The 144,179-nt window shown below is 43.1% G+C and overlaps 1 protein-coding gene and 2 pseudogenes across 1 annotated transcript; all 3 read left to right on the forward strand.

The window, feature by feature from the left end:
• The first annotated feature begins 6,076 nt into the window (after nt 1–6,076).
• On the forward strand, nt 6,077–33,329 carry LOC148165105 (uncharacterized; annotated as a pseudogene).
• Nucleotides 33,330–33,742: 413 nt separating this feature from the next.
• On the forward strand, nt 33,743–109,441 carry RYBP (RING1 and YY1 binding protein). Its single transcript, XM_028101667.2, has 5 exons — nt 33,743–33,857; nt 34,634–34,759; nt 104,644–104,820; nt 104,909–105,007; nt 105,394–109,441. The coding sequence occupies exons 1-5, from the start codon at nt 33,826–33,828 to the stop codon at nt 105,644–105,646; spliced, it is 687 nt and encodes a 228-aa protein (XP_027957468.1). The 5' UTR covers nt 33,743–33,825; the 3' UTR covers nt 105,647–109,441.
• LOC148165106 (small nucleolar RNA SNORA62/SNORA6 family) lies at nt 45,367–45,511 on the forward strand (annotated as a pseudogene).
• Nucleotides 109,442–144,179: the final 34,738 nt, after the last annotated feature.

The following is a 144,179-nucleotide window of genomic DNA, read 5'->3' on the forward strand; positions in this document are numbered from 1 at the left end:
TTTAGCCATGTCGCTACCACCCTGGTGGGAAAGGGTGACACAGAGAGGTAGCTTGTCTACAAGAAAGGTGACAGTATTTTGGAGGTGGTGGTGGCAATCCTGGGAGAAGGAAGCGAGTGGTGGCTGGGAATGGGAGGAAGGGAGAATGGGGGGGATTTCAGAGAAAAATGGAGGCAGCTCAGGAAAGTAGTGCACTGTCAGCAAGGGTGCACACAGAGCAACAGAAACCCCTGTTACAGCAACCGCTGAGGAGCTCAAGGACCAAGCTGCTAGAGATTCCATTTTAATTAGTCTGCTGTGCAGGACTGTAATACCCCTCTCATTAACCACAAACTTTTAGGGGCCCAGCCTGTGTTCATAATGCTTTGAGGCCCAGAGGAAGTGAGCTGGTCCAGCAGTAACGGAGGGGGAGACTGGGTACTGCAGCCTCAAGAGCAGAGGATGAGGGTTAAGAACTAGGGAAGAGTATGGACCAAGGCTGCAGTCCCCACTGACCAGACAGGGTAGAACTTTCCGGAAATCTGTGGCGTTTTTTCAGGAGACTTGCAGGGTAGAACTTTCCGGAAATCTGTGGCGTTTTTTCAGGAGACTTGCAGGGTAGAACTTTCCGGAAATCTGTGGCGTTTTTTCAGGAGACTTGTCAAAGCACTGCAGTGGAGGCTGAAACCATTTTCCCTGGGTATGAAAGCAAAGAGCGATTACTGGATTTCGAAGAACCTGGGCTCCTCCAGGGGGAGGTGTCTGGATGATGGGTATTAGCAGTGTTAATATGAGTCGTAGTGAAGAGTGTCGCTATTAGTACTGACATTCGTATTGGTATTGGTATATTCCTTCCCCTCCCTCAAGTCCTGGATTAGCTCTTGCGTCCATTCTCCTGGGACCGAATCAATGAACCACCGCGAAGACCCTGCCTCGCTGCGTGTTGATGAGAGTGGCATGTGGTATCAAATTAAAGGCCCTTCTGAGACCAGAGAGATACACTTATTGCCCACACCCCCTCCATCCACATCCCAGGTCACTTCATGAAAGGAAGTTAAATGGGATTGGAATGAATTGCTCTTCCAGAAGCCATGTGTGTAGGTCCCAACCTTCCAAACGGCTGCCAGCCGAAGGCTTGATCATCTGCTGCTGCCTAACAGATCTCCAGACAATGTAATAGCTTGAGTAACCGTGCACTTTTATTCTCTCACACAGTTTCTGTGGGTCAGGAAATAGGGAGTGGCTTGGCTGGGTGGTTGTGGCCCGGGGTTGCTCAAGAAGTTACTGTCAAGATGTCACCCAGGGCTGCAGCCCTCTGAAGGGATGAAGGCACGGTTTCCAAGATGGCCCACTCACGTGGCTGGCAAGCTGGGGCTGACAGTTAGCAGGAGGCTTCCGTTCCTTGCCTCCAAGGACCTCGCTTGATTGTCCTCATGACATGGCAGCTAGTTTCCCCTTTCCCCCAGAATGAGTGAGCCAAGAGAGAGTAAGGCAGAATCATAATACCTTTTATGACCCAGCCTCAGAATCACATGCTGTCATTTTTGCAGTGTCCTGCTGGTCACAGAGGTCAGCTGTACTCACTGGGGGAGGGCATTAATACTGGGAGGTGAGAATCACAGGGGACCATCCAAGGCTGGCTTCCACCCCCTGCCCCAACTCTGGTACCAACTGAGATCAACCATGTTACAACTCCCAGAATCATTGGTTTTTTTCTTCTTTTTACATGAGTGCGAAATTGGCCACTTTTCAGTTGCAAGAATAATTATAATGATGATCCCACTTGACATTACTGCATCATTTTCATCTTCTAGGAGCTGTTACTGCTCCATGCTGCAAATGAGGAAATGAAGGCTCAGAGAAGTTCAATGACTTGCCCAGTGTCCCAAACTTAGAAAGTTCTGGAAGGCTGGGAACAGAACTTGTGTGTTGTAGTTCCCAGTCCAATGTCCTTGTCATCATACCACACCGTGCCAACAGTCCTCAAAGACACCACATGCCTCCCTATTTTCCAGGGCAAGTATGGATTGGAAAGCAATGGTAGTGTAGGAGACCTCATCTTTCTTTATTTGAAAAAAACTATTACACAGGTGATCCATGTTCATTACGAAAAAATTACAAAATAAAAATAATCTTTTAAAAAAGAAGAAAAGGGGGGCACCTGGGTGGCTCAGTTGGTTAAGCATCTGCCTTCGGCTCAGGTCATGATTCCGAGGTTCTGGGATCCAGCCCCTTGTTGGGCTCCCTGCTCAGCAGTGAGACTGCTTCTCCCTCTCCCTCTGCCCTCCCCCCCACCCAACTCGTGCGTGCGCGCGTGCTCTCTCTCTCTCTCTCAAATAAATACAATCTTTAAAAAAAAGAAGAAAAGACATTCACCTATAATTCTACCCACCCAAATCTACCACTGTTAACATCTTAGTGTATTCCCCTAAGAACAAAGGAAATGGTTTTAGAGTACATTACATTAACAGCATCTCCAGGGCAAGTTGTAAAGGAAATCCCATCCTCAAGCTCCACCCGAGGGGAGGAAGGATGTGAAATGTGAAAGTCATGAGCGTGGCAGGCTGTGTGTGTGTGCACGTGTGTGCACGTGTGTGCGCGTGTGTACGTGCCTGGTACTTCTCTGCCCAGACCAAGAGAGGGCTTGGCACGGCAGCAGTTAGCCAAGTTGGCAGGGAATTTACTACAACGTCGCAGAAAGTGTTTCTTCAAATGAGAGGCAGAGCGGCTGTGACTCCAGGTGACAAAAGTGGCCTGCCCTCTAGTTTGGTTCAAGTTCCTGTAGGCAGGGGAAGGTTGATTATGTTTAATTCAATCCACTTGGCCTTCTGCTGAGGGATGGGGTCCTTGTGTGGTCCCAGGACACTGCAAGATTCCCCTTCATCCTTTTTCTTGCACATGAAATGTCCTGTTTGTGACTGTCTTCCCAGCCCCTCCCCCAAACAGAAGGGCAGCCCCAGAGAGGGGGTCTCATCTGCCTTGCTCACCTGTCTCTATCTTCTAGCACCTGTCTCACTGTCTGGCAGGTTGTACCACTCACAACATGTTTGAATTGACTGCAGAATTTGGGGGTATGCACAAAAGAGTTGCTAAGGGCATCCATACTTGGAATGTTGAAAGAACTAGACCCCACTCAAGGGGATAGTCAAAGTCCCAGCACCTTCTCTATGTCATCTGTTTGTAACTCAGGACCCCTAAGGGAGGTTGCCAGCACCTGGAAACAGAAAGGCCAGGTCCACATCTTTTCTTCCGTGAACTGCAAGAAGCGTTCCAATGTATTTGCGCACTCATTTTGTCCAAACTAGAAAGATCGGAGGAAACTGACTCTCCTTCATTGACTCATACTTCATCATCTCAGCTCCTCAAGATTTCCCCCTTCAAGTACAGTGTCAGGGGGCAGTGAGGGGCGGGGTTATGAGCACCAGGCTTGAAGTCTCATGAACCAGGAATCAAATGCCAGGTCATCTGCATTTCAGCTGCGTGAGCTGTGGGAGTTTTGGTGACCTCTCTGAACCTCAGCATCTTCATCTGTGAAATGGGGAACATGAAATGTGCAGTGTTGCACCGCTTAGATGAGATAAAAGTGAACGTTGTGAGTGCAGTGCTTTGGCACATCATCTGTGTCTTAAGAATATATATGTTTCCCTCTGGGAAAATCTCCTTTCACCTTGAAAGTCTAAAAGCAGCGACAGCTCTGCAGCCCCCAAGGTCTTTGCATGAGGCGTGCACTGATAAATTCTGCCCAGGGACAGCTGCCCACTGAATAGCACACTCCCAGCACCCGGCAGGACCTGTCAAGGCTGGACAGGATACCTTCGTCCTAATGGAGAGTGTGAGCAGGCTCTCCCTAGAGGGGTCTTTCTTCTTCCGCTTGGGATGGGCCAGAGAGGTCCCTTCTCGGCTAAGAGTCCAGGTTTGGGGGCTGAAGTAGAAATCCTAGGAACACCAAGTTTCCAGATGCTAATCGAAGGACCAGGATATTAGGGAGTGGATTAAGCGTGTCCCCTGTGGCCCCTCTGCCAATCTTCTGCTGCACTCCTTTCCTCCCTTTTGGCGTCTTTCTTGTCAGAGAGACCTTTAGTGCTTTAGGCTCTCTCACTATGGCAACTTCTTTCCCCATCAAAACTTATTCACACCTGGACCAACTCTCGGAACCTAATTGTTTTGAAAGGCTCATGTGAAAGAGTTACGGGGGATCACCGTTTGCAATATATGACAACTTAGATTAGCCAGGTGCTTCTTGAAGATACCACTTGCATTTTCTGGGCTGTAGGACTAGAAATCGTGCCCAGTCTTCCTCCAGGATCTTCTGACTTCCCATGGCGTCTGGGAGAGCGGTTATAAGGGTTAAGTATTTATTATCTCTGATCTACAGCGATTGCCTGGCTCCATTTTATGTACGAGAAATCTAAGATTTTGGAGGCGAAGTGACTTCTCTGAAGACTCATGGTAACTTCGTCACAGAACCTGGGGGAGTGGGGGTGGGGGACAAATCTCCTGACCTCTTACCATCGGCCTGTCCCTAATTCTAGTATCTTTCTACTCAAAATGTGATGTGTAGACCAGCAGCATTGCTTGTCACCTGGGAGCTTGTTAAAAATGCAGAATCTCAAATACAACCCGAGACCTATTGAAATGGAATCTGCATTTTAACAAGATCCCCAGTTGATTCATATGCCATTTAGAATCTGAAAAGCACTGGTTTAGAACTCACATTTTTCCCCCCTGTTTCCTTTCTCATCATTACTTCAAAACCCAAGGGTCCGTGAACCTCTGAGGCTGAATTTAGCCCAATTTCAACATATCATGTTCCAGGAGTTCTGGTGTCATTACATACGGCACAATTTTCCGGTGGAAAAGATTTCTGCCTGGTTTTCTGACATTTTTTTCCCTTTACCTTATTTAAAATTCTAAAAAGAAAAGCCTCATTAATGGAGTTCTTTTTAGAATGGGCAGGAGAATCCACCACCTTGAACTTCTAGCAGGAAAGGTATGATAGACACTTAAATAATCATTACTGGGTGGTAACATGTGTATGAAAGCACTTAGCAAATTACAAAGCAGTGTACAAATGTTCCTGATTATAATTCCCAGGCTGTAGGATCACAGAACGAGATCCTTCATGAGCCCATTCAGGGTGAAAATGTTCCTCAGGAATATAATGTGAAACTTAAAGTTTTTTTTTATTTTTTTAAAGATTTTATTTATTTATTCATGAGAGACATACACACAGAGAGAGAGAGAAGCAGAGGGAGAAGCAGGCTCCCAAGGAGCAGGGAGCCCAATGTAGGACTCAATCCCAGGACCCTGGGATCATGACCTGCGCCAAAGGCAGACGCTTAACCATCTGAGCCACCCAGGCGCCCTAAGGTTTAAATTATTCTCATTTTCTAGACATCTAAGGGGCAAAATTAATGGTTGTGAACCCTGGCTATATACATCAGAATAACTTGGGGGAGCTTCATTTAGGAGCTTTATTTTTAAAAATACGTAAGCCTGGGTTTGGCCCTTGACTCTATTTCTTGAGGTCCTGAGGGTCCAGCCTGGGCCATGGTTTATTTTTGAGCACTCCCAGATGATTCTAATACACAGTGAGATCGGAGAGCCGCTGAATTGGAAAAGTTGTTATTTCCAGGTTTACAGTAAATGAATGTAAGTGAGCATTTTCTCCATATTTATGATATGGCTCAAGTCTAAATTTTCTAATTTCTAAATCTTAATGATGATCAACCACCGGGAGATAACCCCCCCCCACCCCCGCGAAATACTAATGGCTGCTGATTCCAAACAGTATTAACTCGGTAATGACAATTTTGTTCCTTCATTCTCTTACCACTTAACATGGGTCGACTTACCTTCATGGAGCCGAGGACTGACCTAGATCCCAACAGCCTATCTATCTGTGTACAGGCTTGTACCCTGGTGTCAGTACCGAATTCTCAAATTCCATAGGGTTTTTAGTCCAGTGACAAGACATTTTGACAACACGGGCTTGAAAGAGTATTGTTGAGGATCTAAGAGACCTAAGTTCTAGGCAATGTTCTTTGCTGGAGTTGTCTGATGTTGGGTCAGTTTCCTGATGTGAAAAATGAGGGCGATGGACCAGTGGTTACTGAATCTGGCTGACCGTAAGATTCATCTGGAGGGTTTTGCAAGACCACTGATTTCAGGGCCCCAGAACTACCCATTGAAACTTTTGGAGCGAATGTGTATGTGTGTGGGGGGAAGAGTGGGAGGCAGTGTTAGAAAGCAGGATTTTTTTTTTTTTTTTTTGGAAAGCAGGATTTTTTTTTTTTTAAGATTTATTTTTTTTGAGAGAGTGAGACGGAGAGAGTGGGGGGAGAGACAGAGGGACAGAATCTTCAAGCCGACTTCGTGCTGAGCGAGGAGCCTAATGCAGGCACAGAGCCTGAAGCGGGGCTCGATCTCAGGATCCTGAGATCATGACCTGAGCCAAAATCACAAGTTGGATGCTTAACCCACTGAGCCACCCGGGTGCCGCTGGAAAGCAGAATTTTTTTAAAAGAATCCTAAAATTGACTGGAAGATTAGCTGTGTTTGTGAGCCATTGGACAGGATGAGCTCCTAAGTCCGTCTCCACTCTAAGAATCTATGACATTAGACCTAGTTGGTTAAATTCCTATATCAGAAGAAGCTGGTGTGGGCTCAGGGCCTGGCTGAGGGCTGGGTCTGCAGAAGGATAAAACAGGAAACAGAACGGGCACAAGAAGAAGTGTCATCTTTGACCACTACCTGCATGTGTCTCAGGATTTCACTGTTCATATGGCTTCTGCTCAGGTCTTTTTGTCAGAGTCATATTGTTAAATGTCTCATGGCCATCTTCTTACATTACCTTTGAAAACGGTTGAAAAGGTGCTTCTCGGGAATAATGTTCTTAGAGAGAATAATTTTCCTCACTTTTCCTGCCACCCACCTCACCTTGCTACTGCTCCAAGTCTGAGTTTCACTGTGCAGAAGAATCTTTCTGGGATGCTTGTTTAAAATGCAGGTTCCTGGGCACCTGGCTGGCTCAGTGGGTAGAGCCTGTGACTCCTGATCTTGGGGTCATGAGTTCAAGCCCCACGCTGGGCCTAGAGCTTACTTAAAAAAATACAGGTTCCTGGGCCTTTCCCCTGATTCTAATTCAGGACATTTGGTTTGGCCCCAGAAACCTGCATTTTTCATCTGAACTGCTTTCAATCTTCCTGTAAAACTTAGTTTGCAGCCTTTCTCAAGCTTCTTTTATGATAAGAATCTCCTGAGTCCATCAACAAATGAATGGATAAAATGTGATGTAGCTATAAAATGCAATAATCCTCAGCCATAAAAAGAAGTGAAGTATGGAGAACATGCTACAACATGGATGAGCCGTGAAAACATTATACTAAGTGAAAGAAGTCAGATACAAAAGGCCACATCATGTACAATTCCATTAATGCAAAACGTGCAGAATAGGCAAACCCATAGAGATAGGAAGTTGATCAGTGTTTGCCAGGGGTTTGGAGGGAGAGAGGAATGCAGAGTAAGTGCTAATGGATAGGGGTTTCTTTAAGGGCGATGAAATGTTCTCAGAAAGTTGTGATAGTTGCACAACTTTGTGAATATGTTAAAATCATTGAATTGTATACTTTAAAAGGGTGAGTTTTATGGCATGTGAATTATATCTTTAGGAAGAGAAACAGGGGCTCAGTTGATAGAGCACGTGACTCTTGGTCTCCAGGTTGTGAGTTCGAGGCCCATGTTGAGTGTAGAGATTACTTAAAAAAACAAAATCTTTAAAAAATACAAAAACCAACCAACCAAACAAAAAACAACCTGGGCAGATGTTTAAAAAAGCAGATTCCCAAGCCCTAGTCAAGATCCACTGAGTTAGCACCTCTAGGGAAGAACCTAAGAATCTGATTTTAATAAATGCCCCAAGTGATCCTTATCCTAGAGGAAGTTCAGGAGAAGCTCCTTGGAACACTGAAGGCTAGAGTTGTCCTTCTCCACGGACTCTTGATTCTCCATCTGTGGTTGGCAGCCTCTAAGATTGTCCCTATTATCCCTACCTTCTAGTATTCTGCTCCCCTTGAGTGTGGACTGGGCTTGTTGACTCACTTCTAATGAATAGAGTACAACAGAAGTGATGGATATTACTTTTAATATTAGGTTTTTAAAAGATTGTGGCTTCCATCCAAAGAATATATACAAATGGCCAATAACATATGAAAAGACACTGGATGTCACTCATCAGTAGAGAAATGCAAATCAAAACCACTGTGAGATATCACCTCACACCCATCAGGATGGCCACTATAAGACAAAAGAAAACAAAGCAATGGAAAATAATGTGGTGACGATGTGGAAAAATCAGAACACACCTGCACTGTCAGTGGGAATGTAAAACGGTGCAGCTGCTATGAAAAACAGTATGGAGGGTCCTCATGTATTAAAAATAGAAATACCATCTGATCCAACAATCCTACTTTTGAGTATATACCCAAAAGAATTGGAAGCAGGATCTCGAAGAGATATTTGCATACCCATGTTCACTGTAGCACTATTCACAATAGCTAAGGGGTAGAAGCTACTCAAATGCCCATTGACAGATGAATTAATAAAGAAAATGTGGTAGAATGCATATGATGGGATATTATTTGGCCCTAAAAAGGGAGGAAATCCTATTACATACAATAACATGGATGAACTGGAAGACATTATACTTAGTGAAATAACCCAGTCACCAAAAGACAAATACTGTATGGTTCCACTTATGCGAGGCACATAGACTAGTCAAATTCATAGAGACAGAAAGTAGAATGGTGGTTCCCAGGGGTGGAGGAGAATGGGAAGTCGTTCAATGAGTGTAGAGTGCCGGTTTTGTAGGATGGAATAGTTCTGGAGATCTCATGCACAATGTGAGTATATTTAACACAATAGAACTGCACACTTAAAAATGGTTAAGATGGGTAAAAAACAATTGTGGGGGTGCCTGGGTGACTCAGTCGGTTAAGCATCTGACTCTTGATTTTGGCTCAGGTCATGATCTCAGGGTCATGAGATTGAGCCCCATGTCAGGCTCTGCACTGGGCATGGAACCTGCTTGAGATTCTCTATCTCCCTCTCCGTCTGGCCCTCTCTTCCCCAACCCCCACCGCAGGTGTGCTCTTTTTCTCTTTCTCTCTCTCAAAAAAAAAAAAAAAATTGTGGCTTCTTTTGCAGGCTCTTGTTCTCTCTGATACACCTCCAGCCCATGTTGTGTTTCAGATCCCCAGCTGTCATGTTGGGAGGACACTCAGGCAGTCTATGCAGAGACCCATGAGGTGAGGAGAAGAGATTTGCCAGCAGCACCGCAGTGAGCTTGGACGTGAATCTTCTGAGGCCTGCCAGCATGTGAATAAACTTGGAAGTGTAACTTTAACCCCCCAGTTGAATCTTCAGATAAATTGTAGCCCTCACAAACAGCTTGACTGAAGCCTCACGAGAGACTTTGGGGTAGGGGCACTCAGCTGAGCTCCATCTGAATTCTGACACACTGAAGTTGTGACACAATGACAATTCATTGTTTTAAACTGCTAATTTTTGGGGGTAATTCGCTATGCAACAATAGATAACTAATACACCATCAAATGTGTTTTGCTCAGTCAAATTGCCATGTAGACCCTACCAGGGCATGGGCTGCAATCCTATTTTTCAGGATATAAAATTGTATGTATATTTTGGTAAGCCAAATAATGGGTCCCCCAAAATGTCCACATCCTAATCCCTGGAATTTGTGAATATAGTATGTCCCATGGCAAAAGGGACTGCAGATATAATTAACGTTACAAACTTTAGGGGCACTTGGGTGACTCAGTCAGTTAAGCATCTGACTTTGGCTCAGGTCATGATCTCAGGATCCTGGAATCGAGCCCCACATCGGGTTCCCCACTTGGCAAGAAGTCTACTTCTTCCTGTCCTTCTTCCTCTGCCTCTACCCCTCCCTCTGCTTACACTCTCTCTCTCTTAAAAAAAAAATTACAAACTTTAAAATAGTTTATCCTGGATGATCCAAATGGGCCCAATCTAATCGCACAAACCCTTGAAAGTAGAGAACTTTCTCTGGCCAGAGGTAGGAGAGATTTGGCAGAAGTAGAAGTTGGAGAGATTCCAAGTGTGGGAGGGACCCCAGCACTGATGGAGGGCAGTGAGCAATGTGTAAAGCATGAGAATGAATGTGAGCAGCCTGTAGGAGCAAAGACCAGCACCCAGCTGATGGCCAGCAAGGAAATGGGGACCTGAACCCTACAGCTGTAAGGAACTGAATTCAACCAAAACTTGAATGAGCTTGGAAGTGATTCATCCCGAAGTCTCCAAAAAGCAATGCAGTCCTGCTGACACCTTTATTTTGGCCTTGTGAAACCCAGAGCATAGAAACCAATCCAGCCAACTGGGATTTCGGATCTACAGAGGTGGGATAATAAATCTGTATCACTTTCAGTTACCAAGTTTGGGGTAATTTGTTATAGCAGCAATAGAAAATGCACATTATTTATGTGTATATGATATTTATTGGTTTCCAGTCCCTTCCTACCAGGTATCATAGCTAAGCAGATGATGCACAGTGTTATTTGTCACTTTCCACTTATCCTGCTGAAGCATTCACTATCTTAGTGCCTCTCTGTATTGCAGGCTTGAGTGTTCCATGCATTGTTTTTCAAGGCTCTCTGGGAAAGACACTCCTTTTTCGGGAGCCTGGTGTCTGGCTGGGGCAAGACTGCGCGCGTGCTGATTGTCTCTGAGGCTACTGATCAATACTTACCATTAGGACGACAACTCCATGCATCACTAAACTTTGACCTCAGTGCCCCAGAGCAGTCCCAAGATGCCAATTGATGTACAGGCAATATACATATTCCTCAAATGCAATACCCCTTTCATAGACTTCCCTGAATTAAATTTTAGAGGCTTCAGTGATGACAAAGTAATGTTGCTAATGTACCGGCAAGCCCAGAGTATTCAGAAAGGATGCTTGGATAAAAGTAATTGGGTTTATGCTTCTTAAAAAGATCTTTTGGAAAGACACTGTGTTTGGACCATTGAACGGCTGTCCCTGCCTTCTATACAATGGGTGGTATGGGCACAAAGTGTCCCTTAAGCCCACTAAGCACAAACCTAAGAAACCCAAGACCTCAAAACAAGTGGTTGGCTCCCTTTAGAAATCACAAGGGCTAAAAAGGGCCTAAAATAATGTTAATTGCACTTTTTTATCTACAACGTTTGGAATTTTATTTCCCCAGAAGTATGTATTTTTCAGGGAACTCTTCATAATGGTCTCCCATCACATACCATCCTGGTATGCTGAGTCAAAGGAGATGATACTACTGTTTTCCTGGATCTGTTCAAATGAGATCAATTGCCAAACAGTTGTTTGGATTAAAACCAAACGGTTAATTTAATCAGGCTTTCAAGAGGCAGTTATTTTGATTAAAGGAATCATATCTGAGTGGCCTTTGGCAGCTTCTTATCTCCAGTCTGTGGGTCCCACACGTTTAGCTCTTCTGTGGAACCAGGGGGGCATCCATTGCTTGAGTAAAAAGGGGTTTACTGGAAGAGAAGACTCTTGAAATCCCATTGAAAAAAAAAGTATAGCTGAGCCTCATATGGACTGAAAAGCCATTAGGAACCAAAAAGGCTACTCCCTCCATCTCTTTCTCTCATGTCTTTCTAGAGCTACCTGGCTTCCCAACACTGCTTTCCTCTGAAATTCTCTGCTTACTCACTGGTGTGCCCAAGGCTGAGAATTCTAGCAGCCTTGAGGTTACATCACCTTTGGTATTGGACCCACCACCATGATTAATTTCATCCTGAGTCTGAATTCTAAGCTGCTCAACTTTAAATTCCCAGGAAAGAATTTGATGGCTTGGTCTGGTCTGGTGTCTAGCTCTGGTCCAGTCAGCTGTCCCCAGGATGAGTCAGGTGTCACAAGACACACAAGAAGGACTGGCCCCTCCAGGTGATGGATGGAGCAGGGAAGAGGTAAATGATAGATGCCTCCAGAATTTTTTCTGAACTGATAATAGCAGATGCCCCTTTGCCATGTCTTTTCTTACCAACCTGCAAACTCTTTAAAGGTAGAGGATTTTTTTTTCATCTTTATCTTCACCACCATACTTGGGCCAATGCCTCATTGATAGATACTCAATAAGTAAAAAAAAAAAAAAAAAAAAAAGATAAAGTTGGTCATGCCCACTTGCAGCGGTACATACATGGTTCTTAGCATGCTGGCAAAATCCATGTGAGTGCTGAGGCAAGAAGAAATGAGGTATCACATGGGCTGACCACTCCTGAGTTCTTTCTTTCAGCAATGCTTGGGTTAATAGTAACTATTATGCATTCTCCATTTTCCAAGGGGCAAGCATAATATAAAGTGTTTTATACATCATTATCCCGCTTATCCACTATGATAACCCTGTGAGAAAATTGGGAGTTCAGAGAAGTTAAGTAACTTGCCCAGGGTCACACAGCTCAAAAGTACTGTGGCCAATTCTAAACTGAAATCTAGAGCCCACCCTCCAAAGCCTTGCATTTTCCTTCCACCTCTGTTATGAGAAGTTGGGAATGAGGCTGAGAGATGAAGCTAAAAGGAGAGGTGTTGGCTGGGTCAATGCCAGTTTTGTGAACTAAACAAAATTGTTCCATGCTAACAGTTTTTGAAAGCTTTTTGAACATGGCCTTGGGCCTTTCATGGTTCTGAGGTTTTCCAACAACTTCTCTTAATTGAGTCTTTCCAAGCTGAGCTGCAGGATTTAAGTAATTCAACAAGAAAAGAGTTCTCAGATTCCTTTTCTCCCTTTAAGCTGGGTGAGAATGTGTCCCCCAGCTTCCTGCTTTTAAACACTGGAAAACATTCTGGGAATCTGAGACCAGACCTGGGTCAGTGCTGCCATTTTTTTATTGTGCTTTGCAGAGCGAGGGCTGAAATCCAGGCTGCCTTCTACTCACTACGTCTTGTACCCTGGCGCCAGGTTGTATTGTTCAGAGGAAGAGGTGCCATGTTCTAATTCACATCTTAGGGCACCCTATATAGGTGCACTGTGGGCTAGGGGAGGGTCAGATGGGCATAACATTGTTTCAGATTCCCTCTGCTTTAAGTTTTGATTGTGACTTGTGATAATGCCATTTCTGGATCATAGCTCTAGTGTCTGGCAAGAGGAATCCAAATTCTGTTAGTCATTTTCAAGGGAGAGAGGGGTTGACATTAGTGCCTGGAACTGGGTTTCCAACTGTTGGTAGATGGGTGGGGTCTTCTCCCTGCCATTTCATGCCACTGCTTAGCTGGTCTCCCAATTCTGTACACACAGTCCCTCACCCAAGCCACAGGGGACAATCTTAGCAGTCTTGGGAATAATGGGGAAAAAAGCGGAACTTGGTTAGCAAAATGACTTGGTCGAGACCCAATCTAGAGCAGGCCTGTATTAACCCTAAGAAAGGCTGGTTTGCCTTAGGGTTCTGGCTTTCTGAAAAAACACAAAGCCCCTTTACCCAACCCCCAGGGCACGATAGACCTAGCTAAGGGGTTATATAGTATTTATGGCCTCTTTGCTTTTATTTGTGGTACTGTTAAAATGCCTTTCCAACATGCTGCCATGATTTAAATTATGTATGTGTGCTCATCCTGAAATATACGCACTTTGGAATGTATTTGGAACAGAAATAGGATTTTAAAGAAACAGAAAGATTGTGGGTTCCAAGAACCTCCTCCTCCTGCCCCTACCCTGGCTTCACTCAGTCCCTGGAGCTGTGTATTCATGGCAGTACCGAGGGAGTCCCCAGGTGGTAAAGTGTCATGGTTATAGATGATCAGTGTGGAGGGACAGATCTGGGTAGGTCCAATCTCATCTTGGCCACTCATTAGCTGTATTACCCTAAGCAAATTGCTTAAACGCTCAAGCCTCCTTTTCTTCATCTATAAAACAGAGATGATAAAAGTTCCTTCTCCATGACTTCTCTGTGAGGCTCAGTGAAATAATGCCCCTGGAATGCTGAGGCCAGAGCCGAAAAGAGTTAGCCCCATAAGCTCAACTTCTCTCATCTCAAGACATGAACCTGAATTCCAGTTGAGAAGCTGTTGAGTGCCCAAGAGTTTCTGTCTTCTTTTGTTGGAGGTCCCCCTTTCCTCATATGAATGCCCTCAGAGTATGATCCTAGTTCCCCAAACTTCCTCTGCGACACTGTTCCCACCAGGAAGAAGTTCTGGTTCCCATGACGTGCACCTAGCCTGTGAGCACGCCGTCCCACCTCTGTCTCCCTGTCCCGCAGGTGCCGGGTGAGACCAGGGAGCTTGTTAACGAGGGTGCAAAGCTGGAAGGAATGGGCTGTCTGCTGGATGTGCTTTAGTTGCAACGTTGTGTGGAGAAATGAAATGCTGAAATCTCAGGACACTGGTAAAGAGGAAAAGCTCATGGCCTCACATTTTCCATTCTCACATACAATTGCTTCCATCTCCAGGGTGTAACAAAACCTCCCAGTGGCTTCTTTTTATCAGAGGCAGTGGTAGGGGGTCCTCAGCATGTGTGCTGACTTTGGGATGAGGCAGTCCTGGGTCGGCTGCTACCAGCTGAGGGACTTCAGACAAGTCATTGAACCTCCACACACCTCAGTTTTCTCCTCTATACAATGGACATATTAGTAGCATCTATCCATCTCACTTGTGTTTTGAAGATTGAGAAAATGAATATAAAATGCCTGGCACAGAGTAAGCCCTCAATAAGTGTACTTCATTGCTAGCACCATCCTCACGATTATTACCTACATCCTGATATTGCTGAGTATAGAAGATCTGCAGGGCCATCAGCCTCCTGCCCAAAGTTGGTAGTCAATAAGTGGTGGATATTATTATAATGTCTCAGCCGTGGATATTAACTAGAAAAGCTAATCATTCTTTTCAAAGCACCCCAAGGGCTTGTCCCATTCTGTAAGGTCTCTGGTGCGTTCCCCTCACCCTATGAAAAGATGGTTTCCTACGGCAGACACTACGGGTTGTCACCCCAACTGCCAGATCCCCTTCTTCCTTGTGAGCAGAACACCATTTCTATGCAAGCAGGCTTCAACCATGAGGAATCCTGATTGGTGCAAGCCACTTATGGCAGTCCCATTTACCTTCATCTTAACTGGTCTAAGAGAAGGCATGTGATAAGACATAAGGGAAAGTCTCCCAGTGAAAGGAGAGAGTGTGAGGTGAGCCTCATTTTGGTCCCTGGCATCTTCCTTCCTGCTTAGGTACTGTCATGTGAGGATGTGAGGCATGGAGCAGCAGCTGCCATTTTGTGACCATGTGGTTACAAGCATGAGCCTGACAGAGCAAAAAAAAAAAAAAAAAAAAAATAGAAAGAGTCGAGATTCTTAGACACTGTTAAGCTGCCAAGTCGACTCTGAAGCTGCTTGCCTCCACACTTCCTTTTTGGTACACAATAACTGTTCTTATGATTTGGCCTATTGTTGATCTGGTTTTCTGCTTAATCAATTTACTCCTTTTCTGTTTGCCAAGTCTGCAGAATGTCTGCTATTCAAATTCTGCCCGGATATAAAGACATTCAGTTCCCATTTTCTTCCTCTACATTTGGGTAATCGAGTGTTTTTAAATAAATTCCACGCTCACCATTGTAGTGAAACTGCTCTTGAAAAGGTCACCAGTGACCTCTTGATTGACATGTCCAATGGCTTCATCTAATTTTCCATCCTGCTTAACCTCCGCTGCATTGGACCGCTTGACCTCTTTCTTATTCTCCAAGTGAGGCCCTCCCTTGGTGGGTGTCGTTGCTCTTTCTATGTCTCTGGTCTGTCCTCTGTGGTTCCTTCTTTTTTTGCCCCTCAACTCTGCATGAACCCCAACATTCTGCCCTTTGTCTTCTCATCTTTCACCAGGTACTGTCCCTGAGTGCCTTCTCCACGTTTAAGACTCCAGTTACCACTCGTGGGCCCTCGTGATTCCCACATCCATGTCTCCAGTGCCTGTCTTTCCTCAGCACCAGATCTGCTTTTCTCACTGTGAACAGGATGTGTCCACTTGGATGTCCCCACAGGACCATCAACACCATATTTGTAAACTGAACTGTGTCCCCTACAAATTACTTCTCCTCTGTCACACACCTCACCACTCACACTAGTCCTCAGTTAGAAACCTCAGAGTCATCCTAAGCAATTCCTTCTTTCCCAACACCCAATTAATCATCAAGAATAAAAATGTCTCTATTCTCAGGCGTCTATGGCAGCTTCCCCATGCTCCCTGCCATGGCCTCCAGTCATTGTTTCTGTCTTGCAGAAGTTTCTCACGTGCCTCCAATCTGCCCCCCACACCCCGCCACCTTCTGTAATCATCTGCATTGCTGTTAGAGTGCATTTTCTGAAATCAAATGGAATCATGTCGCTGAATTTAAAATTCTCCAAAGGGGTAGATGTGTGTGAAAGGGGGCAGGGTGGGGAGATTGTATTAGCCATCACGCCCTCCAGATCAAGTCCATACTTCCTCACATGGCACAGAAGACCTTCTAGTTGCTCTGGGAACAGACAGGATTTTGTGTTTTATCTCCTACCAACTCCCCTCCACCTTCCCTGTCTTCTCAGCTGGAGCTCCTGGGGTTGAGTCTTTCTCGTCATTATTTCAAACTCTGCTTGGATGCTGGACTGCTCTTCCCCAAATCAAACTGCACTTCTCCAAAGCATTCCCTGAGCCTAGGACCAGGCCAGAGTTTTTCAGTCTTGGCACTACTGACATTTCGGGTTGCATAATACTCTCTCTGTTGGCTAATTCTCAACAACAGGCTGTTGGAGTCTATTGTAGGATGGGCATTGGAGGATGTTTGGCAGCATGCTGGCCTCTACCTGCTGGATGCGAGCAGCACCCACCTCCCCCAGTTTCCACAACCAAAATGTGTCCAGATACTGTGAAATTTTCCATGGAGGACAAATTGCCCCCTCTCCCGGTTGCAAGCCATTGAACTAAACCAAGTCCCCTTCTTATCATCCTGTAGTCTCCTGTCCTTCTCTGATCATAACACCCATGGCACAGTTTTGAAGTGACTTGTCTGATTGTCTCATCTGTTCCAACAGAATGTTATCCCCAAGAGGGCATCACCCAGGGCATCATCACCAGCACCCAACTAGGCATGTAGTCTAGCTTCATGGAAGAGTGAGCTCCCTGATGGGAGCGACCTTGTCTGTCCTATGCATGGTGCCCAGTATGGTGCTGGCACATATAGGGCTCAATAAACATTTGTTGAATGAAGGAATGATTCAATCATTCCATTCAAATGCTTCTTTCTCTGTGAAACTTCTACTAGTATCCCAGTCAAGTTTAGAGTCTTTTTCTCTCTTAACCCCATAGTATTTTATGCATGCCCCTGTCCCCCAGCACTTACTGCGTTGGACATTATAATCAGTTTGGTAATACATGTTTGTGGAAATGAAATCATGTTCTCTAGGGGCACCTGGGTGGCTCTGTTGGTTAAACATCTGCCTTCGGCTCAGGTCATGATCTCAGGGTCGTGAGATGGAGCCCTGCATCAGGCTCTATACTCAGCACAGAGTCTGCTTAAGATTCTCTCCCTCTTTGGGGTGCCTGGGTGGCTCAGTTGGTTAAGTGTCTGCCTTCGGCTCAGGTCCTGGGAGCGAGCCCCACGTCGGGCTCCCTGCTCGGCGGGAAGCCTGCTTCTTCCTCTCCCTCTGCCGTCTCCCATGCTCTTGCTCCTACTCTCTCTCTCTTTCAAATAAATAAATAAAATCTTAAAAAAAAGATTCTTTTCTTCTCCCTCTGCCCTTCCCTGCCCTGCTTGCACACAGTCTCTCTCTCTCTAAAATAATCATCATCATCATCATCATAATCATGTTCTCTGTATCTTCAGGTCTCTCTCTTGAAACAGAAAAACTAGGTCCATTCCTGTGCCCAGGAAGGTCATGATCTACCTTTTCCTTAAACTACTACACCTGTTCTGCTCCTGGCTGTTCTCAGCTGCACCCACCACACACGCACTCATCCATCTTCCTTAGCCGACTTCAAAGAGGAGGAACAGCTCAGAGCTGCTGGGCATTGAGGACCCATGTCTGCTTCACAGCCCCATTTTGCCTCTCTCTTCTCTGACTGTGCTCCCAGCAATGGCAATGGGTTCTGAGAGGTCTTAATAACACATGGTGCTTGCTCGCAAGCCTCTCCCAGAGACAGGAAGCACCACATCTACAGCATGCCCCCCACCTGATGACTTGAAATGCAAAAGCCTACAGCGAACCCCATGGCAGAAAGGTGCCGTGATAGTATTAAAGTAAACGTACATTCACAATGGTCAGAAAGGAGATCAGCCTTCCTTTGAGAGGAGTTCAGTACTCAGAGAAGAGTAGGGTAGGATTTTGCACATGGTAGATGGTTAATATGCATCCTTTAGTCACAAAGCCTGGGGGAGAAGATGCCGAAGTTAATATTTATATTTGGCATCCAAGCCTCTGCATAACTAACAGCATTGAGGCCGGGTGTTTGGTTTGAGGGTCAACTCCGTTTAAACAGCGAGGCCAGGTGCAGACACACATGCTGGACCTTTGAACTCTGTGTTGCAATCCAGATGTTCTGCAGAGGTGATGAACTTGGGTCACTGATGGTGGGAGAGTGTGTAGCGCTCTTCTAGCATCTTCCACGGGGAGCCCTGGACCATAGACTTGGCCCTAAGCCCATGTGCCTTGCCAGAGTCAAGAAACAGTAGCAGATGCAGTTGTTGCTAGGGATAAGCGATCATCCACTGGGGAGTTGAGATAGCCGGGACAGGGGGTGGGTAGCACGAGGGAGGTCACAGAATTGACCTCGCTTAGCCTCTGCCCATGTCTGAATTACTTGGAGATGTTCTGCAACGGGAAAAATCTTAGGCTTTTAATGACAGCCCTGACAAACATGATCCGTATGACCAAACTGGTCGCAAAAGCAACTGCTATCATGTCTTCAAGGAGGATCTGTCAAATTGCACGTTTCGCACGGGGTTTTCCTAGTCCCACACTTTGCCTTGAAAAACGTGCACAGAGTGAGGGGTTTGAACTTTCTGAATTTAATGCAAAGCCCATATGTTGTTTGGGTTTTGTTTGTGTTGTTTGTTTGTTTGTTTTTATGGCTGCAAAATATGTTATATAAAAAAGAACCATATAGCAATAAAACGGTAATGTAAACACAAATCCTCCAAAGCACGCAACATATTTCTAATGAAAGGAAACAACCACCTTCACTGTATCTACAAAAAAAAAGAAAAGAAAAGAAAGAAAGAAAGAAAGAAAGAAAGAAAAACGATGAAGAGGGGCCGTTTCGTTCACAGATTGTGGAATCCTACTGTTTACTGCTCTCCAAATGAGTATTTTTGAGGCATGACTTAAAACGGGGAATCTTCCAAACAAAGCGGCTCCTGGCATCGCGCAAAGAATGCTGCTGTTGGTTGGCAGACAGGCAACTTGAATTCTGGTCTTGACTGCTGACCCCTGCTTCCTGGCTCCCAACCCCAGCACTCCAGTCAGGGTGCTCTTGTCAAGGGTACCAGCGACCTTCTCGTTGCTGAATCCAAAGGGCATTTTGCAGTCCACTTCTGCCCTGACCTCTCTTCAGCAGATGACACGATTGCCCGCTCTTTCCTCATTGAAATCCTCTTGCTCTGTGCCTACCGTGACACCACCCCGTCCTGGTTATTCTCTGGCTTTTCCCTATGCTCCTCAGACACTCTCTTGGCTGTTCTTCTTCACCAGTGGCGACAAGCAGCTGCTGGGGGCTGAGGTCACACGAGGTTTTGTGGGCATTTTCTTATCAACTCTTCACAGCAGCCCCGGGAGCCAGGACTTCCTGGCTCCCTTTCACGGCCAGAATTTGTCCTCTGTTCCTCATCTCCAACTGCTTCCAACATATCTCCATTTGCCTGTGCCACAGTCACCTAGTAGGGGTAGTGGTGGTGGATGACTTCTCAGCTGCGAATCCTTTCCTGATGATCGGCTGAAGCCCATGATTGCTTAAGGAGTGGACACATGACCCAGACAAGGGAGATTTCTGGGAATGTCTAGGAAAAGTTTTCTCTCTCTTAAATAGACACATGAAGAATGGTTTCTTTTCTCCTTCTAGATACTGCTGTGCCTTGTAATATTAGAGTCATGACAACCGTCTGTAACCATGAGAAATAGGTCAAATCCAACAAAAGAAGAATGGCACCTGGGTCCTTCATGACCAGCCGATTGAATCTTATCTGGGACAGGGGCTTCCAACTATGTTATAAATAATACATTTCTTTATTGCTTGTATAGGTTTTTGTTTTGTTTTGTTATTGTTACTTGCAGCCAAAAGCTTCCTAAGTGATACACCAAATTCATCGTATCTGTAGCTCAACTCAGTATCTCCTCCTCCAAATAGCCTCCCCTCCTATAACTCTAGCTCTATTAATATCACCATGGTTGACTCATTAAACCATGTCAGCACCCTGGGCATCATCCTTGACTCCTCCCTGTACCTCACCCCCAGAGTCCAATCATGAATTAAGTCCAGGAGATTTGCAGGCAGCTGAGGGCCATGGTGGGGTTGAGCTCTGTCACCTGTCCTCCACCTGCAGAGCCCAGCTCAGGCAGTGCTGGGAGCCCAGCTGTTGCGGCTCCCCAGGAGCTGCGCCATGCCGGCCAACAGCCTGGATCACGCACGTGGAACCAAGGTGCTTTGGGCTGCCATGGCCAGGCTGTGCCCCAGCGCCATGGTGGCCGTCCCCACCGAGACACTGTATAGCCTGACCTGCTTGGCCAGCTGGGTGCCGTGTACTGCCTCCAGGGCTGCAGCCAGGCCAAGCTGCCAGCCCTCTGCATGAGCCACATGGTTGATATCTTCAGGGACTGCCATGTGAGAGTACCCAAGGGGCTCCTGAAAGACTTACTACCAGGACGAGTGACCCTGGTGTTAGAACGCTCCCAGGAGCTCAGTAAAGACCTGAACCACTTTATTCCTCTTATAGGCATCTGGATTCCTGACCATTCCTTCATGCAGGATTTGGCTCAGGTGTTTGGGACACTATTTTCTCTCACCAGTGCCAACCTCAGCTCTCAGGCCAGTTCTCAGAATGTCTTTGAATTCTGGTACCTCTGGCCTCAATTGTCCCAGGTCGTTGATGGGGGACCAATTGAGGATGGCCAAAGCCCTGAGTATTGCCTGGGCTCAACTATGGTTGACTTGTCTGTATCTGGCATCATTCATCCTACAACAGAAGTAGGGACTGCTGTCCTCACAGGGATCCTGCTTGTGAATCCGGTAGAAGGGAGGACCCAAGGACTGATGCTGGCCACTATGTGTCTGTCCACTGGTGACCAGCAAGGGTTCATTTACAGAGGCCATTGGGGCTACAACATCACTAGTCTGACTCTTTAAGGCAAGGTGTCTTTCTGAACACTGTAGACCAGGCCCCAAGCTGGGGTTTAGTCTCACCCCTGGTGGGGGAGGTCTTATGTATTATCTATAATTTCATGTATCAGCCAAAAGCTGACTAGAGACTTTGAGAACACTTCTAGGATGGCCCTATTCTTTTTTTTTTTTTTAAGATTTATTTATTAGAGAGAGAGAGTGTGTGTGTGTGCATGGGTCGGGGGGAGGGGCAGAGGGAGAGGGAGAAGCAGATTCCTCATTGAGCAGGGAGCCTGATGTGGGGCTCTATCCCAGGACCCTGGGATCATGACCTGAGCTGAAGGTAGACGCTTAACTGACCAGATGCCCTGGTCTTGTTCTAATTAGTTTCTTTTTAAAAAATAGTTTTGGGAAATAATTTAAAGAACAGATTTGGAGTCTAGTCAGAGCCTCTTCTCTGATGGGTAGTGGCATTTAAGGTCCAAATCAGTTAGAGCACCAGCTGGTGCTGTTTAAAAGTCTCCAGTGACCGACAGCACGTGTTTGTGCACCTGAAGCTGGAACCAGGTTTGGATAAAGATTGTTGAGCTCAGGCCCAATACTATTTCCTCTGACTGGGTAGGCTGGTGGTGTAGTATGCTTTAATGCCTAGAGGAGAGAGTTATCAGTTTGGACTAATGGTGGGAAGTGAGCTCAGTTGGAAGGGGTGGGAGTAGGGAGGTCCAAATTTTAAAATATTGGGAGGCATCTGGGTGGCTCAGTCCATTAAGCATCCAACTCTTGGTTTTGGCTCAGGTCATGATCTTGGGGTCGTGAGATCAAGCTCTCCACACTTAGCTCGGAGTCTGCTTAAGATTGTTTGTCTCCCTCCTTCTCCCTCTGCCCCTCCCTTGCTTGTGTGCTCTCTCTCAAAAAAAAAAAAAAATTGGAGGGGTGCCTGGGTGGCTCAGTTGTTAAGCGTCTGCTTTCAGCTCAGGTCAGGATCCCAGGGTCCTGGGACTGAGCTCCGCATCGGGCTCCCTGCTCATCAGGAAGCCTGCTTCTCCCTCTCCCACTCCCCTTGCTTGTGTTCCCTCTCTCACTGTTTCTCTCTCTCTCTCTGTCAAATAAATAAATAAAATCTTTAAAAAAAAATTGGAAAACAAATCTCTATTATTTTTCTCAAAAAAAAAAAAAGGCCAGGAGACCCTGCTGCTGAAGATCTCTTATTCTTTCTTTCCATTAACCCCCTCCTTGTTCTTTTCAGTTCTTTGCCATTTTTACTGTCCTTCTGCACCCTTTCTCATTTTGAGAGGTCACCACTGTCTATATTGCTCCCAAAGAGATTTTAAAAACTCAGTACTAATCCTCCAACTTCCTTGATTACACTGTGTCGATAGCCTACACTTATCTTCCACATACACACTCTGGCCAATGCGCACGGTGTGTAAGCTGCATCAAGAACAGGGCTTACCTCTTTGGATTGTCACCTCCACTGCTCCACATCATCCTAGTTTCAACACACTGATTTCCTTGTGGTCCATGAGCCACTGCCCCTTAGTGTCACTGCATGTGCGGTTCCCTGGACCTGGGATGCCCTCCCTGATGCTGCCCTGAACAATCCTGGCTGGCTAGCATGTTCTCATGCACCTTGGTTTCCCTCTCCTACAACATAGCTGGTGTACATTTCAGGCATGCCAGGCATATCTTTCCTTATTTTCATCTCTCCCCTCTTGATTTGTATTTTGAACCCCATCCCAAGTCAATCTCCATCAGTGTGGTGCTTCCCCACTCTCCAGTGGTGAATCTAAGTCCTAGATTCTCTAGTGTTGCGGTGCTAAGGGAGGTGTCTGCTTGGTCTTGGGGCATCTGTTCATCACAGTTTGCCATTAAGACATCCCTGGTTTTCTCTTCATGGCCCCTTCAAGTTCAGGCGTCATGTAGGCAATGCTCACTGCATGCTGGGTCTCTAGAATCTCTGCAAGGCGGCCTTGGCTTGGATACTATGTACTTGGATACTCTGCATGGATACTACCACCACTGCGCCTGCTCTGAGGTCTTGCCGCCTTCCCGGGGCCCCCTTTGTGGACAGACCCTCCTGCTCCCTGGTCCTCAGCTCTCTCCCCCTAATTAACTCCTTGTCTTCCCTCCCTCCCCCAGCACCTGTGAAGAGTTTTCTTGTCTGGAAAAAGCACTCCCCTCCACTTCCTTCTTTGGGACATTTGTTTATCCCCCTACCTGCCCTGGGTTGCCCCAGGGGAACTTTGATAGTTTAGAATTATGGAATTTGAGAGGCAGAGACTGACAGTCCTCCTTTTTTCCTTCTATTCTGTCAAATTTCTTCCTTAAGACAGAGAGCACAAGCCCAATAAACTGCTTGGGAAAGAAGGAAGATACCGGGAGACGAGAGAACACTGATGATTACGATCACCTGGCCACCACGGTCCTCACCACCCTGGAAATGATCTACATGTGTACCCGTTTCATCCAGACAGTGTGCTCCAGAGGCCAAGGCCTGCCGTGTCCTTTATCCTGGTGTCGTCAGCCTCTGGTATTGGGCCCATAGTGGGTGCCTTGTAAAATAGCCATCGAAGCTAAAAATGGAAGAGGGGAGTGGACTTGAGAGTCAAGGACACCTGAAAGAATCCTGTCAGCTGCCTGCCTCGTTATGTGGCCCCAGGGCAAGTTACTTCACTTCTCTGTCCATGGGCAGTAGCAAGAGGGAGGAGAGGGCATAAAGAGGGGGTGGGGGACCCCGCTTCTCAAAGGTCTTTGATTTCTACATTCCCCTTCTCCTAGCCTTCCCAGATTCTGGCTCCATGTTACTTTTTCCCCTCACCCACAAATTCATTTTGTGCATACATAGATTTTTGCTCTTGCTCTTTCAGGTTGGGTCCCTTCCCTTCCTCCAGTAAATGACTTTCAGGATTCTTGAGTTCCAGGGATTCCGTTTGTGATGAAATACAAAGAACCTGGAATTCTGGGTCCACCATGCCCTGGCTCTGGGGATGTTGGACAAATGTCTGAGTGTCAGGTTCCTCACCTGGACCACGGGAATGATGATAACTAACTCAACTAGATCCTTCGGGACAAAGGCTTGGGAGCCCAGGCTGCCTGGACTTGAATCCTAGCCCTGCCACTTTACAAATGTGCAGTTCAGTGCAAATGACTCTACTTTGTCTTACTTTCCTTAGTCATAAAAGGCACACCATCACAGAACCCACCTCACGGGGTTATCGTTAGCATTCATTTCATGAAAACACCTAATGCTTTCAGACCACACCTGAGTAAACACTCCATATTGGTTGGCTATCCAATCCCATGAGTGGCCTCCCTTTAGCAACTCACAAACTCATGACATGTGTACTATTTGTGTGCTTGGGCTACTGTGACAAAATACCACAGACTGGGTGACTTACACAACAGAAATGTATTGTCTCTCATCGTGGAGCCTGGGCATCCGAGATGACGGTGTCAGCAGGGTTGGTTTCTCCTGGGGCCTCTCCCTGACTTGCAGCAGCCTCCTTGTCACTGAGTCCTCACATGGTCTTTTCTCTGTGCACACACATCCCTCATGCCTCCTCCTGTTTTATAAGGAAACCAGTCACATTGGACTTGGTCCCACTGTAAGGGCCTCACTTTAACTTAATCACTGCTCTCAAGGCCCTATCTCCAAATACAGTCACTTTCTGAGATGCTGGGGGTTAGGGCTTACTATACGAATTTGAGGAAGAACACAATTCAGTCCATGACAATGTATAAACAGACCCCAACATTAGATGTTCCTGTGGGTGAGCCTCTTCCTTAATCTAATTCTTAAGGAATCCCAGGATGTTTGTGTCCCATGGATTCTGTTTGTTGTCTATAAGCGAGAACCTGCCATCAGAAAAGCAGGTTTTGAAGCTCAGGTTTCAAACCTGCTCGTGGGTCTATGACCTTAGGCAAGTCATATGCCCTGCCTGAGCCTCAGCACTCACATCTTCATCCTAAGGAGAAGGACGACAGTAACTCTCACCAAGGGGGCAGTGAGGATCAAGGGCAACCATGTGTATGAAAACCCTCTGTAATCTCCATGTCCCCAGGGGTTTTGCCCCCGAACTAAAAGGACATAAGTAGATGAATCTTGATTGTCTTGACTCTCCTTCCTACCCTCAAAATTCTGTGACTCTGATTCTGAAGGTGGAAAGTATCGAGGTATCAAGGACAAGCTACGAGGGAAACAATTTCGGGATCCAAAACATCAACAGATATTGTTGAATCAATGAAGGAAATCACATCATCATGGGGAACCCCCGCTCTGCATATTCCTGAGGCCCCAAATGGAGCTGCGACAAAGTGCATCATTCATTCCCTGGGCTCTGGCACACGTGTCTTGTCTGTTTCCGCAAGAACTCATTGTAACGTGGGCCCACGAACTAGGTGTAACGGGGCCAGCAAACCTCTCTGTCTTTAACAGGAACCTGGGATCTTTTGTCAGAAAGGACCACTTGAACTTCCATGTCTGTTCACCTTCCCCAGGCACCCTCCAAAACTGGCTGTTTCTTTGTCAATGAAAGCTGTGCTTCACAAGCAGCATAGTGAAGAGAGAAATTAAGAAGTGGAGCTGGGGGGCACCTGGGTGGCTGAGTCAGTTAAGTGTCTGACTCTTGGTTTCGGCTCAGGTCACGATCTCACCATCTTGGGATCCAGCTCCGAGTCGGGCTCTGTGCTCAGCGCAGGGTCTGCTTCAGATTCTTTCTCCCTCTCACTCCCACTTTCTCTCTCAAACGAATAAATAAAATCCTAAAAAAAAAAAAAAAAAAAAAGAGGTAGAGCTGGGAAATCAGATGCTGAGTTTGAACTCAAACCCTGTCCCTGACTCCAGGCAAATCACTTCTCTGACTCAGATTCTTCCTCTGTTAAGGAGGGCAATAATAATAGTTCTTACCTCACTGGGTCATTTGGAGTTTCAACGGGGTAATAGATGTACAAGTGCTTCATTCATTTCACAAATAATTTCTGAGTTCCTACTATGTGGAGGAACATTTTCTACACTGTTCTAGGCACCAGGGATGCAGAAACAAAGCAAAGCTATTGTCCTGATAGATAGAAATTAAATTCTAGTGTGAGAGTCAGGCAAAAACAAATAATACATTGTGTAATACCAGAGCATAATGATGATGGAAAGAAAAATAAAGCAGAATTAAGGGGAAAACTGACCAGGGGTTATGTTGTGGATGATATCTCAAGTCAGGGAGGTCCTCTCTGAAGAGGGGACATTTAGGAGACATCTGGACAATGAGAAAGATGGAGCCATGGCAGGATGTGGGGGAGAACAGATAGAAAGGCCCTAAGAGGTGGTTGGGCTCGGCAGGAAGGCACAAAAGGTCAGTGTGCGTGGAGCTGGGTTGGAAGTGGATGAAGTCAGTAAGCCTTGAAGGCCAGGGTCAAGACTCTGAATTTTAATTTAAGTGTCAGGGGAAGTCATTAGAGGATTTTGAGCAGTGGACTGCCTTTGTCCTGGATGTCCCTCTGACCACTGTTTGGAGAAGATACTTTAAAGAGTCATGGTTATCACAAAGCTGATGGACACATACTTCCTGCTCTCCACCTCCTGGGCACATGGTGGGCTGCACGTCCTGTCGCTGAGTGGGGCCATGAGCTAGGACAGTGAACAGAAGTCAGGAGTGTCACTTACAGGCCAAGCCATTAATTGGTTGCCAGTGCAAGTCTCTCCAGAACTCCTTACCCCGTGTCTCGGTGACCAGCAGAACTCAAGGTGAACACTGGTCCCTCCGCCTGGGTTCTAGAAGGAGGATATATGGCACGGAGCTACAACTGGCTTGCAGTGGGCATGCCACTTCTGGGCATAACCTAGCATATTCAGACAGGTGCAGGGAGCAAGAGGAGAGGTAGGGAGGCCATGTAGGGGGCTGAAAGGTGATCCTAGCTTGCAGCGGAGTGATAGCAATAGACAATGAGAAGCGGTCAGATTCAGGATGTGTATTGAAGGTCAAGTGCAAAACATTTGCTAATGGGCTGGATGTAGTATATAGGGTTAAGAGAGGAGTCGAGGATGATTCTAAGAATCAGGGTCTGACTAACTGGGTGAATTACTAAGGAAAACACTCGGGAAAGCACAGGATTACCCACAGTGCTAGGCACGCAGCTGAACTACAAAATGCTAGCTCTTGTGGTTCATGTTATTACTGGCACAGGCAGTATGGAATGTAGAGGCGTGAGGAAGTTTCCATTCTAGAAGGACAGAAGGATCAAAAAGTCAGATTTACTAAAGTAATTTATATATAATAAAACTCTTTTGGTGCATACGTCCGAGTTTTGACAAGGGCATTTTGTCTTGTAATCACCACCACAATCAAGATGTAAACTACTTCCTTCTTCTCCCCAAATTCCCTTTTGCTGCTCCTCTGTTTGGTCAAACCCTTCCTCCACCCCAACCCCAGGCAACCACTGATCTGTTGCCCATCCCTATAGTTTTGCCTTTTCCAGAATGTCATATAAATAGAATCACACAGTATGTTACCTTTTGAGACCAGCCTCTGTCACTTAGGATAATGTATTTGAGATTCATCTGTGTTGCATATGCTGGGAGTTTGTTCCTTTTTCTTGCTGAGTAGTATTCCATGGTAGGGATGGTCCACTCTTTGTTTCTCATTCACCAGCTGAAGGGCATTTGGGTTGCTTCCAGATTTTGGTGATATGAATAAAGCTTCTATAAATATCTGAGTACAGGTTTTTGTGTGAACATATGTCTTTATTTCTTTTAGTAACTTTCTAGAAGTGGGATTGCTGGCTCATATGGTAAATGCATGTTTAACTTTATAAGAAACTGCCAAACCGTTTTCCCAAAGGAACTGTACCATATTGTACTCCCACTGGCATTGTGCAGGTCACCGAACTTCCTCCCCAGCACTGGGGATTGTCAGGATTTTTTTTGATTTAAGCCATTCTAATGTTCAGTGGTATCTAGTTGTGCTTTTAATTTGCATTTTCCTAATGAATAATGATGCTGTCTTTTCATGTGTTTATTAGCCATTCACATATCCTTCTCAGCACAATGTCCATTCAGATCTTTTGCTCATGTTTTCATTAGATTGCTTATCTTTTAGTATGTAGTAAGTTCTATATATATTTTGGATATGATTCCTTTATCAGATATGTGCTTTGCAAATATTTTCTCCCAGTCTTTGACTTCTCTTTTCATTTTCTTAACAGTGTCTTTCTAAAAGAGCAGTTTTTAATTTTGATAAAGTCCAAAGTTATCAGCTCTTTCTTCTATGGATTTTTTTTTTTTTTTTTTGTATCACGTCTAAGAAATCTTTGTCTATCCAGGGGCACAAAGGTTTTCTTCTGGAAGTTTTATAGTTATAGGTTTTACACTCAGGTCTATGATCTATTTGGAATTAATTTTTATAAAGGGCATGAGGTCTAACCCAGGACAATTTTGACTGGTGATATTTCCTACTGTGCCAGAAGCAGATCAATAAAACTTCATAGCTCTGATAAGCACGTGCACAGGTGACATGGGCTGCTTGCAAAATCTGGTTAAGGTTCAAACACAGATGGTCAGGGAAGCTCCACCTCTCTCTAACTCCAGGCTGCTTCTCTGGACGTTAATCCTATCCTCAGTATTGCTCTGCAGATGTCCCCAGTGATACCAGCACAAGCCCGAGTCTTTCTGTAAAGTGAGCTAGGTTCTCCCCAGTTCCTAAAACACTCCCTATAGTGAGTTACTTTGAGAAAAAATGTTTTCTCCTAAACTACTAAAGGAACATTCAGTGCAAAGTAGCACATTAAATCTTAGCAATCAGGGTCAGAATCTTAACCTTCTTAGTTTCTGTCCTGCTTGGGTGGCTTTTTAGTCACCAAATCATACTGTTTTCTTCTTCCTCTTCTCCTTAGTAACACTCCCACTGAAAGTTTCGTTAAAATCATTTAGATTTTGGTATGCTTAAAATGTCAAGAATAAAATCGGTGAGGAGAAAAGGTTAGAAAGTCAACATATGGACACCTGGCTGGCTCAGTCAGTGAGCATGCGGTTCTTGATCCCAGGGGTTGTGAGTCTGAGCCCCACACTGGGTGTAGAGATTACTTAAAAAAAAAAAAAAAAGTCAACATAGAATTGTCATCTTGTGATGTGGCCAATTGAGAACATTTTAAGAAAGACAACTAATGTCTACTATTGCCTTTATTAAAAAAGGCATTTATTTATTACATCAAGAATGATGAAGCAGAAAAAGCAAGAGTATTTGAAGTGGTCTGGCACTATTTCTATACTATTTTTATACTATTTCTATATGTATATGTCTTTAACTCAAGATATGAATATCAAATTCTTTTTTACATTGGTCTAGTGCACGAATCTGATGCTCTTACTCAACTATGAGTCAGAACATCTTGAAAGCCAAAAAGTTAATAAATCTAGAAATCTGGGGAAAAAAAAGGGAGGTGAGGGGGCATTAAATTATCCAACCTTCCAAGAAATGAAAAAAGTTGGAAGGACATGATCTCATTATAAAAAATACTCTTTCCCAAGAATCAATTGTTGGTAATTTACTTGGATGTAGGAAAGTATTCATACATTTACCATTAGTTTTCTCATTTCCTCTCACTGCAGACCAGTGAAAACCTCACACCGAATTGCAGTTTGGGACTCAGACCAGAAGGTGAAACATAGATGATGGAGTGGCTTAAACCATGAAGTATTTGGAGAAAGGCTTGTTTTCTGTCACTTGTTTATAATAGCTTTACGGGGTATTCCTAGGGTTCAAAGTCCTTCTCTTAGTGAGTATGTAGGTTTTCTGTCTATGAATAGCACTTGCAAATTTAAAGGCAGGACACAGCAGAGTTGATAACATTCCAGACCCTTCTTTGGCGGGGATCAGTAATTTTTGCTTCTTTCTTGACCAAACGAAGGGAAGCCCGCTAGAGCTGCCCTCCTCCTCTATCAGGCCAATCTAAAGGTCCTTCACTACCTCCCCCTCCAGGGGTCTGCTTTCTCTCAGCATCTCACTTATTAAGGCAGACCACAAACAGTCTCAGGTAGACAAATATTCTTGGTAAACCCAACAGTGGCTTCCATGGCACTCAGGATAAGGACCCCACTCCTTCAATGCATGCTTACAAGGCACTCTTCAGTGTACTTACATAGAATAGTGGGAAGGGAAAAAAAAAAAAACATAAAGAGAAAAAAATCCTTGCTGTTACGGAACTTATATTCTGCTGGGCAAAGATCTGCTAATCAAGATAAGTAAACTAACTACATGGTATGTAGATGGTGATAAGTGCTAAGGAGAAGAAAGTGGTCAAGAGGGGGAAAAGTAAAGTAGTTAAGGGGGACAGAAGCAGTTAAGGTATCAGGTTATGGGTTGATGTGTGATATGTTTAGATAGGGCGCCCAGGAAAAATCTCACTGAGAATGTGACATTTGAATAAAGACCTGAAGGAAGTGAGGCAGCTAAGAATGTGGTTATCTAGGGAAAGAGCATTCCAGGTAAACAGAAGAGCAGGTGCAAAGGCCCTGAGGTGGGAGCATGCATGTTCCAGGAACAGCAAAAGAATCCAGTGTGACTGAAGTAGAGTGAATGATGGGAAGGGAGGCAGAATGTGGTCTTTTACTCTGTCTTGTGTATCTGTGGAATCATTTACTTCAGACACTTATTGGGGAGTGCTTCTAACCAGCATCTACTCTAAAGACCATGGATTTCAAATAATTTTTAAAGCAGTAGAACACTTCCTTCAAATGAAACTTGAAATGGAAGTTCAAAATAGGAAAAAGAAAAGCAGGGGAGGGGCTGTCTGTCAAAATCGCACTCCTCCCTACACCCCACAGTGGTTCAAGGCAACACCATGGAGGAAGATTTGTTTCCCACACAGCTCAGGTGCAAACCACAACTCTAGAATGATAGTCTGATATTCAGCCTAGAGCCAAGATATTTTATAGCACACTGCTCCAGAAGTAGTCTTGTCTGGCTCCTATACCAGAAAGTCTACCAAGGAGACTTTCAGTAGATATTTACCTCCAACAAGGGAATGAAATTAGAGCCTCTACAGTTACAACCACATGGTGATGTGTGGGTTTGATATGTTCCTAGAAATTAGTTCTCTATTCTGGAACTTCTTTTTTCTTAAAAACATTTTTTAAAACTTTTTTTTAAAAAGGTGAAACAGGTCAAAGAAGAAAAAAAATGCACTCAAAAAGTTTGTCTCTTAGGGATAACTATATTACTGTGTATTTGCAATGGGATTCCACATACGTGAGCAAATAAAAAGGAACTACTGATAATAGGCAACAAGGTGGAGGAATATCACAAATACTAAGTTGAGCAGACACACGAATGCATACCATATGACCCAAGTATATGACATGCAAACAGGCAAAGCTTATCTTTGGTGACAGAAGTTGGAATAGAGGTTACCTGTGGGGAGGGGAGTTACTGGGAGGATGAAAATTTCTGTATCTTGATCGGGATGGTGGATACAAAGGTGTAGTAGACATCCATAAAAATTCATGGTGTTGAAAAATGATTTGTGCATTTTTTTCCGTGTTCATAATTAAGTCAGTCTCCTTTCCACTATCTGTTGCTCCCAGCTACCCAGTTCCCCTACCCAGAGGCCACTCCTCCGGGGATTTCTTAATGCCCCTTTTCTTTCAGTACCTTCATACCAGGGGTGGAGTCCTGGGAGGAAGCCAGGCAGACAGCAGAGGCCAAGGCTCTGGGCACTGGGCCATGGCTTGTGTGCATGGCCCTTGGCTTTCTCTGGCCCCTTTGCCCCTCTGCCTCCCTCCTTTTCCTCCTTTTCTCCCTCCCTTCCTTAGAAGACAAGGGGGGAAGCCAGGGAGGTTCGGGAGGTTGCTGACCCTTGCTAAATAATGCTGTCCCTCCTGGCTCTCCAGGGTGTGCCTGCCTGCAAAGGACAGCATGTGCTGATCAAGCTTATCATTGACACATTCATTCCCTCCCTCTTTTATTCTCTCCCTTCTGTTCCCAGTTCCCTGGAATGATCCTAGGACTTCCTGCTCCTTGGGCATTCAGTCTCAGGGAGCTTCCCTGGTCTCGTGCCTTGGTATGTTTCCTTTCCAAGGGGCAGTCCTGGTAACCCACTCTGTGGTTGCATATAAACATATCTCAGTAGATGCTGCGGGCCTGTCTTATCTCCCCTCCACACCCCTATCCCCACCTCCCAACTTCTAGCATCATTCTTTGACCAATTCCCTACCCCCACCCAGAGCTTCCGCCCAGACAAGCCTTTTATCTAATCATCTAGGGTCCTGACTCCCTGAGGGCAAAGGGGCCTGAGTCACGTTCAAGACAATTTGGCAAGCATTCTTGAAGCTGGGCAGTTCCTCGCCTTCAAGAATCTTCTAAAGCGGGGGAAACGGTGCTCAACCCAGACCCAGTTACAAGAGTTCTTAACCCAATACTTTGTATTGGTCCTTCCTCAGTGCCAGGCACTGACTTGCGTGCTTTCCGTACATTACATCTCTGAATCTTCCGAACAACCCTAGGAGGAGGGTTGTTAGCCTCACCTTGCAGATGAAGGAGCTGAGGCACAAGGTTAGACTGCTGGCACGTGGCCGCCAGGATTTTGAACAGCAACTTCCCTAGGGAAACGCCCTATTTAGGCCCTGGCCGGGGAGGGTGGGGGTCTCAAGCGAGAGTTGGCGTCCCCGAGTGTCGAGTGTCGAGTGTCGGGCTTTGGGGAACCTTTAGTTGTGCCACACCCTTTCAGCACAGTTCTCTCCTGCGTCAGGGGCCTGGGAGGGGGCTTAGGACTGGAGTATCTGCAGGAGGCCGGGACTTTAGAAGAGGTAGATACAAAGCTCCGCGTGGCAGAGGAGCAGAAGACAGCAGGGGAACCCGGCCCAAAAGAAAGAGGCCCTCCCGTCTCCCGGGGCACTACAAGCCTCGAGGCGTTGCAAGCGGCGCGGCAGTTGCAAGCCCCAGTGGCGCGCGCAAACTGCGCGGAACTACTACCCCGGGGCGGCTTCGGGGCCCGGGTCCCCGCGACAGCCCCTTAGGGCGGGCGCGTGGGGTCCGGAGCCCATCGCCCCTTCCCGGGCGCGGCCACGTGCACCCCGCCGGGCTCGCACGCTCCGCCGCGCCGGGCCGCCGGGCCACCGGCAGGCACGCGCGCCCGCAGCGCGCACACACTCCCGGGCACGCACACCGACGGCCCGGCCCACGTCCGCCACGCCCCGCCCTCCCCCGCGCCCCGCCCCCGCCCTCGCGGCGCCGGCCGCCGTCCTCCCATTGGCCACACGGCGCGTGACGCGCGGCGCCCGGCCCCGCCCCTCGTCAGTCACTCGGCGGAGGCGGCGCTGGCGGGGACTAGTCTCGTCCGGAGACTGGCAGCAGCGGCGGCGGCGGCGGCCGGAGCTCGAGCCCCAGCGGCTGAGGGCGGGCGGGCGGGCGCGGGGGAGGGAGGGGGGCCGGTCCGCGACGACTCCCCGGACGGCGTTTCTCCTCCGAGCGGCGCCGGTTTCGGCTTTGGGGGGGCGGGGGTACAGCCCATCCATGACCATGGGCGACAAGAAGAGCCCGACCAGGTACCTGCTCGGAGCTGAGGGGGCGGAAGGGGAGGGAGGGCTGGGGGCGGGCGGGGACCGACGACGACTAGGCCCCGGAGCTACCCGGGGCGGGGGGGAGGCGCTGCTAAGATGGAGATCCGGGGGCGGGGGGAGGCGGCGGCGGCGGGCGGTGGCGGCGGCGGCGGGAGGCGGTGTAGCTCCCGCTCGGGGCCGGCGGCCGTGCGCGCCGCAGCCATGGCGGCTCCTCCTCAGCCGCCCTCCGCCGCCGCCGCCGCCGCCACTCCTCCCAGACAAAGGGAGATTTAACCAGGTGGGGAGGGAGGGAGGGAGGGCGCTAGCAAGGGAGGGGAGAGGGAAGGAGCCGGCCCACTCCCCGCCGCCGGCCTCGGGCTGCCCCTGCGCGCCCCCTCCAGATCCGGCCCGCGGCTCCCCTGCCGGCCCCCCCAGCCCCACGCTCAAGTCCACAAGTCCGCCCGCTTCCTGCGCCCGCCGCGGCCCTTCCCGGGGCGCCGCCGCCGCCGCCGCCGCCGCAGCCGCCGCCGCCTGCTGTGCGAGGCAGCGCGGCCCGGGCCCGGAGGTTGCGGGGTGCCGGTGGGGGCGCCCCGTGCCCTCCCCGAGTCCCTGTTTCGGTCCCCGAAAAGGGTGGGTGGGTGGTCGCTCGAGCGAAGTTTCCAGCACTGGATTCCTGCGAAATTGGCGACGGCTCACCAGCGCCTGTGTTTTGCTGTTTCTCCCCCGTTTTCCTGCTCCCTGTCTCTTCCCTCCCCTTTCCCCCACTCCTCACTCCTCCGAAGGCCAAAAAGACAAGCGAAACCTGCCGCAGACGAAGGCTTTTGGGATTGTAGCGTCTGTACCTTCAGAAACAGCGCTGAAGCCTTTAAATGCAGCATCTGCGATGTGAGGAAAGGCACCTCCACCAGGTACTTGAAGATCTGTGTTAGCTTTTGTTGAAGGACTTTTTTTTTTTTTTATAAGGTGGGGGAGAGGGTGGAGAGCTATACTTTCTGCTCTCTTTCCAACTTGTTGATTATGGCTTTTTTGCATTTGGGGGGTGGGTGATGTGTGGTTTTGGTTGTGTGTATTTATTTCGTGTTGGGTGCAAAGCGTCCTATTCACTGAATGATTTATGGGAGGGACTTTTTCCAGGTTTTCGTCTTATTTCAAACAGGCTGGATTTATTTGACACTTGTATCCATTGGCTTATTGGTATTGGCTCAAAAAGAGAGGAAGCACTGTTTTTGCTATGGATTGTAGGACTTTAAACCTTTTATTTTTGCCATGTGTAGAATGTTTTTAATTTGCCTGTCGTGAATTATTTTTTTCTTCTCTGAGCGATTTAGTGGTGGATGTACAGTTAAGCTGTTTGTTGTGCTTTTCCTGTCTTGAACTGCAAATGTCTGTTATTTTCTTGCACTTGAAAATAAATGTTGGGGTTTGATAAAGCGCATTTTTTGGAAAGCTGAGCTGTCAATTTGTGTTTTTTCTGATTAGCTTATGCAGAGTGGTGATGGAGGACGATTTTGCAAAATGGTGAAATGAATAGACTGTATTGAAGTTTTTTTGTGTTTAAAGCCTTATTACAATGAAAAGAATGTTGAAAGAATTCCTTTTCACTTTTGTGAAGGTAGTAAATCGCGTCTGGTATCAAAACAAGTTGGACTACTCCACATTTAACGTTTAGGTATATTTGGCTAAAATGTCGAAGCTAGTTTTGTAGCCTTCTGGTCATCTTTCAAATTGAATCTGGAATTTGTGTCAGTGATGTTAGAGTTTGAAGTTAAGCTATTCTTGATGTCATTTCATGGGAAGGCATTGCGGTATATGTGTGTAAAAGCTGGGAGGAGTGAGTTCCTAGTGGGTCCTTGAAGACTTAAGTTGATTGCCAGAAGTCTCATTTCATCAGGTACTTGTTTTTGAATTGGTGGTGTTCCAATATGATTGTATAGTAGTACTCTATAGTTCCAACTGGATGTTATTTTTTTACTAAATGTGTCCTCTTAGGGTTTCATTGCTTTATTTATACCCGGGATTACCTCGGATATTGGGTAACCTAAAGAATATGATTCTGGGATGAATTGTTCCAATTACTGGTGGAGCATTTTTGGGACTTCCACTAAATCTTTAAATAAAGAGTGCTTTGAATTAAAGTACTCAAGAACGAAAAATATTTCTCCAGAAGTTTTTACAGCAAATTCATGTCAATTTTTGTATTACCATAAGACAGATTTAGTTAAAATAAAACACACTTATTGGGAGCTTAATAGATTTTGTTTTGCTCTGTGAAACAGGGAATTCCATCAAATGGCATGAAAGTTTAGAAATGTATTTGTTATTTAAAGCAATAGTGATTATATTTTATTTATGAGTAATGTTTTTTTACATGTAGAATCCCTCAGAGGCCAAACCTCTTTATTGTGGTTTTGCTTTGAGTGTTACGGTAGATGACGTTTAAGTAAATGACTAGGAAACTCCTAAGAACTTGAGAACTTCACTGGTGAAGAGCAAAACCAAATTCAAGTTTACATCTGATGTATTGCTGGGAATAATCTTAAAATGAAATGCATTTCAGTTTCTTTGTGCATTTAAAAAAAAATCTGACTTATCAACTTTTTGGAAGCATGTGGGAGGTTTTGGTTTTAAAAGCTATAGAAATATTTAAACTTTTTTCAGAGTTACAGATGATAGTGAAATTCAGTTTTTTAACAAATACATTAAATTACTGAAGACGAAATATTTTAGAGTCTGTTCAGGAACAGGATACTTATCTCTTTAAGGGTTTTCATTTAATTTTTGGAGGACTTAAACTCTTAAAAGTTAAGATACCTTTACATGGCCTTTTTGTTTTCATCTTGGTTATTGTCAATGTTTTGGTGTTTGAGATCTATTCTTGAAGTCATCATTAATTGGAAAGCAAACAACATTTTGGCTTTCTTAGGCTATGAATGTGTTTCATGTGGAAAGGTGAATTTCAGAGGTCTTCATTTGGGCGTTATCAGGTGTAGGAACTGTTGGTTAATTTCTCTGCCATACTAGCTACTGCTGTGTGATTTTCCTGTAATTTTTTGGCACCTCAAAGATTTAATATTTTTTGCCTTGCATAGTTTTAATCAGATCTGGTATTGATGATAGTACAAAACTTGTTGGGTTTTGAATGCTGAGTAATAGGCAAAAATTGGTGATTTTAGAATAACTTTTTAAAAAATGATAAAAGGGCTTCGTTAACCTGTTGACTGGTATAGAAATTGGGTTTTATTGCTCCAAGCTGGTGCTTCGTATTCATATTATAACAACAGCCTAGCTGGTGGCCTAGCCAGTGGTCATTTTGGTGTTTGTTCATCATTTTTGTCTTTGTTGCCATCATCTACCAAGTCAACCAAGGAAGTCAGGTTTTAATTAGTAGTAAGTTCAGTAGGACATGGAACTGTATTTACCCTTTGAGGATAGAATTGGTGTCCCTTAATTTGATGAGGAGAATAATAAGTTATCCAAACAACATTTATTAAATTCCTAGGATGTGAAAGATACTGGTCAAGACATTGGCGAGGGGTGGGGGGGGATTGGTTAGACATGTACGACAAAGAGCAGAATCCAAGTGATAAAGGCTCTAAGAGAGGTATAAATAAAGTGCTGTGTGGGAGATTGGAGCAGTCTGGCTTGGCGAATCAATTAGGATGCCTCCTCCTCCCCATTTCTTCTAAAAAGGGAATTGATTTCTACAGAATCACCTGCCAACTTTTCATTGTTATTGTCATGTGTACTTTATATGTTGAATTCTGCAGGTGGATTCATGAAAGTGATTCATAAGATCTTTTTTTCCTTATTGGAGCAGCATAGAGACTGGAAGGCGGTCAGAAGCTCCTAAGGAACATGTTAAGGGAAGAAGGAGGAAATACTTAATAGGCTACTTGGACATTCAGGGGGCAATAGAGATCTATATTGGATGTGTCAATTATATGGAGGGTTTCTTTGGGTCTTAGATACACTCCTTTTTCTAACTAATTGTATCATCCCACTCTCTAGCCTTTGCTAGTGATTATTTTATAGTTTTATTGAGGTATGATTTACATACTGTAGAATTCACTAATTCTAAGTGCACGATTCATTGAATTTTAAAGACTGTGCAACCATCACCACAAAACCAGGTTTTAGAAGATTTCCATCACATCATAGGTTTTCTCCTGTCCTGTGATACAGCTTAAGAGCATGGATGGGTCACCTGCAGCCGGAAGGTTGCCTCCTCACCATGCTGAGAGAACTTTGCCCTAAGCCTTTCAACATAGGAAATAAAGGAGTGTGTATATAAGGTGGCTGTGGGTGGGGAGGAAACACTATCTCTTTCCTAGGTGATAAATAGGAGGTAAATAAAGTAGGATTTCCCAGCCTACTTTGCCAGTCTCTTGAAAGATGATACTATCAGCTTTTAGAAGGAAAAATCCCTGCAAATTAACAAATTTACTTAACCATTTTGTTAAGTTGAAGTTCTTGAGTGTTGAGCAGAGTAACTTGCTAGACTCGGTGGTAAATTAAATATACTTTGCTTCGGTCTTGCTACTTCTCTGAATCTAATAATGTCTTTGTTGGAAATAAACACACTGCTGCAGCTCTAGCTGATTAGTGGTTCTTTGATCATAGTGCTGCATTTTGATCTTCAGCTACTGCTTAAATGACACTCACTTGAAAATTGGTCAATTTTTGCTTTGGGTAATTACCATAGATTTAGAACTTTTCTAGTCTTCAGTGCCAGATTTTATCCTGATACTGGGTTCAAATCATGTTTATTGGACTACCATCCCTCTGAAAAGTGTACTGTTTTTTAGAGCTTTTGCAGACAGAAGTGAGGAATTTACTGGTGTGCAATAAGATTATGTCACTTAAAAAAAAAGTTGGTACTCAGCATATTGAATTAGAAGTTGGTACTCCATTTTGTTGGTAAAATGTTTCCCTTGTTTCGGAACTCATTTTTTGAAGTTGGAAATTTGGACATTTTCTCTCCTTAAATTCAGGTAGCCAAACAACTCAGTATCCCTTGAATAGTCATGAAGTACTTTAGAAGTTTTAGGGGAAAACATACATAATTAGTGATATGTGAAAGTTCTGATCTTGCTTCAAAAGTGCATTGCCCTGAGGTAATTTTCAGGTAGGAAAACTCCCAGAAAGCAGGGGTGGGGTGTACCTAACCTAGAGTAGAGCCAGGCCTCTTCCCTATGGTTTCTGATCATCTACCACAGTGGTTTTGCTCCTTAGATCACATGGGTTTTACGGTAGTGTTTGTCTTTCATAAAATTTCTCCATAAAATACATGGAGAAATTACCTGTCTTCTGAACCATCAAACCTTACCAAACCTTTCGGCCTCAAAGCTGGTAGAGTTTTAAAGATCACTCTTACCCAGAAGCAGTGATAATTTATTTTGTATTTGCTATTACATTGGACTTACTGATTTATTGCTACTGACTTGATCTTATGTATACTTGGTGACCTTAAAGTAAATTACCTGGGTAGTTGTGGTTATTTGACAAGTTTTTATTGAGCACACAGCCAAATGGGCTCTGGGTGTACAGTGGTGGAAAGACAGACAAGGTCCTTGTTCTCATGAAATTTGAAATATTATGGAGAGGAAGAGAAAATAGCAGGTAAACAGAAAAATAATTTCGGCCAGTGGCAAGTGTTTTTGAGAAATAAGAGCAGAATATGGAACTATAGAATGATGAGAACTGGGGGAGTGATGAGAACCACTGTGTTGAGGTACACATTTGCCTTGTTGGGCAGCATGCATGCTCCTTTCTTTTGGAGCAAGGGATAATTACTTCTGTAGGTGTAGCCTCTGCCATTTAGCTCATTGGGTTGGGGACAGTTTAGAATTGGAATCTTTGTTGTTCAGACTACTCAGCTTTTCCTTAGTTGCATGCCATATACTGAGGCCAGGCCAGCCAGCTAACTTGTCAGTATGTCCTGTAGTTACTGGGATGGGAGGCTTGAATGGATTACTCATGTGGCATACATTTATCCTGTGCTTTTGTCAATGCTGAAGAAATTCCAAGATTAATAACTATTTTGGTAAACGGCAGCTACTTGAGGAAGTTGCAGCACTAAGTTCACTGGAACTTTAGGTAATGGTGGATTTCTACATATTTGTCTCCTTTGCAGTTTGAACTAAAACATTCTAGTCTTTCTGGCTCTCATTTTCTGTTTGGCTCTGTCACCAGGACCTTTTTTGTTTGTGGCATCTTCCTTTATCCTCCCCATCAGGCATGTTCCCTCCCTGTTTTTTTAGGTAAGGAGTTTTTTGTTTGTTTAAGGTTTATTATTTTAAAGATTTTTATTTAGAGAGAGAGAATCTCAAGTAGACTCTGCACTGAGCGGGGAGCCAGACTCAGGGCTCCATCCCAGGACCCTGAGATCATGACCTGAACCAAAGTCAAGAGTTGGATGCCTAACCCACTGAGCCACCTAGGCGCCCCTTTAAGTAAACTTTCTGAACTGAAGCATGCATACAGAGAAGTGCACAAATTATAATGAAAAGGCTTGAGGAATCTTCACAAGGTGAACACACCATGTAACTTGCACCCAGATTAAGAAACAATAGTAGGACCGCAGAGTCCATTGTACACTCTTGACGGTCACTTCAGCCACTGTCCTGACTTCTAACTCTGGGGGGGAGTTCTGCATGTTTCTGAATTTGGTATAAGTGGAGTCATACAGTTAGATGCACTCCTAGGTCTGGCTTCTTGAGATTCATCCATGTTAGTGTGTGTGGTTCTTGTTTATTTTACCAGTGCTGCTATTTTATCCTGAGTATCTTAGATCTCAACTCTGCATGTAGACCATTACACATTCTAGAGATAGGATTTCTTCTTGATAGGTTATTATTATCTACATACTTTAACACAGTTGTCTTCTTTCATCTGTGGTGTAAATTCACACATCATTAGGTGTAAGGATAAAACCTGGTGTGTGGAACTTTCTACAGTACATAAATGGAGTAAGCTTTTGTCTCTCATGAGTTGTAGTGTTTATCAGTCATTTGTATTTCAAGTCATTGGTTAAGTAAACCGAAAATTCCTGCATTCAGGGAACCTAACAAATGTTGAAAAGATGAGACAATAAAAAGATCTTCAGTGTTGTGAAGCGCGCAGTGATGGTAGGCATGGAATGAATGAGCACGTGGTAGAGATAGTTGGTCTTTGTGGGTACATTGGGGAAGGCCTTACTGAATCTGGGATTTAAATGAAGCCTTTATGATTCTTAGGTGTAGACTTTGTTGTACAGGCTGGTACAGGTTAGTTGTTTGCTCCCTCCTACATCCTTTTCAGCTCTTCCCTCACTTCAGATGTCATCCACACCTTTCCACTTCTCCCCACAGGCTGGTAATTCCCATTTACTATATAATAACCATCCATCACCACCCTTATGCATGCATGCCCATGGCAATCAAATCCAGCTGGTTTTGGAGCCTCTCCATTTGGTCCACTTAAATTATCTCCTAGTTCTTATTGCCTTTAAGGTAAAGTCCAAATGCTGAGCATCACAAAGGGCTTCTGATTTAGTCCTTTCTTTCGTATTCCTTTAGGATTTTTGGAGGCAGACTGCCACCACACCTCATCTGCCCTCCACATATACCATGTGTGTGTTTCCTGCCAAACTGCTTGTTTCCCAAGCATGGATCATGATACCTCATTTCCATACCTTCACACCTTCTATTCCTCTGGATTTTCTCTGAAATGCTTTCCCTTCCTTTTGTGTCCTGCCTCACTCCTATTTGTCCTTCTGGATGTCTCAGGAACCCTTTTCATCACCCTCCAATCAGGTGTACCTCATCGTAACACTTGAATTGGATTTTTATTTGATTGTCTCACCCTCCAAATCATGTATAACTTATTGTAACACTTTAACGGAATTTTTATTTGATCACCTGTTAGGTTTTACCTTTTTTGAGGGCAGGACCTTTCTCTCTCTCTCTCTCTTTTTTAACTAATTTGAGAGAGGGAGGGAGGGTGGAGACAGAGGGAGAGAGAATCTTAAGCGGTCTCCATGCACGTCCTCAGAGCCCAATGTGGGTCTCCATCTGATGACCCTGAGATCATGACCTGAGCAGAAACCAAGAGTCTGACGCTTAACTGACTTGAGCCACCCAGGTGCCCCCTGAGGGCAGTACCTTTTTCACAGCTTAAAAATCTAGTACAGTGCCTGGCACTTGACAGGGGTTCAGTAAATGTATATAGAATAGATGAAGACTAGGAGTTTCAATTGGAATCCCCTTTAAAACTGTTCCAGTTTAAAAGTTTTATCTGATAAATATGCTTTCATAGTAGGGCTTGAATCGTGTGTGTAATGTTACTGGTTTAGGGGAAAGCTGTCTTTATTAAGTGTGTCGTTAAAAGTAGTATTCCTGTTTTTCTGGTTTTGTTTTTCCAAACGTGTGCTGGAAATTAAACACAGAGCTTGAGCCTTGGACGCTGTAGGCAGTGCATTTAAAGTACTTCCTGGAGTGGTTTGGAGCTTCAGAGCATTAGCACATTTACCTAAATAATAACTGATAATTCCTAATCCTTTTTGGTTGCCCATTTGGTTATTAAAGCAGCCAGAAGTCATAAAAGTCTGATAATAAAGCGAAAGATCAGTCATGTTGTGCAAAATCAATTTTAAGGACCTAGATGGGTGTGCATGTAACCTGGCATCTAAAGGCAGTTTAAAAAATGGGTATAAAACGTGTTGGGTGTTGATGGAGATGTTATGCTGTCCATTGTATAAGTTCTCTTGTGTTAATATATTATAAGTTGGAAGTTGTACATGGAGTATATTCTGTTGAGTAATTTGGATTAATTCTGTTAAATTGAAGTCTTGACTCAGTTATTTAGCTTTAATTTCAATTCAATGCAGTGATTGACTGTTGTGTTAAAGAAGAATTCTCAGTAAAGTCAATACAAGTAAACTGCAGTGTTAGAAACCATGAATAGTTGAAATCACAAGGTAAACAGGTGAAATTTTAATTTTTCAGTAGGATTAGATAATACTGCTCTCCCCTCCCGATATCAATTTAGAAAAACTATTTAAATGATCCTTTGAGAAAAGAAACTGGTGGAAGGGATATGTAAAAACAAAAACAAAAAATCTTACTTAAAACTTTGAGAGCATTAGCAATACATTTTAAGATGAAGTAGACTTTGGGAGGGACAGGAAATTAAAGGTGAGGTGGGATGCCAATCTTATCAGCCTGTATTGGATCTTAAAACCTATTGAGTATATGGTAGTTAGTCATGGAGAAAACAAACCTGGTGACTGCTTTCTAAGAAGAGATCAGATTTCATATGTTAAGTTATAAGGTTTATGTACTGTTCATTCTTTTACAGAACTAAAACTTAATATCTTAAGTCTGTCAGAATATTCAAGGTTTCAAGAAATAAGAATTCAGCTCCAGCTACCTTCAGTCAAAACAAAACTGTTGTCTTGGGGCACCTGGGTGGCTCAGTTGGTTAAGTGTCTGCCTTCGGCTCAGGTCATGATCTTGGGGTCCTGGGATTGAGCCCCACGTTGGGCTCCCTGCTCAGAAGGGAGTCAGCTTGTCCCTCTCCTTCTGCCGCCCCGCCCCCCTCTTGATTTTCACACGCTTGCTCATTCTCTCAAGTAAATAAAATCTTAAAAAAAAATTTTTTTTGCTATTTTACATAATAATGAGAAGAATACCATTTAAACTCAGAATAAGCTGTAGGAATCGGGACCCCTGTTACTTGCCCAATTTCTGGACCATTCTTTGTTGCCTGGGGGTTGGGACAGGTAGATTGGCCAAGCCTAACATATCTGCAGAGTCTTAGTTGGAGGGAAATGGGACACTTACCCAGGTGGATAGGAAGTAGCTACCATAGTAACACACCTTTGTAACTGGATTAATACTCATATATTCACTTTGAATTTCAAACTTTAATAAACATGAAGGCTGGAACTCTGTTTATCTGGTACTACCCCAGCATCTTGTAAATTTTTATCATACAGATAAAGGAAAGAGATTATCAGTGCATTGGTAAAATTTAAAATAACTGAGGTGTTGTAGGTTATTTTCCTGTATCATTACATATAGTCATGATTCTCCTTTATTTTAGTTGTCAGGGTGGTAATACATGCTTATCATAAGTTTGGGGACAAAACAAAAACATAAAGGTCACTTTTATTCTGCCATGCAGAATTATTTTTATTTGTTGACCAATTTATTAATTTATTCCCTGGACTGCAAATATTTGAGTAGTTTTCCAGGTGCTGTTTAATATGCTAGTTCATTGAATTTTCAAAGTGTTGTAGGAGTGGGAATATCAGGCAGTGTGTGATACAAAACAAATTGAGTCTCTGATTTGAAAGGCATGCACTCTGACCTGTTGGTTTTATATGGTTCATTTTGGGTTTTCTTCTAAGGGAAATTTTTTGTGAACACTTCATGGGTTTTAGGATTCCTTTTTGTAGGAAATAAAGCTAACATCCAGTTTCCAGTTTTCTTTTTGGGTTGTTTTAATTTGGGGGAGAATGAAAATATGTCTTTGAATTCCTAATATCTGTGGCATGATTAACTTTCTATATAAGGCAGTCCAGATTTGTTTTTATATTAAATTTGTTTAGAATGGTGGTTCTCAAATTTAGCATGTATCACAATCGCCTGGAACACTTGTGAAACACATTGCTTGATTGCCTGCTCGACCCCCCACCTTCTGTTTTTTTATTAAGTAGGTCTGGGGTAGAGCCTGTGAATTTGCATTCCTTAAAAGTTAGTAAGTGATGTTAGTGCTGCTGGTGCTGGTCGAGGGAGCACACTTTTGAGAACTATTGGTTGGATGACCTTAAATTCTAAAGAGAAGCAGCCATGTTTCGTAATGAAGCTGGAGATAGTTTTGATGTTTGTTATGGAAAATTTATGTCTTGGCATTTCAAAGTGAAGTTAAGAGAAGTGATCCACATTCACGTTTTTAACCTAGAGCTGGTATTAGAGGTGATTTCTTAATAAATAAATTGTGTGTAATACAAGAATATTTATAAATTGGGGGATCATATCAACTAAACTTATCTTTTTCACATTGTAAAATATGATACTGTCTTGCCCTATTAATATGTGAGTTGGATTTCAGATATGTATTTTAAAAAGCTATTTCTTTGCAGTATACGTTAGAACCAAGTTTTACAATCACTAAACTAACGTTTCAATAAAATGTTGCCAAAGACTATGAATAGGTAATTAAAAGAACTACAGATTGAGTCATGAAACATGAGAAATGTATAACCTTCCCATTACTTAAATACAAAACAACATTTTCGCAAATCAGTTTAAAGACTAAAAATTTTTTAGTGAGTCTAGGAAGAAGTGGACATTGTCACAGACCCTTGGTGGTTGGGTAAGTTGCTTTAAATTTTCTGAAGGCCAGTTGGTATCAATTCCCTTAAAAATATTTGTACCTTAAAAAAAAAATTTGTAGCTTGTGACCCAACAGTTCAACTTCTAGTAATAAGTGTTATCTGCATATAAAAATTTCTGTGTAAATATATCAGTTATATCATTATTATAACAAAAAAGGACTGGCTGGCTGGTGAACCCACAAGTGTTGGTAGTGCACTACATGAGGGACAAGTCTTCACTAAACACCACAGGGGTCTCTGGCCCAAAAAGTGGAGTTTGATAGTAATTCTTGCTGCAAGTAAAACAAACAAAAAAAACCTACATAGAAATCAGCAGGGAATTGTTAAAAACCATGCAATAGTTATAAATATTTTGCAGCTCTTAAAAATGTTTTGAACTGTTTCTTTTGGTGGGAATGTAAAATGATAAAACCGCTCTGGAAAATAGCTTGGCAGTTTCTTGCAAAATTAACCATATAATTACTGTATGACCTAGTAGTTGCATTCCTGGGCATTTATCCCAGAGAAATGGAAACTTAAGTTCACACAGAACCTGTTAACGAATGTTCATGGCAGCTTTATTTGTAATACCCTAAAACTGGAAATAACCCAAATGTCTTTTCAGTAGGTGAGTGGTACATCCATACCACATGGAATACTACTCAGCAATTAAGAAGGAACTAACTCTTGATACATAGAACAACTGGCATGGATTTCAGGGGCATGATGCTGAGTGAAAAAAGCCAGTCTCTAAAGGTCACACACTTTGTAGGCGTCCATTAACATTTTTGTAATAAAGTTAGATAAGCAGTTGCCAAGGGTTAGGTTAGGGCTGATGGGGTGGGAGATGGGTGTGACTGTAAAGGGGTACTGAGAGGGAAAGTTTTGTGTTGATTAAATCTAATCTTGATTGTGGTGGTTACATGAATCTACATGTGATAAGGTGACATAAAATGGTACACAGACATCCCAGTGTCAGTTTCTTGGTTTTGATGTACTGTAATCCAGAGAATGCAGCCCTGTCTGGGAAACAGGGTACAAATTATATGGGACCCCATAATATTTTTGCAACATCCTGTGAATCTGTAATTATTTCAAAATAAAATGTTAAGTTTTAGAATATGTAATAAAAGGAAATGTTCATAATATTAGAAAAAAACAAGTTTCAAAATGATAAAACAATATGATCCCACCTTAATATTTCATACCACCTAATTTAATATATATACCTGGAAGTAATGAGTGATCAAAATAGTCTGAGCAGTAGCATGACGGATTCTTTTGTGTATATGCTTTTCTGTAATTTCTGTAGTGTAGCTGAGTTGGTATCACTTGTAGTTGGAAAAACCAATATTTGTAATAAGTTCTAAAAATTTAATTCTGGAATATTGAAATTTAAATAACATTTTACATTGAGATTGTAAAGTTTTGTTTTTATTGTTTTCACTAATTTAGCATGTAAACTATTAGCTGATATTGGAGAATATATTTGTACTTAAAACATGTTCTGTTGGTAAATTTAAAGCTGTTTTGTGCTTTTGGTATTACAGATGTCCTGTATGATGTTCTAACTCAGTGCTGTCCAATATACGTTGCAAGCCACATGAAATTTTAAACTTCATTAGCCACAGTAAGAAAGTAAAAAGCAGGTGAAATTATTATTTTTAAAGATTTTATTTATGTATTTGTCACAGAGAGAGAGAGAGCACAAGCAGGGGGAGCAGCAGGCAGAGTAGGCAGAAGGAGAAGCAGGTGACTTGATCCCAAGACTCTGAGATCATGACCTGAGCTGAAGGCAGACACTTAACCAGTTGAGCCACCCAGGTGCCCCTAGTTGAAATTATTTTTAAGAATTTATTGTGTTTAATCAGTTATATCCAAAATACTATCATTTCAATATGTAATCAGTATAAAATTGCAGTGAGATATTTTACATTCTTTTTATCATACTAGGTTTTCACGATCTGGTATGCATTTTACAAATTACAGCACAACTAGGTTCAGATTAGCCACCTTTCAAGTGCTCAGTAGCCACATAATGGCTACCATATTGGAGAGTAGTAGTTGTAGTTGAGAGCCAAGGCTTTGGTGTCAGACCTAAGTTTGAGTAACACCAGCCCTGTCATTTGCTAACTTTGTGACCTTGAGCAGGTTACTTAACCTTGTGCTTTAGTGTTTCATTTGTGAATAGTAACTTCTCCATAGGGGTATTACATGGATTGAGTGGGTGAATGTTTTTTTTTTTTTTTTTTAAGATTTTATTTATTTGACAGAGAGAGACACAGCGAGAGAGGGAACACAAGCAGGGGGAGTGGGAGAGGGAGAAGCAGGCTTCCTGCTGAGCAGGGAACCCGATGGCGGGGCTTGATCCCAGGACCCTGGGATCGTGACCTGAGCCGAAGGCAGACGCTTAATGACGGAGCCACAGAGGCGCCCCGAGTGAGTGAATGTAGCAACTTGGCACAGGACCTAGCACAGAATACGTACTGAAAAATAATAAAGCTGTTGATGGATTGTATTGGATTGAATGACTAATCATTCTAAAGGCACAAATAATATTACTAGGGAGAAATACATAAGTAGTACATGAGATAGTCTTTGTTTTTCACAATTGAACTTTTGGGGACCTAAGTTTTAAATGATGGGGGCGCCTGGGTGGCTCAGTTGGTTGGACGACTGCCTTCGGCTTGGGTCATGGTCCTGGAGTCCCAGGATCGAGTCCCGCATCGGGCTCCCTCCTCGGCGGGGAGTCTGCTTCTCCCTCTGATCCTCCCTCTCCTGCTCTCTGTTCCTCATTCTCTTCTCTCGCAAATAAATAAAATCTAAAAAAAAAAAAAAGAATAAAGGGACAAATATTTGAGCACTCATGTGCAATGTATTGCACAGGCACTTGAACATTTAGACTAAATCTTAAGATATTCTCAAATACTATGTATTTGCATAGCACTTTACATTTACCATACCAGTTTTTTGTCTGTTTTCCCAATGTAACACTTAAAGCAACCTGAGATAGAGTTGTTGTTATTCCAGCTTTCACAGTTGAGGAAGTTGAGACTCAGAAAAGTTAAGTAACTTAGTTGATTTCATACCCAGTTAGTAGAATAGAAGAAATAGAAAGGTGACATAATTAAATGGACAAATTAACATGGAACCAAAGTGTTTTGACTGCATTCTTTTAATTCCTTCCCTTCCTCCTTTGCTGTCTCAGGGGAGAACACTTTTCCAGGGCCATTTAAATTAAATAAGGGCGATAATATAATGTCCACTTTGTTTAGAATTCTGAGATTATTAGCTTAATTGTATCATCTATGATATAGAAGGTTAACATAAGCCTATATAGGTTAGGCGATTTATTTTGCTTGTTGTGATGATTCTTTTTATAACATTCAGTTTTTCTCACTCTGTCTCTTGATGAAATATCCTCAAGAAAATGGGCTGAGAATATGCAGTATAATACTGCTGACTGTCTTAAAATCACCTTTGAGGTACTGTTTATCACTTGACTCATTCAGAAAATTCCACAATTCTTGAAAGAACATGGCATGCCACCGTTAAAATCAGTAGTCTGAGGCAGCAGTGAGTTTGTGACTGACTCTCCCAAGGAAGTGGTGCCTGGGCAGAGTCTGATGGAGCACATATAATTAGGCGTTCGGTCTCTCTGTTCTAATATGTAGATTCTGCTTTCCAGTGTATGCATTGCTGTCTTTATTTGTGGGGTGATTTTCTCCAGTTAAGAAAATTGAGGGAGTCACAGGACATCTAATTTGTTGTTGAGTACTCTGGGACAAAATGTATGACAGTGAACTCATCCTGACATGTACTTTTGGTGTGCATCATTGAAGTATATTTATAAGGGGGGATTGCATTTTGGTGCTCAAGACAGGAGTTAATAGGGGGAGGTGGGTAGGTAGAGTGTTCTTTGCCCCTTGGTTTTCTCTCTGCCTCCCCTTCTCACGCCCCCCACCCCTGGCTCAGCGTAATGTGCCTGACAATGCCTCTCTTCTTGTCTACCCAACCTGTAAATGTTGTACAAAGAACCCCTCAGAAATTCTATGTGAAGAACTCATTTCTGATCTTGGTGAGTCTTAGCAACATGAAATTCTGCAATTAGTATGGTTTTTTCCCCCTTTATTGAAGGGTTGTGAGGATTGTGGAATGTGGCTATCCAGACTGACTGAAATGCGATGTAATTATGTTTCAAAGATTTGTTTTTTTCTCAGTGCTTAGGATGTCTTAAAAGTTTCACCGTACACAGTCTCCGCTTACTGCAATTATATTGTGAATAAAAGCTTTAAAAATATCACATTGGATGATACTATATATGTACAACTATATATGCTGGGTTGGGATTTTAAACTGTGGGTTGCAGTTAATTGAAGTTCCCTGAAATTCACAGAACTGGATGATTTCTTTGTCTCCGCCAGTTATAAAGTACAGTGATTTATGTCAGTTTTGGCGGTTTATAATGTAATAATGAAATGACTTAAATATCACGATGCCAAATTACTCGTCTAAAGTATATTGAAAGTAATTTATTTGTAATGTCATACTCCTCCACGCCCAAGATGTGTCAGTAGAAATTTATACATTTCAGAATCTCTGAATAGGAGGGCTTTATCTGTTAAAACTTTTTTTTTATTAAAGATTTTTTTTTTATCTATTTGAGAGAGAGAGAATGAGAGCTAGAGAGCACGAGAGGGAAGAGGGTCAGAGGGAGAAGCAGACTCCCCACCAAGCAGGGAGCCCGATGTGGGACTCGATCCTGGGACTCCAGGATCATGACCTGAGCCGAAGGCAGTAGCTTAACCAACTGAGCCACCCAGGCGCCCCTGTTAAAACTTTTTTGCAAGAGTTTGTATAGTTGAAATTTCCTTATTTACAGTTAATGTTTTTATTTTGAAATCCTTCATTTATGGACCTAAAAATCTTTGTCCCTCTTTTTCCCAGTCTAAGAAATTAAACTCATTGCAGACTGACCAAAACACTAGATTCAGTTACTCTTCTCTTACAGATCTTTAAGACAAGCTTTCTGTCAAAACACCTGGTGTGGAAGGTGTATTAACTACAGATAGGTGTACTACAGCCCTAGGGGTATTCTTAGTCTTTGTTATTTAATTAAAAGACCGACTCCCTGTGCTTTTCTTTCCTCTTTTTTTTTTTTGGAAAGTTGTATTACTGAAATAGTTAATACTGTGTCATGCCCCAAGGCAAAGCTTGGTTCTAATAGAACAGGTGTACATTTGCACTTTTTCATGCTTGGCATTTATTGAATAACCATTATTGAGGAAGTAACTGGAACACAGATCTAGAAGGAGCTTCATTGGGTAACAGGAAGAAGAGTGGGACACCTCATCAAAGGCTTCATCAGTAACCTGTATCCAACCTAATAATAATGCTGATAAGGGCCGGCATTTAACCAACGTTTAACAAACAGCAGGCACCATATTAAGCCTATTTCATGCATTGTCTCATGTTAATCCTTTTAGGGGTATGCTGTATATCTCCATTTTACAGATAACGAAATGAGGCTTAAGAGTTTACATTCCCAGCCCGAGTTTATATAGCACAGTTGCACTTGACTCGGATCTTTTCCAATTTCACATTCATATCGTTTCCAGTAAGTTTTTTTCTGAAAATGTCATTGCCATCTATGCAGCCACCAGTCTATAGACATCACTTTAGACACCCAGCTATAGCAGTCAGACATCAAATTCTGTTGCTTTATTCCTCCTGTATTTCTGTTGCTACCACCTTAATTAGGTCCTCATTTCATTTTTTAGTTCAGTGTGAACTTCATTAATTACAAATCTCTACAGTACAGACCTGCACCTGGACTATTGGAGTAGCTTTGCTCAGCCAGGTGTTCGGTGATCTCTCTAGAAAACACATAGATCATGTAGCTTGTCTGCCTAGAATCCTTAGTTGCTGTCTGATTGCCGGAAGAGGTATTGCCTTGTCTCCTTAAAGGACCTGCGAGGCCCCGCATGTCTACCTACCAGCTCATCTGTCCTACCTACCAGCTCATCTTTGCCACTTGTTACCATGAACCTTCTACTCAAACTTGTGTTCCCTCAGCATGTTCTCTCATGTCACTGTGTTGCCTGAAGACTTTTACCTTAGTGTTACTTGGTAAAAGCCACCTTAAGAAGACCCAGCTCATGTCAACTCTTTTGGGAAACCTCTTGATTCTTTTTTTTCTGTGATCATTGAAGAACTTTGTGCATTTCATTTTGTAGTGGAATTTCTTGTTTACATTTTTGCTCCGAATTTAAATTTGAAGTCCACATGGGCAAGGATAGTGCCTCTGACACAGTGTTAAATCTTCAGAGGCAGGGTCTTAATGTGCTGCTGCTTTTGTACTCTTAGGTGTAACTTGAAGTGTAATCCATTCTCCCAATCTCTAATTTTAAAATAATGTCATATATCAGTTAGCCTTTTCTGCAAAAGGGTATGGCCATTAAAATTTTTTTAAAAAAGTACTTGGTGAATGACTTGGAAATACTGCCAACATTTGTTTACTTCCTCTCTTTAGTTCCTAATTTTAGTCTTCGCATAGTCTGTTAACATTAAGTCTCTTTATTATCTCCCTTTCAAGTTCATACCTGCTCCTCTGCTCACAGCTGAGACAACAGTGTATTGCAAAATAGAATTCTTCTGAACCAGTGTCTGTTTTAAAAAGGTTCACCTTCTCAGGAGAACTAAAAAATGCCTTTCTCTTACGTTCCATTTTGTTCTGTGCTTGCTGGCTGAAGGTTTTAAAAACGGAGCTATCTTGAAAGAGAACAGTGACTAGAGTGGTCTAGATGCAGTATGGCTTGAGGAAAAGGATTAAAATTGACCAGATCATGAAGTCTATTTTTCTTAGAAATTTTACAGCTGAATAGGACTCAGAATGGCTGGAGTTCTCTTAGCAAGGGATTTTCAAGAGGTGGGCTGAAGAATTTTTTGAACTATTAGTAATTTAGATACTGGTATTTTATCTATTATTTTTCAGGATTGAAGTCCTAGATGATCTTTCCCTTTCAGTTGGTGTTGTTTTATAAATGAAGCCTCTTAATTGTATATAAATATTTTCTCTTCCTTTTTTTTTTTTGGATTTTATTTGTTTGACAGAGAGAGAGCCTTTGGAATTGGGCGCACAAGTAGGGGGAGCAGCAAGGGAGAGGGAGAAGCAGGCTCCCCACCCAGCAGGGAGTCCAATGTGGGGCTCGATTCCAGGACCCTTGGGTCATGACCTAAGCCAAAGGCAGACGCTTAACCAACTGAGTCACCCAGGCGCCCCTGTATTATCAGTATTTTCAAAACTCATTGATCTAATAATGAATTTCATGAAAGAAGATACATCTGATGAGTTGGAATGTTCTGGTAAATAAGAATTTGTGACATCTTAAATTAATCTGGTAGCTGTTAATAAGCATTTAATTAATGGAACACAAACTTTGAGAATATGAAAATAGAGACTAATGCTGAACTGCAAAGTTGGCCTCTAGAGATGTTACATGCAAACTTAAAAAAATCCATACCTAGTTTTAAAAACATTTGCAAACAGGAAATATCCTGTACAAACATGAATAAATTTAGTACACAGCAACCATGTTGATCCCTAACTGGGGAGCTTTTGCTAAATTTAGTGTTGGGCTTAATCCTATTCGTTAAACCAGCTAATGGTAACTTGATGAATCATTGTGATCCTCTTGTGGTTTTGAAAGGTGTATTTTCAGAATTAATTTTATTCATAACATGCTCAGAAAATTGTATAAGGTTATTGCTTTGTTTTTCTCATTGACCAGTATGATCTTTACTTTTCAGTTTTCTTTTGCAATCACCAGAAGTTTGTTTCCATTTCATTAATTTTTGTCACGTAAATAGATCTAATTATTTTTTTCCTATTCCTCCTTCCTTTATACAGGCCCTCTAGTTTTATATGAAATAATGGTTTAGGAATGAGGGTTGTATTTGTAACTCTTTACTTTTTCAAGTGCCTTACCCATAAAGTGAAATTTAAATTTAAGGTAGTTTTCTCCAAAGTCTTAGTGTGTTGTGGAAAAATCTTTCATATTCTAACATAGTGACAAATATATCTTGTCTATTTTTGTGTCATTTTAACTTTTCTAACCCTAATGCAAACAAATCAGATTTTTGAGGAAAGAGGTGTGAGCTAAACTTCTAACTTGGACTTCATGGTGGTGTCTGCTACTTAGTCTTTTATTGTAAAACTCTCTTACCTTTCTGTAATTGAGCAAATCCATCTAGATTGTAGAAAGTAAGATAAAGAATGTGGTTTTCTTAAAAAATTTTTTTCTTTCCTTTAAAGAACAGACTTTTGGGCTGATGAATTGTCCTTTAGAGTAAGAATATTTGCAGTTTGCAGATAAATCAGACTTTTTCTATAGGTCTGTTCTGGAGGATTATAATTTGACCTTCGGTTCAGCAAATATTTGTATTAAATTGTGGAATACTATTGTATATGAATGAACACATTTTTAAGTCTTGCATTTTAGAATCAAGAAAGCAATCTTGTTGGCCTCCTCTGCTTCTGCTTTGCAGCAAAGAGCAGAGTAAGAATGGTGACTGCAGAGCAGTTAGTGCCATTTTCCACTTGAATTTATATGATTTAGACTTTCTTCATGTAACCTGGAAATTCATTTTAATCATTAGATTTAAACCTTTTCATCACCACCCCGCCCCAGCCCCAACAAACAAACAAACAAACCCAAGCCCTGGAATTTAAAAAGGAAGGCTTCTGGCAAATGAGAGTTGGTTTACTTCTCTTCCCTTACCTCTGGCTTTTCAAGACTCAGGGATTCAAAAGTAGTGAAAGAAGTTCTACCTCTCCCTGTGTCCAGCCCCACAAAAACTTTCAGATGCTGTGAAGCGAGAAAGAGATAATTAGAATATTGATCTTTAAGTAAAACTTAGCCTGGCTGTGTTTTTTGCCTTTCATATCTTTTCAGATGTTTTGGACATAAAAACATTTGGACCAGGGGCGCCTGGGTGGCTCAGTTGGTTAAGCGACTGCCTTCGGCTCAGGTTATGATCCTGGAGTCCCGGGATCAAGTCCCACATCGGGCTCCCTGCTCAGCGGGGAGTCTGCTTCTCCCTCTGACCCTCCCCCCTCTCATGCTCTCTCTCTCTCATTCTCTCTCAAATAAATAAATAAATAAAATCTTAAAAAAAAAAAAAACATTTGGACCAGATACTAGTGTGGAGATCAGGAAGAAGAATAAGATTTTACTCTGCTATAGGGAATATAAGAGATAGCATAGTGACCCCAAAATTACATGAAGTTGTGAACAAGTTAGATTTATGAACTCTTCCAGCCATCAGGAAAACCACTTTATGCCTTGGTGAAACCCTGATGGTACAGGTTGTTTCTGAAAAGATGCGTGTTATAGTTTATGGGGTGTGTTGTGTGTGTGTGTGTGTGTGTGTGTGTGCGCGTGTGTAATGGTAATGACGGTGTTGATACTAAATTTACAGCTAAAATGTTAGACTCTATTGCCAATTAAAATTACTAGGAATGAAGGTAGAGCATTTTGAAAACACTTAAAAGCTAGTGAGAAAATACTTTGCTCTACAAAAAAAATGACGTATTTGTAGCATTTCTAGAATACATTCTTAAATAGAACTAAACAGCTAGATTTCATCTCCTAATTTTAAAAAATGATGAAAATGATGAATAGTAAAACACATAGAGAAATTATGCATTGCTGTATAAATTTCTCTATCTCTGTATTACTTAATCCTCTCAGAAAAACTAAAAAGTATTGTAATCAGGAGAAAAAGCACAACATCTTATCTGGGTTTAATTTTTTTAGCTTCATTAAAATCTAATTGGCTTATAAGATACTTCACATTTAAAGAATAACCTGTGAAAGCCAGTAGAAATAAGATAATTATCATATTTATTAACCCAAAAAATTTTCTCCTGCCCTTTGATAATTCTTCCTACCCTTCTCTGTCCCCAGTCGGCCACTAATCTTTCTGTAACTATACATTAGTTTGCATTTTCTTGAATTTTGTATAAATGTGATCCTACAGTATGTACTTTGGGGTTTTCCTTTGGTTTCTTTCAGTCATTGTGCTTATTTTGAGATTCATCCATGTTTATCCCTTTTTATCGCTGAATACTATTCCATTGTATGCCTGTTTTGCTGTTTATCTCTTCACCTGTTGATGGACATTTGAGTTTCCAGTTTCTGGCTAATACAGATAAAGCTGCCTTGTACATTCCTGAACAAGTCTTTGTGTAGACATACACTTTATTTCACTTGAGTAAAGCAGTGGAGTCACTGGGTATGTTTAACTTTTTAACAAACTGCCAAACTGTTTTTTTTTTTTTTTTTTTTTTTTACAGTGGTTGTATATTTTAAATTTCCGAAGCAGTGTGTGAGAGTTCTCTGGTTGTTCCACATTTTTCCAGTCTTTTTAATTTTAGGCGAATAGAGGGTGTCTGATGGTATCTCATTGTGGTTTTGTATTTTCCTAATAACTAATAACGATTGTTATTTTCATGTGCTTATTTGCCATCTTTTTTCTTTTGTTTTGTTTTTTTTCATATCTTTTACCATTTTTAACTTTGGTTGACTTACTGAATTGTGAGAGTTCTTTATTCTAGGTTCAGATGTAGGTTTTAAAAGTCTGTTGAAGCGGGGTGCCTGGGTGGCTCAGTCGTTAAGTGTCTGCCTTCAGCTCAGGTCATGATCCTAGGACTCTGGGATCGAGCCCTGCATTGGGCTTCCTGCTCCGCGGGAAGCCTGCTTCTCCCTCTCCCACTCCCCCTGCTTGTGTTCCCTCTCTCTCTCTGTCTCTCTCTGTCAAATAAATAAAATAAACTTAAATAAGTCCGTTGAAGAACACTAGATGAAATCCATTTGTTTTTTTTCTTTTATGACTTTTACTCTTTGTGTCATATTTAAGAAGTCTTTGCCAAACCCAACATCACCAAGATTTTCTCAGATTTTTGCTTGTAGGAGTTTTATAGTTTTAACTCTTATATTTGGGTCCTTAGTCTATTTTGAAGTGATATTTGTATACAGATTTGTAAGGGTGAGGTAAGTTGGTTTTTGGTTTTTTCTTTATTTTGTTTTTTTAACATGGCCATCCTGTTATTCTGGCATCATTTATTGGGAAGATTTTTCTTTCTTCATTGAATTGCCTTGGCATCTTGGTGAAAATCAATGGACTGTATATTTGATGCTGTTTCTGGACTCTGTCTTGTTCCATCAATCTGTCTTTACACTGGTACTATACTGTCTTAATGTTTTTTAAGGTCTTGAAATCGGGGAGTATAAGACTTCTAATATTGTTCATTTTCAAAGTTACTTTGGCTCTTCTAGATCCTTTGTATTTGCATATAAATTTTAGAATCACCTTGTCAATTTTTGAAATTTTTTAAAAGATTTTTATTTACTTGTTTGTCAGAGGGGCAGGCAGAGGGAGAAGCAGGCTCCCCACTGAGCAAGGAGCCTGGGATCATGACCTGAGCTGAAGGCAGATAGACGCTTAACTGACTGAGCCACCCAGGCGTCCCCACATTGTCAATTTCTACAAAAAGGGCTGCTGGGATTTTTCTTGGAATGCATTCGAATTTGTAGAAAACTGACATCAGTGTTCCAACCTCTTAAAATGGTGTAGGTCTCCTCTTTAGGTCTTATTTCAGCAGTGTTTTGTGTGTTTCAGTATATAAATCTTGCAAATCATGTGTCAAATTCATTTTTTGATGCTTTATAAATCTGCTTTAAAGATTTCAATTTCTGGTTGTTCTTAGCTGATTTATACAATTTTTTTAAGGTTTTATTTATTTGACAGAGACACAGTGAGAGAGAACACAAGCAGGGGGAATGGGAGAGGGAGAAGCAGGGAGCCCAATACGGGGCTGTATCCCAGGACCCTAGGACCTGAGCCAAAGGGGGATGCTTAACGACTGAGCCACCCAGGCGCCCCTACAAATAGTTATTTTTGTATGTCTTGTACTGCATCTTTGCTAAACTTACGTATCCTAGTAGCTTTTTAAGGATTTTGCAATTTCTTCCATAGATCTTATTTGTGAATTAAGACAGTTTTACTTTTCCAATTTGAATGCCTTTTTTCTCTTCCTGCCTACTAAATGGTTTAACTCTTCAGAACAATGTTGAATATAAGTAGTTAAAGAGTTGACATCTAACATTCCTTACAGTTTGGGTCTGCTGGTGATTGATTCTTTCGTTTTTTTCTCAGAAGTTTTTATTTTGCTTTTCTTCTGATAACAGCTTTTTGAAGGTACAACGCATATATAATACAGTTCATCTATTTAAAGTGTACAGTTCATTGGTGTTTATTATATTCACAGAATTATGAACTTTGGCCTCATTTCATCACCCCCAAAAGGAATGCTATGCTTTTTAGCTGTCACCCTCAAGGGTGCCCCCACTCCTAGTGCACACAGCCATCCCCAGTCTTAGGGAACCACTGATAAACTCTCTCTCTCTAAAGATTTGGGGTTCAGGGTATTTTGTGTAAATGGAATCAGATGACATGGGGTCTCTTGTGACTGGGTTCTTCACTACCATTAATGTTTCTAAGGCTCACCTTGGAAATGTATGTTGTAGCATGTATCAGTACCCATTCCTGGTAATAGCCAAGTAATATTCCATTGTATAGATAAACCACATTTTGTTTATTCAGTTGATGGTTATTTTGAATTTTTCTACCTTTTGGCTATTAATGAATAATGCTGCCATGAACATTAGTGTACACATTTTGGTATGGATACATGTTTTAATCTCTCAGGTATATTCCTAGAATTGGAATTGATGGGACAAATGATAACTCTAACTTTTTGAAATTTACCACACTTTTCCAAAGTGACTGCACTGTTTTATATTACCAACGGTATATGAGGCTTTCAGTTTCTTGTCCTTGTTTTGGAAGATGTTTTCAATGGGTATAGAATTCTAGGTTCAGTTTATGTCTTTTAGTACCTTAAAGGTGTTGTTCCATTGTTTTCTGGGTTTCATTATTTCTGATGAGTAATTTGCCATTCCCCCGCTTTTTTTCTTTCTCTACAAAGTGTGTCTTCGGTTGCTTTTAAGAGTTCTCTTTATCACTGGCTTTTAGCAGTTTGTGATGGCCCTTGATGTTGTTTTCTACATGTTTCTTGTGCTTAGGGTTTGTTGAGCAGCATTGTGCTTCCTACTTAAAGCCCATATGCTATTGGAAATAAATAATGAACAGTTTTATAAAATGAACTAATGTTAAATCCACATTCATAATGACTATAGTCATATCTGGCCAAGAAGAGCTAGAATTCTTTGAATTGCCCTGGGCTACCGTTTTTCCTCCATGGAGAAATTTCTTTAGAATGGGCCTTAGAGATAATTTTATTCAGCCATTACATCCAGGAAAACTAAATCCAGTGAGATTAAGTGACTGGCCCCAAGTCATGAAACAGGTTAGTAGTAGTAGAACCTGGACTAGACTCCTGGACTAGTTTTGTCCTCTTCCCACCAAGTGTATCACCTTTCTGACAAACCAAGCATTAGGAAGATGATTAGAGAGATTTCTCTGGACTCTGCAGTATGAGTGCTGCTATGCCTTACATTTTACAGTTTCTTTACATTTAAGATTCAGAACTATGGCAGGCACATGTGTATTTCTTAGTGAAATAACTGTTTCTTCTCAATTTCCAGCTCTCATTTTTCTCTTTATAAGCACTTCTGTGAAATACTCCCTGTTACAGTCTATAAACTGTTATAAATATCTTAGACTTCCAATACTTGTATGTTGTCATAGGAAGTCCTGTGATTTGGTTTGCGTGACAGGGAAATTTGATATGAGGGGATTCAGGGTGTGAATTAGCTTTCTTTTGATTTGTTTCTGTGCTTCTGCCCACCTAATTTCTCCTAATGGGAGGTATGTATGAGTATGGGTGGTGATTTGTTGTTGTTGTTACCATCACATGCATAACACTCCCTTTCCCTTTGTAAGATTTTCTTTGTTTTTAGACTTCTTTCATTTGATTATTCCTCTTGATGATTTTCTTCATAGATAATTGTGGAGCTCCTGTAGTAGTTTGGCAGAGGTGGAATGCTTTACATGCTTTTATCCTTTTTGAAGCTTATCTGATTAGCTGTATAATACTATGCATTGGAAGCAGATTGTAGAGTCATGGAACATTCGCTTGTCTTTTGGAGTTGAGGTTTGATCAGGCTGGTTATATGAGGCTTTAAGAAGGCCATTTAGAAGTACATGGTGAGAAGAGTAGTTAGAAAAGTTTGAATTGAGTTTGGAACTGAAATGTTAAAATACTTATGATATGAGAATTTTGTTTTAGGTCAGGTGTACTGAGGTATTCATATACAGTAAGATTAATCCTTTTTGGTGTGCAGGTCTGTGAATTTTTATGAACTTATTAGCCTTGTAATTACAATCAAGAACAGTATTTGCATCATCCCCAAAAGTACCATTTTGTTTTTCATTATCAACAGTGTAGAAATCCCTGTCTCTGTGCATCCTCAGTATTTGACATTGCCAGTTGTCTTTTTGTAATACCAGTATAGTAGATTTTAGTGGTGTATCATTGTAGTTGTAATTTGCATTGCCTTAGTGACTAATGGTAAGTCTCTTTTCATGTGTTTATGTAAGTCACCCATATATCTCTGGGGAAATGACTTCAGATTTTTTTTTTTTTGCCCGTTTGTAAATTGTGTTTATTCAGCTTTCATACAAGTTTTCATATATTCTGAATAACAGTTTATTAGATACATGTTTTGTGTATTTTTTCTCCTAGTCTGTGGCTTTTCATTTTCTTAATGGCGTTTTTCGGGGGGAGAGGGAATTCAAGGAAGGTGGTCAAAAGGCACAAATGCCAAGTTATAAGTAGTAAGGATGAAATGTACAGCATGATGACCATAATTCTGTTGAACGGCATATAGGAAAGTTAAAGGAGTGGATTCTGAGAGTTCTTACCACAAGGAGAACTTTTTTCCTTTTTATTATATTTATATGAGTGATGGCTGTTAACCAAACTTGTGGTAATCATTTTATGCTATATGTAAATCAAACCATCCTGCTGTACACCTTAAACTTATACAGTGATGTGTGTCAGTTATTTCTCAAAACTGGGGAAATGTCTTTCAGAGAATGGAGATTTTTAGTTTTTTGAAACTCAGTATATAGATATTTTTTCTTTTGCAGTTTATGCTTTTTATGTTTTATCCAAGGAATCTTTGCATAGACTGGGGTCTAAAAGATTTTCCTTTATGTTTTCTTAGAAGTTTTATAATAACTTTGAGGTTTTACGATTGGGTATTTGATCCATTTTCAGTTTATTCTTATATACGGGTAAGAGTATGGATTGAGGTTCTTAATTTTTACATATGGACGTCCCAGCTTTTTCCATACCATTTGTTGAAAGACTCCTTTCTCTAACGAATTACATTAGTATCTTTGTTTAAAATCAAATGATCATACATATGTATGTATGTGTATCTGGACTTTGTCTTTTTGCCAATACCACACTGTCTTTACTGTAAGCAGTCCTCATGAATCATGAAATCCGGTAACATCAGTCCTTCAGCTTGGTACTTTTTTCAGGTTTTTTTTTTTATTTTTTGGAGTATACGAGGTCCTCTTTTTCCATCCTCATTTCTGTGAAATTTGGTGGAGATTTCGACTGGATTGCATTGAATCTGTAGATCAGCACTGTCCAATAGCAATAAGAATTTCCTGTAATGAGGGTAATGTTTTCCATCTACACTGTCCAGTATGCGGTAGTGACTAACAACATGTGACTTGACTACCTGAAAAGTGGATAGTGAGACTGAGGAAATGAATTCTAAATTTTATTTGATTTTAATTAAAAGCACAAATGTAAATAGCCATGTTACTAGTGGCTGCTATATTGGGTATCATAACTACAGATCATTTTTAGGAAAATTGGTTTAACATTAATGAGTTTTCTGATCTACAAGCATGGTATATCTCCTATTCAGTTAAGTGTTCGATTCTCTCATCAGTGTTTTGTATATTGTAGCATACAGATCTTTTACATTTTGTTAGATTTATCCCTGTATAGTTCATGGTTTTTTTGATGCTACTGTTAAGTGGTACTTTATTTTTAATTTCCAGTTATCTGTTGCTAATGTGTCAATAAAATTGTATTTGTTTTAGTAATTTTTTTGTATGTTCTTTGTGATTTTCTGCATAGACAGTCCTGTAAAACAAAACCGGTTTTATTTTGTTCTTTCCTATCTACTTTTTATGTATTAGTGGACCACTAGTACAGTGTTGACTAGAAGGCTTAGTTTGCTGACTTTTCAAAAATTATGATTATGAATGGATGTTGAGGTACTTTTTTTTACTTCATCTGTTACTATGGTCATACAGTTTTCCTTTAATATGTTGACATAGTTATTTTCATTTTTCAGATACTGAAACAGTTTTGCACTCAACGGTATAAACTCGTTCATCATGTATTATCTTTTTTAGGTATTGCTGAATTCAATTTTCTGTTTTCTTAAGGCGTTTTGGTTCCATGTTCTTGAGAGAGATCTATAGTTTTCTTGTGTTGTCTTTATTTTTGATGTTCTGGTAATGCTGGCTTTATAACATTGAGTTGAAAAGTTCTTTTTGGAGGGAAGAATTTGTGTGGAATTCTTTCTTAAATTTTTGGTAGAAATTCACCAATGAAGTCTTGGTTGGGGGTATTTTTCTGGTTTTGTTGTCTTAATTGAAGTTTTTAAGTACAAGTCAGTTTTTTTTTAAATATATATAGGTCTATTTCATCTATTCTTACGTAGTCTTTGGTAATTGGAAAAATTCTTTGAGACATCTCATCTAAGCTGTCACACACAAATTGCTCTCGTAAGTTCCCTTATCCTTTTAATATCTGTAAGACTTGTAATGATGTCTCTTCTTGATTCCAGAGAGAATTTGTATCTCCTTTTTTCCTTTGACTTAATGTAGTTCCCCCTTTTAAAACTTTTGAAAAAACAATCTTTTAAACTAATAGAAAACCACAAAGTAATATATACTCATTCCCTAATTTTAATAAATGTTAACATTTTTTCTACCTTTGATTTGGATAGTTTTGATTAAAATATTCAAACAGTGAATATTTAGCAGGAATTTAAACAGTGAGCCCCTCTTCTCTGTGACTTTTTCTCCCTCAGTGCCTTTCCCAACCACTACTACTGAAGATGATGTGTATCATTCCTTTGCATGTTTACATATTTTTTGGTACATGTTTGTGTGAATTCATCATCAGTATAAACCTTTTTTCTTAGTTTGGAAAATCTGTCTAAGTGGTGTACTGTACATACCCTTTTGCGTGCCCCCCCCCCCTTTTTTTGGACTTAGCATTGTCTGAGATACAACCATGTTGATACTGGATCTAGCTTGCACATTTTTACTGTTCCAGTTTCCTTGGGTAAAATATAGCTTATCTATTCTTAGGTAGCTTCTCCTTGTCCTTATTACAAATAGCACTGTTGTGAGCATCTTTGTGTATACATCTTGAGACAAGTATAAGAGATCTTTTAAGTGGAATTGCCGGATTATAGGATATGGGCCTTTTCAGCATTAAGAATTATAAATTGGTCTCCAAAGGGTTTTTGCTAACAGCAGAATTCCAGTTTTCTTGTATAATACCAACAGTTGGGGTTATCAGATTTCACATTCAGAAAAGAGAGTGGGAAATATAGGGTGGGAAATGGTATTTCATTCTTTTAATTTACATTTCCCTTATCCAGAAGTTTAAACTTCTTTTTGTATGTTTGTTAGCTATTTGAAATCTTTCTCTGTTTGTTAACTGTGTTGGAATGTAAGAAGGTTTAATCTTCTGGACATTGTTCCCTGAGTTATAATTTGAACTTCAGTGTTCCTTTCTTTTGGTTCCTTTATAGTCTCTTCTCATGTTTTCTATCCTTTGTCTTTAGTTACCTGTTATTTCAGGGTGCAAAAGGACTACAGTATGTTCCCATCTTGCTTGCTTTTGTAACTGTCAGGTAATGTTACAGTTTTCAAATGGCTCCTTTACTGTTGCTTTTTACTGTGAAATGGAAAGGAAGGCTTCCCCACCTTTACTCTCAGCCCTCCTTTTTCTGGTAGCTGTCCATTGCATTTGAAGACTCGCTGGGTGCCATCAGTAGATTACCAGATGGAAGGGCTATAGCTTTGCACGCTTTTTGTGGAGTTGAGAGATGAAGATGAAATCAGGCTCCCAAAAGACTGAAATATAAGCAGTTTATTTGATAATTCTTTCCACTAACCAGGTATCCTATCAGATGGGAGTTTAAGGTGTCAAGGTGCTAAGAACTAGTGATTTGAGCTTACTTGGTAAACTTGGACTTAATAATGAAAGGTATGCCTTTTTGTGTATCTTCTGGTCTTGAAGGCATGGCTTTATCTGTACCACACTGTAGAAAGTACTTTCTGATTGAAGAGATTGTTCTTGGGTTTTTTTGGTTAAAATTTCAAATCCATCTCTAGAGATTTTTTATGCAGCTTGGTCTAGAATTGTTAAGTGCTGAATTTCTTTCCTACGTTTGTTCACTGGTGTTTAAGAATCAGTAGTGATTGATTTTAATCACTTTTGTTTGGTCTACTTCTGTTTAGGAGAAGGTTTATACCCCATAAAAAAGAGTAATATATTGCAAAACTTAAACGTAATGCAGCCTCAGAATATGTGAGCTATTGGTATTCCATGGAAGTAGCAGTGCAAATATACTGTGTTGAATTTTTTAATTTAAAAAAACTTTATCTTGAAATAATTGTAGATTTATATGCAGTTGTAAGAAATACTAGAGACATCTCGTATAACCTTTATCCTGTTTTTCCCAGTGATAACATCTTGAATGACTGTAGAAAACAATATCACATCCAGAAAATTGACACTGACACAATCCAGACTTTATACCAGTGAAGGAGTGATATATTTACATTAGGAGCTTTTATTACTGTTTCTAAAATGATACTGGGTTACTGCCGCCTTTTCTTGTTTTTTAGTTTTCTTAACCAACAATGAAAAACAACTTACAGTATTTATATTTTTGCCCCAGAACCTTCTGAATGTACTATAAATCTTGTGTGAACAGTTTTGTTTTCTTCATTCGTTTACAGTGAAAAAGCAGTAAATACTTCACCCTAGGCCTGTTCAGGACATTTTTTGAAGAACAAGCATGAACTTGATGGAGATGCACAATATATATATATACTCTGTAAAACGAATGCCACATGTTATCCAGTTATTATTAGAAATTCAGGTTAGTGGGGAACCAGTGTCTCCATTTGAACTCTGTTGTCTGTCCTCACTCTGTTTAGAACTCATAGCAGAAGAAACGGAAAGGCTCTTCTGTTTCTCCTTTTGAAGCTTTTTAATACAGACTTTATTGTTGCAACAAGCTTTTTAAAAATTGCCATCTGGAAATAAATCGCAGCAGTGTAATTCTGACTTGAGAGGTGTTAATTTTTTGTCATCTTTTTTCCTCCCTTCATACCTGTATGTCTCAGTTTCATCTTAGTTTGCCATCATTGTCTTACTAGTAAAATTATCAAAATGCAAGGCAGATTTTGAATAAATATTAGGGAAAATCTGGTAACGGGGGGAATGCAAACTATACGCCTAATTATGGCATTAGGGTTGGACTTCTTACCCACTCATCGTCTTCATATACAAAAGTCAGCACAGGGATGTCAGTTAAAAGTAAACTTCTCAGGTGCATCTCAAGTTAGAGAGGTATTTGAGTACTTCTTCCATAAATTTAGCACTGCCTTGCATCAGCCGTCTTTTATGAATCTCCTCTGTACAGAACAATCCTGCTCTGGGTATTGCATAAACATGCACAGACTCACACAATTTAAGCAACTTTGAGAATGAACTTGAAACTGGAGGGGCCTGATACCGCCTCTCAGGACACAATAGTATGAACTGAGGAGTGTGCACTTCCAGCTTTCACAGGCAGGTTTTTGCTTGCAAAAGTTAGATTTTACTTGTTGCTAGGAAGTAAAACAGCATATCTAAAGTTAATGAAAAGATGGGGGAATTTTAGTAGGAATTTAGTTGTTGCTTCCCTGAAAAGCTTCTTAAATGAGGGAATTCTGTGAGGGAGAAAGTGTGTGGCATTTGGAGTGTTGGTGGAGTAACATGGTAAGCTGGTGTGCAAGCTCATGCCCATCAGAGAATTAGCTGTGCCTTTTTGGCAAGTGTCTCCTATGCTGTACATTGTACACAGTTGTGTGGAGGTTCATCTTGTGGATACGCAGTGTCTGCTTCTGCAGACTTTTAAGTTAACAGGTTTTTTTCCCAACATAATTGATGCACAGAAGTGAAAATATGGGAAAGTGTTTTAATAAGAATGCTATAATCTTTTAAATATCTACTATCTTGCAGTTTGCCAGAAACAAATTTCAGGTAACAGTTTTCAAGCCTTTGATGGTTAACCCTAAGCGGTTTCAGTTAGGCTGCAGCTGGCAGAGCGGCACCTAACTGTGTACAGGGCAGTGTGGGCAATCTGATCCTGTCCTCTTGCCATCCATAGCCTAGGAAACGGAGCGGACAGGGCCCCGAGCCAGCTGACTTGAGTGCTTTCCCTCAATTACAGACCAAGAAGCGTGTTTGCTGACTGTTGAAGAAAGGTGGGTAGTGAACAAGCAGGTGACTAGAGTTAAGCTCCTTGCTTTAATTTTTTTCCCCCAAGCACCATATTTTTGCCCATTGGCTACATTTTCACTGTATGAGTTAATTAGGTTTGTCTTCGCAGCATTTAGTTGGAGTTGATGATGGATTTTGTCTTTCTGTTTTTGAGGAATATTCTCTAGTAACACTTGTTTGTCAGTGTCTTTGGGAGTAGGGAGGGGAGGGTGTTTTGGGGAAGGAATTTGCTTTGACCAGTATACTTACTCTGATCTCTAGGCTCCTCTCCTACATTTAAGGATAAATGTGCTGTAGAAGGTAAATTTGCTAACAAATAATGGAATCCCTTTTGGTGCCGTACAAAAAAAGTTCTATTGTTTGTTATTCACATCATTAGTATAGCTGCACAAGGATTGATTGGAATCTAAGTCTTCTGACAATGATAAGCGTGAACCAGCCTCATTTTTGCCTCCCTATAGATCTTGGCCTTTAAAGTTGCCAAGGTGTGTATGTGGTCCTGGTCACCTATGAAATGGTTTCATGGTACATGGGGGGATTCTTCTTTTCACATTAGTTTCCAGAGATACATATTAAGAGAGTTTCTCATCAGATTTACAAATTGGCTGAATTATCCTTAATTTTTGCTATTCTGGAATTTGTCATGTGTGCTAGAGTTGATTACTCATTTTCCTTATATGTAAGATGTACTTAGGTTTGTGTTCTGAGGTGTATTTGTACTTTACAATATACTTTAAAGTTTCTGAATATATCACAGCAACCACTAGGTAGGTAACAACCACTATTCAATGGAACAATGAAAATACTTTGGCTTGAGTCCAGTAAATTCAGACTTTGATTACTCATCCTGGTAAAGCAAGGGTTAAATGAGACGCAAGATGTTATTACAGTTGAACTTGTGTAAAATAATCTTTATAGAAACCTTAACGATTTTTTTTTTTAATTACTACAAATTTGTTATCTGTAAGTTAGATGTTCTTAGCAAAGCACATTAGAAAATACTTTTCCCGGTAGTAATCAGTTTCTCACTGATTAGAACAATGTTAGTAATAGAGTAAACACGTTTGAAAGTATTTTTAGGCTAAAAAAGCTGATATTGAAATACAGCCAGTTAAGCTTAGTTATTATAATAGGTGTTCAAGTGAATATAAATACTGAGTTTGGGAAGCGTTATAAAATGATGCTTTTTGTTACCCACCATTGCTGTTGCTACTTATTACTCTATTATGAAATCTAATTTTTGAAGTGGGGTATGTTGCTTGAAAAGAGGACAGGTAGTGAAAGGCAGCGTGCCTGGAAAGTTGAGTTCAGCGTGAGGCCTCTGCCTGAGCACCACATGTGACCCTGGGCAAGTCACACACCTTCTCCTGCTTTTGTTTTCTAATCTGTAAAATGAAAGGCTTCTACTTATTAGAATAGCTCAGCAGTGCTTTCCAGCTCTATCCTCCAATTTACAGTCTGTGTTTCCCTTTTTTTTTTTTAACGAAGCTTTGTTTTAAATAAACACATCATCTGAAAGGTTTAACAGTTGCATTATTTGCAGGTATCTTATGACCTGTGGAAAATAGTGTATCTTTTTTCCCTCTCCCCTCTGAGAGAAAAACACAACAGCAATGGAAATTCCTCACCATTTAGTCCTAGCTTTCAGATAAGAGAACAAACCTCAGGTTGAGTTTATATCAGTTCTGTGTTCAGTACTAAGATAAGTGCAAACCCAGCGTTCTTGAGCCCAACAGCCTCTCTTAATTGGTTCTGGAGAGAATTGGCTCCACTGCTCTAAGGCTTCCATTGGATAGTGCATTACCTCCTCTGTGTGTTCGGAACCATACTGGTTATATATATCCTTGGGGGAATTGAAATAATCACCGAAGTCATTTTTTTGAGTTGAGTGGTTGAGGCTGAGACAGGCTGTGGAGCTAGAAGCACACACCACGATGGAATCAGTTCTCGTGTCAATTTACCACTGCAGAACGAAACTGCCAGCGGAGATGGCCTTTGTACTTGAGACATCCCCATCAGGCATATGCTTTTAGTTTTCCAGTAACCCGAATACTTAGTGAGCACCTGCAGGCCTTTCTCCTCACCGGTGATAATGTGCTTTAGCTATCCAAATGATTTGGGAGTTTCCCACACTTACCTGTCTCTGTCCCTTTACGTAGATTTTTTCCCCCCTCCCTGTTTGCTTTGTGCACTGGTTCACTGAAGACTCCCTCATCATTTCCCTCAGTCATCTCCCAGGGCAAAGTTGGTATTCCCGCTTTTTTGTGCCAGAATACCTAGCGTCCTCACCATCAGCTTTCACATTTAAAATGAACATTTTACAGAATTGTCTGGTCACCCCATCCCTATCCATCCCCAGAAGGCAGGTACTGTTTGACTTGTCAACACCTAATGTCTGTTGGTTGACTTCTGAACGAAGCATTACACTCGCTGGCTCTGGGTAGTGGTAGGCATTTATAGGAAGGTTTTGCAGCAGTAACAGCAGCAGTGTATCTGGGCAACCAAACAGCAGAACACCTTGGTCTACACGGAGATAGAAATGCAGTCTTCGCTTCTGTAATACCACACTCAAACCACTCGAACCCAGAACTACTACCAGTGCCTGACGGGACCACAAGAACATTAAACCATGTCCTGAGTGATGTAAAACTATAGTGCATCAAACACAGGTATGTAGTTAGTGGCTACAAAAGTAAAATCAAATAGAGCTTCAGAGGAGGGGTATACCCAGAAGACTTAAATAAGGTTACTTGCGTTGTCACTAGCTAGGTCTTAAAAGGTCCATACCATTGCTGAACCTCTTGTAGTTTTCTCAGTAGTGAAATTGTTTTGTGAGAATTACTTGAATATATGAACAACTGTGTTGAAAGTGAGGAAGCAACAAAGTGCAAGTGTGAAGTGTAATGAAACTGAAAATTCTGGGTTTGGATTGTGGAAAGGTCTCTAGCTGTCAGTTCCTTTGTCTATCAGGGGTTAATACACAATGAAATAAGTGAGTCTCAAGGTATAATTAACAAGAATGATACCATGGGTTGAGTTGGGCAGCAGAAAAAGTAGTCTGGGAAAAAGGTATCTCTGGAGAACATCTAGAAGTGCCAGTGCTACTGAGGAATGGGTCGTGAAGTTAACAGCTTAGATTTAGCCCCATAGTGCGTGTGGGAACTCAGGCTCATGCTTTGGAGTGAGGGAGTGGTATAATCAGTGACAGTGAAAGAATGAACTTTGAGACTCTGTGAGAAACAAAAGGAAGGTTGTACTAGAGGTGAGGAGGTTGGTGCTAAATAGCTTAGGTGAGCTGTAGTTTGATCTACAGCAGGAGGTGGGATAATAACTACTTAACGAGTGACCCATAAATCTCCAGTAAGTTTCCCAGCCTGCTACAAGACATTTTTAGGTGACTCTTCTTTACAACAGCTGTGAAGGCCCCTGGTACCACTGTCATCTTAAAGAATGAGGATAGCCATAACCCATCCAGAGCATACGTAGTCAGTATGGTATACTGACTTGAGTTGCAGAGTAAGGAGTTACGCCGAGGAGAAAAGTGGGGAGTGGGAGATGGTTGTGTTGTGAAGGATCGCGCTTAACTGTGGAGCCACCTCTTCAGGCTTTGCCTTTCCAGATTTGGTGGAGAACTAAGGTGAAGCTGGTTTTGATTTCTTTGGAAACTTACTTGTTTTTGTTCAGATTATTTAGTAATTATTACCTCAGTAAGACCTTTCAGTTCTGTGACATTGAACATCAGTCTCATTATGAGGAAGGATCCTTAACCACTTTGAAAATGCATAATAACCATTTTTAAAAGATCATCTGATATGATGGGTAATGTGTTAAAAATTATGAATTTGGGGGAGAAAAATAACAGCTAAATACTTTCGAAAGTAAAACTAAAATCTCTGTGCATTAATAAACTTCCCACTTTGAGTAACTTAGCTGTCTACATTAACCACCCAGAGAAGAAATGAGAATCCACTTTTTACCATTCAGGTACTTGGCTGAGCATACTGAATCAGTTGTTTTATATTCCAAAGCCCCTTTTCTTGAACAGATTACCTTTTTTTCCCCCTCAGGTCTTCACACTTCTTTGCCTTCTATAGACGGTATAGATTTATACACAGAAATCCACTTTGGTTTTTTATTCAAGCCTTCTTTTTAATTGCATTTATTTCTGAAATGTCTTTTCTCAGCTTGTACCCCTCCTCCCTTCAGTAACCCCAAAGATTTGAGTCATGTAGATGCCTATAAATATTAGGATGTGTTCAGCTATTCTATACGAAGTCTTAAGGATTTATTACAACAAATTGCTATTACTCCTTTGCCTGTGTATTCACCAGTCCACTGAATGAACTATATTACTTTGCACCAATATTTTTTTTTAACTTTGTATGCCTTGAATATCTTGTATTGTCTGTAGGTTTAGATCATAATCTCCAATATCTTTCATTTGTTTGGCATTGAGCTTAGTCCAGTGTAAACAGGCTCTTACTTTAAAAAGAGTTTTATTAAATTTTATTAAGGCTCTTACTTTAAAGTTTTATTTAATAAAAGTTTTATTTAATATTTCATGTGTTTTCATCTACAATTGGAAGAAATACTAAAGGTAAAGGAAATGGTTTGGGGAGTATTAAATTGCTGAATTTATAGAAGTAATTTTTAAATACCACATGAAGAGAAATATATTTGAAAACGCTGCCTGATGCATGATAAAGTAATTTTGCATTGTTTCTGCCAATCTAAGATTTATATTAAATTAATATTTTAAATACAAAGACATACCATTGCCTTAATGGTGACAGTGGGATAGCATTTCCAAGAATGCAGCCATTGTTAAAAGAAAGACTTATGTGGGATGGCATTTTACAGTCATCCTTTTTTTTTTTTTTTTTTTTTTTTAGAGTGTAATTATGTTTGGGGAAGGAAATAAAAATCTGATTGAAATGTGTTTTAAATTATGGCATCAAAAGGTAACATGGAATGTTCTTGTTCTGGATTTAAAGAAAAAAACATTTCATGTATGTTTGAAATTTAGAAGTTTGGAGGTGGGAGGCATTTGCTGAGCAGACAGTTTATTTCATTCATACACTCAAGATCCTCCTTAAAACACTGTGTTAGGCTGACAGTTCCACGTGTGCTACATAGGTTCAGATGCTTTGCCAAGGGTTCAACCTTTAGCTAACAGGAAGCAAAGGTATTAAGAAGCCCAATAATGCATTCTCACATCAGCTCTATATACTCTGGTCAGTGGAACGGGAGAGAGATTGTTCGCATTAAGTGGGATGGGTAAAGAAAGGCACTTCTGCCATTGATGTGAGACTCCTTAAATGAAAAATGACTTCAAATAATGGTGCCAGGATGGTGTGATTTAGTTGGCCCAGGTTCATCTTAGAACAGAAAGTTCTTGGAGAGAGCTAATTTTTCTCATTGTGTCATTTGTAATTCTTAGAATGGGTTTAGTTTTAAATCATAGAAGGTGAAATTGGATTGTATCTTTTGAGATAAATTTCATCAAACAAATCCTGATTTTTTTTAATGGGTAAAACTGCCTACATCATGATTAAACTCTCCTTTGTACTTTGCACCTCAACCTGATACTGAAGAACATGGCAAAGTAGCCAGTGAAATCTAAAATTGTTCATAACATGCATTTAATTTTGAATTATTTTAAACATTACTTTTGTATATAAGCACCATTAGGGATAGAATCCTATTACTACAGGTAACATTGATTACCAGTTTTCTTTTATTACAGAACAAAAGCTGTAGCCAAAATCTCTCTCCTTAAATTCAGCCAATTTTAATAGCTTAAGAGTCAACCTACATTTGGTTGTATTTGGGTTCTTATAACTGTTATATGCCTGCAACTTCAGGAGCAATTTTGAATGCACTCCTCTTCTCCCAGTTTCTTGAGACCCTGCTGTCTATAATGTTCTTTCAGTTTCTCAGAGCCTTTTGCTTGGGAAACAAACAAACGTGAATCAAGTGGTTACCCTTTCCCAGTTTTTTCTCCTTTTTTTCTGATGATGGGGCAGATTGTTCTGTCTTGGATAGAATTCACTCATCTTCTCATTTTGTCTGCCACCTTAGGGATTTTACTGCTGTTGCATAAATGAGACTTTTGATTAGAGTATTCAAGACTGAACAGAGTTACTTTCAGGGTGGTTTTTAAATTCCAATTCAACACTTCCACCCCCTCTTCACTTTTTATAGCAACTTGCTTGTTTGAAAGGGTATAAAAAGAATGAATGTGGTTCCTGGGATGTAGCTACAGATGTTACAGATGTGTTTGGGAACACCAGCAGTTGGGTTAAACCTAGGAGGAATAGGGGAGGGCCTATCTCTAATGTTTAAGGAGCAGGTAGGAGAAACAAAAGCTATCTCTGAGAAGTTTGTTAGAACCATCCCCAAGACAAATGGTTCTCTATCCAGACTTCACATTCGAGTCTCCTGGGAGCTCGGTAAAATGTGTAGGAATAAATTTTAATCTAAGAGGTGAAAAACCTCATACTCCCCCAAACTGTAAGACATTGAAGTTGAAGACAGTATAAACAAACACATGGAGAGGTATACCATGCACATGGATTAGAAGACTTAGTATTGTCAGAATGTCCATACTACTCAAAGCAGTCTACAGATTTAGTGCAATCCCTATCAAAAATACCAGTAGTGTTTTTTCACAGACCTATAAAGCAATTCCAGAATTTGTATGGAAGTACAAAAGACCTGGACTAGCCAAAGTATTCTTGAATAAGAACAAAACTGGAGGTATCACAATCCCAGATGTGAAGAAATAGTACAAAGCTACAGTAATCAGAACAGTATGGTACTGGCACAAAAATAGGCACAGGTCAATGGAACCAGGATAGAGGACCCAAAAATAAACCCATTCCTGTATGGTCAATTAATCTGTGACAAAGGAGGCAAGAATATACAGTTGGGAAAAGATACTTTCTTAGAATGAAACTGGACCACTTTCTTAAACCGTACACAAAATAAACTCAAAATGGAGTTTGACCTAAATGTGAGACCTGGATCCATAAAACTCCTAAGAGAAAACATTGGTGGTGATCTCCTAGACATCGACCATAGCACCGTTTTTCTAGATAGGTCTCCTCAGGCAAGGGATGCAAAAGCAAAAATAAATTATTGGGACTACACCAAAATAAAAAGCTTCTGTACAGCAAAGGAAACAGTTAACAAAATAAAAAAGGCAACCTAGTGAATAGAAGATATTTACAAATGATATCTCTAATATCCAGAATATATAAAGACATCACCAAAAAAAACATTCCAATTTAAAAATGAACAGAGAGTACCTGAATAGACATTTTTCCAAAGACCTATGGATGGCCAACAGGCATACGAAAAGATGTTCCAACCACTAATCAGAGAAATGCAAATCAAAACCACAATGAGATACATCACCTTATGCCTCTTTGGTAAAATCAAAGACAAGAAATAACAGGTGTTGGCAAGGATATGGAGAAAAGGGAATCCTCATACATTATTGGTGAGATTGTAAATTGGTGCAACCACTGTGGAAAACAGTTTGGATGTTCCTCAAAAATGAAAAATAGAAATACCATAGGATCTAGTAACTCTACTGGGTATTTACTCAGAGAAACAAAAACACTAATTCAAAAGGATAAATGCATCCCTATGTTTACTGTAGCATTATTAGCAATAGCCAAGATAGAAAGTAAGCCAAGTATCCACCGATAGATGAATAAAGATAAGGTATTTTGACAGTGGAATATTACTCAGCCATAAAAAGGAATGAGATAGGGAGGTGGATAGGGAGATTGATGAGCAAATAGATGAAGGGGATTAAGAGGTGCACACTTCCAGTAAAATAAATCATGAGTAACAGAGATGAGAAGTACAGCATAGAGAATATAGTCAGTAATACTACAATAATATTGTATGGTGACTACACTTATTGTGAGCGTTGAATAATGTACATAATTGTGAAGTCAGTATGTTGGACACCTGAAACTAATATGATCTTGTAAGCCAGTTGTACTTCAGTTACAAATAAAAACATACAGACTGGGAAAAATAGGTAAAATAAAATGCATTTGCCTAGGTGGCCTCCATCTCTGACCCATTGAATCAGTATTACTCTTGGTGGGGCCATAGCATCCTTGTTCTTTAAAGGCTCCCCAGTTGATTCTAATGTGCAGTTAGATTTGAGAATTGCACATCTCTAAGGGTAAGCATGATTGGGAATCAGGGATATGAATTTGGTAGGATTGGCTCCTAGGCTGCTGATTTGTTTAGCAACTTGCATATTTTGTTAATATTTCAACACATCTCTGTTGATGTATTTAACTTCATTCAGCAAGTAAATTTTAAGGTTTTTATTATAGTAGCAGAATAAGGAATTTATGGCGAGTGGAATATAGGATTCCTAATTAATAGTGCCTGTCTGGCTCCTTGCCTGCTCTTCCGGCCTCATCTTTTGCTGCCTGGTCTCCGCAAATCGGCCATCTTGGTCTTGTTTTAGTATTACCTAACACCATAAGACTTTGTTTCCTACAGAGTGCCATTTTCCATTTTTCCCCTACCTGAGACTTTAGTCCTTGACTCTTCCCTCCCCACATCCCTCATTAACTCCCACACCCCAAGACTACTTTCTCTGAATATGCCCTTGATGTTTCTTTGGAACATTTTCCTTCTTTGTAATTTACTATTTCTGTGTGATTATTTGCTAGTTTGACTATTTAGACAAAGCTCTCTAAGAGCAGGGATCAGCCTGTTTTTACCCACCATTGTATTTGTAGCATCTAGCACAGCACTTGAGATATAGCATATGTTGAATGAATGAATAAATGAAAGTGCAGAGTAACTGGACAAAAATTACATTAGCTATATGTGTCTACAGAACCAAATAAAGAATAGGAGAGCTAATAGAAGCTCAGAGACTGCTGAGGCTGGAGACGGTGTTATGAACAAACAGGAGCAGTCAGGAAAAGCTTTGGAATGGAGGTAGGAAAGGGAATAGTTGTCATTTTGGGGGTGAACAGGGTCAGTAGCCAGACATATTTGTTAAGGATATAGCAGTCATGCTGGGGAAAGGCAGGTTTGAGATTGGTGTTAACATCGTGAGCTTTAGGATTGACTTTCTAGGTAGTTGAAAGACAGTGAAGATTTTAGAAGAAGGATCATAGTCATATATATATATATATTTTTTTTTTTTTTTTTTTGACAGAGGGAGACACAGCGAGAGAGGGAACACAAGCAGGGGGAGTGGGAGAGGGAGAAGCAGGCTTCCCACTGAGCAGGGAGCCCGAGGCGGGGCTTGATCCCAGGACCCTGGGATGATGACCTGAGCTGAAGGCAGACGCTTAACGACTGAGCCACCCAGGCACCCCTATAGTCTTATTTTAAAAGATGATTTTGGCATTAGTGTAAAGGCTAAGGTGGGGAAAATGAGCTGGAAATACTAGGAATGAGAAAATAGGTTATGAATTTTATCTTACAGCTTTCTGGAGGGTAGTTTTGAGCATTCTGGAGCCTCATCTGGGCTCTCCCATGTTTGCTCTGGGTTTGGAAGGGAGAGAATTGGTGCTAGCTATTTGTCATTCCTATTTGTGGGATGGATGGTAAGGAGTCAGTGTGAGAAAACTTGTGGGGGAGAAATAATAAAGAGCAGTTATTTTGTAAATAAGGTACTTGTGACTTCGCTGGGTGGGATTTTTTTTTGAGATGGAGATAATCTTAAGTCCAAAATTGGCAGGCAGACCAATTGTTCATTAATTTTTTGATGCTTATTGATAGTAGATGAGTCTTAGGACAAATTTCTAATACTTAGGAGTATATATTCAGGATATTTATATGAAATTTTATAAGGAAGGCAGTGTTACGGAATGAAAAAGGCAAGACCACTATACCCGGGAGTTAGGAGAGACAAAATGACAGTAAAACATTTGGAAAATCATTAAGTATCTGCATTTCATTTTTGTCATCTGTAAAACAAGAGAAATTGGAGTAAATATTTTCCAATTGGAAGAACCATTGGAACATGGTTACCTATTATTCTTTTTTTGCCTGGACTTACCTTACAGCTTTAAATAAGACATGTCCTAATACATAAACTAAGGAAAAGATTATAATCACAGTTGACTTTTTTTATTAGTTATTTCTGTTTTTAATTGTCCAGGGACTAAAATGCACAGAGATTTATCAGTGTTCTTTGCTAATGACTGGCCTTGCCAGAAGCTTATGCTTGTTTAGTGGTTAAACTCACCGGAAAGCATTGGCAAAGCCGGAATATCCATGGCAGTATCCTGAAGACCTTTCTGTGATCCTGGTGGGGACCTCTGCTGAAAATTTTCCAGTTGAGAATCACCTTACATGGCCTGTGATGCAGAACTTTAGGGAGGTCAGTTCAATAACTTGTCCATGTGCTGAGATGGGCTCTCCAGATAACAAAAAATGGAGACACTGCCTATAGCTTTCTCTGTTGTTCACCCCTCAGGCGGGTAGATAGCCTGGTTTTAAGTGCCTTAATTGTTGTCATACCTCAGCACTTACCTTCTATCTGGTTGCTAGTATCTAGACCCTCGTCAGAAAATTTCTCCTCTGACTTATGATGTTTAGCTTCTTCCCAAAATTGACAAAAACAAAAAATTACTGATACTAAAGGAAGATTAGACTCCTTAGTCCATTTACTCCTAAACTCTCTTCCTTAATGATGACGTTGTCCCAACCAGAATCTGTTACTCAGTGGTTTTCAAATGTACCCAGGAGAGCCCTGGGAAACTCCAAGCCAAAATTTGAAGTTCTCATTTTCTGCTTTTGTTTTTCATTTAGTACTGATTTTTTATATGTAAATATTTAAGCTGTGACTTAAAAAAATTGTAAGCTGTCTCATCCTTTGTAGAACACCAGAGGAAGGAGAATAATGGTCATATATTTTTAAGTCCCAAATCTCATTTAAACATGTTTCATTTCCACACTTTACTTTGAAACATTTAGGTCGTTTTTTTTTTTTTAAGATTTTATTTATTTATTTGACACAGAGCGAGAGAGAGCACAAGCAGGGGGAGCGGCAGGCAGAGGGAGAGGGAGAAGCAGGCTCCCCACGGAGCAGGGAACCAGACACAGGGCTCGATCCCAGGACCCTGAGACCCATGACCTGAGTGAGCCCAAGGCAGACGCTTAACAGCTGAGCCACCCAGGCGTCCCTAAACATTTAGATCTTTTCTATTCCTCTCTTCAACCCTCATTAAAGTAATTTATGGAATAGATTTTTATTGGCGAGAAGATGATTAGCCATGGCACAGCACTAAATTTATTAAGAAATAAATTTAAGAAAACGTAAGTTTCTGTAAAACATTGGATTTTCCTAAAGTGATTTGTATTTTTCAGTTTTTAAAAAATTTTGCTTCAGTATGGACTCTTAAGTACATTCACAACTTTATGCTAAGTATATCTAAAATATTGAAGACTCTAAACAGTTTCTCAGTACAGTGTGCGTGGATTCAGACTGGATCCTTGCTGTCACCATATGCCAAAGATAGGATAATGATGTTGACCCTAAATGCTTTCAGTCACCAAGCAGGTTACTCTGTAGCCAAGTTGAGTGCAAGACTGTATATAATTTCCCAATAAGTACCTGGTATCCATTTGTGGCAAATGGCTTGATCGTGTTACTTTCCTGTAGGGGTTTTCAGGGTCATTGATTGGCCCACCAGACTGATTTCAAGTTCTTGAGTGATATTTTCCTTTGAGTGCATTTAACAGGAAGTCTTTATGGGGGGGGTGGGAATTCAGTGGAGATTAATGGGTCTGTAATGTTAGAGACAAGGATAAAACACTTCTTAAGGCAGGTTAACAAGAAGATTGGCATTCTCCATGGAAGACATTCATTGGCTTAGAGAATTCTCCTAATATGAGAACTTAAGCAAATGGAGTATTTTCCAGACCTTAATTTCTTTTCATTTTCTTTTCCTCTTTTTAGTATAACACCTGCTTACCACCTAATAGCAGTTAAGGGGACAGAATTAACTTATTTCAGGCTTCTTAATTTGTTTTAAATATGTATCAGTCATGGATTTTTACCATTCAGAATATTCAGATATAATAAATTCTAGTTCTGTCATGTGGAATATGAATCCCAGAGAAAACAAACAACTGGGCAAAGACTGAGCAGCTAGTCACAGAGTGTAAGGACTAGATGTTGGAGGTCTCCTGACTCTTATACATTATAATGAGGGGCTAATGTAGTATGATTAACCCAGATACCCATTGATGCAAATAAACTGAGTTTACAGAGCTGTGTGCTATAGATATATATATAGGTATATAGCATACGCTATATATATTATATAAATATATATATCAAAACTTTAAAGGAGAAAAAGGTGTGAGATAATACATTTAAGTTGTAGTTTGGGGGACAATTTGTTACACAGCTGTAGATAACTTATACATACACACACACCTCTTACATTTCCCAAATATACATTAATTATTTATACACACACACATATATATGTGTATATATATAGAGAGAGAGGAAACTAACTTTTGATGAGTTTTAAAGCCAGAGGGTGTGATGATGGTAATAGTTGAAGGTGAGTAGTAGAATTCTTGTTGTGTTGGCTATAACAAGTATGTCATTTTTGCCACTCAAATCCCTTCTTTAATGATAAATTTATGTGCTGGGAATATTACCATTATTGCTCTCTTGCACTTAATATTCTTACTGAAACAAATTCACATTTCTTTCAGTTTGTTAGGAATGTTGTCTTTGTTCTTCTGACTCGGTGGTTGAGATACTGTTAACTTTGGAATGGCAAGCCTTACTGTCTTAGGAAAAAGCAGCCATTCTAGTTAAGGTGTTTTTTGTTTTTGTTTTTTTTTTACTATTATTTGCATAATGTGCAGCCTATGGGGAAGTCCTTTGAAATACACACACTGAAAGTTTTGTATTGTTTTTATATGAGACACCGTATACTTTTTGTAGTCTAGGCTCTGAAGCTGACCACCTATATTTATAGGGTCTAGAGAGCTCAAAATGGTCTTTACATTTTAAATGGTTGTTACATAAGTGTGTCCATAATCTTTATTTTTGCATTTTGGCCTACAGAGCCAAAACCAGCCGCTGTCAAAAGTTGGCTGACTCCTTTCTAAAGGAATACAGTAACTATTGACAGTATTTGATTGAATATCTGAAGAGTTGACTATGAGGTCAGAGCTGGATTACTTTAATTAAGATTCACTTCAAGCTTCCTCAGATTAACCTTTATTCTCTCTAGAGTGGATCTGATCAGGATGTATAACCTCAAGGGTTTTGTAGAAGATAGTATATGTTTTATAATCTGGAACATGTACCTTTTTTCCTAGACTTTTTTTTTTTTTAACTTTATAGAAAAATACCGTATATTTGGAAAATGTGGGAGGTGTGTATGTATGTATGTATGAGTTATCTATGGCTGTGTAACACAGTATCCTCTAAATAGCAACTTTAAACATTATCTTACACCTTTTTTTCCTTTAAAGTTTTATTGACATAATTGACATACAGCACTATTAAGGCATACAGCATAGAGTTGACTTACATATATTGTGAAATGATTGCCACAATAAGTTCTGTCACCTCATAGGGTTAAAAAAAACGGTGAGGGGGAAGGTTTTTCCTTTGTGATGAGAACTTTTAGGATTTACCCTCTTAGTAACTTTCAAATATACCATGAGCGGTGTTAATATATTCATCATGTTGTACATTACATCCCCAGTACTTACAAAAGTGGAAGTTTGTAGCTTTTAACCATGTTTATTCAATTCTCACACCCTCTCTCAGGGGTGGAAATCTAGAAATGGTTTACCTGGGTGGTTCTGGCTCAGGGTCCCTAATGAGCTTGTAACAAGATGTTGGGCTGCAGTCATCTGAAGGCTTGACTGAGGTTGGGGGTCCGCTTCTCAAAATGACTTACTAAATGACTTTGCTGAAGACCTCAGTTCCTTGCTGGCTGGAGGTCTTGGTTGCTTACCATATGAACCTCTCCTTAAGGCTTTGTAAGTTCCCTCATGACCATGACTGCTGGCTTCTCACAGTGGTCCAAGAGTGAGCAAGGAGGAAGCCACAATGTTTATATTCTAAGCCCAGAAGTCACTTAAGTCAGACTCCGTTTGTTAGATTCATGTCACTAAGTGCAGCCCCTGGTCAAGAAGAAGAAACCGTTAACACTGGAGTACTGTTTTACCTGGAAGGAAGGCTGATTGGTTAGAAAAAGTAGACTCGTATCAGGGATGTTGAGATTTCATTTGGAGGCCTCCAGGAGAGGTCACATCTCTGCTTTTGAAAACTGCCTTTGCCCCAAACTGGCTACAAAGGCCTGTGGAACTCATCTTATCCAAGCCACTCCATTTTATTCTACCCCCATTAACTCACTCAAGGATCTGCCTGAGCTATTGCCAAACTCCCTTAATAGTTACATTTTCAAATTGGGCCGAATGGATTCAGCTGTGAAGGAGATTGAATAAACCTTTTTAAAAAGACTTATTCCCTCATGTTGGAACATATTCCAAAATATCTCTATTCTGAGAGGACTTTAGAGTACAGATTTTGAACTCAGGGCTAATGTTCAAGGTGTCATAGGAGAACAGAAACACAACTTTTCTCAATCCTGTAATATTAGATGTTGGTAATCCTCTTCATCTTCAAGATAAATTTTACAGAGGCTCGGATTTCAAAAAAGAAGTGAACTATTCTTGAGCATAAAATAATTAGGGAATTTAAACACAGGCAAAAACTCAATTTTAGAATAGATAAATAAGCTTAAAAATAAAAAACTGTGCTTAATAAAAGGCAATGACAGGGCTGAGTGGAGAGGGAAAGATGGAATATTCTTGGATGTGGATATTGTACCTTAGTGGAAATAATGTAGGTGACTTCTAGAAAAAAGGTAGTATGGTGTGTGTGTGTGTGTGTGTGTGTGTGTGTACGTGCACGTGCGTGCGCGCCATTCTCAATCATTGTAATTTAAGCTGTGTTTTTGGATACTGTTCAAGGCATGATCCACTTCTTAAATGCTGAATTTGTAGTTCTCCTAGTGGATAAGTTAAGAATCAGACAGCTTGAACGTTAACATTCTGAGAGTCTGCAAGTTCCAGATGGAATCTTGGCCACTCATCCCTATTGTTTGTTTTTATATAAATCAGTATTTGTTGGACCAGTCGTAACTGTGGGATCTACAAATCTGAAATTGCATGCAGATAATTACTTGTGTGTGCACTTTTTTCTGAGTAGGTTAATAACTTTACCTCATTCACAAAAGCTTCCACAGAAAACCCACCATGTTGAGTACTGAAGAATTTGAGATATAGGTAGTGTTCTTTATTTCTGTTTCCTTAGCAGTTTAGCACAGTGAATAAATATATCCCAGGGACACAAGTCTGGTTTTTTTCTGGGAAAATTTATTACTGTAGGTGTCCCATAATTCCCTCTACTAACCCATGCTCTTTTCTCTTTGGGCACCAGAACAGCAGAATAAAATGCACATCAGTTTTAAAAAGAGTGTTTTTTCTGGATCATTTGGAAAAGTTTTATTTTTTTTTTTAAGGTACTTCTAGAAAAAGCAATTGACAGGGGCACCTGGGTGGCTCAGTAGGGTAAGCATCTGCCTTCAGCTCAGGTCATGGTCCCAGGGTCCTGGGGTCAAGCCCTGTGTCAGGCTCCCTGCTCATGCTCTCTCTCATTCTCTCTCGCACTCTTCTCTCGCGCTCTCATAAATAAAATCTTTTAAAAAATTAAAAAGCAATCGACAGAAATATGGTTAACAACCACTTCCCTGAAGCTTTAGATTACACATTAATAAAAGCTAACTATTTTGGAAGGAGGAGTCCAATCTGACTTCAGAATTAGAATATTGGAGTATGTTTAAGTTAATTCAGTTTTATTTTTAAACACTATGTCTGTTGCAGTGGTAACTGTTACAGGCAAGTGTTAAGTGATCCATAGGAATAAATCAAATCAATACCCTGTTTTGCCTGTTCTGATACATCACTTTCCCGTATTTTAATCTTTCTGAAATAGGAACACATACTAAAATTGTTGACATCTCATTTGGTGTTAGAAAGTGGGAAGTGTAAAAATTTCCCTTTGACACCTGGTAATATTAGGAAAACATGACATCACTTGGGCCTTGGAGTAGGTGAATAAGATTTGTCTTAGGCAGTGACCCCTTCTATTATAAGCTGGGAAAAATGTTTAGGAGTCTTGGTTAGGCACTTACCTGGTTGTTACTGTGTGTTAAATGCAACCCAGCTTCTTGAGAAAATTACTAGTTATCTCTAAGCCTCTTTATTCATCTGTAAAATAAAAGAAATTATTTATTACTGTGAAAAAACAAGAGATCTTCCTTGACTTCTGATGGGGTTATATCCCAGTAAACTCATTGTGAGTTGAAAATATCAAGTCTACAGTGCATGTATAATAACACCTAACCTGTGGAACATCACAGCTTGGCCTCACCTACTGTAAATATGCTGAGAATACTTAGGTTAGCCTGCAGTTGGGCAAAATCATCTAACACGTAGCCTTTTTTTATGGGATGTGTGTATTTTATAATAATATCTCATGTAAGGGGCACCTGGTGGCTCAGTCAGTTAAACGTATGACTCTTGGTTTGAGCTCAGATCATGATCTCAGGCCTATGAGATCAAGCCCCACATTGGGCTCCTCACTGGGTGTGGAGCCTGCTTAAGATTCTCTCTCCCCCTTTCCATCTGCCCCCCCAAAATAAAAATAAGTAAATAAAATAGCTCGTGTAATTTGTTGAATTGTGTACTGAAAGTGAATATAGAATGGTTGTCAGTGTATCGGTTGTTTACCCTTGTGATCATGGGACTGACTGGGAGCTGCATGCGCAGCTGCCCAGCGTCACAAGAGAGGATCATACCACGTGCCACTAGTCCTGAAAAAGATCCAAATCCAGAATTTGAAGTATGGCCTCTACTGATTGTGCGTTGCTTTCACACCATCAAGTCATGCCACTGTAAGTTGGGGACCCTCTGCACTTTGAACAAAAGAGCGAGGATCGAGCTTATTCCAGCAACCTCTGCAGGTATTCTGTCGGCATTTTTAATCATGTAACTACAATAAGATTACCCTGGGAATTGAAATTTGTAAAATGTTTAAACTCATTACCCTATTGGCTACTAACTCATACTTCTATCACGGACACTTAGCACTTTTTGGAGTTAACTTTATTACTAGAGAAAAAAGGAAATGAACCACAACTTCCTTTAGGACAGCAGAGAGAATTCCGCCCCCACCCTGCTCTCCTCAGGAAAAAAAAAAAAGGCTCCAGTCTTCACACTTCAGTTCACTGGTGAGGCAGATGGAACAGAGAAAGAAAATCCTCTGAAAAGTTAGAAATTTAATGAATATGAACAGGGAAAACAAGCAAAACCAAAGAAGTTTCTGTGATTAAATAAATGTGGAATCTTTGGGTAAAGACAAAGTTATGTGGATTTAATGTACGGTTTTTGGTCTTTGATGTTTACTGTCTATTGTGAACCTTGAGGAGGATACTAGGACATTTTTCTCAAATGTATTTCTTCAGGAGAGCTCCATTTGCACCTCTTGGCAACTGCTCTGGGTTTCTGTAAAGTCACATTTTGACTACAAGCCCAGGCTAGGTCTTCAGAAGTTTGAAAATCCTGTTTATTCCTCACAGTCCCCTTGAAACCCTTTCCTCCTCCTCCTCGGAGATATTTCTTATCACCATACTGGATGTATTTTCCCTTTTGCACAAAACTCTGATGTACTTTGTACTTTTTTAGTAGATATCCTCTAGTTCCTCATTCTGGTCCCTGTCTTACTCGCCTTTGTTTTCTTGCAAAATTTCGTATGGGGCCAGTTTTGCATTAGTAGACCCTTAAATATGTATAGACTTGAATTTCCATTCTCCCTCATAAGGAACAGAAGTGAGAGAAGCTTCTGGCTTTTTTCCTAAGTACTGTTGATTTCCTCTCAGTGGTGCAGCTCTGCAGAGGCAGAATTGGGGCTTTGGGCAAGATCCTTTTGATCAAGAGGTGGGCTTCTCAGGAGCTTGGGTGCATGTGGCAGTACCCTCCTGTCCAGTCTGTGGATCTTGGACTGTGGATGATTACAATTAAAAAAATTAGGGTTGGGGGATTGTTATATGCTGTGTCTCCCCCCACAGTTGAACCACTTGCTCTGCTTATCACTCTATTCAAGCATGTTCGTGTATTTCTTAACCCAGTGAGATAGTTTGTTCAGTTTTGCCAAAAGCTGGTGGGCAAGGGGCTTATCACATTCTTCAACAGGTGAAAAGGTGGGATGAACCTAATTCTGTTATAATGCAAAACAAATCAGTTAAATTGATAATGAATATTATTTAGAGTTTTATAAACTTCTAATGTTACGTAATTTTCTAAAAATTAAGAATTTGCTAATTCTTTCAAGAGAAGATGGGTCATTTGTTGGGTAGGAAACACCTCTGATTAAGATTTTAATGGTTAGTCCTGATATGTCCTCACCCATTTCCCTACCAATTAAAAATATATTTCTAGCTGCTCTTTGAAGGGAACAGCTTTGGTCTTGATTTCCTGTATTTGTCATTCCTGTGAGATATTTCCTACTTCTAGGATGAAGATGACTATTGATGTGTTTGTCTTTTTCAAGTTTTCCTTACTAGATTATAGGTTTGGGATGTATATACATATTGAGATAACATGGCTGTAACTTATTACTAAGAACAGTTAAGTATAATTTTTAAATGTGTTTTTTATGTTTGATGGATTTATTGCAGTAATAACTCATTTAAGAGAACAAGCTTCTTGTAAAGTCGTTTGGAGAAGATACTGGATGAGTGGTCAAACACTGAGTGCATAGTAACCTGCTTCTTTAACAATTGTATTTTCAGTTCTAACCTGTATTTTATAAGTGCATTCCAGGCTCCTTTATTGGCCCTTTATTAACAGCAGGAACAATGGGCAGGTGCTGAGTAGCAGAAATGGCACTGCTGTGGCACACTCATTGACATAGACGATGAAGAGTGTGGCGTGGACTGTAGGGGCTTGGAGGTGCTCTGCATACTTCTCCATGGAACCTCATTGTAATTGCCTAAAATAATCAGAAAAAGGTTAAATTATTTTCCATGTGTATTTAATAATATGAGAAATATAGGGTATAATTTTTAAAAGCCCCCCCCCCCCCTTTACACTGTTTGGCCCTGGGCAGATTTACTTACCTGGAAAATTGATTTATCACCACGGGTACTCAATAAATGTAATGTGGCAATGAAGGCTTGCCTTTTTTTCTTGTTGGAGTATTTATGTAGCATCATATTGATATGAAACTTGGGGAAATATTCTTTCATTTTTACTAAAACCAAAGTTTTTAAAACTTGAATATGTATGCAGAAGTGAGTGTGAAAACCAAAATAGGTCTTCTATACTTGTCTCCCCAAGTGTTTGTTTTGCTGGTCCAACATTTTATCCTCAGCCCTATGAGAGGAATGTAGGACTGGTCTTTTCTTTTTAACCAAGGCTGAAGGCTGTGGTTCTTGTTGTAAGTTATACTGCAAATTGAGAAAAAGAACCAGAGCTGAAATTCCATTTTCTTAACATCTAGGAGTCTTTTCACTACACAAATTTTATTTAGATTAAGAAATACAAGAGGGGCGCCTGGGTGGCTGTCGGTTAAGCAGCTGCCCTCAGCTCAGGTCATGATCCTGGGGTCCTGGGATCGAGCCCCACGTCCGGCTCCCTGCTCAGCAGAGAGCCTGCTTCTCCCTCTCCCTCTGCCTGCCACTCTGCCTACTTGTGCTCTCTCTCTGTCAAATAAATAAAGAAAGAAAATCTTAAAAAAGAAAAATACAAGAAGCAGATTATCTCCATTGATACTATTTTGTGAAATCTTACTGTCTGATCTCAAATCTGTTATTCCAGTTTGTTTGAATCTCTTCAGAATTTCATTCTGTCATCTAAAGTGGTAGCTCTCTTTTCTAGTCTTGTTACCTGTCTACTGTGTCTGTATCTTACCACTTACTTTTACAAGCCTTTTATATATAGTATGTATACTCTTACTCATCTGGGTCAATTGAGTAATTTATAGGAGTTCGTTCATAGTAGTTTCTTAAAGCTGTTTAGTTCAGAGTCAAAAATGCTTTATTTCATTACTCTGTGCCAAGTAGTCATCTTTACCTCCTTCTCTTCTGAGTTCTTATATATAAGTTAAAACATTAACATATTCTTTGGGCATGCAACCCAGCAGGCTTCTGGTTTATTTATATTTAACAAACGCAGTTTAAACACAAAAGTAGAGACAGCAGTCTCCCTGACCATCACCCAACTTCAGCATTAATCTATTGGCAAGCTTCTTGATCTTCAGGAATATTATAAAATCTTACTGTTTCTGGTAAGCCACCAAACATCCTAGGCAAAAAGTTGGCTGAACATCATCAGTCTTTGGGGAATTACATGTTAAAACCACATTGAGATACTACTGTACACCCAGTAGAATGACTCAAGTTAAAAAGACTGACAGTACCAAGTGTTGAAGATGTGGAGCATTTGGAATGCCCATACTTTGCTGGAGGAAATGTAACACAGCACAATCCCACTGAAAGATAGTTTGGCAGTTTCTTAAAAAGTTGAATACACACTTGCCACAAAGTTTAAATATAAACCTGCCATAGGAATTTTAGCCAAGAGAAATGAAAACATGTCCACACAAAGACTTGTGCATGAATGTTCATAGCAACCTTAATCATGATAGCTAAAAATTGGCAATAGCCCAAATGTCCATCATTAGGAGACTCGGTAAATAAATACAGCACCACGGGTGAATCTCAGAATATTATGTTAAACAAAAATAGCTATACACAAAAGAATATATGCCATATAATTTCACATAAATTTATGTGAAACTCTGATTTAATCCATAGTGACAGAAAACAAATTGGTGGCCTCTTGGAGCTGGGAGTGTGGGTTGCCTGGAAGGGGGTCACAAAGGAACCGTGATTGGGGATGATTACTGCTATATACGTGTGTCAAAACTTAAACTGTACTCTTAAAACTATGTGCATTTTGTCTTCCATAAATTGTGCCGCCTTAAAGTGTATCTTAGGCAAAAGTTGTTCCATTTAGCAGACCATAGCACCTGTTACTCTTCCTACCTGCCTCCCTTATTTTTGTTTGGATGGCAGGTGATCATGCACCTGTAAGCAAGTGGGGAGTCATTTTGGAAGTGCCACTGGTTATTTCTTCTAAAGCTGTGGACAGAGCTGCACAAAGGGGACAGGAGGGGCTTCTTTGTTTCCCACGCCATGGGCTGTTTACTCTTTGGAGCATGCACTCAGCTTTGACTCTTGTACCCTTTCCTATTTCCAGTTTCTTCCAGAGCCTGAAATTTGCCCCCACCCCCGCACCCCCATGCCAGAAAATGTGTTTTATGTTTTAGAGAACATTTTCTAACTAACTGAAATCCATCATCATTCCTCCTGGCAATTTTACCTCTGGCCACAAAATGTTCAATGATCAAGTATGTCTTTAGAACGCAGCAGTTTTCTGTTAGTAGAAGCATTAGATTGGTGAGTACATTAAGAGAAAATGTGCTCTCTAGCGCTCCTGCTTGCTTACTTGCTTAGACATCATCCGATTTCTGTTAATAGTTGTGCTGTCTGGAATATAACACTGATTGGGATAGGATGTATGCAAGTGAGAGTGTTTTATTCCTTTTCTAGCTGGGCTGTAGTGGTTTTGGGGACAGTGCTTAGGAATGTAAAAGAGTCCTAGGAGTAGTTGATCCGAAAACCTGGACTTTAACGGCTCGGAAAAGGATGAGGACTCTTCAAAAGAACTGAACCTGAAGAAGCTGGAACAATTTCAGCAACAAAGTAAATAATGGTAGTATTGGATTTTATTTATTTTATTTTTAAAGAGTTTATTTCTTTGAGAGACAGAGTGAGCAAGAGAGAGAGCACATGAGCAGGGGCAGAAGGGGAGGGAGAAGCAGGCTCCCTGCTGAGCAGGGAGCCCAACGTGTGAGATCATGACCTGACCCGAAGGCAGACGATTAACCCACTGTGCCACCCAGGCGTCCTGGTAGTATTGGATTTTAATCTGTGAAAAAAGTAAATACCCATGAATTCATACTGGTACAGATAAATGGGAGAGAAGAGACTGCTCGTACCTACAGAATTCCAGTTAAGTATAGAAGGAGAGGGAATTAGAAAACCACCATTAGGCAAAAACAAAACAAAGTAGTAATTTCTGCACAATCCACATTTGGATGCTAAAGTTAGTCACAGTTTGAGGAGAAACTGCATGTTCTTATATATAGTCTCAAGATACCTTTTTTAAGATGTTGATTTAAAAGACTATAACTTTAAACAAACCTGACTAGCACCGTCGTAGCTAGGCGGTCATGGTTAACGTCACAAATAATAACCCTTTGATACAACGCGTACAGGAGGACATGCGTCTTGGCCGTGGGGGTGTCAAAACGTATGACCTCATTTTGATCATGAGGAAATATCAGACCGAAAATGAAGGAAATTTCTGCAAAATAAGTGACCAGTACTCTTCAAAGTTCTCAAGGCCGTCAAAGACCAGGAAACTGAGGAGCTATTGAGAAGTAACAACAGAATGCAATGTGGGGAACCTAAACAGGATGCTGAAAGAAAAAAGGACATTGGTGGGACAAGGGTTGAGAATAAAAAAAAGTGTTCAGAAGTACCTGGGTGGCTCAGTGGGTTAAGTGATTTGATTTTGGTTTTGGCTCAGGTCATGATCTCAGGGTTGGGATCAAGCCCTCTGTCAGGCTTCATGGTGGGTACGGAGCCTGCTTGAGATTCTCTGTCTACCCCCCTGCCCCAACTCATGTGCGCACACTTGCTCTCTCTCTCTCTCTCTCTCTCAAAATAAATGTCCTTAGTTAACAGTATTGTACCCTGGTGTTAATTTTTTTGGTTTTGATAGTTACGTTTATATAAGAAATAAACAGTAGGAGAAGCTGGGTGATGGTTATATGCTAACTTGGTACTATTTTTGCAACTCTAAAATTAATTAAAAATGGAACATGTAAAACTTATTTTCAGACTTCTGAAACAAAGCATTTGAAAAATCTCTCTTATCTTTGCAAGTTAGTGAATCAGATTTTCAGCAAATCTTTGAAGAAAGTGAAGTTACAGTAGTTTGGCTTAGGTGAAAAAGTCCATTTCAAACTTGAGTCATTTTTGGAAGTCCACAGGATCCTTACCTTTACCTACAAAGCGTGCGAATTGGCTTACATTGATGCCAAATGGAGACACTTGATTTGGAGTGGAGTACCACCTTGAAAAGTTCTATTGGAATAGTGGGGATACTTCATATATGCACTATACCATCATCTCAGTTTGTACACATATCTCTTTATAAGTGAAGGATTTAGATAAATCTGTGTAATTGGAGAGCTTGCGGGTAGTAGGAGAATCCCACTTGATGCCACAGTACTTACTCTTATGATAATGTGGTTCCGGTAAGGCTAAGTAAGCAGATTTATTAATTGTGCAATGCTTTGAGAAGTCATTTGTTATTACCCATAGATCTTTTTACATTGTTAGAGAAATAGAAAAGATCAAGAGCATTCCTTAGGCTTGACTTCCTAAGAATTTTGTACCAATTCATTGGTAGATATTTAAAAATAACAGGCATTGTACAACACAGTGTCAGGGTCTGCTTTCTTCATACCTATATAGTTGTGAGTATAGGTTGGATATGTTGAAATAGTTGGGATATTTGAGGTAGGAGGAAAGGTGAAGGGGCATATATGTAATGTAGTGAAGGAATAGAAGAGAAACATGTTTTTTGCAAATGCACAAGATCCTTGCAAACGCACAATCCTTGATTAACAGATTCAGAGACCTGTTTTTTTCAGTCCTCATTTGCTGCAACTTTAAATATTATGGCTGTTGTTTCCTGGAATCAATCAGTCTCTGTCTCTCTGTTTCTGTATACCATTCTCTTTTGTTATCCTCACTTTCACTGGCTTCAGTTCACTTCCCTCCCTTCTTGAGATTCACTGGGTGGGCAGTGTGGGTTGGTGGAAAGAGCATAAACTTGGATTAAACTCCACCAGCTTTGGCCTTCTATTTAAGGTTGGATGACCTTCAGGCTTTGGTTCCTTCAGTGACTTCAAAAAAGTTGTGAGAATTTGAGATGATAGATGCAGGACACTCAACACAGTGCCTCTTCTCAGGATGCATTTCATTGTCGATTACTTTTCTTCTTTCCTTTCCTCTTTTAAACTGGGAGCTGTTCTGTCCCTGGGGTAGGTATTTATATTCATTGAGAACCTCCTGTGTCTTAGGCTTTTGCTGGGGAATGGCAATATAAAAGATGAGTTGTACAAAGTCCCTCAGTTTTGAGGCCCAGAGAGAATGTTAAGTACAGTATTATTATTATAAAATCTTGTGTTACATGCTGATACAGCATCTGTCTGCACCACAATGTACAGAGGACATGCATTCCTGCAGCCAGTATTAACAGGGCTACTGTCAGGAAACAATTATTTTGAAGCAAGTTTGGGAAGTATAACAAAATTTAAAATGTCAGTATTGCCTCAGAGATGTTCATCATCTCGTAAGAAGAGACAGATAAATAGAGTGGTATTATAATGTAGAGTATTAAGTAGTAGAGGTAGATCAGGGCATTTGGGAATCTTGAAAATCTGGCCACAAAGTGGTATTAGCCAGGAGAATTTGCAAAAGTGGAGGCATTTGGTCTGGGTCTTCAAGTAGGTAGGGTTTTGCACATCAGTTGCAGGGAAGGACATTTCAGAAGCTAAGGGATCAGTAGATAAGCAAGGACAGCAAGTGGTAAAAGGTATCTTCTGAAAAAGCTGAGCTAAAGCACACGTGGCTTGAGCTAGAACTCAGGAGCAACCTGAGGTGGTGAGTGTGGAGAAACGGTGAGCTTGAGGAATGTTGGAACTGAATTGAGGGGAACCCTTCGCATCAAGTGAGGGGATTAAGATTTACTTCTGTAAACCACTGGCAGGGGCGGAGCTTTTAGACAAATAGGCAGTTACACTTTTTCAGACACTTGGTCTCAGTAGCGTCACGTGAGATTAACTAGAGGGAAGACTGAAAATTAGCGGTGGGACACTGCTTAGGTCCTGAAGTAGAATGGAGGAAGACAGTGAAGATGTAGAAGTGGGGTAGGAGAGATTGAGGCAAGTGGACAGTGTTGTTCTGAGGTAATGGTGTAGCATGTGAATAATGAGGAGAGAATATACCAGAGTATTCCCAGGAAGGTGTTCTGAACACAGTAGTAACAAATGTTGGCACTGAAAACGTTAGGCAGCACTCATTATGATAGATTTGTGCATCAGTTGGCCACACTTAATTGCTAGGAAAGTTGTTCTGAGAATCTTGCTTAAGTTAAAATATTTATGGGTAGGGGCTGTGCACAGAATTAGCTTTTTATATGGAAATGTTTATTAATGTAATTTCTTTGGCCCTTCAGAATTAGAGGGATTCATTCTAGAAAGAAGTGGCTTTCAGTATTTCCCAACAAATGTTTTCTTTATCTAAAGCAGATTTTGATACTTGCCTGACTAATTTCTTAGGCACTAAGATAAGGTGCCTACTTGGACGTGTTTGGGTGTGATACATGGGTGTGATACAGTGCTGACAGTGTATCTCAACATATCCTCGTCTTTATTTAGGCTTCTGTTCTTACTCAGATAATTCTCATGATTTTCTGGTTTTTCGAGAAATGTCATTCACGTGTAACAAATAGGACCAGATGTTGAATTCAAAGATTCACTGTACTGTTGAAGTTGATCCCTGAAGTCCCATCTGCACCCTGTGCCGCACTGTCCCACACTCCGCTTGCAAAACAAAATCACAGTTACCGAGTTGAAGGAATTCTCAGACTCCAGTGCTAGTTTCTCTAGCTGAGAGCTACTGGTGGTTTCAGAGTCCTCATCTTCATTCACATCTAATTTTTCAACCGTTTGAAGTAATGAGATACCCTAAAATTTCCCTGCTTACTGGAAATAAAAATCGTAATTAACCTTAAACACCCGAAATCTAGATAACCTTAGTAGAGGTGAAATTGTGAGAGATCCATCAAATAGTCTTTCCTCTGGCATCTCTTCGGTGATGGATCAGACTGGTCTCATGGTTATTAATATACAAAAGTTGCTTTCCCCCTTGGAATAGGTGCTACACATTAAAATGATGTTACTTAGATCTGAGCAATTGGTGAGTTCCTGACTAAATGTGTGATGCTTTTTATATATGGAATTACCAAAGACCTGTGTTTAATATCCGTGTAAATGATATATCTTATAATGGGTAAATCCTTTTGTTGTTATGCAGTACAGAACTTTAATAAAATTATTGCACAGTGAGGAGTGATCATACAGCTTTATAAAAAATAGTGTGAATATATTCAAAGTTCTTCACGTTCTTCCTAAATCCCACTCTCTAATAAATAACCCCCAACAGCTAGAATCATGAACACATTACACATATTTTTGGTGAAATCTTTTGATAAAATTTTAACAGAAATGCTGTTGTAATCTGGGCTGCTTTCCCATGTTTGTAAATATTTCTGCTTCTCTATATTATATTCTTGTACAGACCGGTGGTTTTCACCTGGGAATGATTTTGCCTCCCAGAGAACATTTGGCAGTGTCTGGAGAAATTTTTCCATCAAAACTTGGGGGTGGGTGCTACTGGCATCTGGTAGGTAGAGGCCAGGGATGCTGCTAAATACGCCTCAGTGCTTAAGCACAGCCCCTACAGCAAAAAATTACGGGGTCCAAAATATCAACAGTGCTGAGGCTGAAAAAAACCTAGCAGTAGACAGCCTTTCAAAGTGATGGCAGGCTTTACGTTTTGATTACCAGTGATTTAGGAAACCCATTATAACATCATAATTTGACCAGGAACTAGCTTGTTAGAACTGTTATTTTCTAGGATATACATTTTTGTTTTGTTTTTAAGGATTAGAGTTGAAGGAATCCTTAAAGATTAACTTAATTAAGCCTAACCCTTTAATTTTACCGGTGAGAAAACCAAGACCTGAAGGAAGACTACTGACTTGTTAGACCTCAGATTCCTTTAAATTATCTAATCACTTTTTCCCCTTTGAAGATGTACTAATTCTTTTGTGTGGTTTGCAAGTGCCCAGTTTTGTGACATGAACTGTAATTTCAAAGTGGTGAAATGCATTTTAAGTGGGATCTGTGACAGTTGTAATTTGCAGAGTAGATTGGATTGCTTTAGTGTTTCTCTGAGAGAGAAAGACTTGGCTCATCATTGGGTTTATTTGCATCTGAAAATGTGGTTTGCCTAGAGATCTGTAGTTTCTGTGATTCCTCTTAAATCATTGACATGATTTATAAGGTAATTTTGTGTGTCTTTTGCAGGAGAAGAGAGAGGTCGTATCAGAGTCACTAAACCAACAGCATAGTTTGTAGAAATGTACCTCATGATGTTTAATCCCGTTTTTAAAAAAGAGGCTAAATGAGTTACTAACAGCATAAACTGAAAACTTGCCTCTACCTTGAGAACAAATACTCTAGTTGTCTGTATTAAATATTGAATACAGGTGTCTTAGTTAAAGGAACCTTTAGAGATCACTTGCTTCTAATCTCCTTTGCCATTGAGGAAACGAAAGTTTGGAGAGGGTATGTAACTCACCCAAGGTCACACTGAGTTAGGTTCCACAATAAATACAGAAAGCAAAGAGGGGGAGAGCTTAGGCATTTCACCTGTTAAGTCCTATGATCCAGCTTGTGTGACAGGGATCACCCCATAAAACACAAAGGACCCTCACCAGCGATCTGGGCCATTGGAATCTTATTTTATCAGTTTATCATATCAGTGAGCATATATCCACACACATCCTGAGTGCACAGCACCCTGACTCAGCATATAGTAGGCACAAGGAAAAACATGTTCAGTGAATTTGAAAACAAAAGCCAGAATACCAGAGGTGAAGCTGGGAGAGGAGACGGCACAAGGCATGCTGTGTCTCTGCTCCTTTACTCAAGTGGGGTTTGAGACGTAGAAGATGCTAGCCCAGGAAGTAGGGATTGGATGCCTGTGTGGGCTTTCTCTTCAGAAAGAGGGGGTGAAGGGAGCTGGGGCTCTGCCACACCTGTGTTCTCACGGACAGCATCCTCAGACGGTGTGCTGCCTCCTGTGTGGCAGTGACGCTGCAATGCTGCTCAGACCAAATCCAAAAGAAGCGTTTCAGTCTGAACACTGAAGCCTTTCGCAGTTGAATTAAATTTATGTTGAAAATAATGAATGGAGGTATTAAAAAGAAATTCAGTTAGCTGTCTTCAAAGAAGGTCCAGTTTAAAAACAATTTAGGAAACAGTTTTCCTTATAAAGTCAGCTAGTATATTCTTAATCAGTGAGTGGGCTTGCTTTTGAGAAATGGCTGTGGGAGATCTAAAGGGCATATTTATTATGGGACGTTTACTTAAAATATTTGAATGACCACAATAAAAATCTGTTATTTTAGGCACTACAGGGGAGAGGAAATAGAAGGATGCCAGATTTATAGTCTGTGGTTGAAATGCTTTAAGTTCTCATGTTTAGTAAGTTTAAAATTTTTCTTTATTTTCAAACTTTTTTAACCTGCATTTGGAGGTAATGTTGCTTTTCATGTTTCTTTTCTTCGCATGTTTCGTTTAAGTTTTGCTGAGGAGAATTTAAGCTTAAGAAGTGGCCTTCTAAAGTGTCTTCTTTGCCTGTAATAAAGCAAGACTTGCACAGTAAGAAAATTTGGCAATTCTAGGATAGCAGTTCTCAAGCTTTTTGGTCAGAAGTTCTGTTGATAAAATTATTGTAGATCCCAAGGAGCTTTCACTCATATTGGTTGTAACTATCTATAGATATTTTCCATAACAGAAATTAAAACTGAGAAATGTTTGAAACACAAGACTGTACAGTTGACCCTTGAACAACATGGGGGTTATAGGCACCGACCTCCCCTGCCCAACCCCTGCAGTCACATCTGCATATAACTTTTGACTCCCCCAAAACTTAATTAACTACTAATTGCCTACTGTTACTATTTCTTACTGATAACATAGTTAACATGTATTTTGTATATTATATGTATTACTGTATCCCTACAATAACGTAAGCTAGAGAAAGCATTAAGAAAATCATAGGAAAAAATGCATTTACAGTACTGTATTGTATCAAAAAAGATCTGTGTATAAGCAGTCCTGTATAGTTCAAACCTGTGTTGTTCAAGGGTCACCTGTACAAACATACATTTCAGCGGCGCCTGGGTGGCTCAGTCGTTAAGCGTCTGCCTTTGGCTCAGGTCATGATCCCCAGGGTCCTGAGATCGAGCCCCGCATCGGGCTCCCTGCTCCGTGGGAACCCTGCTTCTCCCTCCCCCACTGCTTGTGTTCCCTCTCTTGCTATGTCTCTGTCAAATAAATAAATAAAATCTTAACAAAACAAAACATACATTTCATTAGATGTCAGAGCAGTGATGTCACATGTCATGTAATCTTTGGAAAGTGAAAAGGCAAGTAATGTTTTAGAATTATTGTGGAAATTATTATGGAAAATAAAATTATTATGGAAATAGTTTTGGTCTTTGTAGGTAGACCCTCCTTGAAAAGGGCGTAGAGGACCCCCCCCCCCCCAGGAGTCTCTGTATCACACTTTGAGAACCATCAGGCTAAGATACTCATTGCTACCAGGTTGTTTTTATAAAATAGATGTCTTGGGGTGCCTGGGTGGCTCAGTCAGTTAAATGTCTGCCTTCAGCTCAGGTCATGATCCTGGAGTCCTGGGTTCCAGTCAGGAACCCAGCCTGGGTTCCTTCCTGCTTGTGGTCTCTCTCACTGTCTCTCACTCTCAAATAAATAAAATCTTTAAAAAAATAAATAAATAAAATAGATGTCTTTCAAGACTGCAAACCACCTGTAGCTCCTTTTGCCTATTGAATGTGTTTCTGAGTTACAGAGAGGTTATATAGTGCCTATACTTAGTGGTTATTTGTAAAGTAAGTGTGTTTTCAGGGCATAAGACACATTTGAATATTCAAAATAACAATTTTGAATCTAGAATAGAACATTGCTGATTCTGCTGTTTATTAATGATGCTTATTGGAGCCAGTTGTTTGTTCCTAACCAAGTTGTATCTGGTGAGAGTTTATGTAATACCGTTAGGTATTGTACAGTTGGTCTGGTGACTTACCCTAAAGACATTCTCTTAAAAGGAATATCTGCAAAACGACAGTTCTGATACTGATATGCAGAAATATTGGTAGCTATGTTTATGAGGATCCTTAATGCTGCTCTTACTGCTAGATAGCATGATTAACTTGAGGATACTAACACATGTGAAGGATTTATGTCTCTACAACCATTTCCTAGGGCAGGCTTACCAAATTCTTTCATTTGTAAATCTTGCCATTTGCTTCCCAGTATCTGAGGACGGGTGGTAGACACATCTGCAGCTGGAAAAGTAGTGCTTTGAAATGTATACATTACTTTTAAGGGGAATTATTTTGTTGAGTATCTGTGCATTCTGTGTACATGAACTATGATAAGCTAAGTGAACTTCACTTCGTTTAATCTTGACTTCAACTGTATTAAATGATATATGGCCCCATTCCCCTTTTGAGTAACTACTACTACTAGCTCTCAGTAGTGGGGGGCCTATATTAAGTCCAAAGACTGTCCTAACGCCAGAGTGGGCTCTCCCCATCAGCTGTGTGTGAAGATGGTGGAAGGAAAGATATGTGAGACAAAGGGGATGGTTTGGGTTTTTTAAAAACTTGATAGTTGGAGTCAGACTTGAGAGAAAGCTTTAGTTTCTGGTCAGAGTAGAGTGGTACAACCTAAGTCAAGGATGTGTACTGTTGGGAAGGAGTAACGTAGAAAGATAACTAAGACGCCTTGGGTCACTTAATGGCTCATTCTAAAAGATAAGCCAAAGGATATGGGAAACTTCATGAAGATAAGTGTGTACGTGAGAGATGAAAGAACATTTTCTTTACATTTGGGAGGAAAAGAACGGCAAGAAGAGATACTGTTGGGGAAGCAGAGAGACATTGATAATGCCATACCATGTATGATCCTAGCAATGTTAAGTGATAGTTGACTTTTTAAAGTTATCCATATTATAATGATGGTTGGGTTCAGTGAAAGTCACAAGGTCATACAGGTTTCTTTTTACCCTGGTGTGCTGCATGGCCTGACATTGTGGCAAGAGCAGCTCTGGGGAAGGCCACAAGTACTGATCTTTCACAGCAGAGCCAGCTAGGTCTGAATGTTGACATGGGCCCCAGCTAGCCCGCTGAAAGGGCACTCTGGTCATTGGGACTAACAACTGGTACAATGAGGTCTTGTGTTTAAGGCATCATGGAGGAATTAGGTTGGGGACAGTTTCATCTTCCATAGCTGAACATACGAATATTTGTTCAGTGGTCTGTTTAGATAATCAGTCCTTAGAAATAGTGGCAAAGAAAGCACTTAACTAGAAAATCCCTGGGGATTTACTTTTGAACCAGATTATCTGCTGTATTTCCTCATCTGTTATTCTTCGTTGGGCTAGTTGATCACCTTGGTGATTCTTAGTAATTATACTGTCCTATAACACTGCAACAAATATGAAAAAGTACAGAAATTAAGAGATTAAAACCTTTTATTTAAAAAAGTCTCAGCCTCACATGGCATAGCTGAAAGAATACCGCACTATAGTCTGGAGATTCTGCTTCTCTTTGTAGTTGTTAACCCTCTCATTTTTTATTTTATTTTATTTTATTTTTTTAATTTTTTTTTAACTGGGAATCTTGCTGTCTAACTTTTGAAATTGTTGAGGATAAAGTGAGATGATAGTTATTTAAAAATAAGTAATACACAAAGGGGGAAGAGCCCTAAAAGTGGCCTATTAACTTTAAATCTATACATTTCTAGATTTTAAAAGTTTTCTATCACCTTGTAAGGTCTCGTGGTCATTGATGTTGGAGCCGGAATTCTAATTTCTGTTTCTGTTCCCAGCATTTCTTTTCTGGGTTATCTTTGCTCTTTTAAAAAAATAGAATGGGTCAGGAGCTGATGGGTAAAATGAACAAAAAACAGGTTGTTCTTGTAGGGCCTCTTTTCTGTATTAGTCATCAAAGCCAGGGCCATTAGTGTGTCTTGGGCAGTGTTGTTGACCCAATGTGTACGTTGCCTTAGAAGTAAATATGGACATTGCTATGTTCCCAGCTGGTATGTTTTTGTTTGGGGGCATCATTAATACAAAAGTTCAGTTACTGAGTGGGGTAGAATCTGTCCTAGCTGGCCTAGTACATATGTATAGGATGACCTTTTGATAGGAAAATGGGTCGTGTGCAGGTTCCTTTTATATTACCATGTGATACATCATAAAGAATCGTGGGCTCCTGATAGGAGTGAGCTAATAGTGGAAAGACATTCTCAGAACTGTTAAATTCTTGAAGTTGCTAGTTCTTCAACTAACAGATTGCCAAGGCAAGAAAAGGGTTGGGTAGTTGTAAACATCCAGAGAACTCGGGAATGGTATAAGCTGACTTAGTGAAGATGTTTTATAAGTTTGTAAAGCACCTTTAAAAAAAAGAAAAGGATGAGTTGATTGTCTGATTCCAGAGTCTTTGCGGGGTATTTTAATTGAAAAGTGAGACACCATATGGAATTCCCTAAGTTGGCAACATGCACAAATGATAATTTAGGAAAAGCTGAACATAATCAAGGACAAGATAAAATTTGTTAGAGATTCTTCTTGTTCGTTGTTGCCTGAACCACAAGAAAATGGGTTTGTCTTGTTGCTTGTTTGGTAGCTGAGATACAGAGAAGTGCATGAGAAATGAGTTGTAAGAGCTCATGTTCCTCTGAGCTGTACACAAGCAGACAAGAGAAAGGGTATATGGTAAACACCTCTTAAAAAAATAGGTTTGACTAAAATTAAAAAAAAAATAAAAGAATTTGCCTGTGCGCCCCTGAAGTGTTGTGAGTACACATAACAAAAACAATTCAGAAAGATTGTTTTGTGCTGTCATTTCTATTCATTCATTCGTGTATGTTCAAACTCTGAAATTTTTTCCTAGTCTAAAATTAAGGTTGTCCCTACATGAAGATTTGCTTCACTTTTTATGGAATGGACTCTTCTGAAATATTAGCTGGTTTTTTTTTTTAAGATTTTATTTGTCAGAGGGAGCGAGCACACAAGCAAGGGGAGTGGCAGAGGGAGAAACAGACTCCCCACTGAGCAGGGAGCCCATTGGGGGACTCCATCCCAGGACCCTGGGATCATGACCTGAACCAAAGGCAGACGCTTAACCGACTGAGCCACCCAGGCGCCCCAGTATTAGCTGCTTTAAATGCAAATACATAGACTTGTTTTCTTAATGATTTGTTATTGAAATTTCACAGCAAATTTTCATTCGTAAATGTTTATTGAAACAGCAACAATAAACCTATAAAATAATTTTAAGACACCTTTTTTCCATTAAAAGTCTTGAAGAAGATACAAAACACTTTATAGTGTCAACTTTATTCTTTAAAGAAAGGAAACTAGGCCCCCTGTTTATAACATTTCTCAAATAGGGTTTTTCATTTGTTTGGTGGTGGTAGTTGATTGGCTTTAATTCAAGGCTTAGACATCTAGAGCTTAAGCCATGTGCTTTGATCTAATGCTTTCCCCTGTATTGCTAAGGCTATTAATTGCTTATTTTAGGCTTGTTAGTTGAGAAACAGGTAATTTTGAAGAACTCAGACTGGCACCTGCATATTGAAGAATTGACTTTTTGCAACATGTTGAAAGTTGTGCCCATTAAATGTGCTGTCTGTGTGTTGTATGACACTTACAAGACAGATGAGGCAATGTAAATCTGTGGAAGGTGATGGATTTCTTACTGATCTGCAGTATCTATCCCATCTCATGATAAAGGTTCACTTCTTCCTGGGAATGTTCCATAGGCAGTGGAAAGCATTCTTGCTAGCCCTCCTGCCCTTTTATCTTCCCTTAAGGACAACGAGTCCTTTCCAGAACAAGGATGGTGAGGCTGAGGCGTCTGGCATTCTTGGGGAGTTGTTTAATGAAACTGCAGACTGGGTTAGCCTTGATTTTTCACCCTGGTACCCCAGGCCCGAGTCTCTCAGACAGGCGTGCGCGTGCACACACGCACGTGCACACACATCTGGGCTCTTTAAAGGCAGGAGACTCATTTGAGGTTACCTTCCATAACAGGAGTCCAGAGAGAGTCCAGATAGATCTGGGTTAAAAATCGCAGCTCAGCTACTTAATTGTTAGCCTTTAGACAAGTTTCTTTTTCTTTTCTTTTCTTTTCTTTTTTTTAAGATTTTATTTATTTGACAGAGAGAGACAGTGTGAGAGGGAACACAAGCAGGGGGAGTGGGAGAGGGAGAAGCAGGCTTCCCGCTGAGCAGGTAGCCTGATGTGGGGCTCGATCCCAGGACCCTGGGATCATGACCTGAGCCGAAGGCAGATGCTTAATGACTTGAGTCACCCAGGCGCCCCGACAAGTTTCTTTATCTTGCAGCTCCTCATTCTTCTTACTTTGTAAAGTGAGGATAGTCCATCCCTCCTGGAGAGGCACTGTGCTGTGTTCCCTGCATGCTGGCCCGTCCTGTGATGGCTGTGCGAGGGCTCTGCCTCTGCCACTCCAGGCAGTTCGCGGGGTCTTGTCCAGAGGAGCTGGCACGGCCTCACTGGAGCAGAGTGCCATTCTCGTGCGGATCGGACATTCCCGTTCTTCCACGTGCAGTCACAACACAAGCCTAGGAACAAGAAGGGGACAGGTGGCAGGACAGGCGACACCAGTTCCGACAGGGTGGCACTTGGGGGGTTGTGTTCACACTGGTGGGCCTTCTAGTTTTCTTTACCTTCCTCTTCCAAAGTGGTTGGCTTTGCCTTTTGAACCAGTAAGTATAATGCACTTTGTTCAGAAACACTGTGCACCTTTTAAAAAATTTTTTAGGTGTGGGGTACCTGGCTGGCTCAGTCAGAAGAGTGTGCGACTCTTGATCCCAGGGCTCTGAGTTCGAGCCCCACATTAGGTGTAGAGATTACTTTAAAATCTTAAAAAAAAAATTGGTTAGGTTTATTTCCTACCTCATCCCCGAGCCCTGATTTTAGAAGTTCTGTGGGACTTGTTGGGGGTGGGGGGGAAGTTGAAAAAGCTGCTGTAGTCATTTAAGTAATAAATGCTTGTCTGTTGTGGAGGGTTTTTTGTGGGGAGGGTGCAAGTAATGCCTGAGGAGTTAGGTTGTTAACTTTGTGACATATATGACATAAAACAGCAATATTTTTGACACAACACAGATGCTTTTAGCAGACACCCTGTATTTCTTGCTTATTTGCTTATTATCAGATCCCAAGTAGCCTTGGGTCCTTTTCATTTATGAGGTTGTGGCCTGGTAGGCTATTGGAGAACAGCACTCAGCTTCACCATTCTAGTCCAATATCCATTTTCCTAGAAGCAAGTAAGAACAGTCCCATCGCTTTGCACATGTGCTGCATATTAAGAATTATAGCTGAACTTTACCTTCTGTACATGTAGATTTTTTTTCCCTGTAGATAACTGGACTATGGTGCATGTGCTGAAGAAGAATTCTGACAGTGTATTTGTGGAAGTGTTAGGGAATGATCACTAGGGGCAGAACCACACAGACACCTCACCTGTTGTCCTTGGTATGCCCAGAGCCTTGGCAGGCCGCCCTTGTTTGGGAGTACTCCGTCCTGGACAAGCATGATGTCTGGCTGGTTGTAAGCTTCTTTATGGCCCCCACACTCATGCCCCCCCCCCCCCCCCACACACACACACTCAAGATACAAGTAACTTTTTGATGGAGGCTACACTTGTGGTGAGCGTAGCATACAGAGCTGTTCAATCACCTGAAGGTAATATAACACTGTATGTCAACTTTATACTCAAATTAAAAAATTAAAACAAGCCATTTCCTTCTCTCTCTGATCATCACTAGCTCTCTTTTCTGCTCTTAGTGCCTGCTATTCACTGAACCAGACACCACTTCTAATGTCCATGGTTTCTGATTCTCTTCTCTGACTTCTTTTACCTAGCATCCCTCTCCCGTCTCAGAAGAAAAGTGTCCGCATTCCTTTTCCAGGACTGTTTTTTTTGTTTTTTGTTTTTAAGATTTTATTTATTTATTTGACAGAAAGAGACACAGCGAGAGAGGGAACACAAGCAGGGGGAGAAGGAGAAGCAGGAAGCCTGATGCGGGACTCGATCCCAGGACCCTGGGATCATGACCTGAGCCGAAGGCAGACGCTTAATGACTGAACCACCCAGGCGCCCCATCCAGGACTGTTCTTGATTGTACTTTCTCTCCTTTGCCCACCTTCATCCTTTTCCGCCTTTTGTGGCGTACAACATGATTTAAGTCTCCTTTTCCTATAGAAATCTCAAACCTGGCGTGCTGCTTTCGATAATGGCCAGAGCCATCCTCTACCTCAGCACCACGATTCTCAGAGAAGGGTTCCTGTTTTCCATCTCTGTACTAGTCCTTCTGCAGGCTGTAATCCATCAAGTCTTTGCAGCTCTTGATTCCATGTGGCCTGCTGTCCTGGAAGTCAGCATTGACATCCTCCCGATCACCAAAGCTTGGACCCTCTTGTCTGTTCTCATTTTACTTGGTCTTTCTCTGCTGTGGTCACCTATTTATTCATCCAGTAGATAATTTTATTGAGTACCTGCCACCGTGCTGAATGACATTGTGACAAGAATGATTAAGATGTGATCTTGCCACTGAGGAGTTTACAGTTGATTGGCAATTTCAGTACAGCATTGTGAGTGACAGAACTTTTATGTAGGGTGTTCTAGAGTGAGACAGACCCCTCTAACTCAGATTGGGTGGGCCTGTTGATTAGGATGGCAGTTACCTTTGATTCTGTCACCGTTGAAGGTTTTCTTAGGCTGGTGTCCAGGTGTCCCCTCTTGTTTTTGCATATCAGAGTGCTCTGGAATAAAGTGCACATACTGGCTTAACTGAAATTCTCAAAGTGTAGTTTTTCATAAAGTTTTTATGGCTTTTTCACAGTATTAACTCTGGTCGAGTTACTCATTTTGACACCTGAGTGTTGTTTAGTGTATGGCATTTTATTTAATGGATTTAAACTGCTCTGTAGTCCCTTTAGACGGCTGAATTGCTGATTTGCCCCCATGAGTGTGAAATGTTTGGTAGTGGTGATTATCTTCCTTGTAAGTATCTAACACATTCATACTTAACTCTTTGGCGGAGTAGCTGCCGCCTTGCTTTCAGAACCTGTCAGAAGAGAAGGTTACCTTTCATGTGTGTGTTTGGGGACGGTGGTGGCTTAGAGTAAGTACATTCCTCCCTTTCCCTAGGGTACTTGACGTCTGTGTTTGCACCTCTTGCCCAGTGATAAGAGACTGTGGTCCACGCTGAGGTGTACCTGTGACTGGGTTTCACGTGTGCCACGCCATGACCAAGGCCTGTGTTGTTGGAGGCTGATAGGAAGCTTGATATGAGATTGCATCTTCGTTGATCTGTTTTCAGGCAAAGCCACACTAGCACCAAAGAAGTACTGAAACAGAGCAAACCCAGTGCCTTCCATGCTCAGGCTCACGTTGGTGAGCTCATGGGAGTGAGCCATCTGTCTCCTCCTCATCCACCCCACACCTGCTCTCATGAGCTCCAGGAACATGGGGGTTAACTTAGGGGTTCAGCATGTCATGTATCTAGCGGCTGTTCTGTTTTTCCAAATTTGTTGGTTTGTCATCCCCCCCCTCCCCCCGCAGTGTTCCACCACTGGCCTTCCCACTGATGAGCCAGACCTAGGGTGTCCGGTTATGTTTTCTGGCCCAGTTCTCCATCCTGGGGAATGAGAGGGAGCTGTAGGGGTGTGAAGGTGATGGTTACATTGAGACAGCCAGTCATTCACCTCATTAATGACCCATCTGAGTATTTGTTTCCTACCTTGTTTTTGGAGACTTTATTCTATTATAAATGGCAGTCTAGATGGGAATGTCTTTGAAAATGAATATATTATAGAAATAACACATAAGCTCTTTCTCCCTTTCCCATTTGGGTTTGAATGCTCATGTATTGTGCAGAGTGTTTGGCAGCACTTAGAATTTGTAAACAATAGTGTTAAGAGCCGGTGTCAGTTGGAGATTGGCGGAGACGGAATGGTTGATGGCACAAAGAATGTATCACTTGTCTGAGGTTTTTTTTATAGTGACTCTCAGTCTTTCACCCCTTGGGAGCTAGTAGGAACCACAGTTACCTTTTATTGCTCTATATGTGTTGTCCATGCCAATCACAGAGCTGCAGGGGAGCCGAGCAAGTTGGAATAATTAGATTGAGAAGTGAATGTCACACTTCTAATTTCATTCTCCTTTCAAGGGTTTACCAGTGTCCATTTAATAAAATGAGATTAACCCTCTGCAGCAGGAGTATTTGAAAGCTGTCAGTCAGTATAATCTTGACAGCTCAAAAGAAGTAGTGTTGTCAGCACTCTTAGAAACAGTGTCATGTTTTATGGGCTGAAGGAGTTTTTTACTGCGAAGGGATGTGTATGTTTGAGCACATGTGTATGTGTCATTAAAGGTAGACATGTATACAGGAGGTGGATTTGAAAGAGGAAAAGTTTTACGGACTTATCCATACTGCACAGAAACAATCATGTAGAAATAACAAGTAATTTAATTTCGAGTTGCCAAATACTAGTAATAAAACACCTAAGAAATTATAAAACCAAAATTAAAAAAAGAGAAATAATTTATAAAGCGAAGAATGATGTGTCTTTTCTTGAATGTTCTAGAAAACCTCGGATCAATTCTCAGCTGGTGGCACAACAAGTGGCACAACAGTATGCCACCCCACCACCCCCTAAAAAGGAGAAGAAGGAGAAAGTGGAAAAGCAAGACAAAGAGAAACCTGAGAAAGATAAGGAAATTAGTCCTAGTGTCACCAAGAAAAATACCAACAAGAAAACAAAGTAAGTTCCCATTCCCAGCTAACTCAGCACAGTAGATATTATTTTGCAGGTCAATCTAAGCTGTTACCTTTTTGTGTCCCCACCTTAGACCAAAGTCTGATATCCTGAAAGATCCTCCGAGCGAAGCAAACAGTATACAGTCTGCAAATGCTACAACAAAGACCAGTGAAACGAATCACACCTCAAGGTATTTGGAACTAGAATGAAATACAGCATTGATGCTCTGATTTACTTGGTCCTAGTCAAGGACCCCAGGGCGGTTTTGTGCCTCTGGGTTTGCAGGCTGAGAACGGTGTTGGGGGGCGTGAGATGGGTATGGGCTGTCAACTTTGAAGACACACGTGTGTGTATATGTGGGCTGTTTCTGTATCACTGTGGCTACAACATGAGAAAGATAAACTGATGATAGTTTTGCATTGGTCCAAAGCTTTGTTTAATGGTGGTTTCTGTTGCTAAAGTAGTAAGCTTTGGTATGTGTGGTGGCAATTTATGAAGTCTCGTGTGTATTGATGAAGAAGTCGCTTTGAATCCATAGCTTATTTAATTGGCTGTTCCCCGGGGTGTTGCTTTCAGGCCTCGGCTGAAAAACGTGGACAGGAGCACCGCACAGCAGTTGGCAGTGACTGTGGGCAACGTCACCGTCATTATCACAGACTTTAAGGAAAAGACTCGCTCCTCCTCGACATCCTCATCCACAGTGACCTCCAGTGCAGGGTCAGAACAGCAGAACCAGAGCAGCTCGGGGTCGGAGAGCACAGACAAGGGCTCCTCCCGTTCCTCCACGCCAAAGGGCGACATGTCAGCAGTAAATGATGAATCTTTCTGAAATTGCACATGGAATTGTGAAAACTATGAATCAGGGTATGAAATTCAAATCCTCCACCTGCCCATGCTGCTTGCACCCCCTGGAGAATCTTCTGTGGACATCGGCCTCTTAGTGAAGCTGCCAGGATAATTTCTGCTTGCCATGGGCATCTGGCCACCAAGGAATTTCGCACCCTGACGATTACTCTTGACACTTTTATGTATTCCATTGTTTTATATGATTTTCCTAACAATCATTTATAATTGGATGTGCTCCTGAATCTACTTTTTATAAAAAAAAAAAAAATCTGCTGTGCACAATTTTCCATGTACATTACAACTGGTTTTTGTTTTTGTTTTGTTGGGGGGAGGGTTGGGAGGGGGAGGGAACTTTTATTTATTGTGTTCACAAACTCCATCCTTTCAGCATATCCTTTTAAGTTTAGTTCTTTCTTCCAGTTATACTATGTACTATCAGTTTTGATATAACTATATATATATAAATATAAAATTATATATAAAGGGTTATTTGAAACCAATCCATGGCAACGCTGGTGCTTGATACACTGTGAAGTGAATACAACATTGAACAGTTAACAGATCTGGGACAGTCCCTTCTATGAAAGTGCTGAAATTAAATTAAAGTCAGTCTTACATGAAGTCTGTTCCAACCCACGTGGGAACTTGACTCTCTTCATCTGTCTAAAGAGTACTGGACGATAGAAAAAAATATATTTTTTAAACAATGTGATCTCAAATTTAAAGACTGCTCCAGATAGCCTGCATTTGCAATGGAATAACTGACAAATCACACATGGTTTAGTTGGGAGGGCTTTGATCGTTCAAAAGTAACTAAACTAGCTCCAGAATGCCAAGTATTCGTGTAAGTTCCGGTTACATGTTAACATTGCTGTTCTTACATAAGCACTCATGAAAATATGGTATTCTGTAACTCGAATTCCATCCATTTTCCAGACCTCTACTCATGACTGAGGTAAATATAAATTGTCTCTTAGTTTTAGGATTAAAACCGTCTAAACTGTGTTTTTGGTCCATAAAAGAAGCAACTCCCTATTTCCACTTTGCACATGACATTGCAGTTGTGGTTTTCGTAATTGAAATTGGTTTGCCTCGTGTCCCCTCCTTTTCCTTACCCTACCAATTTAGTTATGAGAATTCTTTCTCTTTCTTAAAATCTCTTGTTTGCTTTACTGAACAAAGGTTATCAACTGCACATCCAGTCCCGACATGGAGCTTTTCAGTGTTTGGAGACATTTCTCAATTCCCGCTGTGGGAAGGAACTCAAGTGGTGAATGGTTTAAGCACTAGCAGCCAGAATTGCAGGGAAAGCTCATACTTCCTGCGAGCCTGTGATTCTTTCTTTCTCATCATAAAGATAGCTTGAGCAAATTCTTTCAAGGTTTCTTTTCACTCATTTTTTACTGTCTTGCGAAAACAAACAAAAAACAAAGACCACTAATAGGGATTCTACCCCCTCCTTATTTTTCAAATGTTTTGTTTTGCTTTGTTTGGATTTAGGGTCTCTCTTCTGTTTGACTCTTAGATTCATATCCACACGGTTCATAGGCTTCAGAGTCATTTCAAGCATGGGAACTTGGTGTTAACCTTCCTTTACTTTAACATACTGAAGGATTCACGGGAGGGCAGCCAATTTGTGATGAAACGCCACGTTTTGGTGTGAAAAACCTGGTTTGCTTAAGAACAGAAGTACCTGTCTGTGGAGGCAACGAGTAAAAAAGAAACAATTAACAGCTTGATTTGAGTAGCCAACAGGAAAGGTTCCTTTCACATTTACATTAAAACTATTCCGTAGTCACTAATGCACCATAATTCAAATTCTGTTCTCAAAGGTATAGACGATAAAGCAGTGCCATTTGTTGCTGTGGTCCTATTCTCAAATGCACGGACAATTGTTCCCCTCTTTTTAAAATAATGCTTGTATCTGGGATGCAAGCTATGCTATCTTTTTAAATACATTTTTAAAGTATTTATTAATGAACCAAAGGAAATCAGATGCTTTCTGTAAGCATCAGAATATATAATACATAGTGATTTGACTATGAATTTTAAATCCACATTTTAATATTAGTGGGATATTGCAAAGACATTCCTTCTAAAGTTTTAATATTCCTTTTATTAAGGGTCTCAGGGAGGGTAAATTAGTCAGCCATATTTATTTTCCAGAGCTGTAAGGAATTGCTACGTTTTTTAATTAACTTTTTAAAAAAATTTAAATGCCACCAAACTCATGTGGGTTGCACTGCTTTTTGAACCAGTAAGTGTTGGTATGCACTTTGTTCAGAAACACTGTGTACGTGTTCAAAATTAGTTTCATGTAAAGTGATTGGACCCCTAGATTAGTGGAAAAAGCTGATTAACCAGCTACTCATAGGCTGCTAATTAATTCATTGCCAATGTCTTGGTTTTTCAGTTTTGCCTCCGTGATAAATCAATACATGAAAGAATGGGGAGGGGTGAAGGAAGGGAGGATTGCTTTAGAACAGGTGAGATGAGATTGGCATTTGGCTAGAACTGCAGCTAACAGTGGGACTTGTCGACGATGTTACCGCTCCAGTCCTCTAGCTGCTGTTGTGTCTTCTGTTGAGGTAGTGAGGTGGTAGGCACCTTAAACTTTTAGTTTCCAAAATTGATGACATCCCTCAGGCATGTATTCTGGAAATGGAATTCCTGTAACTTCTTGCATTTGCAGTTTGCCCTACAATTAGTAGGCAGCGCGTAAAAACACTAGTGTAGATTATAAAGATATATATTAAAAGAGGACCAGAAATACTTGGTATTCAGTGGCACAGTAAGCAGGTTATAAAAACAAAACAAACAAAAAAAACAAAAGCACAGTGTTACGCTTGCAAGTTTCCATTTGTTTTAATACCACACTATCTTTCACACTCTTGCGTGCGTGCACGCGCGCACACACACACACACACACACAGAGCTTACCTGACTTGCTCTGCTTGAGTCATGCAGTTTTTAAAAAAGGTAAAGACGTCTTGACACCCACAAAATATTTTAATCAAAACCTTTCAGTTTCAATCTGGATCTTTAAAAACATTGGCAGAAGCTTCTGTGAGTTTAGTTCCACTAAGATGTTCCACCTGCCTTATCAAGACCATTCTCAGTCTACTTTTTTAAGCTACCGTATCTTAAATTATTGAAAATTTATTAATTGCTGAATATATAATAACCTTTGCTTGTATGTAACCGAAAATGGTTTAAGAGCCAACATTTAGAGTATGACAATGGAGCTGAACAGTTTTTAATGCGCAAGCAGTTCTGTTCTTGTGTATGACTTGTAACCTTAATTTACTGTGTAAAGATGGTTACATTATTTCCTTAGCTTTGTTTGTTGGAGACAAATAGAGAATGCTTGTTAAGTATGTCCAAACATAATCTTATCTTGTGAATTTTTGTTAATGTATTATACGAGCTATATTTTTCATTTGCCCAGAAAGACAGCTTGTATAACGCTTTTGGAAGTTTCTGCTCTGTAACGTCTTTAGAGCTGACAGTCTGTTAGGTTTGTTTTTTTCTTCATGCTAAAGTGTCAGTTGGTGGTTTTGTGAACTGGTCAGAAATTCACAGGTCTTAAATGTTTTGGGAAAATTTATATTGGACACTGCTCTTTGTCTAGCAAATAAAAGATGTTAATATATTCCTGTTACTGGCATGTGCACGACTATGTTATTAGAAGCCACTTTATCATTTTCCTGCTTTAAATAGAAATGTCTATTTATGAATTCTGCTTGTAGTTTTTTCACAAATAAAATAGTAAAATTTACATGGAAATCTTTATTTTCTTGTGTATAGATTTTAGCCCTTAGGAAAATGGTTACTTACTGTACTCGGATTTTTAGCTTGTGGGATATTTACAGTGGGAGCAGGAGGCTAAGGAGGACTCGAGTTGTTTATCAGAAGTGCAAGTTGATTTGGGTGTCTCGGGACATGTGTCTAAGCTGCAGCAGCAAGCACGATTGAATGAAAGAATGTCCAGATTGGGGAAGAAAACCAACTAATGTGTGTAAGCTCTTCTTTTGAGATCGGTTGCAGTGATTTAAAGGAGATGATGGCTGATGGTTCAGTGGATGACTGAAAACCCTCAGAAGACACCCCGTTTCTGGTCACATGCAGTTAGGTACACTGTGACTCGGATGTCAGCGAAATGCAGCATCAGGCCTAAAAGCCACACAAGCAGCTGGGGGACTGCTGCCCAGAGGCCACGACAGTCGCAGTAGCCTTCCAAAGAATATGGAAACCACTTGAAACACTTCAAGATCCACCCCCTGATTACTCCTCTTTGTCCCGAGTTTGCACTTGAACTAGTACTGAAAGGAAGACCGTGTAAAATGGTGCAGGACGCCAAATTGGAAAATGGGCCTGTCCTGGTAAGAGGAAACAGCAAACTACATTCTCCTTTGTCCCTTTTCCAGTACCGAGTCCTAACCCGCGTCTCACTCCTCAGAAGTCTCAGGAAGGATCTGGAAGGGTGGAAGGGCAGGGACCAGATGACATCTCATGTTTCCCAGGGGCCAGTGTGGGTACAGATGGGCGATGGGCTGTACCCCTCACCCCTCAGCTTTCTTTGGTACCTAAGGAGTCCTGTAGGAGGGTCCCCACTGCTGGTGGTACCGGCGCCACCCTTTTGGGGAGGATGGAAGCTGCCCCTCACCCCAGATAGAGGCATACATAGAGCAAGAGGTTGGCCCTTTGAGTGAAAGGGCAAGGATGTCTGTTAGGGAAAGAGTATGGATCCTTTCTAGTCACGAGGACAAGAGGGGAGGCAAAGGCTCCTTCCCTCTTGCTCTCGGCTAAACCCCAGCGTTGACAGGTCCAGACCCTCCACTGAGGAACGCCTGGCTAGGATGTGACATCAACATGGTAAGACCCTGGCTAAATTGGTCTTGGTCAAGGATAGGGTGATCTCTGAAGCTAGGAAGTGCCCAGGCTTCTGCTCTGCTTTCAGAGTCCTGTGACATGGCAACCAGCCACCCCTGCGTGGGGCAGCGAAGGGAAGATGAGGGGTGTCAGGGAGGCCCTTGGTCTGTCTCGTCCCTGATCTCCCAGCAGTTCCGAAGAGTTACGCTGAAACCTTAAAGTCACAGCAAGGGGAGATTCAGAACCACCTTTGTATTGGAATTAAAAACTTGATCAGGGTCCTGTCAAAGAAGCCAGGGTCTAACCTGGCCACCCCTCATGGTGTGGGGAAGGCGCAACCTTCTCCCCAGCAGTCCGGGCTCTGTTACAGGCAATTGAAATGGACCCCTGAAGACTGCAGGGAAGGCTCCGATGTTTCTAGAAAAGGTCATGGGACATGTCTGGAAAGATGAAGGCAGGGCTCAGGTCAGGGCAGACCCGAGAGTGAAAGTTGATAATCTAGGAGTTCTGTTCTGCCTGGTAAACCTGCCTTCTCTCCAGGCATTCATCACAAAGCTGCGACTGGGGGCTCCCTGTGGGGCTTCTGGTGACTAGGTATTTTCTGTAGTGCCAATTACACGGCTATGCTAAAACACAGCTAAGGCGGGGAGGAGCGTGTGGATTCAGACTGAAATTGGCCCACTCCTGCAGGTGCTTTTGACCTAGACCTGGCATACAGGAGACAGCCCCCACACCTGTCATGTGCCAGACACCATGCATCAGTCACAGGACTCCTTTTTTTTTTTTTTTTTTTTTTTTCCAGCTGAATTCAGACTCCGAAACCTCAGCACAGCTCTGCGGGCTTCATGACCCCACGTTCCTGTGTGGTAAAACTCACTTGCCATTCCTGCCCTGGACCAAGCCCACCCAAAGCAGTTGGAGAACCCTACAAGGCTGATTTTAATCAACACCTCAATTGTGGGGCACTCCCTGGGGCCACTGGAATTCCAAACGGAAGGCCAGCTGAAAGGCTTGGAGGAGTGAGGAAAGAGGAAAACTAAATGCCCAACGCCAGCTCTTCAAAAGGCTCAGCTTTCCTGTTCAAAATGGGAGTGGAGGAGGCCGGTGCTCAGCACTGTCGCTTTAAAGGCCAGACCCCGAGGCCTGCTGGCAGCGACGGGCGTCGCCGTGGAGGTCTGCCATGTAGGCCAGGCGGGGACCGCCCAGGCTGTCACACCGGTTCTGCCAACCCGAGGGACTCTCAAATAACAGGGCAAAACACCAAACGGATGTGATTCCTGGAAGCAGCAAGATACACCCTTGGAGTCAGAACTGTAGAGGGCTCCCACCTCTACCTGCTTGGGTGACCTTGGGCACGTCAGCCGCCTTAGGCTCATTGTTCTCATCTCTGAAACAAACCCTCCTCCTCTGCCGTGTTCTCTGCTCCCAGGGGAAAAGGGCCAGTGCCCTTGGGGTGGTCTCTGTCATGGTTTTAATACTGATAAGGAACAACCTTCTTTTCAGAACATTTCACTCGGATGCTTCACTGATGTCAACACTGGGAATGAGTGAGAAAGCTTTGTTCTTTTGTATTGTTTTTTTCTTTTTATATTATATATACATATACATACATATGTGGTGTATAATGTGTGTGTGTGTGTGTGTGTGTGTGTGTATCTGTTGCCTCCTGGCCCAGAGCAGGTGGTTTGCAAGCCACATGTAAATCGATCCAGTGGTATTTTTCACAGCTCCTTGGTGTTTCTTACCTACAGACAGTGTTACAATGCATATGGCTTTCCTTCATTGAAAGTTTGATTTTTTTTTTTTAAATGATGTCCCCTGCCCTGTTACTACCAAAAAAAGAAAAAGGTTCCAGTCAGTTGGAGAGTGTGAGCCCCGCAGGGTGCCTGGCATCACCACACGGCAGGAGCTTAGTAAGGGTTAGTTGTGGGTCGCACACGTGTACCGTACCTGCTTCCGTATATGTGCATACATACGTGTGTATATGTGCACGCACATACTGATGGAGAAGGGGTTTTTCACCCAGCCATAAATGTCACAAGCTCCTGGCACAGAGAAGTCTTTTGCAACAAACCACTAGATCAGCCACAAATACACTGGTGGGGAGTGAATTGTAGACGAGACCCGTTTTTCCAGCCTGAGTGATTCAGCCATCACAGAAGCCCCAGAAGCAGGAGAGCTCCGTGTATGGGAGCAAGGCAGATACAGAAATTGTATTCATTGCCTCTTCACATGTCAAGGAATTTGTACCCGTTTGGAGAAGCCTCCAGTAGAGTCATCTCATTGGCTGGAATTATAACAATCTGCCAGAGTGGAAAATGTGTGAATGTGAGGCGTTCCCAAGAGGCCAGACCCCCTAATAAATTATACTGTAACGTTCCAAGCGACTCCCGCGTGCAGAGATCATCCTGACAATGCGGACGAAGGCAGCAAACAAATAGGCTAATAGGAGGGAGCATTGCAAGCACCTCCATTCATCTGGGAGCAATCAGCAGCCGCTGGTGGACAGATGGGCCAGCTCACTGGTGTGGCTGGCAAGAGTGGGGACCACGCTGGTGGCCGCTGAGCAGAGGCGGGGCGCCGACAACTGGCTGGGCTCACTACTCTTCTGTAGAAGCCCCTAAATCCCTAGCGAGAGCTTATGCCTCAGTAGCACTGAGTGAACTGGGAATGGTGGGTCCTGGGAACAACAGTTGCCTGGGACCCTTTTTTATGTTCCCAGCTCGATGACAAGTCCTCATTTCATCCTGACTCTAAATCCATTCTACTCCACGTGGAGGGGCATCACCTCAGTGAAATTTATTTAAGCAGCAAGAACAGCACACTTTCTCGGTACTGATTTTAGTACCTGACTAGCTCACTTAATCCTCACAGAAACACGATGGAATAGAGTCAGGGCGGGCGAATTACAGCCCGTGGGCCAAATCCTTCCCCACTGCCTGTTTCTGTACAGCCCATGAGCTAAGGATGGATTTTACGTTTTTAAATGGTTGAAAAAAAAATGTTAAAGAATCATATTTGTGATGTGAAAATTACATGAAACTCAAATTTCAGTGTCTATCAATAAAGTTTTATTGGAACACAGCCTCGCCCCTTCGTTCACGTATTGTCTATGGCTGCTTTCCGGCTATGAAGGCAGAGTGGAGTTGCTGCAGTGGAGACCGTTTGGACCCCAGAGCCTACAATATTTATTACCTGGCCCCTTAGAGAAAAAAATGTACTGCTCCCTGGAATACACTCCCATCTGTCACATTCTATGAGGTAAGCGCTGACATCGCCCTTGGAGTCCAGAAGGGTTCCTGGCAGAGTGGGCTGGATAAATGTTGTGGAATGAAGGCATCGCTGCCTGCTTTACAAATGAGGGAACTGGAGTGCAGAGATTTTAAGGAATTTGCCCAAGGCCCCCCAACTAGTAAGTGGAGGAATTGGGATTTGAACAAAGGCTGTCTAATCCGGAGTCCTGGCTTTTGGGCAGCTTCCTCCAAAGTATGTTCCTTGAACACAAGTTAGGCCGGATGCCTAGCTGTGGCCAAATAAATTTGGTTGAAATCCTGTTTAACATAAGAGGTCCTCTTGGAGTTTCACGGTGATCATTAGCATATCAAAGGCTCTGAGAGGTCCTGCAGGAAAGAAACCCATTTCACTTTCTTTAATATCGTGTTTTTAAAACTTAATCCACCAACTAATATAACTCTGGGGGGAGCATTTGTGAAAAGACTTGTAGTTAAGACTTACTGGGTTACAGAGGTGGCCTGTGGCGGTGAGAAAAATTATTGAGCCTCTCTGAACCTGTTTTATTTTTTCTCTGTAGAATGGTGACAGGGGCATGAAGGTTTAGTGAGCTGCTAAGTTCCTGGGTCCTGGTAGATAACTACAAAATGTCAGTTTCCTGCTGGCAAGGTAACTCGGGTGTCCTGCACACTTGCCATTTCCTACCTTTGAGGCCACACGTGGAACCACAGTTGCTTTCCAGAGGGAAAGTGCCTATTAGTTACGAGGATCCGACCACTCAGGGCTATAAGGCAGAACTCCCAGCGCCGGAGAGGGAAGGTCTGCCATCCTAACTGGGAACAGGAGAGCACCCCGTGTGCGTGGCCAGCAGCGTGGTCCCTTTCTGCGGACGTCTAACGGTGCGCTCGGTGAGCTCGGCAATCCGCTCTCATCTTAGTCACCCTCCTGCTTAAGTGAGTCCGTCTTGACTCCCTGGACGCCGGAGTCTTTCTTCCTGACATCAGGTGAGGCACTGGCCGCATCTTGACGTGACCATGCCCTTCAGTGCCTGCGGAAGTCCCTGCCGCCCGCAAGCCAGACATCTGAAGAGTTTGCTTAATCAGCGGCGCGGAGGAGGGGGGTCGGGGCTCTGGCCGGTGGGGGTCAGGGGGTGCTGCTGCCCGCAGGGCCCAGCCGCCCTTCCCTCACCAGGCAGGGGATGGGGTGGGGGCCGGGGAGGCGAGGGGGCAGGCTACCGGCCGGGCAGGAGCGGCTGGGCCACAGTGTCGTTACCGAAACACAGAAGAATGAAACCGAAGGCCTGGAAGACCTGTCGTGTGCCCGCCCTTGTACCCTCCTTTCTGCCCGCCGTCGTATCCCCTGCAAAGCGGGAGGGGCCCTGCGGCCTAGTCGGGGCAGGGGCAGGAGGAGGGGTGGGGGTCTGACCGAGCGGGGTTCCCGGCCCTGCAGTGGGCAGTCGGAGCCAGAGGCCCTCTCCCTCCCTGGAGGTCCTCCCCACATGGAAGATTCTGGCTTCGCCTTCCCAGCTCTCTTGGAGAACAGGCCCTTCCGGTGCAGGGCCAGGGGTGCAGATGGGGCGTGCATCCCAAGAGTCAGCGGGCCCCGTGCTGGGAGCCCAGATGAAGGCCAGCCCTCCTCCCCTCCCCCTGACCCTTGCCTTTTTTTTTTTTTAAGATTTTTATTTATTTATTTGAGAGAGAGAGAGAGATTGAATGAGTGGGAGGAGGGGCAGAGGGAGAAGCAGACTCCCGGCAGAGCAGGGAGCCTGATGTGGGGCTCGATCCCAGGACCCCCAGGATCATGACCTGAGCCAAAAGCAACATAAGAACATAACAGACTGAGCCACCCAGGTGCCCAGGGCTTAACCTTTATTTCCCGACTTTTGTATGCCTCTGGTTGGCTGTTTTCTCTTACTTTGTCGGATGTCAGCATATTTCCCTTCACTCTGCCCACTCTAAGAGTTTGCCTGCAAGGCATCCACCCTGGAAATGAGAGTACGACTGACCTCCCGTTAAACAACCATCACAGACTGTACAAGAACATGACAGTCCTTACACCTTGACAGCCCTTGCCTGTTGTTGCCAAGTGCCCAGCCAGACTGAAATCAGTCTGATTAGAAGGGCCATATTTGAATATAAAAACGAGGATATCTTCCAGTTATGCAGTAGAGACTCTTAATGTCCTCCAGTGATGGGAGGGAGGCAAGCATGCTTTAATTTTGCCTGATTCCTCAGGCTTCCGGGTTGGAACTTTAAGATGATGGCTGGAACTCCATCAATCACCGTGGATCATGAGGTCATCTTAAGGATGGAAGCTACATAGTAAGGATTAAAAGAGCTGAAAGATAGAGCCTGGGTCCCAGATGACTCCATGGAGCCATCGTCCTAGGGTGCCCTGCCTAGTTCCTGACCCCTTATAGGTGAGACGTAAACTTCTCTTTTTATTTAAACCCCTGTGTATTAGTTTGGGCTCTCCAGAGGAAAAGAACCAGTAGGAGATATATATATATATATCTCCACGGCAGGCCAAGAAGGATCCAGACAATTTTGGCATGACTCTCACTTCCTATATATGACTTTCTCCCTGAAGAACAAAGAATGTGTATTAGGGAGAAAATGTGGTGGCCACGTGAGTTAATGGGCAGCAGTCGGGCAGCTTCAAGCTGCAGAAAACCCCACCCGAATGAGGCAGCTCAGGCTGTGTTCTGATGCTGTAACAAATCACCTCAAATCTACAAAGCTCACGAGAGCAAAGGTTTGTTTCTCACCCAGGCTATGAGTCTCTCCCAGCTCCACTTCCTGTCCTCTTTACTCTGGAACCCAGGCTCGCTCTGGGATATTATTTTGGGTCTTGAAGCAGAAGGGATAGCAAAATATGCCTGGCCCCTTCCGTCCTCTGCTTAGAGGTGACACACATCACTTCCCCTCACATTTTATTAGCCAAAGAATCACACGACCACACGGGATAGGGATGTATAATCATCCTCCAGGCTGGGTGCCACGGGGTGGGGCAGCAAATATTTTGAGCATTAACTAGTCTACCACACCATTTTGCTGGACTATAAGAATATAAACAGAAATTGACCAAGAATTAGAAAGAACCAACTCCAACTTCACTTCCCCCGTTCCAATCCCTTCACCCTCCCGTATCCAAGGAGAGATTCTGAGCAGAAAAAAAAAAAAAAAAAACGGTTTCCCATTCTGGCTGACTTGTTAACAATGGGAGAAAAATGAAGCCAGGTGGAGGCATGTGGAACTCTGGGAGAGGCAGGCTGAAGATTAATACCAACCCACATTCCCAGTCACCTTTTTGCCTCTAGTCTGATTCCTCTAAAGTGAAAACTGGGAAATGTTCATGAAGTGGGGGAATTCTGTGGTCTGAGGTTTTGGGTTTGGGGAAGAGATGAAATTTCAGTTACATATTTAATTGCTTCTGCTCTGGAAGGTCTTTGTGTGAGTCTGGTCCATCTCTGGCGCCCTTGAGGCCGAGTCTCCTGTGTGATCCAAAGGCAGGACTCATAAGAAGCATATGTGCTCCAAACTCCAGTATTAGCCCATCTTGTTATGCCCTCAATCCGGGCCTTTATATCAGGACACTTTAACATATAGTGGATTCTTCCCAGATACACCCTACTCCACATGCCCATAGTCTAAAGAATCTCCTGGATCAACAGGTCATATTAAGTGTTATGGATTGAATTGTGTTCCCCCAAATTCTTATGCTGAAGCCCTAACTCCCAATGTGACCTATTTGGAGATAGGGCCTTTAAAGACATATGTAAAATTTAAGTGAGGTCGTCAGGGTGGGGTTCCTTAAGGAGACTGGTGTCCTAATAAGAAGAGATAGAGGCACTAGCGACCTGTCTGTCTCACCACACACAGAGAAAAGGTCATGTGAGGACATAGAAGGCAGCTGTCTACAAGTCAAGGAGAGAGGCCTCACCAGAGACCATCCCTGCTGGTGTCTTGGTCTTAGACTTCTGGCCTTCAGAACTGTGAAAAAATAAGTATCTGTTCTTTAAGCCATCCTTTAGTGGAATTTTGTTATGCAGCCCTAGCTAACTAATACATTAAGAGTAACAGCAACCCCAACTTCCAGTCCTGCTTCCCTCCTCTTCCATTTCCCCCCCTTTTTTTTTTTAAGATTTTATTTATTCATTTGACAGAGAGAGAGAGAGCAAGAGCACAAGTAGGGGGAGTGGCAGGCAGAGGGAGAGGGAGAAGCAGGCTCCCCGCTGAGCAGGGAGCCCGATGTGGGGCTCCATCCCAGGACCCTGAGCTGAAGGCAGATGCTTAACTGACTGAGCCACCCAGGCACCCCTCCATTCCCCCTTCTTCAGTGGAAACTCTTTTTTACCCTTATCACTATTTCTTCGGTGCTTCTTTCTGTGTGTCATGAGAATCATGCCCAGTGGGCTCCTTCCTGTGTTTTCCATCCTACCTGCTACCTCTTGACTTCTGCGATGGGAGGCGAGATGTTAGCTCTCTTTCCTTCTGCCCATTTTCAGTCTACAAATGTAGGCTTGTCCCTGACCCCTGCCCCACTCTGTATTATTATATTTGATTAGATCAATATCAGTATTTACATTATTTTGACTATATAAGTATACATCATGGTGGAGTTTTATGGTAAAACTATGATTACTTTGTCTTTCTTTTGGTTTGTTTTCTGGAGTGATTATTTTTGTTTGCTTTCTTATTTCTCTATGCATTTATCACCAACTCAAAAACAAACATCCCCAGGCTTAGTCAGGGCCCTGGTCAGACAGAGCATGTCACTGACACACGGGCTTTCAATCCAAGGGCTATCCATGAAAGGTCTATTAAGAGAGGTGTAGGCAAGGATGGAGAGGCACCCCCAGACTTTAGCAAAGGGGGAAACCATTACCAGTGCCAGGCATGAAGAGCAAAGGGGGGAAATAGGATTATTGGAGCCCAGTGGATTTGGGGCTGTGGAGAAGGGGCAGCCTTGCAGGATGTGTGGTCAGAGAAGGATAGATAATGTAGCCGCTGCCAAGGTGGTGGCATCAAGCAGGCAGAGAGGGGCATGAAAGACACTTGACCTCCCTTGCTTCATCCTCTCTCATCTCCTGCCAGTGTTACTCATTAGCCAACTCAACAGGAAGCCAACGGTGAGGGAGCCCAGAGTTGCAATCCACAGAGATTGCCTCCTGGAAGCTGCTGGTCAGAAAAGGGGAGGGAATGCCGAGGGTCGGGTGAAACTAAAGGCTAATTGGCACTCTAACTGGCCTGTCCTCTCATTTTTTGCCAACAGGTTCATTGGTTTCAGGCGTCCTAGTTGTAGCTCCTTGGAGACATCTCTCCTAGAGTCTCCTGACCTGTCTCCATCCAGGCTCTCACAGTGGGACCTCCCTTGACCATCATCCTGGCATGCCCTTCCTTCTCTTCTGCACTGTATCTCCTGTTTCCTGTCATCCCAGCCTTCCTCTTGCTTGCTTTACCCCTCATTTTAGTGGGGCTCATCTTCCAGTAGTTTCCTGAGAAAGGATGTGCGTGTGAGAGCTTTATTCTTTGAGACCTTGCAAGACCAACAATGTCTTTACTCTTCCTTCATACCCAGCTGCTACAATCCAATCTTGGAAGCCATTTTTCTTCCTCACATCTGGTGAGACTGATGAGAAGCCTAAAGCCCTCTGGTTCCCGATCCTGTGTGTGAGACATATTTTTTTCTCTCTGGACATTCAAAGAAGCTTACCTGGGGGTACCTGGCTGGTTCAGTCAGTTGAGCATGTAACACTTGGTCGCAGGGATGTGAGTTGGAGCACTGGGTGCAGAGATTACTTAAAAATAAAACCTTAGGGGTGCCTGGGTGGCTGAGTTGTTTAAATGTCCGATTCTTGATTTCAGCTCAGGTCATGATCTCAGGGTCGTGGGATTGAGCCCCACATTGGGCTCAGTGGGGAGTCTGCTTGGTATTCTCTCCCTCTCTCTCTGAAGTTCTGTGTCCCCGGTGCAATGACACTTCATGACTATGCTCTTTGGTGTGGGTCTATTTTCACAACTGTGCCGAATGCCCAGTGGGTGCTTTCAATCCCCAAATTCAAGTCATTCAGTGTTGGGAAACTCCCTTGAACTATTTCACTGATGACTTCATTTTCTCTTTTTCTTTCTGGAACCTCCGTTATCCAGATATTTTCCCTCCTCTGATTTTCTTGTGATTTCTGTTTTGTGTTCCTTTTAGGCTTTTGTTCTTCTTAGAAAGAAATGACCTCATGCTGTGGACTGAATTGTGTCCCCCAAAAGATGCTGAAGTCTTAACCCCCAGTGTCTGTGAATGTGACCTTATTTGGAAATAAGTTCTTCGCAGAGCTAATCAAGTGAACCTGAAGTCATATAGGGTAGGTCCTAATCCAGTATGACTGGTGTCATTATTGCAGGGGCAGTTTGGACAAAGAGATGGACGTGCACATAGGGAGAACACCAGGTGAAAATGAAGACAGAGATTGGAGTGATGTCTCTACAAACTGCAGGACACCAAGAACTGCCAACAAACCACCAGAAGTGAGGAGAGAGGCAAGGAACAGATGCTCCTGGTAGAGTCCTCACAAAGAACTAATCTCTGCTGATACCTTGATTTTGGATTTCTGGCCTCCAGAACTGTGAGACAATAAATCTCTGTTGCTTTAAGCACCCCAGTCTGTGGAACTTGGTTAGAGCAGCCCCAGAAAACTGATACACCTCATCTTTGCTTTCCATTTCTTCTATTAATTCTCCATTTCTTCTGTCATGTTTCCAATTTCCAAGAGCCATTTTTTTTGTTGTTGTTCTGTACATTTCCTTTTTGTCATTTCCACCTCTTATTTCATGCCTGCCATATACTTACTCATCTGAGAAAATTAATAATGATTTAAAGCTTTCTTTTCTCAGACTAGTCTGCTGTTGTTAAGTTCCTTGTTTTATGTCCTGGTAAAGGCTCTTCTCACGTGTCTCTAAATCTCCTATTTAAGAGGCTAAAAACACCAAGCCAAGAATAGAGCTTGCTAAATATAGAGGGATGTGGGGGAACCCTTTTTTGGGGAACCCCGAGTGTAAATGTCTTTAGGTCTTTTCAGTTTGGGTTCGTTGGGCCCTTCCAAATTCCTGCCTGGAGGTAGAGACCTACAGGGAGCAATCTAGAACCTCAACCTTCATCACGGACAGTCACACATCCTCTGCCTCACACTCTGTGGGAAATAAACCTCCTTTCTAGAGGGGAGTGGGGAGGGGTGGGTCCCCTGCATCCTGGAGTAAGGGGTGGGCCCAGGGAGCAGATGTGGGAAGGCTCCGACTTGTTTTTTTTACTGGCTTTTAACCAATCCTCCTTATTCGGTCCTCCCCACCCTTTACCTCCACTTCTAGAATTACATGAGCAGTGAATTCCTGACTTTCTGGCAGATTTGGTTGCTTGTTGGTTTTTTCAACTTGGCTTAGATTTGGCTTTCTGCAGGCAGTGGCTACCTACCCATCTATTTTCCAGCTTAAAATATTTTCTTCATTCTTTCAGACCCAAAACAAAACAAAAAACTTTTACTCTAGTTTAAATGGTGTTCCAAGAGGGAACAAAATGATATGTGTGTTCAACGCTCTGTCTTTATCTGAAAGTCTCGAGGTCTCTTTTTAAAACTAATTTTCACCTTTGTGATATAAAAACACTCAACAAACTAGGAATAGAAGAGAACCTCCTCAAACTGATGAAAGGCATCTGTGAAAAACCCACATCGTACTACCTGGTGAAAGACTAAATATTTTCCCCTTTAGATCAGGAGCAAGACAAAGATGTCTGCTTTTACCACTTTTATTCAACATTGTACTGGAATTTCTAGCTAGGATAATTAGGCAAGAAAATGAGATAAAAGGCACCCAAATTGGAAATAAATAAGTATAATTCTCTTTATTTGCAGCTGGCATGATCTTACTTATAGAAAATTCTAAGGCAACCACTAAAAAGCTATTACAGCTAAGTTCAGCAAGACTGCAGGATAAAAGAACAATATTAAAAAGCCAATTGTATTTCTATATACCAACAATCTGAAAATAAAATTAAGAAAATTCCATTTTACAATAGCATTAAAAAGAATAAAATACTTAGAAAGAATACTTTTAACAAAAGAAATGCAAAACCTATACTCTGGAAACTATAAAATATTGTTGAGAGAGACAAAAGAAAACGCAAATAAATGGAAAGACATCCCATGTTCATGGATCAGAAACTTAATATTGTTAAAATGGTAATACTCCCCCATGATCTACAGAAACAATGCAATCCTATTAAAATCCCAGTTAGCTTCTTTGCAGAAATTGATAAGCTGATCCTAAAATTCACATGGAAATGCAAAGGATCCATAATAGTCCAATCTTTAAAAAAAAATTAAAGATTCACACTTCTTATACTAAAAACTTATTACAAGGCAACAATAATCATGATATTGTGATACTGGCATAAGGATAGACATATAGATCAATGGAATAGAATCGAGAGTCCAGAAATACAGTCAGTTGATTTTGACAAGTGTGTCAAAAACAATTGAACAGAGAAAGACTAGTCTTTTTGACAAATGCTGCTGAGATAACTGGATGTCCATATACAAAAGAATGAAGCTGGACACCCTAACTTTTTACACAGTTAATTCAAAATGGATTAAAGACCTAAATGTAAGAGCTAAAACTATAAAACCCTTAGAAGAAAACACAGGAATAAATCTTCATGACCTTGGATCAGGCAATGATTTCTTACATATGATGTCAAAAGCACAAGCAATCAAAGAAACAATGATAAATTGGATTCCATAAAAATTAAGACCTTTCATTCTTCAGAGAACGCCATCAAAAAGTGACAAGACAACTCATAGAATGGGAGAAAATATTTGCAAATCATATATTTGATAAGGGACTTTATAGAATGTATAAATATCTCTTACAACTCAATCTTAAAAAGACAATATAATTAACAATTGGGCGAAGGATCTGAATAGATGTTTCTCCAATATACATATACAAATGGCCAATAAGCACATGAAAAGATGCTCAACATCATTAACCACGAGAGAAATGCAAATCAAAACCATGGTGAGATACACCATTTAGGATGGCTATAATAAAAAAGATGGATAATAAAAAGTGTTGGCGAGGATGTGGAGAAATTTGAACACTCATACATTGTTGGTGAGAATGTAAAATGGTATATATAGCCATTTCGGAAAATAGTCTGAAAGTTCTTCAAAAGGTTAAACACAGAGTTACAATACTGCCCAGCAATTCCTGGTATATGCCAAAGAAATGAAAACAGGAAAACATGTACACAGAATTATTTAGAATAGCCAAAAAATAAAACAAACAAACAGACAAAAAACCCCACCAAATATCCATCAACTGATGACCGGGTAAATAAAATGCAATATATGCGTAGAATTTCCAGTGTTGGCAATAAAAAGAAACAAAGTATTGAAATACTACGACATGGATGAACCTTGAAAACATTATTCTGAGTGAAAGGAGCCAGACACAAATTTCATATACTGTATGATTCTACTGATATGAAATGTCTAGAACTGGCAAATTTATAGGACATGGAAAGTGACTGCTAAAGGGTACAGGGTTTCTTTTGGGGTGATAAAATGTTCTGAAATTGATTTTGGTGATGCTCGCAAAACTGTGAGCTGTACATTTTAATGTTTGAATTGTATAACATGGGGATTGTATATCAATAAAATTGCTGTTAAAAAACACCAAATTTAGGGGCGCCTGGCTGGCTCAGTCAGTAGAGTGTGTGAGTCTTGATCTCATGGTCATCAGTTCAAGACCCACACTGGGGATAGAGATTACTTAAAAAAAAGCCCCAAACACCAATTTTAACTGTCCTGGCATCTACATTTCTACTCTGACCATTTATGCGAATTTTGGAAGTAGTTGGGCAATGCATTACAAATCAGCATAATGATGGGGCACCTGGGTGGCTCAGTCAATTAAACGTCCAACTCTTGGTTTCAGCTCAGGTCATGATCTCAGAGTCCTGAGATCAAGCCCCACAGAGGGCTCCACGCTCAGCATGAGCCTGCTTGAGATTCTCTCTTCCTCTCCCTCTGCCCCTCCCTCTCCCTGCTCACACACTCGGCTCTCTAAAATCAATCAATCGATCAATCTTTAAAAAACAAATCAGCATAATCACACTATGGATTTGGATAGAGGTAGTCAGGGTCGTGGACAGTGGGTCAGGCAGACCTGAGGGGACTCAGGCACACCTGTCACTTATTAGCTATGTAGTCTTGGAGGAGTGACTCAACCTCTTCCAACCTCAGTTTCATAGTCTGTGAAATAAGATTAACAATAGAAGCAGAAGAACAATTTTATGTTCTTAGTCAGAACCCTGTTAAATATACTAGAGAAAATTCGTTGAGATGCTTCTTGCCTGTCTTCTACGCAGGCAGAATGTATTGGAGGGATGTATGAAGCAGGACTCCTTTGGTTGCAAGAGACAGACAACAAAACACTGTAGCTTAAGCAAACAAAGGGAATGCATTGGTTTGTGATGCTGGGAAATCCAGGAGTAGCTTCAGGCATGGCTAGATCCAGGGCCTTAACAGATGACATCTCTCCCTCTTTCCTTTGCTCACTCTCTGATTGCCCTTAAGAGTGAAGAGTCTGGAGCCAGATTGCCTGGATTTGAATCTCACTCATTCTATGACCTTGGTCAGGTAACTTAACCTTCCTATGCCTCAGTTTCCTCATCTGTGATAAGAGTACTGATATCAGAGGAAAGTTGTGGGGATTCAGGGAGGTAATATATGTAATGATATGTAATGTGTTTAGAACAGTGCTTGCCAGAGTCAATACTATGTAAGTATCTGACTATTATTATTATTATCATTGTGATTTATTCTGTGGTTCAACTGCAGCCGGGAACACTCCATCAGGTAAGAACGTTGGTTGCTAGAAGCTTAGGCGTATATCCCTATAAGGCAGAATAAATTTTTTTCTTTTTTTTTAAAGATTTTATTTATTTATTTGACAGAGAGAGAGACACAGTGACAGAGGGAACACAAGCATGGGGAGTGGGAGAGGGAGAAGCAGGCTTCCCGCCAAGCAGGGAGCCTGATGCGGGGCTCGATCCCAGGACCCTGAGATCATGACCTGAGCCGAAGGCAGATGCTTAACGACTGAGCCACCCAGGCGCCCCCCTTTTTTTTTCTTTTAAAGAGGAGGACTGTCTTTACATACTAGCTATGAGTCCCAGGGAATTTGGGTCACGTGCCCATCCCTGACCCGAACAGAGGGATGCGGTCCTCTGATGGGCTCAGCCATGATACCCGGGGGCTGGGTACAATAATGATTGCCTGGTGAGACCCCATGGACACATATGGAGTTGAAGAGACCAGAGGAAGGAAAAAGTGGCCAGGCAGACTAAAATCAGCCTTGCCCACACCTGCTGTAAGGAAGTTTCCAGACATGCCTGGAGAGAATAGAAGCCTTCTGGGAAGGCCGCAATGGGGCCATGGCAAGCAGGGAAGTTCATGGCACAGCTAATGGTGGGGAAGGGGCTTAGCCTTGGTGCTGGGGCCCTCCTCTGTGCCATGCCCTTGTAGTTACATTAGAAAAACGAGGCCTCTCAGGCTTCCTTGAGGCCAAGGAATGCCATGTGGTATGCATTACCCTCCAAGTAATAAACCATTTACCTTCCCCAGCGCTGGGAGCAAACAGATCTAATTGGCGTAGCCACTGGAATATTGTATGTCTCTCATTGTGGTCCCAGAACTTGAGACCCTTTTACTTTTGCAACCAGGACAACATGTTGAAAAGATGGTGGTCTTCAATCTAAATGGAAAAAGCAACAAAACCACATTTTAGATGGTTTGGGATGGTTTGAAGTGGTTTCTGGTTAGTCCCAGCTCCACCAGGCCATCTGAGAGGTTTGCTGCATCTGGGGGCCGCTAGAAGGAGGAAGTGACTTCGCGAAGCCAGCCTGAGTCTGCATTCCCAAATATGGAGTTCAAGGACTCATCTTGGAGAAAATGAAACAGAAGCTTCCAACAAAGGGTTCTTAGAAGTCAGTTTGTAATTAACCTTTCCGTGTAACATGAGATTTCTGAATTAAATGGAGGGGAAAAAAATAGATTCCATTTTTACAATTAACAGATAACTTGTAAACGGCAGTTCCAATGTGCTTTACAGAGCACTGATGACCGTATGCTGGGGATCGTAGTCAACAGGCATGCCTAAACGAATCCAATCTACCTCTTCTTTTTAATTCAGGTTTTCTCCTATGCTTGACAAACCAGCCAGCCGGGCCTCATCCGGCCCTGCACGGGGCCGCTGCCCAGCCTCTTGAGTCCGGGGCACCAGCGCCACAGGGAGGCCCTGGCTTCATCACCTGTCCTCATTTAATCTGTGATCTCGAGGACGCGTCTCTAAACCGTAATTGAATTCCCATTTGATGTGCTTGACCTCAGCTTCCCACAGAGCCGATTCCCGGTGGACAGAGTGTGGCCCGGACTGGGGAAGCTGCTGCACTTGCCCCCTGCGCCCCCTCCTGTATGATGCGGTCTCCAGCCTCCGGACGAAATCTCGTTTGGCCCACTGGGCTTGAAAAATGTGTCTGCATGTGAATGCCTTCAGAGGCGCCTTAGTCGGCTAGGGCTGTGGTATGTAACCAAGTACCCCAGGCTGGGGGGCTCCAAGGACAGAAATGTATGGTTTCACAGTTGGCGGACTAGAGGTCCAAGATCAAGGTGTTGGCAGGGATCCTTCTGAGGGCTGTGGGGAAGGATCTGTCCCAGGCCCCCTTTCCTGGGCCACTTTTTCTCCGTGTGCCTGCACCTCGTGACCACATTTCCTCTCTCTTTTTCTTTTCTTTTTTTTTTTTTTTAAGATTTTATTTATTTATTTGAGAGAGAGGGTGGTGAGGGAGGGTCGGAAGGAGAAGCAGGGAGCCCGATGCGGGGCTCGATCCTGGGACCCTGGGATCATGACCTGAGCCGAAGGCAGCTGCTTGACTGACTGAGCCACCCAGGCGCCCCAACACATTTCCTCTCTTTATAAGGACACCGGTCACATAGGATTAGGGCCCACACTAACACTCTCATCTTAACATAATCTGCAAAGACGCTATCTCCTAGTAAGATCACATTCTGAGGTGCCGGCAGTGAGGACTTCAGCACAGGAATTTCGAGGGAAGACAACTCAACCTATGATAGACGCCATGAGGCTGCATTTCACCACGGCCTCTTTTATTCACTCCTGCCTGACGCTTTCACAAATTCTGTTTCCTCCTGGCCTCTGTGTGCTTTTGGATTGTGGCTCTGCCCCTGTTAGTCTATTGCTTCATTGATTCATTCATGTATTCAATCAACAAACATAATAGTACCTACGTTGCAAGATTGCTGAGAAAATGAGATAACGTATTTACATTTCTAGCTTAACGTCTGGCATATGATAGGTATTCAACTGTGTTTATTCAACCATTCATTCACCGATATTTATCAAGCACCACTAAAATGCCAGGAACAGGGCTGGGCTGCGCGTGCAAAGCCAGGCAGTGTCTCTGGCCCTCGAGTGTAAAGCGCAGGAGAGGAGGCCGACCTGCTCCAGGAGCCCCAGCAGAAGGGCCGAACAACTGTGCTGTGTACTCTGCTAAGCCGGGGTCAGGAGTCTGGGGATCACAGGGCTGGAGCGGAAAGAGAGGGGGCGGGAAGGCACACGGTGGGCTCCTGGGGGCAGGCCATGCAGAGCTGCGACCTAGAGGAAGGCAGTGAGCTTCTTCAGAGTGTGGGGACGATGCTGGGGAAGCTTCTCAGCAGAGGGAGGTACAGTCAGAGCCGAGCTGCAGGGATGAGGTTGGAGTGAGGTGAGAAAGAGAGGGTCCCTGGGAAGCAGTGGGGCGGGGGGGGGGGAGATGGGAGCTTGGCCTGGGGGGGATGGGCAGGAAACGTTGGTGGTGGTTGGCTTTGGGAGATTAAGGGGAGACTTGGCAGGCTGGCGTGGGGATGGGTTGGTGGGGGGCGCGGGGAGGTACCAAGGATACACTGGCTTACAGACCTGGTGGTGGGGGGGATGGCTTCCAGCTGAGAAAAACAAGAGGGTCTGGTTTGCAGGGACATGCTGAATTTGAGGCAGAGGAATCTGGACTTGCCAAAGCCTGAAGAGTTATTGTCAACCATTTATTCATTCATTCCACAAATATTTGTGGAGCACTTGTGCACGGCGAGTAGAGTGTTGGATGTCGGGGATGCCCCCAGAAACAATTCAGAGTGCCTTATGCAGTGGACGGTCTAATGGGGAGATGGACAAGCAAGCACATGAGCGTGCAGGTGATCTCCTGCGGACGATGACCCTGAAACAGGGCCGTGTGAGGTGAAAGGGAGCCGTGGGCACTACCTAAGTTGGAGGGGAAAGGAAAAAGGCCTCTCTGAAGAGGTAACAGATGAGCTGAAGCCTGAAGGGGAGAGGGAGCCAGATACCAATAGGAAAGAGCTTGGGGAAAAACATCCCAGGTGGAGGGCACAGCATGTGCAAAGGCCCGGACGAGAGGAAGGTTCAGGATGAGGGAGTGAGAACCGGGAGCCAGGTCAGGCACAGACTGAGAGGCTAAAGGAATGCATTCCCAGGGCGCCTCGGTGCCTCGGGCAGTAAGTGTCTGCCTTCTGAGTCTGTGTCCTGGGATCGAGCCCCGCATCGGGCTCCCTGCTCCGCGGGAGGCCTGCTTCTCCCTCTCCCACTCCCCCTGCTTGTGTTCCCTCTCTTGCTGTCAAATAAATAAATATAAGCTTAAAAAAAAAAAAAAGGAAGGCATTCACATTTTCCCCAAGGCTGCGAAAAGCCATTCAAGGGGGCTTTAAGCAAGGGAGTGCCAAGTTTGAAGAAAAACCACCCTGGAATTCTAGGGACTCTGCCCATATATCCCTCCTTTTTGCTTAACTTGGTTTGAATTGAGTTTTTGTCACTTGGATCCCAAGGGTCTCGATTAACGCATTTGGGAAGAAAAACTTTTCTGGGGGGGGCATGTGTTGAGATCCAAGAATCACACAGAATGTTGGAGCCGGATGGGGCCTCAGGGATGAGCCAGGTTAGTAGAGTCCCCACTGCTCTCTGTGAGGACGGAGGCGTGCCAAGACCCAGGCCTCTCCTGCAACAGCTGCTCTTTCACTGTGCTTTCTCCAATGCTGTCCTCGCCGAAAACTGGAAACCCCGAGCCAGCTGGATGCTACCCCATTATAGATGGGCAAACTGAGGCCCAGGCAGATTAGTGAGTGCCTGAGGCCATGCAGCTGGGAAGAGGTCATGCCAAGAGCAGGACGTGGGGGTCTGCAGCCCCTCTCGGTGCGCTTTGCTGTGGAGACGCCTGCTTGCCACCAAGGCCCGGACTGGGGAACTTGCTGTGGGGTCAGAAGGTTCAGATTTTAAGGATGCCCTTCCCAGATATGGCCAGTGATGGGCTTGAAGAGGCTGCAGCTTTGGGTCTATCCCTCCCAGGAGAGGGATGGAGCCATGGCCGGATCCACAGACTGGGGCAGGAAGTACAGAATGAGGAGAAGGAATGCCCTGACATTGAACTTCTTTCTGGGGTTCCATACAAGATGGAGGACTCTTGCTGACCCAGCATCCCCTGGGGTACAGGGGTACAGCCCAAAATAGGGATTTGAGGCACAGGCTTTGTAATCAGAGCCGACTTCACGTCCCGGATCTGCCCCCGCTGGACATGGGGTGTGGGCACAACACCTGAAATCTCTGAGTCTTCATTTTCTCATCTGATGTAGAGGGATAGCAGCCTCACAGGGATGCGGTGAGCGCTCAGGGGGTTCTGCCCATCAAGTGTCTAACACAGTGCCTGGCACCCAGTGAGCGCCAGATTAACTATTGCTTTGCTACAGTCATAGAACAAGGGCCATTATTCCACTTGGGTCCACACAGCAGGGATGGGGACAGGAGGCTGAGAGAGGCAGAGCCCGAAGAAGGCTGGACCAGGGGCTGGTCGGCCAATGTGCATTAAAATCCCACCTGACAGTAAATTCCTAATGGCAATGAAGGGTGGGAATTCCATGTCTTCCTAATTAATGGAATTGTGACTTTTCCTCCAGCCAGGGTTTCTCTCCAAAGGTTCAAGTTGTAGCAACTGCTGGTGCTGTTCACGTCTTTGTTTTATTTTTATTTGTGTGATGAACCGTCAAAGTAAATACACTGGCTCTGTGATTTCAAGTAACTGAAACGAAACAAAACAAAACAGAAGAGAAAAACCTGCCTTGCCAAGTTCCAGATTCCTTTCCTCTCAGGTTCAAGCCCCTGGAGTTTCTCTGCTGTGGGTTATAGACAGGGTTCCTGCAGGATTTTCCCAAGGCTCCGAGGAACAGACTGCACAGTCAAAAACATCTTTACTCCTCCAGTCCTTTAAAAAGTAAGTAAATATAAAGCTAACATTTCACTGCATCAGGGCCCTATAGCTGTGTTTTATGTATATTCTCTCAATCAGTTCCCCCCAAAGCCAAGGGTTAGTATTACTCCCTCTTGCAGATGGGGACACTGAGGCTCAGAGTGACTTGCCCAAGGTAATGCAACTGGTAAAGATCCCGAGAGACCCCAGATGGAGGGTAGGGCCAATTGCAGGACTCCAGAAAAGATGCTGAAGCTCCTTTTGGCCTGTGGAGACTTTCTCGGGTAGGAGTTGAAATATGGTTGCCATGTTAAAGTAGGGTGGCTTTCTGGGTTCCTAGGGGAGGTTGGCAGAATACGCACTGCCCCAGCTCAGAGTACTAACTTCCTGAAAGACTGCTGACTTCAAAGAATGGTGGTCTCCCTCAACATAAAACCTCCAGATTTTGCTGTTCTAATGCTGCATACCCAGCAACTTGCCCCCAATCTTAGGAACTTAACAAAAACAACCATTTATATGTCTTGCTCTTGGGTCTGTGGGTCATCTGGGGTAGCTCTGCTTTAGGTTGGGGGTCTATGATCAGGTGTGTTCCATGTATTTCTTCGCTCTGAGTTCTGTAGTTATCCTGAGGATGCCTTATGGTAAATGGCAGAAGCACAGAAGACCGAACTAAATGAAGCCAACACATCTGAAGCTTGTGTTCCCACACACTCACTCATTCCCTGTTGGCCCAAGGCAGTCAAATGGCCCAGCATACCATGAGTTCAGGGAGAGGTACAATCCACTTCCTCTACAATCCAATCTACCACACAAAGTCAGCTCACCCCAAGGCCATCTTGCCTTGCTGTGGCGGGAGAAGGCTTTGCCTCCTCTTTTCATGAGGATGAAGTTGGAGATTTTCAAAGGAACTTTACCAAAGATCGAAGGGAAAAACAGGCGGTAGCGGAGGTCAAGAGGTTCTGCTTGCCAAGAGCCTACTTTGCTGGTACGTGAGTCCCGATTTCCCTGGGGTGAGTCACGGCCCCCCATTTTCATTCTCTGTGATTTTGGGGGCAGAGGTTGCTGTCCTCACCTCCTCACTTCAGGGGTGGGCACCTGATCCATTTCTGGCCAATGGGAATGCTGCAAGCTCTTGACCAAATGATTGGGCCTGGGCTGCTCATGTGATCCAAGCTGGGCCAAGGAAAATAACACCCAGGACTTGCGCTAGAACTATTAGAATAGAAGGTCCGTCTTCCAGTGAGTCTGTAAAACAGAGTGGAAACCTGAAGCTTCAGGTAGCCACCCTTGTACCTCTGGTACCTTAAAGTGAAGCTGATTCTGAGGAAAATAAAGCTAAGGGGTAAGACAGAAATGTGAGAACATTGTTCGAGCATCTAGATCCAGCTGTGCCTAAAAGCCCTAAACTCTACAATAAATTCCTTTTGGGGATAGAGGTAGCCTTAAGTTTGAATTGGATAATTGTCCCTTGCAATCACAAACACCTTACTAATGCAGAAATAGAGCTAAAGGTGGTAGAGTGAGGTGGCTAAGACGAGCCCTGGGTTCAAATCCCGGCCTTGTCACTTAGCCGTGTCCACCTGGGGTGCTTCTGTGTCCTCATCTGTAAAACTGGTGATTGTTGTGCTGGTAAACCATGTAAAACAGGTCGTCTGGGTTTGCCAAATTGTAGACACTCAATGCATGATGTTTATTACAACCGAAGGATTCAGAAGCAGGCTTCCTGTCCTCCCTGGGCGAGTATCCAGCTTCACGGTTTGTTTGCCCACAGATCCCACAAGTCACACGACACCCCTTCCTGTCGCCCGTGGGAGGATGGGGTTGGCACAGGCTCTGAGCTCTGGCAGGCTGTACCCTCTCTCCCAGAGCCTCTCCCTCTTGCCTGCCCTCCCAGCCAGCTTCTGGGCCCAGTGGGCTCAGCACCTGGGAAATTGCACTGTGCCAGCCCCCGCACCACCACGTACCCCCGACTGGTCTCTCTCACAGGGCCCCGGGAACTGGACGTCTTCTGTTTCGGAGCGGGGTTGGGGGGGCAGATGGAGGCTCTCGGGGCCTGGAGCCAGGCGATGGCACCGGCAGAATTCAAAGCCTGGTCTCTGCCCCCAGCCTGCTCCCCAGGCTCCAGAAAGGGTTATGTCAGCACTTCCCCACGTGGGGGTCACAGACAGTCTGAGGGGACACGCCAGTACATGTTGTGAGTTTTAACAGCTTTGTATCTCTCTGGGCAGTTCCGCAGGAGGATGCCAGGCCCACGCGGGTAGGGAGCCCCATCTGCATCATCCCTGTGGCGCTTCCGGAGCCTCAAGTGGTGTCCAGCATGGAGTGGGAGCTTCACAAGGGTTTTGTGCCCTGCACACATGAATCGAGGGTGGATGTACCGAATTGCAGGCGGTGCCGGCTCCCCCCTCCCCGCAGGTGAAGCTCTCTCTGGAAATACATTTGCAAAGGGCGCGAGTTGGGGCACATGAAGACAGATACTAAGGGAAGAAGAGCAGAGGGGCTGTGCAGGTGAAAACAGGGGTCGGGGGCAGTCGGGGGGGCCTGAATTCAGCCAATGGCAGGTGACCTGGCCCTGGGGGGTCCCTTCCAGCAAAGTCTGTGATTCTCCAAAGCATGTCCTTTATGGGCTGAAGCGAGAAGGGAGCCTGCCCTTTGTGGCTGTCCTACAGAGCTCCAGAAATGTATTCTGTCACAGTTCCGGGGCCTCGGCCTCTGAAATCAAGGTGGCGGCAGGGCCACACTCTCTCTGGGGGCTCTAGGAAGGGCTCCTTCCTTGCCGGCTTCGGCTTCTGGTAGCTGCAGGTGTTCTGGGGCATGGGGCCGCATCTGCCTCCATCTGCACATTGGCCCTCTCCTGGGTCTGCATCTTCTTCTCTTCTGTCTCTCTCTCTCTTTTTAAAAGATTTTATCTATTCATTAGAGAGAGAGAGACAGAGAGCATGAGCGGGGGCCAGGGAGAGGTGGACTCCCCGCTGAGCAGGGAGCCCAATGCGGGACCTGATCCCAAGACTCTGAGATCATGACCCGAGCCCAAGGCAGACGTTTAACTGACTGAACCACTCAGGTGCCCCTCTCTTCTTTCCCTTAAAAGCACACTTCTCATTAGATTTAGAACCTACCCTCGTAAGCCAGGATGATCCCATCCTGAGATTCTTAACTACATCTGTAAAGACCCTTTTTCAGATACAGTCACATTCACAAGTTCCAGGATATGGACATGTCTTTTTAGCGGCCCCCATCCAACCCCCTTACACCTGGGATCTGGATCCCATTCAGCACCAAACCCAGTCCTGCAGTGTCGCCATCTCCAGGGAAGTCCAGCTATGTCCCGGAGCCTCTCAGGGGATGGGAATCTTGGAGAACATTTGGTGGGGCCTGAGCGAGGAGCAGCCATCCAGGGGATGTCTCTTCTCTGGCCAGCCATTTCCCAAGAAGGAAAGAGGTTGAGGTGCTAGGATTTGGTCTCTAGGGACTTCGCTGAGGGCAGGGCTTGGCTGTTCACGTCTCGGGACTTATCTAGTCCCTCTGCAGACTTTTACAAATCTTGCTTTCTGAGTGCTTGTGGGAAGGATGAGGGGACGGGAGTATCTGCTTGGGGAGGTGGCTGGGAGGCCCGAGGACCTGGATGCCAACACGGTGTGCTGCAGTCACTCATACGTTCATAGATATATTCATAGATCATCTCCTCTGGGCCAGCGGAAGATAAAGCACTCCATCATCACAGTGACAGTCTATGCTCTCATGGGGCTTACAGCCTAGGGCAAAGGAGAGATTAAAAGTGAACATAAAGATAAAATGACAAACTATGACCACTCTAGAAAAGAAATAGACCGGGTATGGGGATGCAGACTAACAGCAGGGGAGGCCTTTCAGAGGAAATGGTATTGGAGCTAAGACTTAAAGCTGGGGGGAAAGCATTCCAGACAAGGGAACAGCATGTGCAAGGGTCCTGAGGTTAGAAAGAGCCCAGGACATTAGGTAAATAGAAAAAAGTCCCGTGTGCTGGAATATGGTCAGTGGGAGTGAGAGTGGGAGAGGTTAGCCGGTACCAAATCCTGCTGACCCTGGGGGCTATGGGAAGAGATTTGGATCTTATTCAAAAGATTTTAAACAGTTTGCATCATGACTTGAGTTAGCTTTACAAGGATCCCTTTGGGGAACAGGCAGAGAATAGATTATAGGGCAGGGGTTGCGATCTTTCTCTGTGAAAGTCCAGATTGTAAACATTTTTGGCTGGGGGCGGGGGTGTGCCGTCCCTGCTGTGACGAATCAGCACTGCTGCCGTAGAGCCTAAAGCAGCCAGAAGCAATTCGTAAGCCACCATGTATGGCTGTGTCCCAATAAAACTTTATGAAAACAGGCAGCAGCTAGATTGGCCTCTAGGCAGTGGTTTGCTGATTCCCCTTGCAGGGGAACAAACGTGGAAATGAGAAGAGCGGTGTGGCCCTGAGCAAGTGACCTAACCTCTCCGAGCCTCAGTTTTTCTCATCCGTAGAATGGACACACCTTATCTCACAGAAACGTTGTGGAATTGCTGAGTCTTAACGGAGATCAAGTGCTGAGCGCAGAGCCCTGGCTGGTGGTCATCTGCTCGTGTTGGCTCTGTTTTTATTACATCGATCCAGGATGAGTGTGTTTGTAAAGCAAAGGCTCTAGAACATGGAGTTAGAAGAGTTCACCTAGTGCTGGTGCGGGGGTGCTTTAGCGGCTGATTGAAATGTCTGCGCATGCAACTGAATGAACGCTGCCGTGACAGTGATTGGGACCTCCTCTTCAGTAAGGCCCACAGGGCCTTCTGCAGAGTGGGCTCCCTCCTCTTCAGTGTGACATCTGTCACCTCCTGCCTCGGCTGGCCCAACTGATCCTCCTGCCTTCCTCTTCCTCCTCTGGGGAGATAACCTCGCAGCTGCCCCGGCCCTGCCCCTCTGGACTGCGGGGTGGCGGGCGGGGGGGCGGTCAATGAATCCTTGTTTACACCTTCCCATTTGCTGTCCGCCCTTTCTCCCAGCATGGGAGGTTTGTAGACTTCAATTTCTGGTAGCTTGGGAGGAAGTAAAGTACAGAGAAGGGCAAAGGGTGCGTTTTCTTGAAAAATCCTGGCCGAGGAAGGGAGAAGTAGTTACAGAAAAGCGGGAAGGGTCTAAGAGAGCACATCTGCCTTCACCTTCTGGCCAGTGCGGAGGGTACAGTCCCGGCTGAGAGGCAGGAAGGCTAATGCAGGGCCTTTTCCGCCATATTGTTGGGGTGACTGTCATGGGCACTAGCCTCTGAGAGCAGGGACTTCAGGGGAGGGGAGGGGCCTCCTCCTGAGGCTCTGCTGGCTGGGCCATGAAACCTGGAGAGCCAAGAGCCAGAGGGATGTGCAGAGAAGCAGGGAATGTGGCCAGGACCTCAGGGCCGGAAACTGGTGGTCTAGAGTCCGGAGGGAGAGAGACAGAGAGAGAAATAGAGAAAGCAGGTCTTCATCAACAAAGATTCATGAGCACCAATGATGGTGCACGGCATTTGTCTGGCACTGATGACAGTGCCAAGTAAAATAGGCATACTCCTTGCTCTCACGGTGCCCCTATTCTATTGTGAAATCTAATGCCCAGGGCCAACAGAAACTATTTTTATTCTTCTGGTTATTTCCTAGGGTGAGTCACAGAGCAGCCCACAATTACCCCATCATCAACCAGGAGAAGGCAGAGGGCAGGGCCTGAAGGACTGGTGCCCACATAAATAAACTTTAAGAGGCTGACAGGCATCATCGAGCCAAACCCTTAATGTAGGAGGATCAGACCCACTTGGGTTCTAATCCCTAGCTTTTGTCACTTATGGCTGTGTGACGCTGGGCAAGTCACTCTCCCTTCCTGAACTTCAACCATTTGTTCATTTTGTTATTATAGGTGTTAAGGATACGGCAGTGAATGAGGTAGACAAAAATCCTAGTCTTTATTTATTTAAGATTTTATTTATTTATTTGTCAGAGAGAGAGAGAGAGAGAGAGCACAAGCAGGGGGAGCATCAGACAAAGGGAGAAGCAGGCTCCCCACTGAGCAGGGAGCCCGAGGCGGGGCTCAATCCCAGGACCCTGGGATCATGCATGACCTGAGCCGAAGGCAGACGCTTAACCAACTGAGCCACCCAGGTGTCCCTCTTTGTGCAGTTTAAATTCTTGTTGGAGGAGACAGAAAATAAACAAATACCCACATCTCTAATATACCAGTTGGTGAAGAGTGGAATGGAGAAAAATAAAGCAGGATCAGAGGAATGAGTAATACCTGGATATGGATAAGGGGTTTCGTTTGAGCAGAACCTTGAGGGAGGTGAAGGAATGATCCCTATGGTTATCTGGGGAAAAAGCTTTGCAAGCAATGAAAAAAGCAAGTGCAAAGGCCCTGAGGCAGGAGGCACTTGGCAGATGTGATTAATTGCAGGCTCTTGAGATGGGGAGATTATCCTGGTGAGTCCAGTGTAATCACAAAGGTCCTTATTAAAAGGGAGGCAGGAGGCTGGAGAGAGAAAAGGCAATGTGAAAATGAAAGCAAGAGGTCAGAGTGATAAGAGGAAGAGACCACAAACCAAGGAACAGAGCTGGCCTCTAGAAACTGGAAAAGGCAAGGAATGAGTTTCTCTGCTGAAGACTTCAGAAGGAGTGCAGACCTGCCCCTTGATTTTAGACTTCAGAACTCCAGGACGGCAAGAGAATACATTTGTGTTGTTTTAAGCCATTAAGTTCGTGGCAATTTCTAACAGCTGCAATAGAAAACCAATACAATACAAAAGTAGTTGTTTTTTTTTTTTTTTTTTTTTTTTTTGTAAAATGGGACGGTGATTGCCCCTGCCTGAAGCCCTGTAGCATCAGGGGAGCGGGGAGCCCAGCAGCCTGGTCCTAGGCCCCAGGCAGGAAAGCTGCTCAGGGACTGGCTGAGAGCCTGGCCAAAGCCTAAAGGATCCTCTGCTAATGTTTCTGGGACTCAGGAATCAGGGTCTTCATTCTGCCCGCATCCCACCCCAAGCACAGGCTGAGGGCACCCTCTCCTGCCCTGCCCCCCTGGGATTCTAACTCCAGCCCCACTAGGATCTGGGGTGCTGCCGGATGCCCACTCTCTCTAGCCTGCAGGCCTTTGCATGGGCCTTGCCTGTGTCGGGAGCCCTCCAGCTGGTGCAGTCTGTCCTTCTGCTTAGGAGTCTCTGATGCCCTCTGTTCCTTCCTCCTTCCTTCAGTTTCTCCATTCACGGGGGCCCCTCTTCTGCCTTCTCCCACAACTTCACTTAGCCCTTAGCACACCCTTTGTATTTAAATGCTTGTTTCCTTCTTTGCTTTACCCAGAGTAAGACAAATAGTTCCTATTTATGGAGCCCTTACTGTGTGCCAGGCGGGGCTGCTATGAAGAGCTTTGAAGGCCATGACCGATCACCTAGGACGTGAGAGGTGGCAGCAACGATGCTAAGTGCCATGTTAACTCTTCCCAGTGACCCTGTGTGGTAGGTCCTTACGTCCATTTTGCAATGAGGAAGCAGCTGCAGGGCCGAAGAAATTTCTCCGCTCCCCCGAGCCTTACCTTTTTAAAGCATCTACTGAGCATTTTGTCAAATCTTCACCACGATCCTGTGAGATTGGTGCTATAGTCATCCCCATTTTACAGAGGGGAAAACTGAGGCTCTGAGCAGAGAAGTCACTGGCCCAAGGTCACAGATCCAGTAACTGGCTGAGCTGGGATTCGCACGCAGTCATGTTTGAGGTCTTAAGCCTCAGGAAGGAATGAATGAAGAAGGAAGGAGCTACCAGGAGACCTTCTGTTCTTTGGATGTGACCTTGGCGAGGCTTCAGACTTGGTTTTTAATTTGCAGCTATGGGTAGCTGTGAAGGTCAAATGAGCTCACATCCTCAGCAGCTCTTTGAGAACAGGGTGCCTGTGTTAGTGTGGGAGGGATTTTTCTGGGCTCATACCTGGGTTCTCAGCCTCCTGGGGAAATCCTGTCCCTCAGCCTGCCCTAGGTCAGAGGAGAACCTGGCCTTTCCTCTGAGACCGTGGGTCTTCCTGGAAGAGGCCCCTGCTCCACCAGAGCCTCCTCATGACGACTGGGTCCTTGGCTCTTCCCAGGGGAACCCCAGAGAATTTCCTCCTGTTTTCACCTCCGCGTCCCTGGGGGCTAGGCCCCAGCGGCTGTGGCGTCAGGAGCGGCCGAAGCCCGCAGAGAGTCTGTGGAATCCCTTGGAGGGACCCGTGGCATTTCAGGGTGTCCGGGGACAGCCTAGCCAGGCTCAAGGAAGGAGCGGTTGCTAGGTGCACAGCTGCCTTCCACCACTTTGGGGCTGAGCTCCGTGGCTTCCCAGGTACATGCGCATGAAAGATCTTCATGAATCCGCACATATCCCCGGGAGATGAGTATTAGTAATCATGAAAACTCACATTTCTTGGTTTACTAAGTGCCAGGCACTGAGTTGAAGTCTTTGTCTGGATTCTGTTTTCTCCTCTCTCTCGAGAAGCTTGTAGAGTAAGAGCCATTACTGATATTATTCACATTTGTGGGTGAGGAAACCACGCATACAACAGGTGGTTGAGGCATCAGAGTTCTGCCAAATGCCTTCCTGTTAGAAATATGTTTAACAGATGAGGAGACTGAGGCTCAGGGAGGCCGAGTGTCTTGCCCAAAGTCCTCACCTCTGCCCCTGAAAACTGGCAGCCCAGTGCCTGCTGGGGCAAGTCAGAGAGGGCTAGAGTTCACCATTTTCCTGGGTTCTGGTGGGGAGGCCCCGGAGCGCCAGGTTTTGGGAAATACCCTGTGCCCTGAGGGCTGTGGGGCCTCTGTTTCCTCAGCTATAAAATGGAGGAAGTAAGAGAGGTGTGCCTGACAGACACACTGCTCCTTCCTAAGGCTTCCCCAGCTCCGCAGTACAAGGCCTGAATTTTCCAGGGCAGAGTTTGGCCCCAGTCCAAGCCCCCTAACCAGCCCTCCCACCCCCACCTGGCTTTCCTCCCTCCCCTCCCCGCACCAGGCTCCTATAACCGGAGTCCTGTCGGTGAGTTATTGGCTCAATATTTTCATAGGCTCCCCCAGCTCCCTCCCCTCCCCCACCCCATTCCCCCCAAATAAAGGAGCTATAAGACTAGAGCCAAAAACACAGCTCAGAGAATGTGCGCCAATGACCCAGCCCCTGCAAGGGTGAGGTGGAGAACTTTCCATCTGGGCCCAGCCCTGGGCAGGGCTTATTCCCGTTCTCCCTCTGGCGGCTCCTACCTCCGTCTTCCCGCCCCAGCTGCTCCACAGAAGCCGCTCTGTCCCTCAGGCCGGGCTGGCTCCCTGTAGGGCCCCTCATGGTTCTGGGACAGGTAGGGGCTGTGTTTACAGGCTGACCCAGAGGCAGTCGGCCAGGAAAGTCAGTCAGTCAGTCAGTCAGTCTGTCATGGTCTCACAGTCAGACTCTGACCCGCCGCCAGGGCCACACAGCGAGGCAGGGCCACTCACGACACGAGTCAGCCAGTCATCCGGCCAGCCTCCACCCGTCAGCTAGTCAGGCAGTCAGCCTCTGACTCACAGTTGGACTCAGCTACACCCAGTCACAGCTGTTCACCCCAGGGGTCAAGTCACAGCCAGCCCGTCAGCCAGCCAGCCCGGCTCAGCCAGTCCATCGATTGTTCATTGTCTCAGAGTCAGACTCCGTTACACAGTCAGGGCTACGTGGTGAGACGGGGTCACTCACGTGGTGGTCACTCAGTCGTGGTCAGCCGGTCTCCCCCACTCGGTCAATCTCAAAGTGTCGGCCAACCGGCCAGTCGAGGCAGGGTCAGGCAGCCCCCTTCAAAGAGCCAGCCAGTCCGCAGTAGTCGTCTGTCACCCAACAGCCAATCAAAATCAGTCAGCCAGTCAGCACACGAAGGTGCGTCCTTTGGTAGAGTGTTGTCTCACAGCGAGACTCTGAGACACAGGTCAGTCAGGCAGGTGGTGGTCAGGTGGTCGTCAGGTGGTCTGTGGCAGTCCAGGCAGCTAGACAGTCGATTTTCGAGGACTAAGGCAGAGAGTCAGGTCACCCAGCCAGACCAGTCAGTTGGGCATAGTCAGTTTCTGCCTGTTGTTCTGTCTCCGTTAGTCACTGGCAGCTCCAGTCTGTGGCCTGGTCAGTCACAGCCACAAAGGAACAGCAGCTGGCCAGCCAGCTGAGAGTCAAGGGTGCAATAAAGGCCATCAGTCAAGGCTCTGGGGTCGCTGTCAGACATCCAGTCATCCCGTCAATCTGAAGGAGACAGCCACGCCCCCAGTCAGCTAATGCCATTCAGGCAAGATCATCACTCAAAGCTACTGGTTAGGAGATCATCGTTAGTCACCCAGTTATCCAGTCGGTTTGAATTAGGCAGCCAACAAGTCAACTACCCACCAAGCTCATTGTTATCAACCAGTCAGCCAGTCAGACTTGTAGCTGCTGAGTCAGTCTCCTGGTCAACTAGTCACCTAACCCGTCTAACCCGTCAAGCTCAATCCATCCACCCAGTTTCAGTCAGCCAGTCAGTCGTAATTCTGCTCCCACAGTCTGGGGCCCGGTCAATCCCAATAACAACCAGCCAACTACCACCATCCCGCATCTAACCTCATCAACACCAAGACAATGGCTGCCTTCTTTTGGAACCAAATGAATTATTAGTGAATCCCGGACAAAAAGACAACAACCCTAAATCGCACCAGAAACATGCCTTAACCCCCTGCAGCAATGTCCAGAAGTAGCGGTCCCAAATCAGCCTCTTGCTCCTGATTCATCAGGAAGGATGGGTGTGCGGTGGGAAATAAGCTGACGTGTGACTCCAAGAAAACCCACTTGTCAGCCAGAGAAGCCGCAGGCTGATGGCCAGGGAGACAGGGGGAGGAGACCTTGGTCAGCTTTCTACCCCCACCACCTGGATGCTCCATGAGGCTTTGCTCAGAGCAAAGCACCCCTGTGCTCTTCTCAGTGGAAGGAGGCAGGGGACAGGGAGAGCATGAGATGCCCCTCCCCTCCCCCGTTCCCTCCCCCCTTGGCTCCCCCACTCCATCCTCCATCATTAGCTCCCACCTGCTCTGCTCAGATAAACGCCTAACCCTCCCCCATCTGCTCAGAATCTGCCCGACATCTCATAGTGCCACTCACCTTACACGCGCACACGCACACACACACGCATGCATGCTCACATACACACATGCCCTGCTTCTTGGCTTGCCTCCTCACTTCAGAACATCCTGTTCCAAGCAGCCTGGGAGAAAACACTGGGCCCCCTCTGTGCCCCGGCCCCTCCCCTCTGCTCTCTGGATCCCGCCTGCCCAGCGCACATGCCCCTGCTCGATGCCCGTCCTGGCATGAGCATCAGTGACCTGGACGTGGGCAGGCTTTTCCTGCTGCCAACTCCTCCTCCTCCAAGGCGGAGGAGAGGAATGTCAAGGAAAAGCCTGGAAGGGAGGGGTCTCACTCACTGAATTCCTGTGCTTGGGCCTGGGGCTTTCCGCACAGCCAGGCAGGTTCCCCAGGCATTCTGTTAGCTGGTCCAGTGGGGTCAGCCAGCATTTCGAAGCCTGAGGGGAGAACGTTCATCTCAGAGAGACTGAGGCTGCTTTCTGCTGGAATGGAGCATGCTTTTGGCAGAGAGGACTCTCTGGACCCCCTCTGGCACCTGAGCTCAACGGCTTATTAGCCTTGTGACAGCAGTGGGCATGCTAGGTGTTTAGAGCCGAGGCCCCCCTCCTCGTTAAAATGGAGATGAGAACAGATCCCACCTCCTAGGGTCTGCGTGAGGATGAAATTAAGAAAGTATGGAAAGGGTTCAGGGCAGCATTCCTGTGACCACCAGCCTGGGGCTGAGTTTTTCCAAGCAGGCAAAATGGTGGCCCAGGCCAAAGGGGCTCCTAGAGGCTTCCTCCCATGCCCCTCTCTCCACCTGGTTCCACTCACCCCTGCTCTGTCATAGCTTCTAGTCACTGAGGGCTCCCTGTGTGCCCCACGCCGCTGTGTGCGCTGTGGACGTTTCACACCACACCCTTACGGTAAGCCATGAAGTCCGGGCTGTGGCTATGCCCATTTTATAGACGAAGAAACTGAGGTCCCAGGACTTGGAGTCATTTGCCCGAAGCCACAGGTAATGAGGGGCAGAGCCAGAACCTGCTGACTCGTAAGGCCCATGGGGTGATATACGGCGCCTCTGCTCGTACTGAAAGCCGCGTGTGCATCCTGCCCCTGCACCGCCATGCCCTGCCCCCCAACCTCTCACTCTGGTCTCTCCCCTTCAGAGACGCCTTGCACCTTTAGCCCCCTTTCCTTCCTGGCTCCCCTATCCACGTGGACTTCTTGCTCCCTCTCTGGGGCCCTGCTGCTCTCTGCTTGCTGTCCTTCCATATTCTTCGTTCTCTAGAAATCGAACTTCCAAATGTTAGGTGGGTGAAGACCCCCTGAAATAAAGATGGCATCCCGCAGCACTCCAGCCTCCCTCATCTAACCTCATCAACACCACACTGCCAGGTGTGGGCAGAGACCTAAACTCTGGCAGGTGGGGCCTCACATGGGGCTGCTCTTTGCCTTGAGGCTGGCCTTTTGGTGAGAACCGGAAAAAGCTGCCTGCTCTGAGCAGCGGCAGCTCCTGGGTCCAGGGCTTGGTGAGTCGCTGCAGGGCTGTGTCAGTTAGACAGGGGAGCCTCTGGGGGAGAGTGCAGCCCGCGGGGTGAGGGGCAGGGGTGTAGACTGGCGTTTCTGTCTCCACTCGCCCAGGCAGAAAGGAGTCAGGGCGCTGGGGCGGGGTTAGGGGGCTGGGCCCTCAGGTCCCAGGACTCTGCTCCCCACACTGCTCTGCGGAGGGTAGTGTGTGGTGCGGCCCGGCCCTGAGCTGCGCGACCTGGGGCCCCACGGCTGCCGGTCCTGGGGCCTGCGACTGTCCCTCTCTCCCTCTGCAACTTGCTCCCCTCCCACCCTCCTCTCCTCCTTCCATTCTTTCTCCCTCCCCTCCTCTCAACTGCCCTCTTCTCTTCTTGCTTCTTCCCTGTAAGCCTGTTCCCCTCCCCTCCCCCCTTTCCCTTCGCTGCTCCCTTCCTCCTCCCCTTTCCCTTCCGTCCCTCCCCTCCTCCTCTTGCTCCTCCTTTCTGGGTCTTTTTCTCTCTGTAGATCTTTCATCTCCTTCCCATCATCTTTTCCTTCAAGCCTCCCTTTTCCTCTCTCCCTTTTTCAGCGTGTAATTTTCCTTTTGTCTGTTTCTCCAACTCTCCTTTGATTTCTTTTCTTCCTCCCCTGGTGAATCTGCAGCCGTGAATTCAGTTTTGCAAAAGCTGCCCTGTGTCTGTATATTCTCCACGGTAACCTCAGCCTGACTCTGAGCCCCAGGCCCGAGGGCTGGTGGGACTGGCTGGACCATCTCAGCCCCATGGAGCCACCCCACCTCTTCGCTACAGGGTTTGCCTCCAGAATAGAACTTCCAGGCCCCTCTGGCCTTTCCCCACATTTCAGTCCTTTGCCCCCTCCCACGGCTGCTCCCTCTAAGGCAGGGGCTCTGGGTTCTGATACAGGGGTGCCTCCTTAGGTATATCCTCCATCTATTATCACCTGCTCCACCCCAGCTGCCTCCCTGGTGGTGCCCTGAGCATCTTCAGACTCCAGCCCCTACCTAGGAAATCATTCCTCTTTATTGCCCCTGGAAACCCAGCCTAATCTAGATTTCAGGCAGCAGCGAGGGGCGAGGCTGTCTCTGAGCCCTGTGTAACCCCAGAGGGCCTGGCTACCTCCTGGGGCCTGCTGTGAACAAGGCACAGACAGCTCTCTGTCCTGATTCTTTCCCAGCAGCAAAGACAAAACAAACACAGGAACAGTGGTCTGAGTTAAACACCCGCCCCTACCTTCCTTCTGGGCATACTCTGGACCTGTGTGGAGCAAGACCCCGGGTCCTGGGTGGGGGGTGGCACAGGGGGAGGGGGCTGCAGCAGGACAACTTGGGAGAGAACCCAGTCAACCGGGCCACTGACAGGGCCAACCGGGCTCCTGTCAGGTCGACCACTCAGTCTTCTAGGCTCTCAGACAGTCTCCATCAGGAGAATCTTAGGGTTTATTTATTTATTTATTTTTTAAA

The sequence above is a fragment of the Eumetopias jubatus genome, unplaced genomic scaffold, assembly GCF_037043125.1.
Source record: "Eumetopias jubatus isolate StellerSeaLion01/CBP00866 unplaced genomic scaffold, mEumJub1_p1.0 scaffold_1, whole genome shotgun sequence".
NCBI classification, from domain to species: domain Eukaryota; kingdom Metazoa; phylum Chordata; class Mammalia; order Carnivora; family Otariidae; genus Eumetopias; species Eumetopias jubatus.

What these genes read in the sequence shown, in the direction of transcription:
- RYBP (XM_028101667.2), top strand. Translation starts at nt 33,826, where the DNA reads ATGACCATGGGCGACAAGAAGAGCCCGACCAG. An exon ending in AGGAAAGGCACCTCCACCAG is followed by an intron (nt 34,760 to 104,643) that starts GTACTTGAAGAT and finishes TGAATGTTCTAG; the next exon opens with AAAACCTCGGATCAATTCTC. An exon ending in GAAACGAATCACACCTCAAG is followed by an intron (nt 105,008 to 105,393) that starts GTATTTGGAACT and finishes TGTTGCTTTCAG; the next exon opens with GCCTCGGCTGAAAAACGTGG.